This window comes from Mustelus asterias, chromosome 1, assembly GCF_964213995.1.
Source record: "Mustelus asterias chromosome 1, sMusAst1.hap1.1, whole genome shotgun sequence".
NCBI classification, from domain to species: Eukaryota; Metazoa; Chordata; class Chondrichthyes; order Carcharhiniformes; family Triakidae; genus Mustelus; species Mustelus asterias.
The window spans coordinates 5,036,212-5,159,764 of NC_135801.1; the positions used below are offsets into that span (position 1 = coordinate 5,036,212).

Consider the following 123,553-nt stretch of genomic DNA (forward strand, 5'->3'; position numbering starts at 1 on the left):
TCCAAGGAGAACAACCCCAGTTTCCCCAATCTTTCCTCGTAACCAAGTCCCTCCATACCAGGCAACATCCTGGTAAACCTCCTCTGTACTCTCTCCAAAGCCTCCACGTCCTTCTGGTAGTGTGGCGACCAGAACTGGACGCAGTATTCCAAATGCGGCCGAACCAACGTTCTATACATCTGCAACATCAGACCCCAACTCTTATACTCTATGCCCCGTCCTATAAAGGCAAGCATGCCATATGCCTTCTTCACCACCTTCTCCACCTGTGACGTCACCTTCAAAGATCTGTGGACTTGCACACCCAGGTCCCTCTGCGTCTCTACACCCTTTATGGTTCTTCCATTTATCGTGTAACTCCTCCCTACATTATTCCCACCAAAATGCATCACTTCGCATTTATCAGGATTGAACTCCATCTGCCATTTCCTTGCCCAAATTTCCAGCCTATCTATATCCTTCTGTAGCCTCTGACAATGTTCCTCACTACCTGCAAGTCCTGCCAGTTTTGTGTCGTCCGCAAACTTACTGATCACCCCAGTTACTCCTTCTTCCAGATCATTTATATAAATCACAAACAGCAGAGGTCCCAATACAGAGCCCTGCGGTACACCACTAGTCACAGGCCTCCAGCCGGAAAAAGACCCTTCCACTACCACCCTCTGTCTTCTATGACCAAGCCAGTTCTCCACCCATCTAGCCACCTCCCCCTTTATACCATGAGATCCAACCTTTTTCACTAGCCTACCATGAGGGACTTTGTCAAACGCTTTACTAAAGTCCATATAGACAACATCCACGGCCCTTCCTTCATCAACCATTTTGGTCACTTCTTCAAAAACACCACCAGGTTAGTGAGGCATGACCTCCCTCTCACAAAACCATGCTGACTATCGTTAATGAGTTTATTCCTTTCTAAATGCGCATACATCCTATCTCTAAGAATCTTCTCCAACAACTTCCCCACCACGGACGTCAAGCTCACCGGCCTATATTTACCCGGGTTATCCTTCCTACCCTTCTTAAATAACGGGACCACATTGGCTATCCTCCAATCCTCTGGGACCTCACCTGCGTCCAGTGACGAGACAAAGATTTGCGTCAGAGGCCCAACGATTTCACCTCTCGTCTCCCTGAGCAGCCTTGGATAGATTCCATCAGGCCCTGGGGATTTGTCAGTCTTCATATTCTCTAACAAACCTAACACTTCCTCCTTTGTAATGGAGATTTTCTCCAACGGTTCAACACTCCCCTCAGAGACACTCCCAGTCAACACATCCCTCTCCTTTGTGAATACCGACGCAAAGTATTCATTTAGGATCTCCCCTACTTCTTTGGGCTCCAAGCATAAGTCCCCACTTTTGTCCCTGAGAGGTCCGATTTTTTCCCTAACAACCCTTTTGTTCCTAACGTATGAATAAAATGCCTTGGGATTCTCCTTAATCCTGTCTGCCAAGAACATTTCGTGACCCCTTTTTGCTCTTCTAATTCCCCGTTTGAGTACTTTCCTACTTTCATTGTACTCCTCCAGAGCTCCCTCCGTTTTTAGCTGCTTGGACCTAACATACGCCTCTCTTTTCTTTTTGACCAGTCCCTCAATTTCCCTGGTTATCCACGGTTCTCTAATCCTACCCTTCCTATCCTTCTTTTTTACAGGTACATGCTTGTCCTGTAGCCCTAACAACCGTTCCTTAAAAGACTGCCACATACCAGATGTGGATTTACCCTCAAACAGCCTCTCCCAATCAGGAGCTGCCAATTTCTGCCTGATCCCAATAAAGTTAGCCTTCCCCCAATCCAACACCTTACCCTTGGGACACCACTCATCCTTTTCCATCACTATCCTAAAGCTAACAGAATTGTGGTCACTATTTGCCACATGTTCCCCAACCAAAACTTTGAAGACCTGACCGGGCTCATTCCCCAGTACCAGGTCCAGTATAGCCCCCTCTCTAGTCGGGCTGTCTACATATTGTTCCAACGAACCCTCCTGTACACATTTTACAAATTCCTCCCCATCCAGAGTCCCTGCCCTCAGCGATTTCCAGTCTATACCAGGGAAATTGAAGTCTCCCACTACAACAACCCTATATTTCCTGCACCTATCCAGTATCTCCTGACATATCCATTCTTCCACTTCCCTTGGGCTGTTGGGGGGCCTGTAGTACACCCCCAACACCCCTGTAGAGTACCAGATCAGAAACCCCAAGGTATATTGTGAAGTCAGGCTAACAATTTATTATTTTGGCATTAATGTGAGGATAGGATGTTTCACTCCAGGTGCAATTATACTGACAAACTGGGAAGCTTTTATCAAAACAAGCTTTATTTAACAATACAGTTTAACTATAACAAATAAATTAGCTTACCTTTTACCAGTTGAAAAACTTGAACATGACAAGATACAATTGTTAACTGCTAACCTATCTCTATGAGTTCCAATTCAAGCAATATTCCTCTTATAGACTTAAAACCCCTCTTTAAAATCAGTTAGCAACACAGAGGCTTACATGCTTGTAATTGTTAACAGTCCTCGTGCTTTTTGAACACCTCTGGAGAGAGAGAGAGAGAGAGAGAGACAGAAAGAAAGAAACCTCTTGCTTCTGTTAGAACCAGGCAGAAACTGCTCTTGATTTTAAAAACACTGTCTCTCCTGCAAGCTTAACTCTGCCCGTTAACACATGACTGCTTCTGTCAAACAACCTAATCAAAACCCAACTCTGAAACCTGGCGGGGAAAACCAAATCAACAAAAATGGATTAACTCAGATTAAAACAAACACGTCCCGAGCGAAAATCAATCATTAACCTGCATCCTCAGCATGTGAGCTGTCTGGTGCTTGGACAAATCGGCACCATGCAAAGCAGAGCTGAATTTAAAACATACCCCTCACAAGAAACGTGATAAAAATAAATTTCTTAAAGGCACAGTGTCATCACAATGGGCAGTTCTGTACTCAGTCCCACATTAACCATTTATGTGCCAGACTCTTATACTACAATAAGTGCCATGATAATACCAGTTGTTAGTGCTGCTAGGGGCACTTGCAGTAAGTTACAATAATTGCAGTCCAGGTTATCTGGGCTTTCCCAACCCACTTGAGCCCTAATGCAATGCCTCCCTCGAGCATTTGTACAACATTTTCACCAATTTGACAACTTACATTTATTTCTGAGAACAGTCTGCATCTGGCTTATGGTGAGGTATTTATGCTTAAAGCCAACCAAGATTGATAAAAGGTTCATCATTAGCTCAGGGATGCTACAGTTCCACCAAACGTCAATCAATGTCGCATGAAATGAAAAGGCGGTTTATTATGCTGTTGGGGAATAATATTTAGAAACTGCATCCTGGGAACCAGGGAACCATTCCCACTCAATTTACTCTTGAATAAGAACTTTCTTTGCAGTGAATTTTATTCCGAGGTGAGAGAGTGTTGGTGAAGATTTTGGTCACCAGCTGAAGGCAGAGCCGCCATTGGGGAAGTGATTAAAAACGGGAATGTGCAAGAGGTCAGAATTGGAAGAGCGCAGATACCGCAGAGGCGTGTAGGGCTGGAGGAGATTATGGAGATAATGAGGCCATGCAGGACTTGAACACAAGGATGAGAATTTTAAAACTGATGCATTGGATAACGAGGAGGCACTGCCAGTCAGCGAGTGCAGTGGGTGTATGGTGAACAAATCATGCTTAGGACATGGGGCAGCAGAGTCTTGGGATGATTTTGCATTTACTGAAGGAGGGTGGAAGGTAGAAGACTGACCAGGAGTGCATTAGAATATTCATATCTGGAGGAAACAAAGTCATGGATAAATTATGGTCAGTCAAGCATGGTTAGTAACACTGGCCTACACAATCTCTTCCTTTAAGGAAGGAAATCTGCCTTTCTTACCTGGTCTGGCCTATATGTGACTCCAGAGCCACAGCAATGTGATTGACTCTCAACTGCCTCGGGCAACTAGGGATGGGCAATAAATGCTGGCCCAGCCAGCGACGCCCATGTCTCACGAATGACTAACTCCTTGGATACCTTGGTTGACATTGTGCAAGGATATCATTGGGCAGGGATGGATAGCCTATCAACAACAACTTGCATTCCTAGAGTGCCTTAATGCAGCACAGAATGTTCCCCAGGATTGCTATCAAACAAAATTTGACACTGAGCCACATAAAGAGGCATTAGGACAGGCGACCAAAAGCTTGGTCAAAGAAGTATACTTTAGGGACTGAATATAAATAAGGAGAGATAGGTAGACTTTTGGTGGCTTAGAGAGGGAATCTTAGAAGTTAGGGCACTTGGCAGCTGAGGGCACAGCTCCCAGTGAAAGAGCAAAGGAAATCAGGGTGGCACAGCAGCCGAGAATCGGAGGCGCACAGAGATCTCTCAGGGTTGTAGGGTTGGAGTTTGTTACTGAGTTGGAAGGGACAAGGGCATGGACAGCTCTGAACACTAACTCTATCCCACAGGACTGTGGATGCTTCATCATTGAATACATTCCATATTACAGTCTAAGCTTTGTGGGCGGCACGGTGGCACAGTGCTTAGCACTGCTGCCTCACAGCGCCAGGGACCTGGGTTCGATTCCCAGCTTGGGTCACTGTCTGTGCGGAGTCTGCACGTTCTCCCTGTTTCTTTGTGGGTTTCCACCGGGTGCTCCGGTTTCCTCCCACAGTCCAAAAAATGTGCTGGTTTGGTGCATTAGCCCTGCTAAAGTCTCCCTCAGTGTACCCGAACAGGCACCAAAATGTGGCGACTTGGGGATTTTCACAGTAACTTCATTGCAGTGTTAATGTAAGCTTACTTGTGGCAGGAATAAATAAACTCCTGTCTATGTGTACAGTTAAATTTTTTTTTTCTCTCCGGGAATTGAGGGATATGGGGAGTGAATGGAAAATGTGAGGGTTTTTTGTATTCATTCGTGGGACATGGGCATTGCTGGCTGGCCAGCATTTGTTGTCCATCCCTAGTTGCCCGAGGGCAGTTGAGAGTCAACCACATTGCTGTGGCTCTGGAGTTACATGTAGGCCAGACCAGGTATGGACGGCAGATTTCCTTTCCTGAAGAACATTAGTGAACCAGATGCGTTTTTTCCTGACAATCGACAATGGTTTTACGGTCATCCTTAGATTCTTAATTCCCAGATATTTTTTGTTGAATTCAAATTTAACCATCTGCCATGTTGGGGTTCGGACCTGGGTCCCCCAGAAGAGTTTCTAGATTAATAGCCTAGCGATAATACCACTAGGCCATCACCTCCCCATAAGAAGCCCAAGGCCAAGTCATGATTGTAGTGAATGGAGTAGAGGGCTCAATTGGCTATGCGGTCTACTCTGCTCCTGTTTCTTGTGTTATAATGTACCAGATCAAAGGTGCTATATAAATGCAAGCTTCTCTTGTTGTCACAATCTCAGAATAAGAGATGGCACTCACCTGATGAAGGGGTAGCACTCCAAAAACTCAAGCTACCAAATAAACCTGTTGGACTTTAACCTGGTGTTGTGAGACTACTCACTCAGAATAAGAGGTTGACCATTTAGGACTGAGATAAGGAGGAATTTCTTCAGTCAATCGATTGTGAACCTTTGGAATTCCCTATCCTCGAGGGCTAAGGATACTCAGTTATGAGTATATTTAAGACAGAGGTCGATAGATTTTTAGGTATCAAGGGTATTAAGAGATATGGGGCTGGTGTGAGTTGAGGTAGAAGATTAACCATGATCTTGCTATATGGTGGAGAAAGCTCAAAGGGCAAACGGCCTATTCCTGTTCCTATCGTTTACATAGCTCCTAGAAAGCATTTCAGAAAGTCACAGATAACAGCTACTGCATCAGCTCAAAGCAGTCAAACTCATAGATACTAAGATGACAGCCTTGCCTGATGATGCAACCAATGAGAAAGATAACATCTGTAAGTTTGCAGAACTGTGGGAGATCAAATTCCATGCAGATAGTAAATAATACTGAAAAGATGAATGGTGACGAACTGCAGAATGTGGTGCTGATATCGCGATGTTGTAGCATAAACAGTAACGAGCATAGTATAAACAGGACAATCACTTATAATAAAATACCATTGGCACAGTGGTTAGCACTGTTGCCTCACAGCGTCAGGGACCCAGATTCGATTCCCGGGTTGGGTCAGTCTGTGTGGAGCTTGATTTGATTTGATTTATTATTGTCACATGTATAAGTATAAAGTGAAAAGTATTGTTTCTTGCGCGCTATACAGACAAAGCATACCTTTCATAGAGAAGGAAAGTCTGCACATTCTGCTCGTTTCTGTGTAGGTTTCCTCTGGGTGCTCTGGTTTCCTCCTACAGTCTGAAAGAAGTGCTGGTTAGGTGCATTAGCCATGCTAAAATTCTCCCTCAGTGTACCTTTGATTTGTTTTATTATTGTCACATGTATTAGTATACAGTGAAAAATATTGTTTCTTCACACTATACAGACAATGCATACCGTTCATAGAGAAGGAAAGGAGAGAGTGCAGAATGTAATGTTACAGTCATAGCTAGGGTGTAGGGAAATACAAGGTAGGTCCATTCAAAAGTCTAATGGCAGCAGGGAGGAAGCTGTACTTGAGTCAGTTGGTACGCGTCCTCAGAAGAAGGTGGAGTATGTCTGGGGTGCATGGGATTCTTGGTTATGCTGGCTGCTTTTCCGAGGCAGTGGGAAGTGTAGACAGAGTCAATGGATGGGAGGCTGGTTTGTGTGATGGATTGGGCTTCGTTCACAACACTTTGTAGTTTTTTGCAGTCTTGGGCAGAGCAGGAGCCATACCAAGCTGTGATGCAACCAGAACAAATGTTTTCTATGGTGCATCTGTAAAAGTTGGTGAGAGTCATAACAGACATGCCAAATTTCCTGAGCCTGCCGAGAGAGTTGAGGCATTGGTGGGCTTTCTTGATGATAGCATCGGCATGGAGGGAGTAGGACAGGTTGTTGGTGATCTAGACACCTAGAAACCTGAAGTTCTCAACCATTTCTACATTGTCCCCATTGATGTAGATAGGGGCATGTTCTCCACTACGCTTCCTGAGTTCACCAGATTCTCTATCTCTTTCCTGTACTTTGTCTCATCATCATTTGAGATCTGACCCACTGTGATGGTGTCATCAGCAAACTTGAAAATTGAGTTGGAGGGGAATTTGTTCACACAGTCGTAAGTGTATAGGGAGTATAGTGAGGGGCTGAGGACACAGCCTTGTGGGACACCTGTGTTGACGATGATCATGGAGGAGGTGTTGTTGCCTATCCTTACTGATTGTGGTCTGTGGGTTAAGAAGTTCAGGATCCAGTTGCAGAGGGATGAGTCGAGCCGCAGGCCATGGAATTTGGTGATGAGTTTTGTAGGAATAATGGTGTTGAAGGCTGAGCTGTAGACATTAAGTAGGAATCTGACATAGGTGTCTTTGTTAGCTAGGTGTTCCAGGGTTGAATGTAAGGCCAGGGAAATGGTGTCTGCTGTGGACCTGTTGCGGCGATAGGTGAACAGCAGTGGATCCACGCAATCTGTGAGGCTGGAATTGCTTAGTGCCATGACTAACCTTTCGAAGCACTTCATAATGATGGATGTCAGAGCCATTGGACGATAGTCATTAAGGCACGCTGCCTGGCTTTTCTTTGGTACTGGGATGATAGTCTTCTTCTTGAAGCTGATAGGAACCTCAGATTGGTGTAAAGAAAGGTTAAAGGTGTTTGCAAATACCCCTGCCAGCTGGTCCACGCAGGATCTGAGTGTTCGTCATCCGGGCCAGTTGCTTTCCGTGAGTTGACCTTCAAGAATGCTGCTCTGATGCCTGCAATGGTGACCTCAGATACAGGTTTGTCCGCGGTTTCCAGGGTTCAGGGCATGCCCTTGCTGACCTCTTGCTCAAAACGGGCATAGAATGCGTCGAGATCACTGGGGAGAGGTGCATTGGTGTCGACAATTTTACCTGCCTTTATCTTACATGAAAGAGGCACTGGAGTGTGGCGACTAGGGGATTTTCACAGTAACTTCATTGCAGCGTTAATGTAAGCCTGTTTGTGACACTAATAAAAAAATCTAAAATTCAAACTTAAAACCATTTAACACTAAGGAATTTCTTCTCTCAGAGGGTTGTGAGTCTTTGGAATTCTCCTCCACAGAGAGCAGTGTAGGCTTTGTTATTGAATATTTTATTTATTAGTCACAAGTAGGCTTACATTAACACTGCAATGAAGTTACGGTGAAAATCCCCTAGTCGCCACACTCCGGCGCCTGTTTGGATACACTGAGGGAGAATTTAGCACGGCCAATGCACCTAACCAGCACGTCTTTCAGACTGCGAGGAAACCGGAGCACCCACAGGAAACCCACGCAGACACGGGGAGAACGTGTAGACCCCACACAGACAGTGACCCGAGGCTGGAATTGAACCCAGGTCCCTGGTGCTGTGAGGCAGCTGTGCTAACCACTGTGCCACCGTGCCACCCTATTCAAGGCTGAGTTCGATAGAGGATCAGCATAGATGTCAGAGGTTATGGGTGTAGTATAAAGGGTTAACAAATGAGATATGCTAATATAATTGATTATATATTACTGACATCAGTCAGCAATGTGCTAGACTCTCTTGAGTGAGGGAAGTTGGAGCACCATACTCAGAAATAACATTCTTAATCTGTAACCTCATAGAATCATAGAATCATAGAAACCCTACAATGTAGAAGGAGGCCATTCGGCCCATCGAGTCTACACTGACCACAATCCCATCCAGGCCCTACCCCCATATCCCTACATATTTATCCGTTAATCCCTCTAACCTACCCATCTCAAGACACTAAGGGGCAATTTTAGCACGGCCAATCAACCTAACCCACACATCTTTGGACTGTTTGGATGTAAATAAACAAGTGTTAACCAAGTGTCAGAGTATGACTACAGTCTGTCCAGTACCATGCCTAAAGTTCATAGACCAGGTGGCAGCAATGGAGATGTCAAAGTTAAAAAATATATTGGTGTTATGGAAGGAACCACAGAATGAATGAAACTCGCTAGCAGCTCGCACTTATTCCTTGACCAAAGGTTGAGACAAACTGGAGAGGTAATAATGACCGTACCTGGTGAGCAGTCCCTGCCTCTACCCTGCCCACCTGACTGTCTCAAGGGCTCGCAGACCAGTGGGAGTTATGGAAATTCTATTTGCTTCGATATCCAACAGCAATGGGCCTTCATGCTAAAGAGCAGAAACATCATGTTAGTTCCTTTCTTTAAGCTGTAAGTCCAACGAAGGTGGCACAGTGGTTAGCACTGCTGCCTCACAGCACCAGGATCCGGGTTCGATTCCTGGCTTGGGTGACTGTCTGTGTGGAGTCTGTACAGTCTCCCCGTGTCTGCATGGGTTTTCCCTGGGTGCTCCAGTTTCCTCCCACAGTCCAAAGATGTGCGGGTTAGGCATATTGGCCATGCTAAATTACCCTTAGTGTCAGGGGGACTAAATAGAGTAAATGCATGGGGTTATGGCGATAGTGCCAGGATGGGATTGTGGTTGGTGTAGACACCATGGGCTATATGGCCTCCTCCTGCACTGTAGGGATTCTATGATTCTCCTGTGGCACGGAGTGGAGAAATCCACTCAGGACTTTGAAACTGTTTTCAAAGTCTTTGCCACTTATTTTAGCACAAACTTACTTATGTTATATATTTAAGTAGTTTCATGATTGCTTTGAGAGCCCAACACATGGTTGATGGTGATGCCGTTGGGGTGTTTCACAGGCTCCTGCCATAGTTTCATTTTCCACTCTGTACCGGCAACAGCACCTGCAATAAACCTGCTGTTGTTATTTTGAATCTACGTGTGAATGCCACATCTTTATCTTTATGTTTAAGACCCACAACCCCTACATAGTTAGGACATTATAACTTATATAATGAGCACATTTTAGCCAAAGGTCCCAGTGACCTGGGAAATTGATTGAATTATTTCTAACTGATTGTATTGCCTAGTTAATTCTTGTGGCTATGGAGAACTGAAGGATGAGCTAATTTGTGAACACATAATTCGGAATTCTACTGCCCTGCCTGCCAAGGGAATCGAAGCGGGCGAAAGGCGGACAATGGGAAGCTCCATTGACTTCAGGTGGGATTTTCCGGTCTTGGGTTGAGTGAGGCCGTAAAATCCCACCCATAGTCCCAGTGTCCAAGATGAGAACTCCCTGACTTTATGCAGACCAAAGATGACCTTACTTTAGATCAAACACTCCATCACTATATGGATGCAGTAATTATGACTTGAAACCGCTGAAACCAATCTTTTCATTTGATTTGATTTATTGTCACATGTATCGGGATACAGTGAAAAGTATTGTTTCTTGCGCGCTAATACAGACAAAGCATACCATTCATAGAGTACAGGGGTGGCACGGTGGTTAGCACTGCTGCCTCACTTTGCCAGGGAGCTGGGTTCGATTCCTGGCTTGGGTCACTGCCTGTGCAGAGTCTGCACGTTCTCCTTTGTGGATTTCCTCCGGGTGCTCTGGTTTCCTCCCACAGTCTGAAAGACGTGCTGGTTAGGTGCATCGACCATGCTAAATTCTCCCTCAGTATATCCGAACAGGTGCCGGAGTGTGGCGACGAGGGGATTTTTACAGTAATTTCATTGCAGTGTTAGCGTAAGTCTACTTGTGACTAATAAATAAACTTTACTTTACTTTTCATAGGGGAGAAGGAAAGGAGAGGGTGCAGAATGTTGTGTTGTAGTTACAGATAGAGTGAAGAGAAAGACAGGACCTTTCAAAAGTCTGATGGCAGCAGGAAAGAAGCTGTGCTTGAGTCAGTTGGTACGAGTTTTCAGACACGTTGAGTCTGGAAGGCAGTAAAGTGCCTAAATAAAAGATGAGACAATGTTTCCTGAGCTTTCATTGGAACAGTGTAGCTCGCCAAGGGCAGAGAGGTGAGAGTGGGAGTGGGATTGAGAATTAAAGTGACATCCAATCATTTCACTCAGACAAGGAAGAATCATCCCCCTCGCCTACATGTACCACCACAAAAAAAATCATACATGAAGAAATCTATTGACTTAGTAGCAAAGGGAGTAGGTTTTACAGTGCAGGTTTCCCAGTTCATTGCTTTGCAATACTAGAGCACCTATTGTGGATGTGGTGGGTGATTTACAACCCCTGTAATTTTCTACTAATTAGAAATAAATTTCCTGTGAGGGCGTGATCAGGAAACTACACCTTAAATTATTCCTAAATTGTGTGCCTGTTTTGCCAATGTTTATTTACATCCAAATATCCTGCCAATCTTACTGGCGTGAGGTATGGCGAATGTTTACTGGACTGGTCCATGGAATGAGGGGGCTGTCCTGTGATGACAGACTGAGTAAATTGGGCTAATATTCTCTGGAATTTAGAAGAATGAGAGTCGATCTCATTGAAATGAACAATATCCTGAAGGGGTTTGATAGTGTGGACGCTGAGAGATTGTTTCTGCTGCTCAGGGAATTGGAAACAGTTTCATGATCAGGTGGGTGATCATTTAGGACTGAGAGGAAGAGGAATCATAGAAGTCCTACAGTGCAGAAAGAGGCCATTTGGCCCATCGAGTCTGCACCGACCACAATCCCACCCAGGCCCTACCCCTATATCCCCACAAATTTACCCACTAATCCCTCTAACCTACACATCCCGGGACACTAAGGGGCAATTTTTAGCATGGCCAATCAACCTAACCCGCACATCTTTGGATTGTGGGAGGAAACCGGAGCACCCGGAGGAAACCCACGCAGACACAAGGAGAATGTGCAAACTCCACACAGACAGTGACCCAAGTCGGGAATCGAACCCAGGTCCCTGGAGCTGTGAAGCAGCAGTGCTAACCACTGTGCTACCGTGCCGCCGAGTGAATGTTGTCACTCAAAGGGTTGTGAATCTTTGGAATTCTCTACCCTGGAGAGTTGTGGATGCTCTCGGTGAATGAATTGAAGGCTGGAATAGACAGATTGTTAGGGAATCAAGGATTGCGGTAAGCAGGCCCAAGATCCCCATGAACATGTTGAATGGTGCAAGAGACTCGACAAGTCTACTCCTGCTCCTATTTCTTGTGTGTTGGCAGATTAAACAGAACCCCGCTATTCCACTGCCCCAAAGACTCTTAGATTGGTGTGCAATTGAATTTCTTTCTCAATGAACCGAGAACATCCTCAACCACGACATTTAGAGGGATAGTCATATCTGACCCAACTCAGCCCAATCTCAATGTTTCCTTCATTATTTCCATATCCCTCTCATCCCTCGTTCAATCCTTATAGATTCACACAGAGGGAAGCCATTTGGCCAATCACAGCCAGGATTAGCAGAGCTGACATGACGTGTCCCCACCTCACCCCGCTTTCCCCCATTCCCCTTTCTGCTTTTCAATTGTTTATCCAGTTCCCTTTTGAAAGTTCTGATCGAATCTGTTTCCACCGCCCTTTCAGGCAGCGCCTTCCGGATCACAACAACTCGCACCACAAAATAATTCTTCCCCCTCCCCCCCGCCGGTTCTTTTACCAACTATCTTAAATCTGTGTCCTCAGGTTACTGAACTCTGCTGCTCGTGGGAAGAGTTTCTCTTTAGTCACTCTTTAAAAAACAATGAAGAGTGTTTTGTTAGTTAGCCTGACACCCAGACCGCAATCAATCACTCATTTACTCCCTCTTTCATTCCATTGCCTGTTTTCTCCCCCTCACTATTTCTACCACTGTTTCTGTCCTCAATCCTATCACAATCTTTCCCTCTTTATTCCTATCACTTTGTTTCCATCTCTCATTCCTTTCTTTCAGACTTTGTTGCCTTAATTCTTTTTCCTTACAGCAGCTAGCTGCTTCTCTCTATCTCTTTTTCTCTCTCCTCGGAGCAGTTAAGTGTTTTTCCTTTCTCTCCTTGCAATGGTTAATTGTTTTTCCTCTATTTCTTTTCTCTCGCCTTCCAGCATACTTTCCCCCTCTCTCTATTCTCTCTCTCCTTCCAGCAGCTAATACTTTCCCCCTCTCTCTATCTCCTTCCAGCAGCTAATTCCTTTCTCCTCTCTATTCTCTCTTCCAGTATTTAATTATTTCCCTATCTCTCTATTCTTTCTCTCCTTCCAGCATCTAATTATTCCTCCCTCTCTCTATCTCTCTTTTCTCTCTCTCCTTTCAGCAGCTAATTCTTTCCCCCTCTATCTTTTCTCTCTCCTCCAGTGGCTAATTCTTTCCCCCTCTCTCTCTCATTATCTTTCAGGCTGTGTTTGCTGCTGCCTTCTCTCTCTCTCCCCCTGCCTGCCGGAAGTCCCGCCTTTGCCTCTCCCCAGGCGCCTCCTTGTCCCAGGATTTGGTCCGGATCCTTGTCCCGGGATGTGATGTGTTAAAGCCGGAGTTGCGGCTGTGCAGCGTCCGCGGGGCGCTCCCTGTCCAGAGGCGGGAGGAGGCTGCCCGCCCGCCCTCAGCCGCCCGACACATTGTAGCCGAGCCGGACACATTGTAACCCGGGCAGCCGGAGACACTTTGTATCCTCGGCCTTTCCCCAGCGCCGCTATCCGTCTCCCCTCAACCCCAGCCCGGCTGCCTCCAACCTTCCGCCGCCTTCCCAGCCAATTCTTCCTTCATGAGCAGCCCAAGATGTCAGGGAAACATTACAAAGGACCTGAAGTCAGCTGCTGCATCAAGTATTTCATATTCGGCTTTAACATTATATTCTGGGTGAGTAACACACACACCAGCTGGGGAGACTTAGTCTGACAGCTGTGCTCTGGGATATCTGTAGAGAGCGAGCAGGGGGAGGGAGGGAGCTTTACAGGGAAAGGTGCAGCATCAACCAGCCTGGGAAAAACTGTGGGAGGCAAAGGATAGGAAAGATCCAGCAATTGTTCACTGTTAGAGATTGTACAAGAGACGCTTTGTGTGTGTGTGTGTGTGTGTGTGTGTGTGAGAGAGAGGGGGAGGGGGGGGGGGGGGGGGGGGAGAGAGGCCAGAGAGTTGTGAGAATCGTGTACACTGGGTGTTGCTAGCATTGTTCCTAACAAAAAGGAAAAGTTTTTTAAAAAAAAAACCCTACACCATAACAAAATACATTGCAAGCTGCTGTTAAAGTGTGTTCATCTGCTGTTTGTTTGCACAGAGCAGAATGTGGGACATCTTGTCATTTGTACAGGCTGCCTCTAGTATTCAAAGGACCCCCTCTCAGCACTTTTTTTACAATCAAAAACCAGGTTTTTAAAAAAAAATCACTGGGGTCAAAGTCTTAATTCAGCTTGCATGAATTCAGTGTTAGCCTATAAGGTAAAGGTCAACCACTGAGTTGCAAATTCATTTACAAGGTAATGCTTTGCTGCTGTCATTCTGAATGTTAACCGTATCCATTTAGTTCATTGGTAATTATTGGTTCAAATCTGTTTGTGTGTGTGTGTGGATGTGAGCATTTCTATTAAATATAATTGCAATGCCAAGACAGGAATGTGCTGTTTTTATAAGTGCTGGAGCTGTATAAAGATGTCAATGAATAGAATGTAGGTGTGTGCCGTATTAAGGCCAGAAAGTGTAACCGATCTTTGAAACGAATGGTGGAATCACAGAGGTTAGGTTACATCAAGGATCCCGTCTTTTTGTTACATCAGTTAAGAGTTTGTAAATGTGAACCTTCTTGCTAAGGTGGATCAGAGACAAAGCATTTTAAGACTGCTTTAAATCTGTGGGAAAGAGAAGAATTGTGATGGTAGGAGGTGGAAAATGTTATTAACTATCCTAATTGTAGGATTTGTGGTTTACAATAGTGTGTGCTCCTAAAGTTCTATCTACTGGTTTTGTTTTTAGATTATTTTAAATTACTCACCTGTGGCTTATTGTAACTTTTGAGAAAATGGAAGTGGGAGTTGGTGGTGGTGGGGCGGGGGGAGGTTGTCAGAAATTGAAATCATAGAATAGAATCCCTACAGTGCAGAAGGAGGCCATTTGGCCCATCGAGTCTGCACCGACGACCATCCCACCCAGGCCCTATCCCCATATCTCCACATATTTGCCCTATGAATCCCCCTGACCCTAAGGGGCAATTTAGCATGACCAATCCACCTAACCTGCACATCTTTGGATTATGGGAGGAAACCGGAGCACCCGGAGGAAACCCACGCAGACACGGGGGTAAAGTGCAGACACCACACAGACAGTGACCCAAGCCGGGAATCGAACCCAGGTCCCTGGCGCTATGGGGCAGCAGTGCTAACCACTGTGCTGCTCCTGTGCTACTGTCAATTACATGGGAAGAATGATCCAATAAGTTGGAGAGAACAAGAATGCTGATGACTAAGAGAGAGACCTGTTTCATGCAAAACTTGATGGGAAATGGTGTTTGCTATGTGGAAGACCTAAGTCTAATAATGAATGGATATGGCTTTTAAAAAGTCAGTAGGCTATATTTTCAGGTTAGAAGTGTGGGGCAATCACTATCAGAAAATACTGAATAGGCTGGGTTTAATTCCTGTAGGAAGTTACAATCCTGTAGATTTATGGTAGCACTTTATATCACAATAAGTTAATAGTTGTCCTTTAGGGTGCGGTGGCCTGATAAAGGCCTTTATAACCATGAAAGAATTAAATGGGTTAGACTTGGAGAAGATATTTCCAAAATCAGGGACCCTGAATACAAGATAGCCGCCAATAAAATCCAATAGGGAATTCAGTAGAATATGGAACTCGCTAGCCCAGGGAGTGGTTGGGATGAAAAGCACAGATGCCAGATAAACACGTGAGGGAGGAAGGAACGGAAGGCTATGCAGGTAGAGAGGGAGGAGGTTTGTGTGGAACATAGACCAGTTGGGATGGATGGCCCGGTGTTCATTCGAGGTAATTCAAATATCCCAGGAACATCCTGAAAAGCCCATTAAAAATTGTCCTGCAAGGTAGCAATCCTTGACAATCTAGGCCCGTTTAGTGGCTTGCACTTGGAGTAATGGTCCACCTGAATTTGGGCCACCCCATCCCCCTCAAATAAATGAGCTGCACGTTCTAACTAATGAAATCGGCCAATATTTATAACTTGGGGCATTGCAAAGAATTGTCACGTTTTCACGCTATTTTGTTTAGGTACCCTTAAAGCAGCAGTACTTTGGTAAAGAACAGAATGGGAGCTCTCTTCTATATGTTACCCAGTCGGCTAGACCAGGCATCCTGTAACTCTGCTAAAACAGCAATTACCAATGAGAAAGCTATTTAAATTAAAATTACAGGCCATATAACATGCATCATGTTTTACAAAATAATTAATACAGAATGCTTGGAAGCGAGTTTAAGATAATGTATTATTTAGGTAGTTATAATTTCTGTGATGCCTAAAGGACAACTATTAACTTATTGTGATATAAAGTGCTACCATAAATCTACAGGATCGTAACCCCCCCGCGATGCAGTGTGATAATCCAGCAATACTGTACAATCTCAATCCAGTAAGAAGTCTCACAACACCAGGTTAAAGTCCAACAGGTTTATTTGGTAGCAAATACCATAAGCTTTCGGAGCGCGGCTCCTTCGTCAGATGGAGTGGAAATCTATTTTTAAATTTAAAAAATTTTAAATTTATTAATTTTATAATAAATTTATACTCTTTTTAAATTTTTGCCCCAGAATAATTAATTCCATGTACCAGGGCAGAGGAACTTCATTTATGTGTGGGGGAAAAAATTGGATTTATAAAGCGCTTTCCACAACCACTGGATGCCTTTAAATGATTACAGTCGATGAAGTAATTTTAGCCACTGTTGTAGAGTAGGAAACGCAGCAACAGGTTTGCACACAGCAAGATCCCACAAACAATGCTATGATAATGATCAGATAATCTGATTATGATGTTGTTGTTGGAGGGATAATTAATTGAGGGACTTGAGAAGTTGGAATAGTTCTATCTTCAGAAGAGAAGGTTAAAGGGAGATTTAATAGAGGTTTTGATGGAGTAAATAAAGGGAAACTGTTTCTCTCAGAGCTGTGACTCTATTGGGAGGAAAATAGGATTAATTAAAGTTTATTTATTAGTCACAAGTCAGCTTACATTAACACTGCAATGGAGTTACTGTGAAAGTCGCCACACTCCAGTGCCTGTTCGGGTACACTGAGGGACAATTTAGCATGGCCGATGCACCTAACCACCTCTTTGAACTGTGAGAGAAAACCGGAGCACCCAGAGGAAACCCACGCAGACACGGGGAGAGTGTGCAAACTCCACGCAGACAGTGACCGAAGCCGGGAATCGAACCCACGGTGCCTGGCACTGAGGCAGCAGTGCTAACCACTGTGCCACCATGCCGCCCCTTTGGTAGATATTGTTGATCTGGACTCGATGGGTCGAAGGATCTTTTCTGCACTGTCTGACACTGACTCTGATGGGAGCGGCAGAGGGCAGATTTAAGCTAATTGACAAATTAGGCCTCTGCAAAGTCTTGGGATGCGTTACTATATTAAACATAGTGCTGTATCAAAGAAAGCTATTCGGGTTTGGGTTAGAATAAATTCCGACTATTTAGTGGTCAGGATTAGGCAATATTGAATAAAATAGCGCTGGAGGTTGTTATTGGAATTGGCAGAAAGTTCATCTGAAGCGCCTTTAGAATTGCGAAAGAGATATGGCACTGTTTAAATCAGACCAAAGTATAGCTTCGGGGGGAGGGGGAGGTGACAGCCACTGGGTCTTTGGTTCCCCCTGTAAAAGGCTGAGAAGGTCCCCCCCCCCCCCCCCCCCAGGTTAGAGTTCGCCTCTTTGGATTGTTTGGCTGTTCTTTGTAAAGCTGTTGAATAACAATGTTCCACTTGAGCTGCTTAAATAACGGAGGATCGTTTCTACTGGGCCACACCCAGCCGTGCAGGGGATTTTAAAATCAGTCCAGTGTATAGCTGCAGTATTTTGTTAGAAGAGGCGAACACGATTGCATGATATTAACAGAGACAAAAGACAGATCGGAAGATAGTGTTGTTCTTCTAAGTGTCTGGTCAGGTCCTGTGTGTGCACAACATGCAGTTTCTGATTACCCTGGCGAAAGTAGAATGGGCGGAAACAGCATGGAGGGAACACAGACTGTTCTGGGAGCTAAGGGAAGGGAGGCTGGGGAAGTGCAGCTTTTTCCGTTTGGAAAACAAGTCTTCAGTCTGCCACATCAAAGTTTTTTAAACTTTCGAAAGAGGTTACGTCCGGGCCAATTGTTTGCACTTGGCGTTTACTCGGCCAAGTGTCGCTTTGCACGGGAACACTGGGGGAGTAGGAAGGGGGATGCATTCTGCATGTGTATTGTGCCTTGCATTAATGAGGGCATTAGCAGGGCGAGAGCATACACTCATTAAAATCTGTGACACTCTCTGGTGCCATGGTGACCGGCCTGTCTCTCCAAAAGCATGGGTATATCAGCTGCTGTGATGGAACCGTAACTGCAGACAAGCAGGTTGCCAGCTGCAAAAGACTGTTGCAAAAGGGCTTAATCCCGCCCCTCCCCAACCCACCCCCCACAGGGTGACCAACTCTAATGAAAACTTCGGGGAGGTTGCCAGTGACCAATTGAACAAGGATGTTTTTGAATTGATTTATTATTGTCACATGTATTGGTATACAGTGAAAAGTATTGTTTCTTGCGCACTATTTAGACAAGATGTGGAGATGCCGGCGTTGGACTGGGGTGGGCACAGTAAGAAGTGTCTCAACGTCGGGTTGAAGTCCAACAGGTTTATTTGGCATCACGAGCTTTCCGAGCGCTGCTCCTGCACCAGATGAGTCCTGATGAAAGAGCAGTGCTCCGAAAGCTCATGATACCAAATAAACCTGTTGGACTTTAACCTGGTGTTGTGAGATTTCTTACTGTGCTATACAGACAAAGCATACCATTCATAGAGAAAGCAAAGGAGAGAGTGCGGAATGTAGTGTTACCGTCATAGCTAGGGTGTAGGGAAAGATCAACTTAATGTGAGTAGTTCCATTCAAAAGTCTGATAGCAGCAGGGAAGAAGCTGTTCTTGAGTCAGTTGGTATGTGACCTCAGACTTTTGTATCTTTTTCCTGACGGAAGAAGGTGGAAGAGAGAATGTCTAGGTGTGTGGGACCCTTAATCATGCTGGCTGCTTTGCTGAGGCAGCGGGAAGTGTAGACAGGGTCAATGGATGGGAGACCGGTTTGAGTGATGGACTGCACAGACTTGTGTTGGCTGCATTCTTGTGTTGTGCTGTGGTGGGATTTGAACCCACCATTACTAGGCCGGTGACATGACCACCAAATCAATATCTCCTCATCAATGCACTGCCTAAAAGGGCAGGGAAGGCAGATCCGACAGTAACTTTCAAAAAGGGAGTTGGATAAATGCTTGAAACGGAATTATCTGCAGGGCTATGGGCTACAATTTGAATAGCTTTTTCAAAAGCACTGGTATAGACACAATGGGCCAAATAGCCTCCCTGTAGCGTTCTATGATTGTATATTCTTCATGATTTGATGAAATGCAATGGGATAGCAATGATACACTGCACTAGCAATTGGACTCAATTTGCTCATGCTGTCAATTTGTTGGGTTTGCATTCAATGCCCTTGGGATGTGGGGCGGATGTTTAAGGAAAGTTGGTCAAAAGAGTGCAAATTTTAAAAAAATCACAAAGCCAACTAACTATTCCTGGGCCGCACTCACATGTTTTCCAAGCAATTGATTCAGAGCATCATAGGCAAAGGCCATTAGCTGTAGGGTAGAAATAAGCAAGGAAAATAGGACAAAAGAAAGGATAAATCCCCTTATAAAAAAAGTAGCATTTACTTGGTCTCTTAACTCATTGCCATAGCAACGCAGAACACTGGGGCAGAAAACGGCTCCATTTTTCTTTTGAGAAATATTCACCACCATGTATTCAGTGAAGTGAAAATATCTCCATTAGTAACTGAATTCTCACTCTGCCCAGTGCTCAATCTACCTAGTTTCCCTGGCAATCATTTACTTTCTACTGGGCTCCTTCCATGATCCCCTCCCCCATTACAGAAAGAAGCAACTTAAGTAATACGTTACAGAAACATCCAATTCATCCTCTGGCTCACGTGAAGTCTAGGTCGCTTGATTCTCACCTCCACTCAACTTTTAGGCCATTCAGCCCTTCGAGCTGATACACTCTCCTTGAAGATGGAAAAGGCTTCACTGATAGTGAGCCAAGTCCAGCTGGGTCAGTGTGCCACTCGACCTCCAAAGTCATTACTTTGTCACATAAATGTATATTTTACACCAAGGTCCAACAGCCACGCAACCACCCAGAGCCACATTTTAAAATCAATAAATGTGCAAGCACTCCCAAGAAAAATGTTTTTTTTCTTTCAGCACTAACTTTGTGGTGATCTGATGAAGTTTTGCAAAATAATTAAAGCACTAGACAGGTTGCCTATTTAAAAGATTACTCCAATTGGGGAGGACTAGAGGAATTTAAATGCAATTAATTAGAAAAAAACTGGAATGGAATGCTACTCATTAATAATGATCCTGAATCTTTGGATTGTGGTAAAACCCCAGCTGGTTTAATAACGTCCTTTAGGGAAGGAAATTGGCCGTCCTTACCCATTCTGGCCTACATGTTACCCCAGACCCACAACAATGTGGTTGACTCACACATGCCCTCCGAAATGGCCTTGGCAAGCCACTCGGTTCTATCAAACAGCTACAGAGAAAAAAGCACTTGGGTAGGCTAACACCAAAGGGGGAACTGTGCTTGTTGGAAAGGTCTGATTTGGAGGAGCACAAAGGTCCTGGAGGAGATGAGTTAAAGAGAAAGAGGGGGGACGAGGCTACTGATGGATTTGAAAAGAAGGATGGGAATTTTAAAATTGGCTCCCCATTAAGTGATGTCTCAATGTACATCAGTGAGCTCAGGGGTGATGGGTGAAAGGGAATTGGTGCGAGTTAAGCTACAGAATTATAGAATCCTTACAGTGCAGAAGGAGGCCATTCGTCCCATCGAGTCTGCACCAACCACAATCCCACCCAGGCTCTATTCCCATAACCCCGTGCATTTACCCTAGCTAGTTCCTTTAACACTAAGGGGCAATTTAAAATAGCCAATCCACCTAACCCACACATCTTTGGGCTGTGGGAGGAAACCCATGCAGACACAGGGAGAACATGCAACTCCACACAGACAGTGACCCAAGCTGGGAATCGAACCCGGGTCCCTGGTGCAGTGAGGCAACAGTGCTACTGTGCCGCCCAGGTAAGAGTTTTGTACATGTTTATGCTGAGTGGAGACCAGCCAGGAGAATATTGGAGTAGTTGTTGAGAGGTTAACAAAGGCATAGATGAGGATTTGATAGGTTGAGGCAAGGCTGGAGTCCAGTGCACATAGCTAGAAATAGGCTGTCCTGGTCATGAGGCTGGAAACTCAAGTAAGGGTGAAATTAGTCTGAGGTTATTTCTTTGGAACATTTTTTTTGTCTCTTCAGGAGGTTACATAGCTTGTAGCTGGCAAGAAAAGATAAGGGATGGAGGGGAGGGGAGGGCTGGCGGAGGGGAAGGTCGGTGTCTGATTGTGATGGGTTCTGATCTACAGGATTGATAGAACAGCTGATTATTTTCTTATCCATTTATTCCGTATGTTTGCGAATGATGTCTAAGAGAACACAAAGGAAATCAAGAACCACAGAGCATTTGAGGAACTAAAATGACTTAGCAAGCCACTCAGATCAGGAGCAATTGCGGATGGGCAACAGATGATGGTCTTGCCAGTGACACCCACATCCCATGAAAGAATGAAAAGAAAATCAGATTGTAACAATGTGTGATCCACCATTTTAGCTAATGACCTTAAGACTATATAGAAACATAGAAAATAGAAGCAGGAGGAGGCCATTCTGCTCTTCAAGCCTGTTCTGCCACTCATTAGGATTGTGACTGATCAACAAATTCAATATCCTGCCTCCCCCCCCCCCCCCCCCCACCCCGCATATCCCTTTAGCCCCAAGAGCTATATCTAATTTCTTCTTGAAATCAAGAACATTTATGGATGAGAAAGGACTTCTGGGTTCATCTGGGCTCATCACTCCAGATTGAGAGACTATTCAGATTGTGCACTAAGAATTCCAAGTGTTTAATTGTAAGCGCCAGTCACTGTGAAGAACAACTTTCTCTCACGAGTCTGAAATTTTGCTCGTTTAGACCCAAGCCCCTCTTAGCTGTTGTTGTGCATTAATTTGAAATTGTGTTCCATATCAACCTTTCCCATTCCACTCAATGTCTTATAAGCCGCAGTAGCCTCACCAAATGGTTCCCTCCTTCCAATGCTGCAAAGCCTGAGTTTATTCAGTCTTTCCTAGTGTTGGTTCTGTGATTCTCACCATCACACAATCGACACTCTGATTTGAACACTTCCTTGTGTCAATGATCTGCCACTTTGCAGATTTTTTTTTCCTGCCTATCTTTGTTAAATTTCATCTGTCTAATGTTTCACCCATTTGCATATTTTGATTTGATTTATTATTGTCAAATGTAATGATATACAGTTAAAAGTATTGCTTCTTGCACATTATACAGACAAAAAAATACTGTACATAGGGGAGAAAGAAAGGAGAGGGTCTAATGTTAGTCATAGCTCAGGTGAGGAGAAAGATTAGCTTAATATAACATCTGATGGCAGCAGAGTCGGTTGGGACGTGATCTCAGACTTTTGCATCTTTTCCTGACAGAAGAAGGTGGAAGAGTGGGCGGCACAGTGGTTAATACAGCTTCAGGGACCTGGGTTCGATTCCAGCCTCGGGTCACTGTCTGTGTGGAGTTTGCATATTCTCCCCGTGTCTGCGTGGGTTTCCTCCGGGTGCTCCAGTTTCCTCCCACAGTCCAAAGATGTGCGGGTTAGGTGTACAGGCCACACTAAATTGCCCCTTAGTATCCTGGGATGCGTAGATTAGAGGAATTAGTGAGGTAAATAAGTGGGTTACGGGGATAGGACTTGGGTGGGATTGTTGTCGGTGCAGACTCGATGGGCCAAATGGCAGCCTCCTGCACTGTGCGGTTTCTATGAGAGTATGTCCGGGGTGCGTGGGGGTCTTTGATTTATGCTGGCTGATTTTCCGAGGCAGTAGGAAGTGTAGACAGAGTTAATGGATGGGAGGTTGGTTTGTGTGATGGTCTGGGCTACATTCGCAACCCTTTGTAGTTTTATGCCAAAAAGTTCACAATTTGTAGTTCTTGGGTTGAGAATTAGTTGTTCCTCTTAGTTTGATTTGGTTGCTCTTGTTGAGTTTGACCAGTTGGGTCATACAGGGAGGTCCCAATGCCAATCCTGAGGAATTTTCCCATCTAACCCTGATTCCCTAAGACGTATCCATTTACTTCCCACCCTTCAACCACTTCTGCTTTGTCTTATTTAAGGTTTTACTTTGCCTTGTGAGCCCTTGTCTTTGGGCAGCTAAATGAACTCTGTTCCTGGGTTTCACTGAGAGACAATTCCTTAAGATAGTGGCGGGGTTGTGTCAGGCAGGATGTTCCTCACTTGAACTAGTGTTGGTCCCTGTTGATACTAAATTCATCAAAATAAAACAATTGAGGCCCTATTTGATCCTCCTGTAATGGTTTTGAGTGCAGTCACCATTGCAATGTAAGAAATGAGACAGCAATGAAAATGATAAAGTACTAGATGATCTGATTGTGATGTTGGTTGAGAAATAAAAAAAATTGGCTCCTGGACCCCAGGATTCCTTCATAATTGTGTTACAACCTTCCTTTTGTTTGCATTCCATGTGGACACACTCCTGTTCCCTGTGCGCACTCTCCTATCAACTCCCAGTGTCACACTCCTACGTAGGTAGTCCATTTCTATCCTACAATGGCTTCTTCCCCCTGACCCGCATCCCTGCATGTTTACTCTCGGAGAGCACCAAAGTTGCGATGGAGAGGATTTTTAAAAAATCATTCAGTCGTGGGACATGGGCGTCGCTGGCTGGCCAGCATTTATTGCCCATCCCTAGTTGCCCTTATTCAGAGGACAGTTGAGAGTCAACCACATTGCTGTGGCTGTGGAGTCACATGTAGGCCAGACCAGGTAAGGACGGCAGATTTTCTTCCCTATAGGACATTAGTGAACCAGATGGGTTTTTCCGACAATCGGCAATAGTTTCATGGTCATCAGTAGATTCTTAATTCCAGGTATTTTTTTATTGAATTCAAATTCCACTGTCTGCCGTGGCGGGATTTGAACCGGGTCCCCAGAACATTAGCTCCAGAAATGGGGACTGAGGAGAGCCAGTCATGTCTTCACCAACCCACCTTCAGTCAGCTACTTCATGTCTGTCTCTGCACCTCTCATTTTGGGATAGTTTACTCAAACTTCATAAATTAATTTTTTTTTTGTATGCCACAAGGATTACTCTGTGGCCAGCATGAACAAGACGTTGCCATGGGAATTGTGAGCAACCCGAACCAAAATCTGCTTCTGTCAGGCTCTGGTGTGGGAGGAGGTGAAGAGGAGAGAAGAGTTTAGCAAAATGATCTTTGTGGAAAATCTGACCAGTGATGCCAAATGTTACGATATGATATTGTCAGGGCTGCAGGATGGCATATGGTTCAAACAGATGATCTGACCCAAGTTTATTGTCTGCAAGAAGAACCTTTTGGGTGTAATGTAGTTTTGTCTCGATGGAGTTTGCAGAACAAAGCAATACGCTAATAAGGTAGTGGATGCAATGATTAGAATAGAAAGATGGGATATTAACTGCAGTTTTGGCTTAAGTCACAATTTCGTACTTGTGAAGACTTGCAGTAACAAGCAGTGATATGAGTCATTAATGAGGGATTGGTTTTTTTTGCTGCTTATGTAGAATTTGTCATTTTTTGCTTCCTTCCTCATATGCTTTCATTTTAAAAAATGCTATTTTTGCATGATAGGAACAGGAGGAGGCCATTCAGCCCTGTGTGTCTGTTCCACCGTTCAGCTAGATCATGTTGGATCTGTATTCTAACTCCATCTAACCGTCTTGCCCTCTGGACAGAATGTGACCATCCATTCAGACTGCCATCAGTGGGGAATTCCAAAACATAGCCTAGACTTCCCAGAAGTGTAAAGGATAAATCATGGTGAATCATCCTGGATCTGCAATTTGCAGAGCTCTCAGCAATTGTACAGCGAACAGTGGGCGAATCATAGAATCCCTACAGTGCAGAAGGAGGCCATTCGGCCCATCGAGTCTGCACTGACCACAGGCCCTATCACCATAACTCTACTTAATCACCCTACTAACTGACAAGGGACAATTTAGCATGGCCAATCAACCTAACCCGCACTTCTTTTGGAGTGTAGGAGGAAACCAGAGCACCCGGCGGAAACCAATGCAGACACGGGGAGAGCGTGCAGATTCCACACAGACAGTGACCCAAGCCGGGAATTGAACAGTTGCAGTCAGACCAGCATGACCTTGATGAATGGCGGAGCAGGTTCAAGGGGCCTACTCCTGCTCTGAATTGGTATGTCCTGGTCCAATATTTATCCCTCCAACAGCATCACTATAAGCAGGCCTTTTGGCTAAGATCAAGTGTAGTATGGTCGGCAGCCCATGGTCGGCCGCACTTGGTTGAGCTCATTGGGTTACGCTGAGGCTTCATATGTTTCATATGAAGCAATTTTTAAAAGCGGCATCTCGGCCTTTTGGCTAAGATGCAAATGAGCTCAAGTCTTGGAGGAGGAACCTCCTCCTTCTCCAATCAGCTTGGCTCATGTAGATCAGGCCCAGGACAGGGTGGTTCGGTCGCTCGCCCTGTCTTGTCAGCCTGGATCTGAAATGTCTCAACTTGTTGAGACTCTGAATTGGATTTGATTTGATTGAATTGGAAAAGTATTTTTAAAAAATCACTATAAGCAGGTTATCTGGCCATTATTACGTTGCAGTTTGGGGGCGATGGTTGTGCTCAGAGCAGCTGTTGTGTTTCCAACACAACAACGGTGACTACACTTCGGAAGTACTTCATTGGCTGTAAAGTACTTTGGGAACAATCTGAGGTTGTGAAAGATGACATAGAAACATAGAAGATAGGAGGAGGCCATTTGGCCCTTCGATCCTGCTCCACCATTCATCACGATCATGGCTGATCGTCCAACTCAATAGCCTAATCCTGCTTTCTCCCCATAACCTTTGATCCCATTTGCCCCCAAGTGCTATGTCCAGCCGCCTCTTGAATGCATTCAATGTTTTGCATCAACTGCTTCCTGTGGTAATGAATTCCACAGGCTCACCACTCTTTGGGTGAAGAAATGTCTCCTCATCTCCGTCCTAAATGATCTACCCTGAATTCTCAGACTGTGACCCCTGGTTCTGGACTCCCCCACCATCGGGAACATCCTCCCTGCATCTACCCTGTCTAATCCATGACGTTTGAATTCAAATCTCAATTTATTTCTTGCGTGGAGAATAGGGACAGCTGGTACTTGCAAAGTTAAATCAAATGATGTGGATTGGCCAAGTGTTTATTTCCCAAGTGTAAGTTTAAAATAATAATTAGTGTCCAGAATTGGAATGGTTTTCTGTTTGTCTGAAGAACAATATCTCAAAACAGTTGCATGGGCAGCATGGTAGCACAGTGGTTAGCACTGCTGCTTCACAGCTCCAGGGACCTGGGTTCGATTCTTGGCTTGGGTCACTGTCTGTGTGGAGTTTGCACATTTTCCCCGTGTCTGCGTGGGTTTCCTCCGGGTGCTCCGGTTTCCTCCCACAGTCCAAAGAGGTGCGGGTTAGGTTGATTGGCCATGCTAAAATTGCCCCTTAGTGTCCTGAGATGCGTAGGTTAGAGGGATTTGCGGGTGGATATGGGGGTAGGGCCTGGGTGGGATTGTGGTCGGTGCAGACTCGATGGGCCAAATGGCCTCTTTCTGCACTGTAGGGTTTCTATGATTCATGACAGGGTGACCCTGCTTTCTGATAAAACAAGGCTGAGGAATTAAATGTTTCTTGTTGAAAGAGAGAAATCATTTTAATTTTGTTTATTATTGTCACATGTATTAACATACAGTGAAAAGTATTGTTTCTTTGCGCGCTATACCGACAAAGCATACCGTTCACAGAATACATAGAGGAGAAGGAAGCAAGAGGGTGCAGAATATAGTGTTGCAGTTATAGAGTGTCGATAAGGATCAGCTTAATATATGGTTGGTCCATTCAGAAGTCTGATGACAGCAGCGAAGAAGCTGGGGAAAGCAGCCAGCGTAATCAAGGACCCAGACATTCTCTCTTCCACCTCCTTCTGTTGGGGAAAAAGATACAAAAATCTGAGAACACATACCAACCAACTAGCGCTGGAGCAAGGTGAGTTCTTGCAAGCTGTGCCCAGCATACATTCTAATTCTATCTTTTACTCTCGTTCTATGCTTCTAAAATTCTTTCTCTGCACCCTAGCTGTGACTACATTCTGCATTCTCTTGTTTCCTTCTCTGTTTTGTCTGTATAGCGTGCAAGGAACTATACTTGTCACTGTATGTTAATACATATAACAAATCAAATCAAGAACAGCTTCTTCTCTGCTGCCGTCAGACATTTGAATGGACCTACCATATATTAAGCTGATCTTTCTCTACACCCTATCAGTGACTGTAACACTATATTCTGCACCCTCTCCCTTTTCTTCTCCTATATGTACTGTATGGACAGTATGTTTTGTCTGTATAGTGCGCAAGAACTTTTCACTGTACATCAATACATGTGGCAATAATAAATCAAATCCAAAGAAACTGAACTGGACTAGTCATATAAATATTGTGGCTACAAGAGCAGGCACCCCATCCACAAACATTCACTCCCTTCACCATTGATGAACGGTGGCAACCATGTGTACGATCCACAAGATACACTGTAGGAATTCACCAAGGCTCCTTCGACTGCACCTTCTAAATCAGTGACCACTGTCACATAGAAGGACAAGGGCAGCAAATACCTGGGAACATCCCCACCTGCAAGTTCCCCGACAAGTCACTCACCATCCTGAATTGGAAATATATCACTGTTCATTCACTGTCGCTGGGTCAAAAATCCTGGAAATCTGTTCCTCACTTCACTGTGGATGTGACTGCCTCGGCAAAGCAGCCAGCATAATTAAGGACTCCACACACTCCGGACATTCTTTCTTCCACCTCCTTCCGTCGGGAAAAAGATACACAAGTCTAAGGTCACGTACCAACCGACTCAAAAACAGCTTCTTCCCTGCTGTCATTAGATGTTTGAATGGACTTACCTTATATTAAGTTGATCTTTCTCTGCACCCTAGCTATGACTGTAACACTACATTCTGCACCCTCTTCTTTCCTTCTCTATGAACGGTATGCTTTGTATAGTGCGCAAAATACAATACTTTTCACAGTACACTAATACATGTGATAATAATAAATCAAATCAAATCTACCTCCGATGACCTGCAGCAGTCCAAGAAGGCGGCTCACCACCACCTTCTCACGGGCAATTAGGGATGAGCAATAAATGCTGACCTAGCCAGTGATGCCCACATCTCTTTAAATAAAAAAAGGTTAGATGGCATTTCAACAACGCAGGCAGTGGGCGCATCAGGAGAGCTGGCTGTTGTCGGCTGTTATTAGCCTACACGTGGAACTTGATCTTGTATAATCTTCCTTTATGTCAATATGTTTGGGTGAAAGCAGGATTAATATGTGCTAGGCTTTGAACCAGGGGCCTGGCTGCCATTCACCATTGTGTTGTGAAATGTAATGTACTTGATCAATTGCAGCAACCATTCTGTGTGGTAGAGTATAGAGTTCTTGATAACTGGGTCAAATATAATCTCTCCTTTAGCGTGTTTCAACTGCTGCACCCGCTAATGTCAATTTATTCCCTTGTTTCATGTGAAATTAATACTGCAAGTTTAATCTTTCACACAGTGTCATCTTGATCTTTATGCTGTTTCTTTATTAAGTAATATGATACCAGAGAATTGTGAGCTTGCAATAATTGGTGCCCCCTTTAATATCTCGAGCAACACTGATAAATTCATGTTATGAAAGAATGTGGAATTTATTGTCCATTTCCAGTTATTGATCTAATTGTATTACACATCAGATATCAACATCGATGTCAGTAATTATCGGTGTAACCTGCGTGCGACTGGCCGAACCTGTGGAAAGATTAAGAGATTTAAAAGTTGAGTTAGTAATGCCCAAAACAGTTTACATCAGAGTTTTATACTGCTTCAAGATTCATTTGGTCTGAATCTGATCCTGCCCACAAAATTGGCCATGTTTCCAGTTTAAATTTGTGCCCTTCCATTGATTTATGCTGGTTCAGGAAGACACGTCAAATTTTCTTTGGTATGTTGGCATTCGTTAGCACATTTTAAAGCTTTTTTTCCGTTGTGAGTATAAAAATTGGCAGGTCATGCTGCAGCTGTACAGAACCTTAGTTAGGCCTCATTTAGAATATAGCGTACAATTCTGGTCACCACACTACCAGAAGGATGTGGATGCTCTGGAGAGGGTACAGAAGAGGTTTACCAGGATATTGCCTGCTCTGGATGGTATTAGCTATGAGGAGATGTTGGATAAACTCGGTTTGTTCTCACTGGAACGCGGAGGTTGAGGGGTGACCTGATAGAGGTCTACAAGATTGAGTGGCATGGACAGTCAGATGCTCTTTCCTTGGGTAGAAAAGTCAAGTACTAGGGGACATAGGTTTAAGGTGCGTGGGGAAAAGTTTAGAGGAGATGTGAGAGGCAAGTTTTTTACACAGAGGGTGGTGAATGTGTGGCCTGTGGAGGTGGTGGGAGCAGGTAGGATCGCGGCATTTAAGGGGCATCTGGATGAATACATGAATAGGATGGGAATGGAAGGATGCAGAGTCAGTAAGTGCGTATGGTTTTAGTTTAGGCATCTTGATCGGCGCAGGTTTGGAGGGCCGCAGGGCCTGTTCCTGTGCTGTATTATTCTTTAAAAATAAAACCTTTACTAAGAAACTGATCAATTCGAATCGATGGAATCATTAAACTTATTCTCTTTTTCCCCAAATCATTTTCATCAATTTTTAAATTGGGTTGTTCACAGTTGGCCAACTGGACGTGATCAGAGAAAACAGATTCAAAATGATTGGCGAAAGTGGGAAATAGTTTTTGGGCAGCATGAAGTTACACATCTTGAGAGCACTGCCTGGGAGGGTGATGGAGTCAGTTTCAACCAGAGCTTCAAAAGAAAGTTTGTTTAAGTGCCTGAAGGGAAAAATATTTGCAGTGATTTGGGGAAAAGGCATGGGATTCTGCTCATGCTGAAAGTTAGCATAGAATCAATGGGCTAAATGGCCACTCCTCTGCTGTAGCCATTCCACAGCCGTTCTCTGGACTCGGTGAGAATGAGCTAAAGGGAATCAGCAGACGGTGAAATCTCCTGGAGGCCTACAACTCTGGTGTCAGGAAATTTAGGAAGCAGGCTGATCCCAAAGGTGCAGACCGCCCGCCAGTAGTGTTCTGGTCAGATCTGAATGCCCACCATGAATAACAAACAAGCTGCCCCCCTCCTTCCTCCTCCCTCAGGTACCTAGTCCTAAGACTTCCATTGGAATGGTCCATGATCATGCTTGGCAAAGGACTGCAGTGGTTTGCCATTGCCTTCTGCAGTGTGGCTGACTAGGAAACTCTCCCACTCTTGGCGCCTACCATCAGGCATAATGGAAGGATTAGGGGAAGCAGTGGCATAGTGGACGAGTAATACAGAGACCCAGGATAATGCTCTGGGGACCCAGGTTCAAATTCCGCCACGGCAGATGGTGAACTTGAAATTCAATAAAAAAAAGTCTGGAATTAAAAATCTAATGATGACCGTGAAAGCATTGTTGATTGCTGTAAAAACCCATCTGGTTCACTAATGTCCATGAGGATAGGAAATCTGCTGTCCTTACCTGGTCTGGCCTACATGTGACTCCAGACATACAGCAAGCCCAAATCCACACAGCTGCCTAATTGCCCTTGAACTGAGTGGTTTCCAGGCCAATACAGAGGGCAGTACAGAGTCAACCACATTGCTGTGGGTCTGGAGTTGTCGTCAAGACTGGGTAAGGATGGCAGATTTCCTTCCCTGAAAGACATTGGTGAACCAGATGCGTTTTTACAACAATCGATAATAGCTTCATGATCACCATTACTGAGACCAGCTTTAGATTCCAGATTTATTAATTCAATTTTAATTCCACCAGCCGCTAAGGTGGGGTTTGAACCCGTGTCCCCTGAGCATTAGCCTGGGCCTCGCGATTACGACTTTACCACTACGCCATCATCTCCCATAATCCAGACTGGCAGTCTCTGCAGCGCTGAGGGAGATGTCCCGTAATGGTAAAACTCCCATGAAGCAAGTTTGAAATTTAAAACAAAATTAATCCATACAAAAAATTCTTCAAACTTAAATTTGTCATGGTCTCAATACTGCTCATGTTCTGATATTTAATAAAAGATAATTTGTTAATACAGGCAGCTGGTAACTGGTCCAGACCGTTGGGCAGCACGGTAGCACAGTGGTTAGCACTGCTGCTTCACAGCTCCAGGGTCCTGGGTTCGATTCCCGGCTCGGGTCACTGTCTGTGTGGAGTTTGCACATTCTCCTCGTGTCTGCGTGGGTTTCCTCCGGGTGCTCCGGTTTCCTCCCACAGTCCAAAGATGTGCGGGTTAGGTTGATTGGCCAGGTTAAAAATTGCCCCTGAGATTCGTAGGTTAGTGGGATTAGCGGGTAAGTATGTGGGGGTAGGGCCTGGGGTGGGATTGTGGTCGGTGCAGACTCGATGGGCCGAATGGCCTCCTTCTGCACTGTAGGGTTTCTATGATTTCTTGACAAAAGATAGATCATTGATTTATTGAAAAATCATCATGGCGACGGGTGCCAAATCTTGTTGAAGGCGGAGAGGCTCCGGACTGTGGCGACTGGGGGAATTTCACAGTAACTTCATTGCAGTGTTAATGTAAGCCTTACTTGTGACTAATAAATAAACTTTAAAATACAAATAAAACATCATTATAGTTCATGACATAGCTATAGGCAATCTTTAAAATAAAAATAAAATTTAAAATAATATAAGGATTGCACAGGCATACAGATAATTACAATACATTGTAACGTGTAGGTCTTAATTGACAATGAAGAGTCTACTGCAGTCTGCGTTTTGTATTCAAATCCATGGATTTACATGTTGCCAGGCTGTAATTTATTCAATTCTCAATCATTTACATACTATTGAGCTTTATAAGCAGGGACTGGGCTGTTTCACACTCTGTTTGGATAGGCACATGGAGCACACCAGGATGATAGGGAGTGGGATAGCTTGATCTTGGTTTCAGATAAAGCTCGGCACAACATCGTGGGCCGAAGGGCCTGTTCTGTGCTGTACTGTTCTATGTTTGTTCTATATCTTATTTGCGGAATGGTATTTTCTCTTTCGTTCCATTGCGTATTTCCTTTCCTGTGATTGTGATAAGATGGGAGGGGTTTCTAATGTTATCTAGGGCCATTATCTTTAACCTCCCCATCTGCAAATGATTATGTTAAGATTACAAGTTTGCCATCATTACTCAGTCCCTCGACATCAGAAATCGCTCTGGTGAATCACAACTGGAGTTTCTCCAAAGTAGTGGACTTCTAAAACTGAACACCGTCCTCTAACTGGAATTTGACCTGTGGACTGTGAGATTGCAGTTGTTCCGAATCTGGAGTACAAAGCTAGTATCAGTGATGGTGACCACGAAACTACTGGATTGTTACAAAAACCCATCTGGTTCACGAGTGCCCTTCAGGGAAGGAAATCTGCTGTCCTTACCCGGTCTGGCCTACATGTGACTCCAGATTCACAGCAATGTGGTTGACTCTTAGCTGCCCTCTGAAATGTCCCAGCAAGCCACTCAGTTCAAGGGCAATTAGGGATGGGCAATAAATGCTGGCCCAGCCAGCGATGCCCACATCCCATGAAAGAATAAACACAATCTCCTGTTGCTAAAATGAAAATGAACGGGCAAATAATTGCAATGCACGGGTTGGTGCCTTCTGAGTGTTTAATAGGCACAGGAGTTATTCCTTGATGGTTCGCTACCCTGCGGAGTATATGTAAAATAAATGAGCTGATTTTAAAAAAATAGCTTCGCTCCGTACTAAGGAAGGCTTTCAATTTTTAAAGAAGTAGACCTAAACCTCGTAGTTTCAAAGAAAATACCCTTCACCATCATAAAGCTCCCAAAACAGGGAAATGCAACGGAGTCATGGAGATTACTGGAAATGCTTCCGAATCATCGCCCAGTGTGACTGCAGTAGGCAGAGTTTGGTGCTGAATGGCTGACACTAAACACACAGCCTTCTCCACACTAGCATTCAAAATGCACAGAGCGTGCTGGTGAACGCAGCAGTTCTGTTGTGCAGGCAGGACTAAGGCAGTTTTTGTTTTGCAAAACAAAGTTTCCTTTGGTAGAATACAGTTCCACACCTCGCACCAATGTCCATTTTACGCACCCCTTGTTTCTGGTGCCTATGATGGAGTGGAGTTGGCAGAATGGAAAGCTCCTTCCACCCAAGCCCCTCACACCCTCCCCTCCCCCATTTCCTCTGTCTACCACACAAAGAGCAAATATGCTCAAGTTAAGTTTATTTATTAGTCACAAGTAAGGCTGACAATACTGCAATGAAGTTACTGCGAAATTCCCCTAGTCGCCACATTCTGGCAGCTGTTTGGGTCAATGCACCTAACCAGCACGTCTTTCGGACTGTGGGAGGAAACCAGAGCACCCAGAGGAAACCCACGCAGACACGGGGAGAACGTGCAGACTCCATACAGGCAGTGACCCAAGTCGGGAATCTAATCTGATCCCTGGCGCTATGAGGCAGCAGTGCTAATCACTGTGCCACCGTGTCACTTTAATGACTGCATAACATTGGAGCAAATCAGTCAGGAAAGGCAACTTTGAACTGCAACTTAAATAAAAAGCCTAATTAAAAGGGCATGCTCGAGATAAAGCCATAACCTCCCATTGCCATTTTATTTACTTTGAAATTTTGTTTTATTGCCGGTTAACATGGGCACCTCTCTTTAACTGTCACTGGACATCTATTCATTGAACTACACCACACCCTACTGCGTCAAATTGATTGCAATGGCCCTGATATTTATCAGGCTTATCACTGCATGACTTAAACACTAAACAGAGCAAATTCACATACCACCCTCACAATCACCAGTGATGTTCACTTTAAAGGAAGTATCTAAGCTCAAAACTAAACATGCATAATCTCCATGAAAATCTCCCATCCAACTCCATTGGGCCATTAAGTACACTTCAGATGATCACACCAGTCTACGAGATAGTAAAAAATTTGCATTCATATAGCACCCTTCATGACCTCAGGATGTTTCAAAGTGCTTCAAACTCTGCATAACAACAGTGACTTGAAGAGTAGTGCCACGGAAATGTATACAGCAACATCATGCTGAGCAGAGCATATAAAAACTGCATTCATCGTGGACCCAAATGTATGGATTTCATTATTGATGAGACTTTGTAGAAACGGAATGCAGCAACCAATTTGTGCACAGCAAGCTCCAACAAACAGCATTGTGGTAATAATCAGATTTTTTAAGGATCAATATTGGCCAGAATAGAAAAGAGAACTTGTCCCTCTTCTTCATATAATGTCACAGGATAATTTTACACCCAGCAAGAGGACAGACAGGTCCTTGATTCAAAGTCTCATCTGAAAGATGTCACCTCTGACAGTGCAGCACTCCCTCAGTACTGCACCCAGAATGTCAGCCTAGATTTTGTGCTGAAGTCCCACTAGTGAGTCTCGGACCCACAACCTTCAGGCACAAAGGCCAGACTTTTCTCTGCTGAGCCATGGCTGATGACATTACTGGCATTATTTGCATCAGCAAATGTTTAAAATTACTTGTATTGCCACTGTATTTTTTAACTTGATCCGTGTTGTTTCATGAAGTTAAAACTAACTCTCAGCTGCTTTCTTTGCTGGAGAGAGTTCATTGTCTTGGTTTACAGTCAACACAACTCACACGCCAGTGTCCCAGCTATCCCCATTTATAGACATTATAGACAATAGACATAGAGGGTTGAGGACTCCGGATCTGTACTCGTTGGAGTTTAGAAGGATGAGGGAGGATCTTATTGAAACTTACAGGGTACTGCGAGGCCTGGATAGAGTGGACATGGAGAGGATGTTTCCACTAGTAGGAAAAACTAGAACCAGAGGGCACAACCTCATGCTAAAGGGACGATCCTTTAAAACAGAGATGAGGAGGAATTTCTTCAGCCGGTGGTGAATCTGTGGAACTCTTTGCCACAGAAGGCTGTGGTGGCAAGGTCATTGAGTGTCTTTAAGACAGAGATAGATAGGTTCTTGATTAATAAGGGGATCAGGGGTTATGGGGAAAAGGCAGGAGAATGGGGATGAGAAAAATATCAGCCATGATTGAATGGCGGAGCAGACTCGATGGGCCGAGTGGCCTAATTCTGCTCCTATGTCTTATGGTCTTGCATACGAATACTCATCACCTGTTTAACAATGAAAGTAGAGTCATACAGACTCAAAATGTTAACTCTGTTTCTGTCTCCATAGATGCTGCCAGACCTGCTGAGTATTTGCATCATTTTCTATTTTTATTTAATGGTTTCCATGCTGTCAGCTATGTTGGGACCTTGACTAACCGGTCGAGCTACCCAGTATTGATGATGTGATTTGCTTGAGTACATATACTTGGAATCAAAACTGAACGTGTTATTCAAAATTTCACCCACTGAAGTTGGTTGGGGGAAGGAGCAGAGTCCTGATAATCTGATCTTACAATTTTCTCCTTTTCAACAACTCCAGTAGTCCATAAGTCTTTGTAATTCTTTACAAAGACTTTACAAAGGGCGGCACGGTAGCACAGTGGTTAGCACTGCTGCTTCACAGCTCCAGGGTCCCGGGTTCGATTCCCGGCTTGGGTCACTGTCTGTGTGGAGTTTGCACATTCTCCTCGTGTCTGCGTGGGTTTCCTCCGGGTGCTCCGGTTTCCTCCCACAGTCCAAAGATGTGCGGGTTAGGTTGATTGGCCAGGTTAAAAATTGTCCCTTAGAGTCCTGAGATGCGTAGGTTAGAGGGATGAGCGGGTAAATGTGTGGGGGTAGGGCCTGGGTGGGATTGTGGTCGGTGCAGACTCGATGGGCCGAATGGCCTCCTTCTGCACTGTAGGGTTTCTATGATTTCTATGATTTCTACTCCAGAGGCTGTGGGTACCCAGTGGTTGAAGACATTCCGGCACCGAGCTCGGTGGGTATTTTTGTATGTTGTGAGAATGAAATGATTTGGGAATAGAGTGGGGGGGAAGAGGTGGAGTTGATCAGCTGTGATATTGAATGATGGAGAAGGCTGGAGCACAGTGTTCTCTCTGAGCTTTGCAGCAACCCAGGAGTTACCACTCAGGTGTACGTCATCCCCTTTGAAGAGACCACGTGTGCCTGGCCATGCAAAAAAGATTTAAAAGTACAGTGTACGTAAATGAATAGACCCCATGCAATAAAAAAAATTGGAGGGGACATTGCTTGAGGGGCTACGTAGAATCATTGGTTGGGGAAACTGAACAGAATAAGGCCATTTGGCCCATTGTGACTGCACTAGCTCTCTTTAAGAGCAGTTTGCCTAGCGTCACTCCTCTGCATATTCCCTATAGCCCTGCAGTATTTTCCTCTTTAGCTAACTATCCAATTTCTTCAGTAGAATCTGCTTCTGCCACACTCAGGCAGTGCATTCCAGATCCTTGCCACTCGCATTTTTAAAAAAAATCCCCTTGTTGCTATTGCAATTTAGGTTGATTGGCCAGGCTAAATTGACTAGCTTTGCATTAGCAAATGTTTAAAATTATTAGTATTATCACTGTATTTGTTAACTTGATCCGTGTTGTTTCATGAAGTTAAAACTAACTCTCAGCTGCTTTCTTTGCTGGAGAGAGTTCATTGTCTTGGTTTATAGTCAACATGACTCACGCCGGTGTCCCAGCTATCCCCATTTATCGACATTATAGACAATTTGTATTGTGCAGGAGGAGGCCATTCGGCCCATCAAGTCTACACCGACCACAATCCCACTCAGGCCCTATTCCCATTACCCCACACATTTACCCTGCTGATCCCCTGACACTAGGGTCAATTTAGTCTGGCCAATCAACCTAAATCGCACATCTTTGGACTTTCGTCTTAAATCAGTGCCCTCTGGTTTTCGATCCTTCTGTCAGTGGGGACAGTTTCTCCCTATCTACCCTCTGCAGACCCCTCATGGTTTTTGAACATCTCCATCAAATCTCCTCTCAGCTTCCTCTAAGGAGAACAGTTCCAATTTTACCAACCTATCCACTTAACTGAAGTTACTCATTGTGGGAACCATTCTCATGAATCTATTCTGCACTTTCTCCAATGCCTTCACATCCTTCCTGAAGTACGGTGCCCAATAATCAAGTTGAGGCAGAAGTAGAGTCCTACAAAACTTCCTTTCTCTTGTAATCTATGCCCCTACTATAAACTACAAAAGCAAGGAACGTGCACAAAACACTGATTCAGCCTTAACTGGAGTATTGTATCCAGTTCTGAGCAGCATATTTTAGGGAGAATGTGAAGACATTGGAGAGAAAAAAATAATGAGAATGTTTCCAGGGTTGAGGAACTTCTGTTACGAACTGTATTGGAGCAGTTGGGACTGTTTTCTTTGGGGAAAAGGAGGCTAATAGGAGATTTGACCAGCATGTTCAAAATTGAGGAGTCTGGGACAGAGTAGATAGGGTGAAACTGTTGGCACTCATAAAAGGATCGAGGACGAGAGGGCACAGATTTTAAGTGATCGGTAAAAGGAACATGAGGAAAAACATGAAGCGAGTGGTTAAGATCTGGAAAGCACTGCCTGAATGTGTGGTGGAGGCAGGTTCAATTGAAGCATTCAAAAGGGAATTACTCTGTTATTTGAAAAAGAAGAATTGTGCAGGTTTTGGGGCGGGGGGGTGTAAACTGAGGGAACATAATTCCAGGGTTTAGGGTTGAGGCAGCTGAAGGCACGGCCATCAATGATGGAGCGACTTAAAATTGGGGATATTCAGAAGGCCAGAGTTGGAGAAGGCGCAGAGGTCTTATCAGTTTTCAGGGCTGGAGGAAGTTACAAAGATAAGGAAGGGGTGAGGCCACAGGCAGATGAGAAAACAAGAATGAGCACTTTAAAATCATGGCATTGCCAGACTGGGAGCCAGTTTGGGTCGGTGAGCATAGGGTGAATCCAGTCACAACAAGCTGTAGGTTAACGAGGCATTGCAAATATAATTGATCAAAGGAGCACTTCCTAAAGTGTTTTATTTTGCAAGTAAACAATGTGAACTTCACCAAAATAAATATTACTACTTTTTTAAAAATCCAATTCAATCCATTCAAGTCCAATTCAGAGTCTCAACAAGTTGAGACATTCCCGATCCAAGCTGACAAGACAGGGCTCTCACCTCCTGTCTTGGGCTTGACCTACATGATCCAAGCTGATTGGAGTAGGCATTGCACCTCCTCCAAGGCTTGATCTCATTTCCATCTTAGCCAAAAGGGCGAGATGCTGCTTTTAAAAATTGTTTCAAATGAAGCTAAAATGTAACCTAATGACTTCAACCAAGTACAGCATGTTGATACTACACTTGATCTTAGCAAAAAACCCCAAGAGATACTGGTTTGCCCAATAATCTTCCATGAAGGTGGTGAAATATGTTCCAGTTCAATACTGGTTTTTGTTTTTGATCTGTTATTTCCAGCATTTTATACATTTTCCTGAATGATCTAGGTAAAAACATAAATATTTTCAAAATCTTTCCTGGGCTGTGGGTGTTGCTGGAAAGGCCCAGCATCTGTCATTGCCCTTGAACTGAATGGCTTGCTAGGCAATTTCAGAGGGCAGTTAAGAGTTAATGACATTGCTGTGGCTCTGGAGTCGCATGTAGGCCAGACCGGGTAAGGATGGCAGATTTCCTCCCCTAAAGGACATTAGTGAACCAGATGGGTTTTTACGACAATCAATGATAGTCACCATGACTGAGACTATGAAACTAACGTTTCAATTTCAAAAGTTGAATTAAAATTTCACTCATTGCCACAGTGGGATTTGAACCCGCGTCCCCATAGCATTACCCTGGGTTTCTGGATTACCAGTCCAGTGACAATACCAGTACTCCATCTGGCATGAGAGCGAGGTGGAGAATTAAAATGGCAGGCTAAGCATTGAAATGTATTAATTTCAATTTTCAAACTTTCAGTTAATCCCCAGCCTCAGCAGCCTTTTTGGGGAGGGTGTTCCAGATTTCCAGCACCCTTTGTGTGGAGAAGCCCTTTGCAACATCATCCCTGAATGACCTAGCTCTCTGTCTGGACTTTCTAGCCAGAGGAAATAGCTTCTCTCTATCTATCCTATCAAACTGGTGGCACAGTGGTTAGCACTGCTGCCTCACAGCGTCAGGGACCCGGGTTCAACTCCTGGCTCGGGTCACTGTCTGTGTGGAGTTTGCACATTCTGCCCGTGTCTGCGTGGGTTTCCTCCGGTGCTCTGGTTTCCTCCCACACTCCAAAGATGTGTGGGTTAGGTTGATTGGCCATGCTAAATTGACCCTTAGTGTCAGGGGGGTTAGCAGGATAAATATGTGGGGTTATGGGAATAGGGCTTGGGTGGGGTTGTGGTCGGTGCAGACTCGATGGACCGAATGGCGGCCTCCTGCACTGTAAGGATTCTATGATAAATACTTTACTACACGTCCTCATAATTTAACCGATTAAGACTTGGTCTATGTGTTAAGTCGCCATAATCCTAGATGACCATGGGCTGCTCTCCCCTTTGAGAGGGGTGAGCTGACTGGTGGTGATTTTAACCGAAGATCACCTGTGGCGAGGGGCAAGGTTGCGAAGGTGGGATCTTCATGGACAACCTCAACTGGTACAAGAGTTGGTGTCTTTACGATGAATTTAGAAGCTGATACATTCTTCCTGAGGTTCAATGATTGGAACTGAATGCAGTTACTTCTGATTGGGTGTAGCCAGAGCTCTCTGCAGCTGTAATGGAACTTCCAACATGTTGCCATTTTCTCCAACTTGCTTTCACACTGACCTCCATCCTTGGTCTGCAATGTTCCAATCGGGCTCAACGCCAGACCAAGGAACAACAACGTATCTTTCAATTTAGGCGCTTGCAACCTTCTGGACCCAACATTGAGTTTTACAGTTTCAGACAGTGATCTCCCCACATTTTGTTCTTTTTTTTTGCATGTTTCAGTCTTAATCTGGTGAAAAAAGCCAACACTCCAGTAGCTTTTTAAAATTATTTTTAGCACCTGCCCGTGAGCTCTGTGTTTTCCGTACCAGGAACCTTTCAGATCAGTTCCCTTGATGTTAAAAATCATTCTGTTATAGACCTCAAATTCTCATTTCAATCACACCTGTTGTAAAGCTGGGGGGGTTGGGGGGGTAAATATCTTGATTTTATTATTGTCACATGTATTTGTGGTGAACTACTGTAGTATTGTCTGTTTGTGTGATATGCCTGGACACGCCCCTGCTGCCTCAATCCGGGGCTCCGCCCTTCTCTGGGTATAAAGGTGACTGCTCTCCGCCCCTTTTGCCTCAGTTCGGATTAGCTATCGGTTCGGGTATGCTCCAATTCTTTCGTAAATAAAAGCCTGTTATTTCGCAACAACGAGTCTTTGCATAATCAATGGTGCATCAGTATTGATATACAGTGAAAAGTATTGTTTCTTGCACGCTATACAGAATAACATACCGTTCATAGAGTACATAGGTGAGAAGGAAAGGAGAGGGTGCAGAATGTAGTGTTGCAGTCAATAGGGTGAAGAGAAAGATCAACTTCATGGAGGATATAAAAGTCTGATGGCAGCAGGGAAGAAGCTGTTCTTGAACCGGTTGGTATCTTGGTAGCTTCCCATTCCAAAAAATCTGCTCTCTGCGTTCATCATTATGGTCGCCACAAAATGTGACTATTATGGAAACTCCTTTATTGAACCATCTGTAGTGAGTGTGACTCAGCAAAGAATGAGTTGACAGAGCTGGTTCTGCTGAATACTAGTGACTTCACTGTGAACTATGAACATTCAAAGCTCGATGGCTTTCTCCAGCTTTAGTTGCCTGGTCATGATTTTTTTTTTAGGAAAATGCAAATGGACAATCTGAAATTCATTTCCACCTGACCTGTCGACACTCAGTTCGTTAGGAGTTGGAATAAGTCTGTTTGATGCATGCCAACTTTCAGAAACACTACTGCTCCAGGAATGTTAATGTGTTAATGATTCATCTTGCTCTTTGATTTAATGATTCCTTGATGTTTACAGCTCTGTGTTATGAAAGATACCAGGAGGAAATGTTACCTTTATGTTGATATATACTGATACTGCACTCCCATCATAAAATCATTTTAACACCGACCGAAATGTCAATTTTACTCTTCAACAATCTGTATTTCTGCTGCGCCTCACCCTCCGATTGGCATTTGCTGCATTTGCACTGCAGTGTAACCTGGTCATGAGCAAACGATCCTGCTCTTGTGGGCGGCAGGCACGGTGGCACAGTGGTTAGCACTGCTGCCAAACAGCGCCAGGGACCTGGGTTCACTTCCAGCCTTGGGTCACTGTCTGTGTGGAGTTTGCATTTTCTCCCCGTTGCGTGGGTTTCCTGCAGGTGCTCCGGTTTCCTCCCACAGTCCAAAGATGTGCAGGTTAGGGAGATCAGCAATGGTAAATTGCCCCTTAGTGTCCCAAGATGTGTAGGTTAGGGGGATTAGCGGGGTAAATAGATGGGGTCACTGGGATAGGGCCTGGGTAAGATGCTCTGTGGGAGAGTTGGTGCAGACTCGATGGGCCAAATGACCTCCTTCTGCACTGTAGGGATTCTATGATTGTCATGAGGAATGCTCCAAAATGCAACGTTCCCATACCTGAGACTCTAGAGATTGGGATAGAAACAAGGAAGTACTTTGGATGGAAAGATCAATAGAAATGGAATGACTCAGTGAAATTGGGAGGAATTCTCCTATCTCAGACCAATGGGGGGGTGTTTCCCCCAGTGGAGGCCAACGGGAAACCACACTGTCTCCTGGTCCTGACTGAAATGCATCCAGAGGTTTAAGCACTGTATTCCATGGTGGGGCCGGCTTGATTGCATTTGTTCCACCATGACATGGGAGTACCGTATTCGAAAGGTGCCCAACATCACTGGCCCCCCCCATTGAAAAGAGAAGATGGACCTTCAGGAACACACTGAGGCTGGAAGATGGAACTCCTCAATGACAAGGAAGCCGGAAGATTCTGCTGATAGATGCCCGCCCACCACGCCGTGGTGGTCCAGGGCCGTGACCTCCATCCCAAACTCTGGAAACGATCCCAGGCATTGTCCAGGTGAGTCCTGGATTCTGCACGCTCCATTGTTCTGGACTGACATTTTTTTTCCTCTGCTGGTGTAGCGGAGAATGGAGTGTGGGAGGAAGATTTTGGTCGACCTTTCATCTGCTTCCATTAGCAAGATGCAAATCAATTTCATGCCAGCTGCCAGTAGGTTTCCTAGTCCACCATGGCAGGAACCAGTGGAAGATCCCAATGATTTTTGAGCCTCCTGCTAAATTCCCCCCTGCCCGCCTGTCAGCAGGGGCTTGGGAGAATTCTGCTAACTGTCTGCCACAGTTTACTACTGGAGTGGACTATCTGTGCCTCGAATTCCATGATGTGGAGATGCCGGTGTTGGACTGGGGTAAACACAGTAAGAAGTCTCACAACACCAGGTAAAAGTCCAACAGGTTTATTTGGTAGCAAAAGCCACACAAGCTTTCAGAGTGCTGTCCCTTCATCAGGTGAGTGGGAGTTCTGTTCACAAACAGGGCATATAAAGACACAAACTCAATTTACAAAATAATGGTTGGAATGCGAGTCTTTACAGGTAATCAAGTCTTAAAGGTGCAGAGAATGTGAGTGGAGAGAGGGTTAAGCACAGGTTAAAGAGATGTGTATTGTCTCCAACCAGGACAGTTAGTGAGATTTCGCAAGCCCAGGCAAGTCGTGGGGGTTACAGATAGTGTGACATGAACCCAAGGTCCCGGTTGAGGCCGTCTTAGTGTGCGGAACTTGGCTATCAGTCTCTGCTATCAATCTCTATCAAGCACACGAGGACGGCCTCAACCGGGATCGTGGGTTCGTGTCTAACTATCTGAGTTTGTGTCTTTATATGCCCAGTTTGTGAACAGAACTCCCACTTACCTGATGAAGGAGAAGCGCTCCGAAAGCTAGTGGCTTTTGCTACCAAATAAACCTGTTGGACTTTAACCTGGTGTTGTGAGACTTCCTAGAATTCCATCCATTACAATGGGCATATTTGTAGAAGCTGTTCCCATTAGCTGATGGTACAAAGATTGGGAGACACTGATTCAGTGGTCAAGGGTAACATGGAAGAGCTGTTTTGCACAACAAGTGGTATCGACCTGAACTTGTTACTTACGAGGGTGGTGGAAGTGGAGATTTCAAAAGTCATTGACCCAATGGGTCAAATGGTCTATTTCTGTGCCATTGTGAATCTGTGACTCTTAAGTTACGTGATTAAACACATTTTTGTAGAATAGCTTCTTCCCTGCTGCCATTAGACTTTTGAATGGACCTACCTTGTATTAGGTTGACCGAACAGGCGCCGGAGTGTGGCGACTAGAGGAATTTCACAGTAACTTCATTGCAGTTAATGTAAGCCTTACTTGTGACCAATACATAAACTTTACTTTAAGTTGATCTTTCTCTACATCCTAACTGTGACTGTAACACTACATTCTGCACTCTCTCCTTTCCTTCTCTATGAATGGTATGCTTTGCCAGTATAGCGCGCAAGAAACAATACTTTTCCTGTATACAAATCCATGTGACAATAATAAATTTAGTCACCCACACCGGTCTCTTATTGAGATGTAATGGGCAGATGCTGTGTAAGTGGAAGTTCACTCTAAGACTATCCTTGTGCATCTCTCCTAACTGTTGGCTACATCGAGAAATTGGCAAAGGCTGAAAAAGGTTAGTCTGGGGGTGAGGGGGAAGGTTGGTCATCTCAACTACCAACAAAAAAAATGAGATTTCTGTCTTTAAAAATAAAACTGATTTAAGCCATTCATCATCACCACGTCAGTGTATGACATCAACTTTAATCTCTACCCTCAGTCTCATTTAAGTTAACTGTCCCCCATTCCAATATAAAACTTTCGAACTGTCCCAGCCTTCCATCCATTGACTCTGTCTACTTTTCCCACTGCCTTGGCAAAGCAGCCAGCATAACTAAAGACCCCACGCACTCCGGACATTCTCTCTTCCACCACCTTCCGTCGGGAAAAAGATACAAAAGTCTGAGGTCACGTACCAACCGACTCAAGAACAGCTTCTTCCCTGCTGCCGTCAGACTTTTGAATGGACCTACCTCGCACTAAGTTGACCTTTCTCTACACCCTAGCTATGACTGTAACACTACATTCTGCACTCTCTCCTTTCCTTCTCTATGAATGGTATGTTTTGTCTGTTTGGCACACGAGAAACAATGTTTTTCACTGTATGTTAATACATGTGACAATAATAAATCAAATCATCTTGTACAATGTCTGTGCCCAACATAACGGAAAAAGGCTGATACTTTGGAGTGAGATCTGTGTGCACACTTACTATACCAAAGTCAGTCTATTTCAGATGTTTTAAATTCTGCAATTAATGTTCTCTTACTCGTACCTACTTCCTCCTGTAATTATTCTATCAATACATACTGTAACGTACCTTAGACCACTCAACAGGGAACATAATCTACAAAATATTCATGACTTATTTAAAATGTTGCCAAGCAAGAATACTTGATACATTTTGCAACAACAAAGTATCTGGCAGGAAGCAAACACACACAGATCCTCGATGAATTTTATGATATTATGCAGATTTTGACTCATGGAAAGATTTCTGTCCAACCAATGATGGATATAGTTGCTCCAGATGCTCACACAAATAGGGTCGATGCAGAATTTTTTTTTCATTCATGGGATGTGAGCTTCACTGGGCAGGGCAGCATTTATTGCCCATCCCTAGTTGCCCTCAAAGATGGTGGTGAGCCGCCTCCTTGAACCACTGCAGTCCATGTGGTGTACGTAAACCCACAGTGCTGTTAGGGAGGGAGTTCCAGGATTTTGATCCAGCGACAGTGAAGGAAAGGCCGATATATTTTCAAGTCAGGGTGGTCAGTGAGTTGGAGGGGAACACTCGCTACAGATAGTTCAATAAGAAGTCTCACAACACCAGGTTAAAGTCCAACAGGTTTATTAGGTAGCACGAGCTTTCGGAGCGCTGCTCCTTCATCAGGTGAGTGGGAGTTGGGTTCACAAACAGGGCATATATAGACACAAACTCAAATACAAGATAATGGTTGGAATGTGAGTCTTAACAGGCAATCAAGTCTTAACCGGTACAGAAATGCGAGTGGAGAGAGGGTTAAGTACAGTTTAGAGGTGTGAATTGTCTCAAGCCAGGACAGTTAGTGAAATTTTTGCAAGCCCAGACAAGTCGTGGGGGTTACAGATAGTGCGACATGAACCCAAGATCCTGCTTGAGGCTGTCCTCATGTGCCACATCATCCAGATGGTTCAATAAAGGCGTTATCATAATAGTCGCATTTTGTGACGACCATAAAGATGAATGCAGAGAGCAGACTTTTGGAATGGGAAGCTACCGAGATACCAACCGATTCAAGAACAGCTTCTTCCCTGCTGCCATCAGACTTTTATATTGTATATTAAGTTGATCTTTCTGTTCACCCTATTGGTGGTGATCCCAGGTATCTGCTGCTCTTGTCCTTCTGGTAGTGATTGTGAATTTGGAAGATGCTGCCTAAAGGAGCCTTGGTGAGTTCCTGCAGTGCATCTTGTAGTTGTTACACACGACTGCTACTGTGCATTGGTGGTGGAGGCAGTGAATTTGTGGTTGGGGTGCCAAACAAGTGGGCTGCTTTGTCCTGGAGGGTGTTGAACATTTTGAGTGTTGTGGAGCTACATTTATCCAGGTGAAGGGAGAGTATCCATCACACTCCTCACTTGTTCTCTGTAGATGGTGGATAGGCTTTGGGGAGTCAGATGGTGAGTTACTTGCCGCAGGATTCCTAGCCTCTGACCTGCTCCCGTAGCCACAGTATTTATATGGCCAGTCCCCCCCAAAATTGCTACAAAAATACAAAAGCTTAAATGAAGCTTTTGTGAATGGGTAGCACAGTGGTTAGCACTGTTGCCTCACAGCTCCAGGGACCTGGGTTCAATTCTGGCCTCGGGTCACTGTCTGTGTGAAGTTTGTACATTCTCCCCATGTCTGCGTGGATTTTCTCCCACACTCCAATGATGTGCGGGTTAGGTTGATCGGCCATGCTAAATTGTCCCTTGGTGTTTGAGGACTTGCAGGATAAATACATGGGATTAAGGGGAAACGGCCTGGGTGGGATTGTAGTCGGCGCAGACTCGATGGGCCGAATAGCCACCTTCTGCACTGTAGGGATTCTATGATTCGAAGGGATTCTGTGTTAGAAATGAGCATGCCTTATCCATAAATCTCATTCGCAACAGGGGATAAAACACAGTATGGTTTGTGATGGAGTACTTGTCTGCAATAATTAGACTAGAAGCTTTCATGGCAAGCTTCTGTGTAATCTCTACTCTTTGCAAAAGGATATAATTTTAGCATTGTGATCTATATTATTCATCCTGACTGGAAACATTCCACTTGCGACCAATTCTGCAAGGTTTTAACAAACTCTGAGAACCTCTCCTCATATTCCTGGATCATCATAGTCTGTACTTAAAACCACCAATCCTATATTAAACTGTTAACATAGATTTTGATTAGACACCAGTTTACGTTGCACACCCACTACTCATAGAAAGGAAAAAAAATGAAAGACTTGCATTGATATAGCACCTTCCATGACCTCAGAGGATCTCAAAGCACTTCACTGCTGATGAAGTGCCTTTGAAAGTTTAAGTCACTGTTGTAATGTCGGAACAACAAGGCAGCCAATTTGTGCACAACAAGATCCCACAATGCAATGTGATAATGACCAGCTAATCTTTTGTGAAGCTGATTGGGGGTAAATATTGGCTAGGACACCGGGGATAACTCCCCTGCTCACTCTTCGAAATTGTGCCACAGCTTCTTTTATGCATCAAAAGATGTTTGATTATCTCATTGGAAAGACAGCGCCTCCAATGGTGCAGCACACCCACAGTGCTGCAATTATTGTGCTCAAGTCCTGGAGTGGGACTTGAACCCATGATCTTTTGACTGGGAGGCGAGGGTGCTACCACCTGAGCCACAGCTAACACTGTGCCGAGAAAGGTATCGGCCTCGACTCAGTTGGAAGCATTCTTGCCTCTGAGATGTCGTGGTGCAACTTTTAAACCCCACTTCAGAGACCAGGATGGCAAAAGGGATACTCATTCACCCCCTTGACTGCTGTCATTGCAGCCCTCAAACCTGGACCTTAAACACTAGACCTCGCTCCCAATTTGCTTTACTTGTACTGTGCACTTCATTTCTCTATTTAAGGAGTGGCACGGTGGTACAGAGGCTAGCACTGCTGCCTCACAGCGCCAGGGACCTGGGTTCGATCCCCGGCTTGGGTCACTGTCTGTGTGGAGTCTGCACGTTCTCCCCGTGTCTGTGTGGGTTTCCTCTGGGTCCTCCGGTTTCCTCCCACAGTCTGAAAGACGTGCTGGTTAGGTGCATTGACCATGCTAAATTCTCCCTCAGTGTACCCGAACAGGCGCCGGAGTGTGGTGACTAGGGGATTTTCACAGTAACTTCATTACTACTGTCAGCCTACTTGGGACACTAATAAAATAAACTTTAAAACCTCCCTGCTTCTCTCTTCCCCTTTTTTAAGCTGCTCATTGAGACTCTGACCAACGTTCCGTATCAAACTTTAGTCAGATAATCACTCCTGTTTTTAAAAGAAAAACACTCTGTGTCCTTTTTACTGCATTAAAGGTGCTATATAAATGCAAGTTCTTGACTTCTAACCTTGATACTGGGCCCAGTGACATCCATCCCATTGAGTTCCCGTCTCAATCAGTAGCCTGAACGGCAGGGTCCAGTAGCTTGGGAACAAAAACACAAAACACAAATGGTGCTGTGGTTGAGGTGGAATGTCAGATTGCTCTGCTTTTGCAGTTGACAACAAAAACTGAGGGGGGGAGGGCAAAGCATAGTAAATCTCTGTTCAGTGGAGGCCACTCCTGGCTCCGAGTCAGAAGGTTCAATTCTCACTCCAGGGGGTTAAGTATGTCATCTAGGTTGACACTCCCGGTACACCTTTACCCCATTTCCATTCCATTTCATTTCATCTCATTCATCCATTTCATCATGCTTCTTTTCCACTTCTCATTAGCTTTTATTAACAGGGGGTTGGAGTTTAAGAGCCGTGGGGTTATGCTGCAACTGTACAGGACCTTGGTGAGACCACATTTGGAATATTGTGTGCAGTTCTGGTCACCTCACTATAGGAAGGATGTGGAAGCGCTGGAAGGAGTGCAGAGGAGATTTACCAGGATGCTGCCTGGTTTGGAGGGTAGGTCATATGAGGAAAGGTTAAGGGAGCTAGGGCTGTTCTCTCTGGAGCGGAGGAGGCTGAGGGGAGACTTAATAGAGGTGTATAAAATGATGAAGGGGATAGATAGAGTGAACGTTCAAAGACTATTTCCTCGGGTGGATGGAGCTATTACAAGGGGGCATAACTATAGGGTTCGTGGTGGGAGATACAGGACGGATATCAGAGGTAGGTTCTTTACGCAGAGAGTGGTTGGGGTGTGGAATGGACTGCCTGCAGTGATAGTGGAGTCAGACACTTTAGAAACATTTAAGCGGTTATTGGATAGGCACATGGAGCACACCAGGATGATAGGGAGTGGGATAGCTTGATCTTGGTTTCAGATAAAGCTCGGCACAACATCGTGGGCCGAAGGGCCTGTTCTGTGCTGTACTGTTCTATGTTCTATGTTCTTCATTCCAGATCTCCTCCTTTCCATGCTCTTTCCCCCTCCCCTTCAATGCAACTGCCACATTCCTCAGGCAGTGCTTCAACAATCTGTATCTCTGTTCTGCCATTCTCGCATTCTGATCACTTAATGGACACTTTTAGCGCCTTCTGAATCCTCATTTACATTTCCTTTGTCCAATTCCACCCCTGCCCCCCCCCCCCCAATAGTATAAATCTCTGCTGATTCTCTTCTGATTCTCAAATAAACCTGTTGGACTTTAACCTGGTGTTGTGAGACTTCTTACTGTGCCCACTCCAGTCCAACACCGGCATCTCCACATCATGTTTCTCTTGGCTCTCTGCTCTGACGAAGGGTCATCCAGACTCGAAACGTTGCCTCCATTCTCTCCCCACAGATGCTGTCAGACCTGCTGAGATTTTCCAGCATTTTCTGTTTTTGTTACTCCCAGTACAATACTGAGGAAATGGATGCACTGCGGACAGTCCTGTTAAAAGTTTCTCTTAAACTCCCCTGCCGTAAGGAGAATAATCCAACGTTTCGATCCATTCCTTGAATCAGGCTGTGGTATTTAATCTCATTGGATTAACAGTGGGTGAATCATTGATAGCCTTGTGCCAACCAGTGAGTTGGCAGTCTTTTTACCAAGAGTCACCGCAGCCTACTAGAAGATAGAACTCATGACCGAAACCATAGCAACGTCTTCCAATAACGGGAGGAGGATTGCTCCTGAAAGAAGTAGTGAGGGAAAGACAGTTACGCAATATAAATGGTGCACGTAAAATCAATCCTAGGCAGCAGTGTGCGACTAACAGGAGAATTACTCAATCATTCGGCAGGGAGTAGTGTGTCACTAGTGGGACTCATTGTGCTGGCTCTCTACAAGAGCAACTCAGACACAATGGGCCAAATGGCTTCCTCCTTTGCTGTAACCATTCAGTGAAACTATTTGATATCAGCCATGGTTCACTGGGTAGCACACCCACCTCCTTGAGTTGGAAGTATAGTAGTAGGGTCTGGTACATACAGAGTTAATGTGTGACTGAGTATGGCACCGCCCCCACAGTGATGTAAGATGGCACATGACCCAGAGCTAGGGTCAGTCCAGAGATGGACAGTGATGTGTCAAGACTGAGAATAGAGTCTGCTCCATACCTGCATGCTCTTGTGTGTATGATGAGTTGTTAATAAAGACTAGGGCGGCGCGGTAGCACAGTGGTTAGCACTGCTGCTTCACAGCTCCAGAGACCTGGGTTCGATTCCCGGCTTGGGTCACTGTCTGTGTGGAGTTTGCACATTCTCCTCGTGTCAGCGTGGGTTTCCTCCGGGTGCTCCGGTTTCCTCCCACAGTCCAAAGATGTGCGAGTTAGGTTGATTGGCCCTGCTAAAAAAAAAAATGCCCTTAGTGTCCTGAGATGTGTAGATTAGAGGGATTAGTGGGTAAATCCGTAGGGATATGGTGGTAGGGCCTGGGTGGGAATGTGGTCGGTGCAGACTCAATGGGCCGAATGGCCTCTTTCTGTACTGTCGGGTTTCTATGATGATGATTTCTATGTTAATATGCACATGATTATGAAACCCCTTCATGATGTCCAAAGAAGGTTCCTTCAACTAGGTTTTGGATTCAAGTCCAAGGCTAATGTGCCCGTGCAGTGCTGAGAGGGGGGCTGAGAGAGTGCCATCTTGTGGGGGGGGGGGTGGCAGCTGAGAGGGCACTGCCCTGTGGGGGGGGATGGGGTCTGGTGGCTAAGGGGGCGCTGCCCTGTCGTGGGGGGGCCGGTGGCTGAGGGGGTGCCGCCCTGTCGTGGGAGGGCTGGTGGCTGAGGGGGCGCCACCCTGTCGTGGGAGGGCTGGTGGCTGAGGGGGCGCCACCCTGTCGTGGGAAGGCTGGTGGCTGAGGGGGCGCCACCCTGTCATGGAGGGAGGGGGGGGCTGGTGGCTGAGGGGGCGCCGCCCTGTCATGGAGGGGGCTGGTGGCTGAGGGGGCGCCGCCCTGTCGTGGGAGAGCCGGTGGCTGAGGGGGCGCCGCCCTGTCATGGTGGGGGCTGGTGGCTGAGGGGGCGCCGCCCTGTCATGGGGGGGGTGGTGGCTGAGGGGGCGCCGCCCTGTCGTGAGGGGTGGCCGGTGGCTGAGGGAGTCGGAGGTGCTGCCTTTCAGCTGAGACATTCAATCAAAGCCCCATCTCCCTCCTGGATGTAAAAACTCCCCAGACAGTGTTTTGAAGATGAGCAGAGGAGTTATTGATGGTATCCCAGCCAATATTTATCCCTCAATCTGGATCATCAAAACAAGATTATCAGGTTATTATCAGGTTGCTGTTTGTGGGAGGTTGCTGTGTTCCTGTGTTGTGATGGGTAACTGTGCTGCCAAAAGTATTTCATTGCCTGTGAAGCGCTTTGTGGTGTCTGTTTGGTGGCCATGAAAGATATGATATAAATGCAAGTCCCTTTTTCTCTTATGATTCTGTGGTTCTTCCTTTGCTGTATAATGTTTGCAGCAGTCGAAGCGTATTGGCTGTTTGCCTTGAGCAGAAAAAGAATGTGGGATTCGCTTAGCCAAGTGTCCAGAGCATTAAAAACAGTGAAGTGGGTGAGAGTTCAAGTTGATTGCTCTCTGCTGTCATTGCTAAATCTTGCTAATGTGGGGGCATCGCAACATGTCCTGTTTGTTACACATTAGGGAGCGCCCTCAGCTTAAAACTACTTGAAGTCTGATTTGATAATGGGGTCAACGGTGTCTCCAATGAGATTTAAAGATTGAGCAAGGAACAGAAATGATGGAGGAGGAAATCAAGTGAGTTAGTCAAGTTGAAGAGAAATTGAGAGGCAAAGAGAGACCAGGAAAAGGACAAGCCGAATTACTTAAGTATTTTAAATTGAATTTTATTAGGGACAGCACGGTGGCACAGTGGTTAGCTGTGCTGCATCACAGCACCAAGGACCCGGGTTCAATTCCGGCCCTGGGTCACTATCTGTGTGGAGCCCGCACGTTCTCCCCGTGTCTGCGTGGGTTTCCTCCAGGTGCGCCGGTTTCCTCCCACAGTCCAAAGATGTGTGGGTTAAATTGATTGGCCATGAAGAATTGCTCCTTAGTCTCAGGGGGATTAGCCGGGGTAAATGTGTGGTATTACAGGAGTGGGGCCTGGGTGGGATTGTTGTCGGTGCAGACTTGATGGGCCGAATGACCTCCTGTGCTGTAGGATTCTATGATTAATATCACTATCAATTTGCAGCATTGTGCTGGAGAGATTGAGCTTTGCAGGATTGTAAGTCTCATCATTAAATAGGGCCCTTGAGTCATTAAGCAGATACCTTAACTTTAATTTTAAGTGATTAATGTGCAACTGTAGCCATTTCTTTACAGTCGCAAGGAGCTTGAGGATAAACTGCTGTGTTTGTGAGGCTGACAGGAGAGGCACAAAGTGTATTTAGCAACTTGTGGCCATTCGCAACTCGCCAAGTACCTTGGCCTTTTGGCTAAGACCAACTGTTGAATCAAGTCCAAGGTGGGGTGCAATGTCAGCACCCTACCTTGGGCTAGCTTGTCTCTCTTGTGGGGACCACGAATTGGATTCAATTTGAATTTGGTTTTTAGAGCGAGCATGGAGATGGATTCAGGCTTGCCCGGTCCACTCTGAGCATTGGCTTTGTAACTTTTAAGAAAAGTAAACATTTTTGAAGAATGTTAGTAAGGCACCTCTTCCTTATTCTCAGTGGTGGTGCTGTTTGCGTTGTTAATGATAATGAGCTCATTGAACTTGCCAGCAAACTCGGTCTCATTCGGAAACTAGTTGTGCTGCCGTACTGAGCAAGGTGAAGGTCACAGCAGAGAAAATACCATTTGAATTTGTTTTTAGCAGTTTAAAGAGAGAAATCTGCTCAAGGTGTGTTCCACTAATAGCACTGACCTTTCCTTTTTGCCGACTCTTTGCAACGTTTTCTGAAGACTGCTTTCACGTTGCATTTTGGGCACGGGTTACTCGAGTATTAATGTTATGTAGGCCAGGTTTACATTTATGTAAACACCTGTAAACATAACACACACATCCCGTGGCACCTTGCCGAGCTCTGGGTGAAACACTGATGCTGAACTAAATAAAAGGCAGAGATCCAAAGATGTGCGCGTTAGGTTGATTGGCCATGCTCAATTGTCCTTTAGTGACACAGAGATTAGCAGGGTACATATGTGCGGTTAAGAGGATAGGGCCTGGGTGAGATTGTTGTCGGTGCAGGCCCATTGGGTTGAATGGCCTCTTTGGGCACTGCAGGGACTCTGTGTTGTAAAGTAAGGCTTAAAGTTCGAAGGGTTTAGAAAGGGAATTTCCAGATTTCCTTGGAGGCTGACGGCATGGCTCCAAGTTGGATGCAGGAAGGGGGGAGTTGGGATGTTGCACAAGAGATTGAAGTTGGAATATTAAAGAAGTTAGGAAGAGTTTGTAACCTCCTCCAGCACAACAACCTTCTGATCTTTGTACTCCTCCAATTTCTGCCTCTTACACCCACCCCATCATTGGCAGCTATGCCTTTCGGTGTCTGGGTCCAAAGCTCTGGAATCTCTTCCCTCAACTTGTTTTTTTTTCCTCCTTTAAAATGCTCCCTGAACTTGCCTAGTTGGTCATGTGTCCTGTTATCTCTATGTCCCAGTAACCATCTGTTAATGTGCTGAACATTCATCTGGCACAGAAGAAGTTGGAACCAGTTAGTCTTCAAATTAAAAGAGAAAATGCTGGAAAATCTGAGCAGGTCTGGCAGCATCTGTAAGGAGAGAAAAGAGCTGACGTTTCGAGTCCAGATAACCCTTTGTCAAAGCTTTTATTTAGTCTTCAAATTAGTTTGTTCACATATCCGATAAGTACAGAGCACTTTTCCCTTCCACACAAGTCCCCCAACACAGCTGGAAACTAGTTCTTGTATATGTGCAGTAAAATTTCCCCAACTTGGGGAAAAAATGCTTTCCTCAATTAGTTTCAGCTGCTCTTAATCACAAGAACATGCATTTGATTGCCACTGCATGTGCAATATTAACAACCATCATTCGCAACCAACGGTTACCTTCAATCAAGATGCACTTCTCTTTCAACAACACCGCTTAAATCTGTGACCATTGACCACCTAGAAGGGCAAGGCAGGAGAGGTAAGGGAACACCGCCACTGCAAGTTTCCCTCTGAGCCCCGCACCATCCTGACTTGGAAATATATCATCGCTCCTTCACTGTGCCAAACTCCAGCAACTCCCTCCCTAATAGCACTGTGGGTGAACGTACATCAGATGGACTGCAGCAGCTCAAGAAGGCAGCTCATTGACACCTCCCAAGGGCAATCAGAGATGGGCAATAAATGCTGGCTTTGTCAATAATGCCTAGATCCCATCAAGAACACTGCTTCAGGACCTCCCTTCCTGCTATAGTCTACTTGTTTACCAATATGATACAACTCATTCCATACCAATCTTGTAAATGTCCAACTCAACACAACAGTGCGTATCATCTCGGATACTCGCCGATCAACTAACCCTAACCTCGCTGCTCCCAGTCCCTGTGCAACATCCCACCCCCTCACATAAGGAGGGAGATTGCAACAAGAAAGCACCTGGAGAAGGTTTACATCCACCCAAGCCTGTCTCTATACAAAAACCTTACCAGTCCACCTGCTGCTCACTTCCCTTTGCCCCTGTATGGCTAAGATCACCATGCCAACAGTTAACAGCAGAGACTCTGTGGCAGCAGGAATGGAACCCAGAGACCACCATTTAAAAAAAAACAACTTCCCACCACAGATCCCACAGCCCCCTCATCCCCCTGGCTTCAACCCGCCAACATTGGACACTCCTCAACTTTTCCGCACTGGCCAAGGTCTCTGTGCGGCAAATCGGCACAAATGGGGTCTTGCCGAGGACCCGGACTGCAGCTGTGGTCACTCCAATCAATGACCCACGTCATTGAAGACTGCCCCCTTCAGTGGAGGACTCCGAGCTCCATTTAGCCATTGCGGAAGCTATTACCTGGCTTGGTGATTACTGCACGCACTAATAATAATAAACCCAAAGAGAAAATGCCGGAAGATCTCAGCAGGTCTGGCAGCACCTGTAAGGAGAAAAGAGCTGACATTTCGAGCTTTGACAAAGCATCATCTGGACTCAACGTCAGCTCTTTTCTCTTTATAGATGCTGCCAGACCTGCTGAGATTTTCCAGCATTTTCTCTTTTGGTTTCGGATTCCAGCATCCGCAGTAATTTGCTTTTAATAATAACAACACTGCTTCAGGTGCTAATGGGATCTTCAATGAGTGGCAGTTGTTATAAATAGAAGCTTTTGGAAGTTTTCTGTCTTTGTCTGTTAACCAGCCAGTGCAACCAATCGGAATATTCTGAATTAAAACACACAATGCTGGATAAGCTCAGCTGGTCTTGCAGCGTCTGTGGAGAGAGAAACAGTTAATGTTTGAGCCTGTGACTCATCTACAGAACTGAAAAGAGATATGAATGTGATGAATTATGTACTTGGAGAGGAGGATAGAGGGGGCAAAATGAAAACACAGTAAGAAGTCTAACAACACCAGGTTAAAGTCCAACAGGTTTATTTGGTAGCAAAAGACCAAATAAACCTGTTGGACTTTAACCTGGTGTTGTTAGACTTCTTACTGTGTTTACCCCAGTCCAACGCTGGCATCTCCACAGCAAAATGGAAAGCCAGTAATAGGTCGGAGTTATGGAATTGGGGTAACATTCTGAATGATTGGTTACCAATAACTGAGAAGATAAAAGGAACAAGGATCCTCTCCAGATTTTCTCCCCTTTCTGGAAAATAATTTATCTTTTTCAAGTTTTGAAAGTTAAAGCTGTCCCCTTAGGAAGCGCATGTCAGTGGTTCTCTGTGTTCATGGCAAACATTCGCTGGCAAAGAGCTGATAATCTAGGGACATGAACATCGCAGCTGTACTTGGAGAGCCAAAAGGCAGCTTGGGGCGGTTTAACATGTATACTGCCATATTGTGAGAGAGAAATTAATCAAATGGCCTTTAATGTGCAGGCCAAGATGCAATAGAACCCACTAGATTGATGAATCCTCTTGTGTTTCCAGCCTTCAATAGTGAAATTAGCTGAGAGTTTCGGATGGTATCTCGTACAATAGAGGATTGTCCTTTCTAACAGAGCTTCTGTTGAAAAGCCATAAACAATGCTGCAAGCTTGGAATGCAACTGAAGTTTCCCAAAGCAACTTTCTACCACAACCGCTTTGGGCTTCTCACTGGCAGCCTTGTATGTCCAGCGAATAGATCTGTCCTTTTCTCATCCTCATGGGTGTCCGTTACAAAGGCACAGCTCGTATCATAGTGAGCATGTGAACTATTTTGTGCAATTCACTAAATACTTCTTTAAAACTCATTCATGGGAAATAGGTGTCGCTGGCTGGCCAGCATTTATTACCCATCCCTAGTTGCCCTTGAGAAGGTGGCAGTGAGCTGCCTTCTTGAATCGCTGCCGTCCATGTTCTGTGGGTTGACTCACAATGCCGTTAGGGAGGGAATTCCAGGATTTTGACCCAGCGACTGCGAAGGAATGGCGATATATCTCCAAGTCAGGATGGTGAGTGGCTTGGGGGGAACTCGCAGGTGGTGGCGTTCCCGTGTATCTGCTGCCCTTGTCCTTCTAGATGGAAGTGGTTGTGGGTTTGGAAGATGCTGTCTCAGGATATTTGGTGAAATGCTGCAGAGCATCTTGCAGAATGGTATACAGTGGTCTGTACCAGACTCAATGGGCTGCATTTACCCCGTAGATGTGGCCCATTGAGTCTGCGTTGACATTTTGAAAGAGAAATCCAGTTAGTCCCACTCTCTTTTGCTTTCCTCTGTATCCATGATGTTTTTCACCTTCACGTTTTTATCCAATACCCTTTCCGGGGCAAATATTGAACCTGTATCCACCAGCCTATCGACAGTGCACTTCCAGATCCTAACCACCAAAAAATACTTTTCCTCCTGTTGCTTCTGGTTCTCTTGCCAATCACCTTAAATCCATTAAGATCCACTAATTATCAACCCTTGAGCCATCAGAAGCAATTTCGCTGTTGGAATCCTTCAATCTGGGGGAGATGATCTGGGCGGCACAGTGGTTAGCACTGCTGCCTCACAGCACCAGGGACCTGGGTTCAATTCCAGCCTTGGATGACTGTGGAGTTTGCATGTTCTCCCCGTGTCTGCGTGGGTTTCCTCTGGGTGCTCTGGTTTCCTCCCACATTCTAAAGATGCGCAAGTTGGATTGGCCATGTTAAATTGCTCCCTACTGTCCCAAGATGTGTAGGTTAGGGGGATTAGTGGGGTAAATCTGTGGGTTTATGGGGATGGGGTGGGCCTAGGCAAGATGCTCTGTCGAGTCGATGCAGACTCGATGGGCCGAATGGTACTTCTCTGCACTGTAGGGATTCTATGATGATGGGAAAGCAGCCTCCAGATGAGATCATCTGTACTACTTTCGATGGCTGGACAAGTCGATTCAGGAAAGGCAAAGTGCCACACATGAAGTTGTCTCTTGCTGGTGGTATGGGATGATCTCTGATGCCTTGTTTGCAGGGCTGGTGCCTGCTTTGGATCACATGTCATCATGGTGGTGTACCCCTGCCCACAGCTGGTGTCACCATTTCCATCTATCGTCATCTAGAGGTTCACAATTGTGAGATTGATGTTGATGGTTTTTCATGTCTCTTCTGATGGCATCCTTAAACCGGAGCTTTTGGCATCCTGCTGGTCTCTTGGCACTGGCTGCCTCCCTTGTGGATACAGCCATCTTCTATCCCGTACACGTTCCCAAGCCAGTGAAGCTGCCTTTGCTTGGTGAGTGCTAGCGTGCTCAGTATATTTGCCCTCGAGAGGCCTGGTTCCTCGGTAACTGTCTGTGTGACACTGAAGATGTGTTGATGTCTGAGATGGAAGTTACTGAGCCTTTGTTCTGGGTGGGTTCGGGTTATCCAGTTTCCACACCATATAGCAAGGTGGTGAGGACACAGGCCTTGTAGATAAGCAGCTTGGTTCAGGGGTATTAGTTAGTTGTTTATCCATGGCGGTTTTGTTAGTCAGCCAAAATTGGTGGCTGCCTTCCCAGTGCATTTGCTGAGCTCTTTCTCGAGGCAGGTTGTCTGTCACCCAAGGTGGTAGAATTTACACGCAATTCTTTTAGAATAATAACAGAACCGGGAGGTTGACGGGATAGACGTAGAGAAGGCTCTTCCACAAGAGAAAACCAGAACTAGGGGCCATAAATATCAGAGTCAGTAACAAAATAATTAATTGTATTCCATGAATGTGTTAAAATCTCACACTTGCTTGATCTTGATATTTCTTTTTTAAAAAAAATTGTCTTATGTCTTGCTGATGACTGACTTGCTAATTTGGCGCATCTGGTCATCTGATATTCTAATTGCCAGAATTTCCTTGGCCTCAATGCAACCCATATGAATGGCTGAACAATGTTTTTCTAACCGCACCAAGCTGAATTTCTTGATGGTAAAAGCGAAATACTACAAATGCTGGAGATTGGAAATAAAAACAAAAAATGCTGGATAGAGTCAGCAGGTCTGTGGAGAGAGAGAAAGTTAGTCTCTCACGCCTAATTAGAATTTTTTTTCTGTGCTCAGTTCCAGTGCGGATTTTCATGCCTGATTGGAAGAGGAATGTGTCATTGTATGAAATACATCTGTCAGAATGTTACACAGAGAAGCTGTGCAAAATCTCTCATGCCCAATTTCCTCGGTGGGAAACTCAAACGTGCTGATCCCCAGTGTTGATGTAAAGCAAACATTGCTGTCTATAGATGTTTCATTGCTTGTTGTAGTCGGGCCATATGGGGGTGGCACAGTGGTGAGCACTGCTGCTTCACAGCCCTGGGTTTGATTCCCGCCTTGGGTCACCGTCTGTGCGGAGTCTGCACGTTCTCCCAAAGTCTGCGTGGGTTTTATCCGGGTACTCTGGTTTCCTCCCACAGTCTGAAAAACGTGGCTGGTTAGGTACATTGACCAGAACAGGCGCAGGACTGTGGCGACTAGGGGAATTTCACAGTAATTTCATTGCTGTGTTAATGTAAACCTTGTGACTAATAAATAAACTTTATATCAGTGTTGTCACAAGAAATGTGTTTGGCCAATGGAGAGGTTTGCTGATGCATAGTTGTGCGATGAATAAGCTGCTCCTTCATGTGGCTGATCAATCTACATTATAAACTGCGAGGAAGCATTGCAGATCACCATGTTGACAGGAGTGTGACATATGCGCACTCTTCTGTTAAGCTCCATCAGCTTGTTTCAATAGCTCTCACCACTTTGTGCAAAGCTTTTCAGAAGCCAAGGTTAACTACTTCAGTTCTTCATGAGTTGTAAGGCTTATATTAGAACTAGGAAGCAGCTTTATAGAAAGAATGGCTTTGAGGATAAACAGTGAGTGGGAGGTAAAAATGTACCCATTTAATGGACAAGCAGAAGATGAAGGTGGGTGGTGTGCAAACATCCAAATAGAAATAAAACAACTGTTACAAACACAGACTCAGCTCAAAAGGTACGCATGCACGCACGCACGGGTCATATGCAGACATAAACATAAGGAATAGGAGTACAACCTCCAAGCTGTGAATTTAAAGTTGATTTATTAGTGTCACAAGTAGGCTTACATTAACACTGCAATGAAGTTACTTTGAAAATCCCCTAGTCGCCACACTCCGGCGCCTGTTCGGATACACTGAGGGAGAATTTAGCATGGCCTCAATGCACCACAGCACGTCTTTCAGACTGTGGAAGAGAACCGGAGCACCTGGAGGAAAACCACGCAGACACTGGGGAAATGTGCAAAGTCCACACAGACAGTGACCCCAAACCAGGAATCGAACCTGGGTCCCTGGCGCTGAGAGGCAGCAGTGCGAATCATTGTCCCACTGTGTCACCGTGACTACCAATCAATAAAATCATGGTGGTCCTATGTCAACTGCACTTTCCATTCTTAGCCCCATATCCCTCAACCCTCCTTAGTGCCCCCAAAATCTATCGATTTCCCATCTTGTCTATCCTCCACAACTGAGAATACACAGTTCCTCAGGATGGAGAATTTCAAAGGTTCACAGCCCTTCTGAGTGATGAAATTGCTTCTCGTCTCGGTATCAAATGGCCCATCCCTTATCCTGAGGCTCCCCCCACCCTGTGTTCTAGACTGTCCAGCCAGGAGAAATGTTCTCTCCACATCTACCGGGTGGCACAGTAGCACATTGGTTAGCATTGCAGTCTCACAGCGCCAGGGACCCGGGTTCGATTCCCGGCTTGGGTCACTGTCTGTGTGTCTGCACATTCTCCCCGTGTCTGCGTGGGTTTCCTCCCACATTCTGAAAGACCTGCTGGTTAGGGTGCATTGACCCGAACAGGCGCCGGAGTGTGGCGACTAGGGGAATTTCACAGTAACTTCACTGCAGTGTTAATATGAGCCTTACTTGTGACTAATAAATAAACTACTTTACTTTACCCTGACAAACCCTCTTAAGAGTTTCTTGTTTCAACAGCATCACCTCTTATTCTTTCAAATTTTAGATAAAATAGGCCTATTTCACTCAGGTGAGACTATAATGATTAATCAAGAACATTAAATTGTATCTGTTTTCACAGCAGAGAATAAGGATTAAATGCCACCATAACCAGCAAATCTAAAATACATCAAGCGGAAGGACTTGATGGATTTAATGCAAGTTGGAAGCGAAGGAATAAAGAAATTAATAGGGCATAAGATAGACAGATCTTCCAGGCTTAATAGTTTCCATCCCAGGGTATTAACAAAATAGGCCAGGAAGCTGCAAGTGTAATAGTATTAATTTGATGAAGATGCAGAAATTGTAATGTTGAATAGCAAATGTCACACTGTTATGTAAGGAGGGAGGGGATACAAAGCAGCTTCACGTCAGTCCTGGGGAATTTATTGGAACCCATCTTCAGAGTGACTCAGTACTTGGACAAGCACCAGCCTTTGATTAATGATGGGTGGGTCATATCTGACTCACCTAATTGAAATTTTCTGACATCATTAGTGTGGTGCCTTTGAGTGTTGTCGATGTGAACTGCGATTTCCGGAAGATAGCGGGTAACGTTCCACACCAGAGTTAAAAACAAAAATGCGATTGTGTCTCGAGATTGGAGGTAACCTTATGACTTGGGCTGGTAATTGTTTGGGAGGCAGGAGACAGAAATTGGTTTGATGTGAGCCATGATGTTCCCCAGAAATGCGCAATGGGGCCTGGACCTCTCACCATGGTTTGGATGAAGGAAAAAGAGGTTGGCCATCCAAGTTTGCAGATGGCATGAAGGCATAGTAAGTTGTAAATGGGGGTTGGGTGGGCGAGGGGGTGCTGGGGGGAATGGTAGAATGAAATGGGGGGTGTAGTGGAATTGATAAAGGGGCGTTGGCTGACATTTGCCTTGAGCGGGGAATCCAAACTCTGTTTGCATGTGCTATGTAGATGCATACCTGGCCGGGGGGGGGGGGGGGGAGACTAGGGGATTGTCACAGTAACTTCATTGCAGTGTTAATTGTAAGCCTAAAGAGAAAACGCTGGAAAATCTCAGCAGGTCTGGCAGCATCTGTAAGGCGAGAAAAGAGCTGACATTTTGAGTCCAGATGACCAGCTTTGATAAAGGGTCATCTGGACTCGAAATGTCAGCTCTTTTCTCTCCTTACAGATGCTGCCAGACCTGCTGAGATTTTCCAGCATTTTCTCTTTTGGTTTCAGATTCCAGCATCCGCAGTAATTTGCTTTTATTTAAATAATGAAAACTTCTACATCAGTATTCACCTCATTGAGCTGCGGTGCTGCCTCTGGGTTCTTTTGATTTGTTAGAAATTAAATTTTATTTGTTCATTGTATTACAATTTGACTGCAGTGGAGCAATACATCAAAAGGCAATGTTAATCTTTTGATTTGTGTCTTAAGGTAATATCTTCAGCTGTAGGTCTGGTTTTTGGAGGGGATGGCACTGGAAATTGGCCTTTTCCAAACTCGGATCCACCAAAGTTAAAATGCAGCAAGTTTGAAATTACTTAACTGGATGTTGAGGATCAGACTGTTAAGATGAACACACGGCTTCTGGTGTCCAGACCTTGGCGCAATATGCCTTGCGTTTGGACTGTTGAGAGCTTATGCCTTGTCCATTGCTACAGGAGCAAGATTTCTCCAAATCTTCTGAGCTTCCGGCAAGAGGTTTGCTGCCTTTGTTTTCTCATCTTCTTAAATGCCGTCTCCATCCTGTAACCTCCAGTTCGATGCCATTGGGGAGATCACCAAAATGAGACGGTGGCACAGTGGTTTAGCACTGCTGCCTCACAGTGCTGAGGACCTGGGTTCAATTCCAGCCTCGGGTCACTGTGTGGAGTTTGCACTTTCTCCCTGTCTGCGTGGGTTTCCTCCGGATGCTCCGGTTTCTTCCCACAGTCCAAAGATATGCGGGTTAGGTGGTTTGGCCATGCTAAATTGACCCTTAGTGACAGGGGGATTAGCAGGTAAATGTGTGGGGTTACGGGAATAAGACCTGGGTGGGATTGTGGTTGGTACAGACTCAATGGGCCGAATGGCCTCCTTCTGCACTGTGTAGGGATTCTATGCTTAAATCATTGAGAGATATAACAGTTTTGTGTTGCAGTTGGGCATTTGGCCATTGTATGATTTCACAAAGCTTGCTGCATCCACCATTACTGCAATCAGCTGAAACACGTTAACAGTACCAAGATCATTCATTAAGAGCAAAACGTTTTGAGTTTTAGTCGTGCAACACAACAGAAACTCTTTCTGGCAAGAGAATGAATTAACAGCCACGTGTATGAAAAGTTGGCTGGTTCAGCTTCCTGGATGGTGGAGAAGCGAGGCAACATCAAGGCTTTTGCATTCATGTCAGCATCTTTCATTTGGTGAATCATCCCAGGACACTTGACAGGAAGCGATTGTCAGGCAATATTTGGCCGAGCCACGTGGGACATGTGCAAAAAAGCTTTGATCAAAGAGGCAGGTTTTGTGGAACATCTGAAAGGAGCGAGAGAGAGAAGCAGAGAGATTGAGGAAGGCAATCCAAGAGCTTTGGGGAATTCCTCAAATGATTGCGCCACTTTACTGTGAAGATGGTGTGATCCTGGAGATCAAATTAACTTTGAAAATCAAGATCTGAGCTCGTGGACAGGGAACAATTTCAAAGTGAAGCCGCACTAGGCTGAGGAAGAGCTATTTCCTGAATGTAACATGTGGTATTCCTGTGGAGTGATTGTTTCGATTTCCTTGAGGTAGTTCAAGAATAAAGCTGACCAAAATGTATTTTTTTTAATCCTGGGATCTAATGATTTGTTCTTTATCTGCTCTATAAAGTTTTACCGTACGTCTTTATATACTCTGCCATTGAATGATATGGCACAGGAGACACAGAAGGAGATGAACACTGAAATATCATAGCATACAAAGCTCCAGACTGAGTGCTGGAAAATGGTGTTAGAATAGATCGATAGGTGTCTGATGGCCGGCGCAGACACAATGGGCCACTTTTTGTGCTATAAAGTTCTAAGATTCTTAAGCCATTTTCCCATTATTACTGTGCCAGCTTAATGAACTATCCAGTCTATCTCACTCCCCTGTACTTTACCCATAGTTCTACCCATGCCCTTTTGAAAGTTCCTATTGAATCTGCTTCCACCGCCCTTACAGGCAGTGACTTCCTGACCACACCAACTCACTGCATTAAAAAAAAATTTTCTCCATATCCTTCCTTTTGCCAATTATCTTAAATCTATATCCTCTGTTTACTGACACTGCCCCACCCTCAGTAGAAAGAGTTTCCCTTTATCTGCTCTAGCCAAACCATTTATAACTTTGAGCACCGCTACTAAATCTCAATTTAACCTTCTGTGCAGTAGGAGGTTCATAGAATCCCTACAGTGCAGAAGGAGGCCATTCGGCCCATCAAGTTGGCACCAATTCTCCGACAGGGCATTTCACCCAGGCCTTTTCCCCACCCAACCTACATGTCTTTGGGCACTAAGGGGCAATTTAGTGTCATAGCATCACAGAGGTTTACAGCATGGAAACAGGCTCTTCAGCCCAACTTGTCCATGCCGTCCTTTTTTTTAAAACCCAAGCTAGTCCCAATTACCTGCATTTGGCCCATATCCCTCTATATCCATCTTGCCTATGTAACTGTCTAAACGCTTAAAATACAAAATTGTACCCGCCTCTACTGCTACCTCTGGCAGCTTGTTCCAGACACTCACCACCCTCTGTGTGAAATAAATAGTCATGATGTGGAGATGCCGGCGTTGGACTGGGGTGAACACAGTAAGAAGTTTAACAACACCAGGTTAAAGTCCAACAGGTTTATTTGGTAGCAAAAGCCACACAAGCTTTCGGAGCTCTAAACCCCTTCTTCAGGTGAGTGGGAATTCTGTTCACAAACAGAGATTATAAAGACACAGACTCAATTTACATGAATAATGGTTGGAATGCGAATACTTACAACTAATCAAGTCTTTAAGAGACAAAACAATGTGAGTGGAGAGAGCATCAAGACAGGCTAAAAAGATGTGTATTGTCTCCAGACAAGACAGCCAGTGAAACTCTGCAGGTCCACGCAACTATTTGTAACTCCCACAGTTGCGTGGACCTGCAGAGTTTCACTGGCTGTCTTGTCTGGAGACAATACACATCTTTTTAGCCTGTCTTGATGCTCTCTCCACTCACATTGTTTTGTCTCTTAAAGACTTGATTAGTTGTAAGTATTCGCATTCCAACCATTATTCATGTAAATTGAGTCTGTGTCTTTATAATCTCTGTTTGTGAACAGAATTCCCACTCACCTGAAGAAGGAACTTAGAGCTCCGAAAGCTTGTGTGGCTTTTGCTACCAAATAAACCTGTTGGACTTTAACCTGGTGTTGTTAAACTTTTTACTGAAATAAATAGTCCCTCTGGACCATTTTGTATCTCTCCCCTCTCACCTTAAACCTATGCCCTCTAGTTTTAGGCTCATCTACGTTTGGGAAAAGATGTTGACTATCTAGCTGATCTATGCCCCTCATTATTTTATAGACCTCTATAAGATCAGCCCTCAGCCTTCTACGCTCCAGGGAAAAAAGTCCCAGTCTATCCAGCTTCTCCTTATAACTCAAACCATCAAGTCCCGGTAGCATCCTAGTAAATCTCTTCTGCACTCTTTCTAGTTTAATATCCTTAGCATGGCCAATTCATCTAACTTGCACATCTTTGGACTGTGCAAGCAAACCAGAGCACCCGGAGGAATCCCATGCAGACACGGGGAGAATGTCTGTGTGGAGTTTGCACAATGACACAAGCCGGGAATTGAACCCGGGTCCCTCGCGCTGTGAGGCAGCAGTGCTAACCACTGTGCCACCACAATGTGCCGCCCATGTAACTTAACCCCCTTATTCCTGGTACCATTCTTCTCAACATCATCCCCGAGGTCTTGACTTAATAGAGGATGCCAACCGTAATCGATAATGAAATTTATGAGGTTCCCCCATAAAGTTTGGAAGAATAAATTGGAATGGGACTATAGGAACAGCCCTTCAGCCCCTCAAACCTATTCAATTACAACAGGATCTCATTAGATCCCAATTATGCACTCTCTTTGCTTTGAGCTGTCTATGCAAACAACCTAATCCAGTTTCCAGTACATCCTTCAATTTTAAAAATGAGATATTATTGTGAAAAAAGTGCTGTCAGCCTGGCTCCGGCTGGTCTAGAATTGAAGATGAACATTAGATCTGTAATGATCAGTCAATTGCACTGGGGACTGGATCAGGAATCCAGAGCCTGGAGGGAAGTAAGCAATTTAAAATGTTTTAATTACATCTTGTGTGCAAAACCCAAGTCCTGACTCCCATGAAAAGTTCTTTTGATAGTCAAGGGTCCAGTTTAATTACAACTGTTCGGATTGTATTCTAAGTAAGAAAGACAAGAATGGAAAAGCCATCCTCCCTGAAGTTCTGTATTGAGAACTGCAATGAATTGGTTCCAGTCTCCACTTGCCAGCTGCTTCCTCCCCAAGTCCTTGGAGTATTGAATCTCCTTGGCAGGATCATGGTGCAATGTGTTTTCTGTGACAAAATCTGTCAAAGTGATCTGTGGGTTGTTGAAAACCACCAAAGGAAATTCATGGAAATTATAGAAACCCTACAGTACAGAAAGAGGCCGTTCGGCCTATCGAGTCTGCACCGACCACAATCCCACCCAGACCCTACTCCCATATCCCTACATATTTTAGCCACTAATCCCTCTAACCTACGCATCTCGGGACACTAAGGGGCAATTTTTTAGCATGGCCAATCAACCTAACGCGCACACCTTTTGGACTGTGGGAGGAAACCGGAGCACCCGGAGAAAACCCATGCAGACACGGGGAGAATGTGCAAACTCCACACAGACAGTGACCCAAGCCGGGAATTGAACCCAGGTCCCTGGAGCTGTGAAGCAGCAGTGCTAACCACTGTGCTACCGTGCCGCCCCCTATTGGCCTATGGTGGCACGAGGAAAGCACTGCAGATGCTGGAAATCTGAAATAAACCCGGAAATACACCGCTGACCAGCCAGCGTCTACAAGAGAAAGAGGGAGAAACATTTAAAAAAAATACTATGTAGGCAAATTAAATCTAACAGATAACTGTGTCAGATATCTGGGGAAAGATCACAAAACGTAAATCTATGAACCCCTCTACATGGGCAGCACAGTGGTTAGCACTGCTGCCTCACAGCGCCAGGGACCCGGGTTCGATTCCGGCCTCGGGTCAGTGTGTGTGAGTTTGCACTTTCACCCTGTGTCTGTGTGGGTTTCCTCCGGGTGCTCCAGTTTCCTCCCACAGTCCAAAGATGTGCAGGTTAGGTTGATTGACCATGCTAAATTAACCCTCGTGTCCGGGGATTAGCAGGATAAATATGAGGGATTGCGGGAATAGGGTCTAGGTGGGATTGTGTTTGGTGCAGACTCGATGGGCTGAGTGGCCGCCTCGTGCACTGTAGGGATTCTATGAGCCAGTGTTAAATATTGTCTGATGCTCAAATGAAACTCTTGGGAAACTACATAAATGCAAGTTGTTATTGTTAGAACATGTGTCTTAGAGTCCTGAGTTAATGTTTTGGGTCAATGACCTTTCATTGAAACTGAAAAAAGTTGTGGAGTTGACAGGTTTTCAGCAAGCGTCATGGCAGGGAAATGGGAAGGGGCGGAATGAGCGAAAAGGGGGGTCTGTCATAGGGTGGGTAGCAGGAAAGGTTACATGAGAAAGGGCTGATTGGTGCTATGCAAAGGAAGGTGGGAATGGGACAAGTAAGACTGGAAGGAAAGATGCACGATAACTTTGCTGCAAATGGGGTGGCACAGCAGCACAGTGGTTAGCACTGCTGCCTCACAGCTCCAGGGACCCGGGTTCGACTCCCGGCTTGGGTCACTGTCTGTGTGGAGTTTGCACGTTCTCTCTGTGTCTGCGTGGGTTTCCTCCGGGTGCTCCGGTTTCCTCCCACAGTCCAAAGATGTGTGGTTTGGGTGCATTGGCCATGATAAATTGCCCCTTAGTGTCCCAGAATGCGTAGGTTAAAGGGATCAGCGGAGTGAATATGTGGGATGAATGGGATAGGACCTAGGTGGGATTGTTGTTGGTGCAGACTCGATGGACCGAATGGCCGCCCTCCTACACTGTAGGGTTTCTATGATTTCTATGAAATGAAAGAGTTAGATGTGGTGACTTGTTCTATACTGTGATCCATTCTGGAGCTGGTTTCTATTGGGGGTATGTGTGCGTGGGGGGAGGGGGTACAGTTGCAGAGACACCATCTGCAATTGCTGGTGGTTCAGATGTAATTTTACCATGTTGGAAAGCTGGTTGAAATTGAAGGCTTCATATCTCGGCCGGACCCTTCCCACATCGGAAGAGCGATGGATTTATTTCTTTGCTGAGGTTCAGTTGGAGCCTCTCAACTTGTGATGAGTGAATTCAGGCTGGAGAAGGAAAGGGAAGCTGTAAACTTCCAGCTTTTCTGTTTTAGTGTCTCAACCATCTGGTGATCCAGACCTTAAGACATATCTCCTAACAACAAAAACAACTTGCATTTTTGTAGCATCCCAAGTGCTCCATAGGAGCATCATCGGACAAACACTGCCCATGTAGAAGGTTCATGGATTTGCATTTGTGATCTTTTCCCAGATATCTGACAATTATCTGTTAGATTTAATTTGCCTACAGAGTATTTTTTAAAAAAAATATATATTTGTTACTTTTAACAAGGTAAGTTCAAGCCAGTCAAATAATTTCCCTTGTGGCTCTCCGCTCCTTTGCTCTGCTCTGCCCAAACCTCAGAAGAATGTCTCTTCTAAATGAGCTCATCTGCTGCTGAAACCGTCTCTTGTGTTACCTCCAGACATGGCTGTTTCACCGCTCTCCCAGCTGGCATTTAGAGAGGCAAGGACTGATTAGGGACAGTCAGCAGGGCTTTGTGAGTGGAAAATCATGTCTCACAAATTTGATTGCGTTTTTTGAAGAGGTAACCAAGAAGGTAGATGAGGGCAGTGCAGTTGATGTTGTCTACATGGACTTTAGCAAGGCCTTTGACAAGGTACCGCATGGTAGGTTGTTGCATAAAGTTAAATCTCATGGGATCCAGGGTGAGGTATCTAAATGGATACAAAATTGGCTTCTTGACAGAAGCCAGAGGGTGGTTGTCGAGAGTTGTTTTTCAAACTGGAGGCCTGTGACCAACGGTGTGCCTCAGGGATCAGTGCTGGGCCCACTGTTATTTGTCATGTATATTAATGATTTGGATGAGAATATAGGAGGCATGGTCAGTAAGTTTGTAGATGACACCAAGATTGGTGGCATGGTGGACAGTGAGGAAGGTTATCTCCAATTGCAGCGGGATCTTGATCAATTGGGCCAGTGGGCTGACGAATGGCAGATGGAGTTTAATTTAGACAAATACGAGGTGATGCATTTTGGTAGATTGAACCAGGACAGGACTTACTCAGTTAATGGTAGGGCGTTGGGGAGAGTTACAGATCAAAGAGATCTAGGGGTACATGTTCATAGCTCCTTGAAAGTGGAGTCACAGGTGGACAGAGTGGTGAAGAAGGCATTCGGCATGCTTGGTTTCATCGGTCAGAACATTGAATACAGGAATTGGGACGTCTTGTTAAAGTTGTACAAGACATTGGTAAGGCCACACTTGGAATACTGTGTGCAATTCTGGTCACCCTATTATAGAAAGGATATTATCAAACTGGAAAGAGTGCAGAAAAGATTTACTAGGATGCTACCGGGACTTGAAGGATTGAGTTATAAGGAGAGGCTGAATAGACTGGGACTTTTTTATTTGGAGCGTAGGAGGCTGAGGGGTGACCTTATAGAGGTCTATAAAATAATGAGGGGCATAGACAAGGTATTTAGTCAATATCTTTTCCCAAAGGTAGGGGAGTCTAAAACTAGAAGGCATAGGTTTAAGGTGAGAGGGGAGAGATACAAAAGTGTCCAGAGGGGCAATTTTTGCTCAGTGTGGTGAGTGTCTGGAACAAGCTGCCAGATGTGGTAGTAGAGGCGGGTACCATTTTATCTTTTCAAAAGCATTTAGATAGTTACATGGGTATAGAGGGATAGGGGCCAAATGCGGGCAATTGGGATTAGTTTAGGGTTTTTAAAAAAAAAAAGGCATCATGGACAAGTTGGGCCGAAGGGCCTGTTTCCATGCTGTAAACGTCTATGACTCTATGACTATGGTCTCCCACGTTCTATCCTTCACAAACTCAAGACCCAGGTTCGATTCCTGGTTTGGGTCACTGTCTGTGTGGAGTTTGCACGTTCTCCCCGTGTCTGCGTGAGTTTCCTCCGGGTGCTCCGGTTTCCTCCCACAGTCTGAAACACGTGCTGGTTAGGTGCATTGACCATGCTAAATTCTCCCTCAGTGTACCCGAACAGGCGCCGGAGTGTGGCGACTAGGGGATTTTCACCGTAACTGCATTGCACTGTTAATGTAAGCCTACTTGTGACTAATAAACTTTCTTTAAAAAAAGCTAATCCAAAACTCTGCTCCTTGGATCCTAACTCGCACAAAGTCCTGTTCACCTATGACCCCATTGGCTCCCGCTCCAGACCCGGCAGTGTCTCGATTTTAAAATTCTCACCATGTTTTTTAAATCACTGTGTGCCTCCATTCCTCCCTACCTTTTGTAACTCTGTCCATGCTCGCAACCCTCCTCCAGTTCTGGACTCCTGCATATCCCTGATGCCAATCACTCCTCCATTGATAATCCTGTCTTCAGCTGCCCAGGCCCTAAGCTCTGGAACACCTTCTCTGCCTCAACATCTCCATCCACCAGCCCCAAAACACTGCCTCTCTCCAAGATGCTCATCTCTCTGACCAAGTTCTTCGACACCTGTCCCAATACCTCTGCATGTGACTGGGTATCATATTTCGTTTGATAATTGCTTGGGATGTCTTGCTATGTAAAGGCAAATTGGTATAAATGTGACTTTGTGGGGACAGTATGGTGACAGTGGTTAGCGCTGCTACCTCACAGCGCCAGGGACCCGGGTTCAATTCTGGCCTTAAGTGACTGTGTGGAGTTTGTCTGTTCTTCCTGTGTCTACGGGGGTTTCCTCCCGGTACTCCGGTTTCCTCCCATAGCCCAAAGACGTGCAACTTAGGTGGATTGGCCATGATAAATTGCCCCTTAGATGTTTCTTCAGAAGGAACTCTTCAAAATGCAACTAATGAAAATACAATAAAACTTACTCCAACTTATAAATCAAAGAAAGGGATTAATAAAGAAACATCATTACTCCAAACTTGGGGCCTTGCCCTGGGCCACTCCAAGCTCCCCACAATTCTACATAGTTCCTTATTTATAGTGAATCAGCTGGCCAGCTGACTATTACATCACTGTGATTGGTTCCATGTTTTACTGGGTCAGCTGACCCTTGCAGCATCTTCCCGTTGGTCACATTACATCCAATCAAAGTTGTCACTGGTTACATTCTAACATTAGAATCCCAAAGCATATAGGTTAGGGGGAATAGTAGGGTAAATAAGTGTGGTTATGGGGATAGGGCCTGGGTGGAATGCTGAGTTGGTGCAAACCTGATGGGCCAAATAGTCTCCTTCTGCAGTGTTGGGATTCTGTGATTCTTCCATTCCCACACCAAGTATCTTTGGGCGTGTCCTGAGTAAGGATGCCAAATCAGCACTACAATTGGGGCAGTTTTGAACCAGTGGATGATTTGGTATGGCCGAGTCTCAATTCACACTGCGGGTGGTAGAGATGTGATTTTGCCCCACTAACCTGATTTGGGTGTGCACTCTGGTCCTCGACGGTGAAAGATCAAATCTGATCTTGCTTTGCCTTCTCTGTAATCCAACAACAGCTGCCTTGCATAAATCAAACTCAAATATGGAACTGGTGGAGATTGGGCAATGCGTGAGTGAGGCAGGATTAAAAATAAATAAAGCTGGCCGAATAAGGTTCTCATTTGTGTTCAGTTACTCGCCGCCTCCCACACCCATGGGTGTTTGTATTATTCTGAAGCCAAAGAGCCACACTGCAGATTTTAAAGAATTTGTGAAATTTTATGATGAGCATTGCACTAAACGACCCCCGTGTGTTTGGTTCCAGATTGCTTTACGTTTCAGCACTGAAATTTCAGTTTCATTGGTCACAAACTGGCCAGCGATGCGCATTGTTCTGGTTGCTGCTGCCAACACTTTTTTTTAAGGAAAAGACCTCTGACTTTCTGTATTAAAAACTCGTGTAATCTCTGCCTTCACCGACTGCAAAGCCTTGTATGGAAATTGTGTGAATGCAACCTGGTCACATCATACTGGTGGCACAGTAAAAAGGCCATTCAGCCCATCTGCAATCTAAATTTAGCTCATTTCCCCCTATAGTGTCTATGCTGTCCACGTCATCCACTCCCTCTGGCACCAAGTTCCATATTCTCACCACCCTCTGGGTAAAGAAGTTTCTCCTGAATTCCCTGTTGGATTTATTAGTGACTATGTTATATTTCTACCACAATTTTTACATACATGCAGTGGACTGGAGCTACGGAGAGTGATGGTGGAAACTCCAAAGTCCTTTCCATCACAACGTTGACCAGGGGAAACTCCTGCTCTAACTGCTGTGTGTTGGGAGGAGTTACAGGTCGACACACTCAAATCTGTTTGGCCACATTATCAACACACCTTCCTTGGCCATCATGTCCTGGAGTGGGACCTGAATCCTGGCTCGGAGGCAGGGGAAATATCCCCCTGTGTCTTGGCCAATATCAAGGGTTTGATGAAGAAAAAAAGGAAGCATATGGTAGGTACAGAGCTGTAAAAATGGTGGTGGGGGGAGGTGGTGGGGGGAGGGGGGGGGGCCTTCAGGAGTATAGAGAGTGTAACGGGGTGCTTAAAATAAATTAGGGCAAAGAAGGATCACAAAGTTATCATTGGCAGATAAGCATAACGAAAGCCCCAAGGCATTTTATAAATATATTAAGGACAAGAGGATGATGAGGAAAAGAGTGGTGTCCATTAGAAACCGAAAGGGTAATCTGTGCATGGAACTGGAGGTCTTGGGCGAGTTCTTAAATTAATAGTAGAAAGACTTAGTAGCTGGAGATTTCAGTTGGGATGGTAAAGTTCTAGAGCATGTTAAGATTAATAAGGAGGAGGTATTAGATGTTTTCGTGGACATAAAGGTGCATAAAGGACACAGGTTCAAGGTGAGAAGGGGAAAGTTTAAGGGAGATGTGCGGGTGAAGTTTCTCACGCAGAGAATGGTGGGTGCCTGGAACGCGCTGCCAGAGGAGGTGGTGGAAGCAGGCACATTAGCAACATTTAAGAGGCACCTGGATGGGTGCATGAATAGGGAGGGACCAGAGGGATATGGACCAAGTTAAGGCAGAAGATTTGTTCTTTAGTTTAGTTAGGGCATCATGATCGGCACAGGCCTGGAGGGCCAAAGGGCCTGTTCCTGTATTGTACTGTTCTTTGACGCTATGCACTTTGCCACAAGACCTCCTATTTAGTGTAGGTAAGACCAATTTTAAAAATGTTTCTTGATCAATACTTCAATCAAAGTCAATGTAGGAAATGTTGCCTTTTGACAGACTACTTTTCAGAGGCATAGAGCTTCAGTTCTGAAGAAGAGTCATCCAGACTCGAACCTTCATTCTGTTTCTCTCTCCACAGAGGCTGCCAGACCTGAGCATTTCCGGCATTTTCTACTTTTATTTCAGATTTTCAGCAGCTGCAGTGTTTTAGCTTTTATCCTCCTCTCCTGCAGTGACCCCTGGACATTTTCTGTCAAAAACATGTTGGTGCTTTCAGAATCAACCCTCAGAGTTGTGGATGACGCGGTGGTTAGCACTGCTGCCCCACAGCGCCGGGGACCCAAGTTCAATTCCGGCCTCGGGTGACTGTCAGTGTGGAGTTTGCACGTTCTCCCCGTGTCTGCGTGGGTTTCCTCCGGGTGCTCCGGTTTCCCCTCACACTCCAAAGATGTGCAGGTTAGGTTGATTGGCCATGCTAAATTGTCCCTTAGTGTCAGGGGAATTAGCAAGGTAACGCTGTGGGGTTAGGGGAATAGGGCCTTGGAAGGGTTTGTTGTTGGCGCAGGCTCGATGGACCGAATGGCCTCCTTTTGCACTTGTGGGATTGTATGATTCTGAACCTGATATTATATCGATACAATATGTCGTTGGCTATAAATGGCTTTGGGCTGTCCTGAGGTTTTGAAATGCACAATAAAATGGAAGTTTATTGTTTTTGTCCACGAGCAGAAGCTGCCTTGTCCATGCAGGGATTGGACATTTTGCAGAATATTCAGCTGCTGCCATTTTTGGAAATGTTAGGAAGTGAAGTAATTGAGTTTTAAGTGCTGTATGTTTCATCATTTTAATAATGCTTTGGTTCATTCTATTCCCCCTTGCAGCTGGTCCGAGATCAGCTGAAGTGACAGATGGGGCATTGGTCTCTCTCATAGGCAGCCTTTGAGAAGCATCAGGATGCCAGTGAGTAGGAGGATACACCTGTAGCCTGCCAATCCAATCTGCACAGAATGCACCCACACCCACAGGGCAGCCTGCCTTTTAACACTTCTGTTTTTAATTAAACTGATTTCAATTGGCAGGCACTGGTAGATTCACTGCAAACTATCATTTATTCCCCGACCGGTTAATTGAATGTGGCCCCTTGAAGGACCTCGGATCAGGCTATGCCGATGTTTTGTAAAGCCATCTTTGATATTGTGAAAATAGCGCTTTCAGTTTAAATGCCTCCAAAGTGTAACTCAAGTTTTAGTTTATTTGTCATTACAATTAATGAAAGCAAATGACTGCGGATGCTGGAATCTGAAACCAAAAGAGAAAACGCTGGAAAATCTCAGCAGGCCTGGCAGCATCTGTAAGGAGAGAAAAGAGCTGACGTTTGGAGTCCAGATGACCCTTTGTCAAAACTGGTCATCTGGACTCGAAACGTCAGCTCTTTTCTCTCCTTACAGATGCTGCCAGACCTGCTGAGATTTTCCAGCGTTTTCTCTTTAGGCTTACAATTAACACTGCAATGAAGTTGCTGTGAAAATCCCCTAGTCGACACACTCCGGCACCTGTTTGGGTAACACTGAGGGAGAATTTAGCATGGCCAATGCACCCTAACCAGCACGTCTTTGGGCTGTAGGATGAAACCGGAGCACCCGAAGGAAACCCACGCAGACACGGGGAGAACGTGCACAGACAGTCACCCAAGCCGGGAATTGAACCCGGGTCCGTGGTGCTGAGGCAGCAGCGCTAACCCACTGTGCCAGTAATGGAGGTTTATAGATAACTTTTTTAAATGTGGATGTACTACTGACTTGACTTTTGTTGTAAATAATGTACAAACCCTTGTTGGAATTCAGATGGCTGAGATGATGCAAGATGGTACATCTTTATGCAAAATTGAACTGTGTGTGTGTTGTTTACACAACAAAGATATTGCACGCACATGGACATAGTAACATGACTTTGAAAGCACGTGACAGCAACACTGTGCGTGTGTACATGTGTACAAAATGGTTAAGATATGCATATACACGTGGTATGAAACCACCTCTGTTCTCTGAATAGTGCCATGGGGGATTGTCAACCTGTATGACGTTCCAGTCTCTGGAGAGTCTGTCTGTCTGTGTGTGTGCACTTGTCCCTTGTTCATTCATATTGTCGATTTTATATCGGGTTGTTCACGATATGAATCATTCAGTCTGAGGCCATTAGGTCCATCGTGCCAGTGCCGGCCCTCTGAAAGCACTATCCAGTGAATCCCACTCCTCTGCCAAAGAGTCGCCAATGTCACTTTGGGGCTGAATGGCAGCCATCTGTGCTGGAAGATTCTCCAATTCAATGAGCTGATTTTCCAAATAATTCTTCAAGATTAATAGCACTGCTGCCTCACAGCGCCAGGGACCTGGTTTCGATTCCCGGCTTGGGTCACTGTCTGTGCGGAATCTGCATGTTCTCCCTGCGTCTGTGTGGGTTTCCTGTGGGTGCTCCGGTTTTCTCCCACAGTGTGAAAAACGTGCTGGTTAGGGTGCATTGGCTGTGCTAAATTCTCCCTCAGTGTACCTGAACAGGTGCTAGAGTGTGGCGACTAAGGGATTTTCACAATAACTTGCAGTATGAATGTAGCCTACTTGTGACTAATAAATAAACTTTCTTTAACTTTTGCTTGCTTCACCTTAGTAAATCTAGCCCCTGTAAAAAGCCAGAAGTAGAAATGTGGGTAAGTAAGATGAGTTATCTTAGAAGAAAAGAACTCTCTTATTGTGTAAAGAAACCCATTACCTAACTCTCCTGAACTGTACCAAGTCAGCATAGTTCAGATCGCATTAGAAAACTTCATTTAAATAAATTAGGGTAAAACAAAGAACAGTGGCAGTGTATAAACCCCTCGTGACAGATAACAGTAACGCAGCTGTCAGAATGATGGCCAGTGTTTTGGGTTTTTCTTAGTTTGATTTGTTGATTTATTTTTAAAAATAGATTTGAAAGATTTGGATTTATATCAGGCTTTTCACGACCACCTGATGTCTTGAAATGCTTTGCAGCCAATGAAGTACTTTTTTTGAATTGTGGTCGCCGTTGTAATGTCGGAAATGTGGCAATCCATTTGTGCACTGCAAGCTCCTGCAAACAGCAATATCATCACGACCAGATAAACCTGATTTTTAATAATTTTATTTCTGGACAAATATATTGGACGCTGGAGAAAACTCCCCTTTTGTTCTCCAAAGTAGCACTTTGGGGATCTTTTGCACCCCCTCGAGCAGGTAGATAGGGCTTCAGTTTAATGTTTCGTTTAACCGCTGGCAGCTCACCACCACCTTCTCGAGGGCTATTTGGGATGGGCCCACCCTGGGCCCACCCACGCCCCATGAACAAATATACAAGTTCCCCAAGTGCTGAAATTCCTTCCCAAGACTTCTCTGTCTCTCCTGTCCATCTTTAAAATGCTCCCTAAAACCCACCTCTTTGACCAAGCTTTTGGCAACCTGTCTTAATGGTGTCAGATTTTGTCCAAAACTGCCTACGAAGCACCTCACGATGTTTTACTATATTAGAGATGCTGCATAAAACAACATGTCATTCAACAAGATTAGTCAGCGTTGACTTTGTATTAATCAGATTGGATTTGCCTGTGTGCTCTGTCAAAACTACGGCTTTGACTAATATATAAATAAATTTTGTCAGAAGTCACATAATTATACAACCTAGATCTAATTACCACTTTGTTCTGGAGTCCTGTCCCCCCTCTCTTTCTCTCTCCCTCTCTCTTTTCCCCCTCACCCTCAGAGAAAACCATAACTCTCTATTCTAGCCTACTTTAATTATCTTAAAGACCTGGATTAGATCACCCCTTAATCTTCTGTACTCGAGATACTATAAACCCAATCCATACAAACTGGCTCTTTGGTCTAATCCTTTTAACCTTGTAGTTGTTGTCTCTGATAGTTAATTGGTTTTGTTTACAGAATTGCCTGTCCTCGTGCTTTACTCCATTAGAAGTAGCCATGCAGAGTAAAGGGATTTTCACTATTGAATTAACATTGTGCCTGTCTGGGGGCTCTTGGAGAGAAGGTTGGAGGGTGATCTGATAGAAGTCTTTAAAATGGTTTGATGGGTAGCCATAGAAAAGATAAAGTTTAAAGTTTATTTATTAGTCACATGTAAGGCTTACATTAACATTGCAATGAAGTTACTGTGAAATTCCTCTAGTCGCCTCATTCCGGCGCCTGTTTGGGTCAATGCACCCTAACCAGCACATCTTTCAGACTGTGGGAGGAAACCCACGGGGAGAACGTGCCGACTCCACACAGACAGCGACCCACTTTTGTTTGGGGTGGGGGGGAGGAGGAAGCATAAATATGATGGCTCTAATAAATCTATTAGAGACTTTGGGAAAAACTTCTTTACCCAATAGTAAGAATGTGGAATTCGCTATCTCGGGGAGTGGTTGAGACAAATCACATTGATCCTTAATGCATTTAAGAGGGACCTCGAAAAACAAATAAGGGGAAAGCAGTTGAAGGATATATTGATAGGATGAGAGAGAACTTGAGTAAAACATAGACACCAACATAGTACAGAAACAAGCCATTCGACCCCCCTGGTCCATGGAAGGGGGGCACAGTGGTTAGCACTGCTGCCTCAGCACCCGGGTTTGATTCCAGCCTCAGATAGCTGTCTGTGTGGAGTTTGCATGTCCTCCCTGTTTCCTCCGGGTGCTCCAGTTTCCTCCCACAGTGTAAAGATGTGCAGGTTAGGTGGATTGGCAATGCTAAATCTGCAGGGTTCTGGGATGGGCAGAGGCATGGGTAAGATTCTCTTTTGGAGAGTTGGTACAAACCCAATGGGCTGAAGGGATTCTATGGTTCAATGGAATTTGATGTAACAAAACCATTTTACAGTATGAAAATCCTGTAACGTCTTTGCTTTTTAGAACTGCAAAATGCTCATTTGATCGTAAATACTAACAAAGAACAAAAAAAATTACAGCACAGGACCAGGCCCTTCCGCCCTCCCTGCACCGACCATGCTGCCCGACTGAAACTAAAACCCACTATGCTTCCGGGGACCATATCCCTCTATGATTTCTATCTAAGTCCTTCTCTTTGGTGAATACTGATACAAAGTACTCATTTAATATCGCGCCCATTTCCTCTGGCTCCACACATAGATTCCCTTCCTTGTCCTTGAGTGGGCCAACGCTCTCCCTGGCTACCCTCTTGCTCTTTATATATGTGTAAAAAGCCTTGGGATTTTCCTTAATCCTGCTGGCCAGTGCTTTTTCATGACCCCTTTTAGCTCTTCTTACTCCTTGCTTAGGTTTCCTTCTACTTTCCTTGTATTCCACACTTGCTTCGTGAGTTCCCAGCCTCCTAGCTTTGACAAATGCTTCCTTTTTCTCTTTGACTAGGCTCACAATATCCCTCGTTATCCAAGGTTCCCAAAACGTGCCATACTTATCCTTTATCCTTACAGGAATGTGCCGGTCCTGAATCCCTATCAACTTACACTTGAAAGCCTCCCACATGCCAGATGTTGTTTTGCCCTCAAACATCTGCCCCCAATCTACATTCTTCAGTTCCTGCCTAATATTGTTGTAATTAGCCTTCCCCTCCAGTTTAGCACCTTAACTTGAGGACTATGCTTATATTTATCCATCAGTACCTTAAAGCTTACTGAACTGTGGTCACAGTTCCCGAACTGCTCCCCTACTGAAACATCGACCACCTGGCCGAGCTCATTCTCCAATACCAGGTCTAGTATGGCCCCTTCCCTAGTTGGACTATCTACATACCGTTTCAGGAAGCCCTCCTGGATGCTCCTTACAAACTCTGCCCCATCCACGCCCCTAGCACTAAGTGAGTCCCAGTCAAGATAGGGGAAATTAAAATCTCCCACCACAACAACCCTGTTACTTTTACACCTTGCCAAAATCTGCCTACACATCTGTTCCTCAATCTCCCGCTGGCAGTTGGGTGGCCTATAGTAAACCCCCAACATTGTGACTACACCTTTCCTATTCCTGAGCTCTACCCATATTGCCTCGCTGTATGAGCCCTCCGAGGTGTCCTCCTGGAGTACAGCGATGATACTCTCCTTAACCAGTAGTGCAACTCCCCCACCCTTTTTACATCCCCCTCTATCACACCTGAAACATCTTTATCCTGGAATGTTAAGCTGCCAATCCTGTCCTTCCCTTAACCAAGTCTCTGTAATGGCAACTACATCATAGTGTCTAGTACTAATCCAAGCTCTATGTTCATCTGCCTTACCTGTTACACTTCTCGCATTGAAACAAATGCATTTCAGTCCACCAGACCCTCTCTGATTTGCAACCCCACTCTGCCTGCTGTTTCTCTGATTCTTACTGGCCCTACTCTCTCGTTCCCCTTCAGCTAATTCACCTTTGCTTTGGGTCCCACCCCCCTGCCAAACTAGTTTAAATCCTCCCGTGTGACACTAGCAAACCTCCCGGCCAGAATATTTATGCTCCTCCAGTTTAGATGCAACCCGTCCTTCTTGTACAGGTCCCATCTGCCCCGGAAGAGACCCCAATGGTCCAGATATCCGAAACCCTCCTCCTACACCAACCACGTGTTGAGCTGCACTATCTTCCTATTCCTAGCCTCACTGGCACGTGGCACAGGGAGTAATCCTGAGATTACAACCCTAGAAGTCCTGCTTTTTAATTTTCTACCTAACTCCCTAAACTGCTGCTGCAGGACCTCATCACTCTTCCTGTCTATGTCGTTTGTATCAATATGCACCATGACCTCACCCTCTCCCTTCAGAATGCTTTCTGTCCGTTCAGAGATATCCTGGACCCTGGCACCGGGAAGGCAACATCCCATCCTGGAGACTCTTTCACGTCCACAGAAACGCCTATCTGCACCCCTAACTATAGAGTCCCCTATAACTATTGCTCTAGTCCTCTTTGTCCCTCCCTGCTTAACAACAGAGCCAGTCATGGTACCACTGCTTTGGCTGCTGCTGCTGGTGTCCCCTGATAGCCCATCTCCCCCAACAGTATCCAAAACGGTATACTTGTTAGAGAGGGGGATGACCACAGGGGATTCCTGCATTGACTGCCTGCCCCTTCTGGCGGTCACCCATCTATCTGCCTGCACCTTGGGTGTGACCACGTCTCTAAAGCTTCTATCTATGACACTTTCCGCCTCCTTCATGCTCCTAAGTGCATCCAACTGCTGCTCCAACCTATCCATGCGTTCTGTAAAGAGCTGCAATTGGGTGCACTTCCTGCAGACATAGTCGTCCGAGATGCTGGGAACGTCACGGATCTCCCACATCTCCCAAGTGCAGCACTTAACCCCACTGACCGACATTTCGAGCACCAATGAAATTATTTGAAAAAAAATTATAAAACTCTTACCTTCACTTTTACCTTCTCACAGTGGCCTTTTTTTTTTGGTTAGAGGAGGAGGGAGGGAGGGAAACACTAATGTCGTGTTTCGGGTTTACCGCTCCTTGACACCCAGATCTTCTGCTTCCCACTTCTTGGTAAATGTTGCTGGTCCGACTTCTCCCAGAATGCACCAGTGAAGTCCCTCAGCTGCCTCTACCAGATGCTCTAACTCCTGTTTATCAGTTACTCGGAGAAATAAAAGTCGTTTCCAGGGTAACTTATCCCAATGCATACAGTATTGGCCTCCTTATTTAAGGAAGAATGTAAATGTGTTGGAAGTAGTTCAGAGAAGGTTTACTAGACGAATACTTGGAATGGGTGGGTTGTCTTATGAGGAAAGGTTGGACAGGCTAGGCTTGTATCCACTGGAGTTTAGAAGAGTAAGAGGCGACTTGATTGAAACCTTTAAGCTCCTGAGGGGTCTTGACAAAGCCATAAGACATAGGAGCAGAATTAGGCCATTCGGCCCATTGACCGCCATTCAATCATGGCTGATATTTTTCTCACCCTCGTTCTCCTGCCTTTTCCCCATAATGCCTGATCCCCTTATTAATCAAGAACCTATCTATCTCTGTCTTAAAGACACTCAATGACCCGGCCTCTACAGCCTTCTGCGGCAAAGGGTTCCACAGATTCACCACTCTCTCTGACTGAAGAAATTCCTCCTAATCTGTTTTAAAAGATTGTCCCTTTAGCCTGAGGTTGTACCCTCTGGTTCTAGTTTTTCTGACTAGTGGAAACATCCTCTCCACGTCCACTCTATCCAGGCCTTGCAGTATCTTGTAAGTTTCAATAAGATTCCCCCCCCCCCCCCCCCCCCCCCCCCATCCCCCATCCTTCTAAACTCCATCGACCCAGAGTCCTCAACCGTTCCTCATACGACAAGCTCTTCATTCCAGGGATCATTCTTGTGAACAAGGCGGATGTGGTGAGGATGTTTCTTCTTGTGGGAGAATCTAGAATTAGGGATCACTGTTTAAAAATAAGGGGTCGCCCATTTAAGACGGAGATGGAGAATTTTTTTTCTTTGAGGGCTGTCAGCCTTTGGAACTCTGCTTTCACCGCCTTTTGAGGAGGCGATGTTTTGAATATTTGTAAGGCAGAGTTAGCTAGATTCTTGATAAGCAAGGCTATGGAAGAGAGCAAAGGGACTCTGGTGGGAGTGAGATTTGGCTAACCTCAAGTTTTATTTGAACCCCTACGGCAAACGACAGCTTTTTATTTTTGCTGAGTTGCAAATCTCTGCACTTCAAAGTATGAGTAGAGTGCAAAGGCTGTACTTCCACACATCCAGTGATGTACATGTCTAATGTATTGACTGCAAATTCTTCACAGTAGAGCTAGGGTTTTGCAGGTGGGGGAGTGCTCAACTCTGCAACTGAAAACATTTCTTTGCTGGCTTGTTAAATAATTTACTACACGGAATGTTCAAGTCTGAGGTCACGTACCAACTGACTCAAGAGCAGCTTCTTCCCTGCTGCCATCAGACTTTTGAATGGACCTACCTTGCATTAAGTTGATCTTTCTCTACACCCTAGCTATGACTGTAACACTACATTCTGCACTCTCTCCTTTCCTTCTCTATGAACGGTATGCTTTGTCTGCATAGCACGCAAGAAACAATACTTTTCACTGTTAAAGTTTGAAGTTTTAAAGTTTATTTATTAGTGTCACAAGTAGGCTTACATTAACACTGCAATGAAGTTACTGTGAGAATCCCCTAGTTGCCACATTCCGGCGCCTGTTCGGGTACACTGAGGGAGAGTTTAGCATGGCCAATGCTCCTAATCAGCACGTCTTTCGGACTGTGGGAGGAAACCAGAGCACCCGGAGGAAACCCATGCAGACACGGGGAGAACGTGCAGACTCCCCACACACACACACGCACACACTTACCCAAGCTGGGAATCGGACGCAGGTCCCTGGCGCTGAGAGGCAGCGGTGCTAATCATCATGCTACCCATGCTAATACATGTGACAATAATAAATCAAATCAACACTACAAAAGGGTGATTCTTTGGCAAGCTATAAGCTCAAGACATCAATAAACATGTGCAATGGGATGAGTGTTGTGAAGAATGAACAATACATTGCTGCATTGGTATGTTTTACAGGAGATTTGGAATCTTATTTCCAGTGTGCTGTTGGATTGTGCATTGTTACTTCCATTTGAAGATGTGTTAATAGACTTTCCGGAAAATTGTAAATCCAAGACCTCACTTGCCGACTATGGATCAGCTTTGAGAAGCTGCAGCTGTATTTTTTTGCTCTGGATAAAATTCCAGGTGGATGTGTGTCAGCAGCAAATAAAGGAATTTCTGAATCCGATTAAGTGAAGTCTTTATAGAATCATATGGCACAGAAGGAGGCCATTTGGCCTATCATGCTGTGCTGACTCTTTTGAAAGACCTAAGCAGTTGGTCCCTCAAAGGTGACCTAGGAGCAAGAAAAGAGCCATTCAGGCGTGCTCTGCAATTTGATAAGGTTATGGGTGATCTGATTGTCTACTTCTTGCGTCCTTTGACATTCTTGTCAGTCAAGAATCTATCCAAATCAGATTTAAAAATATTCATTGATGCTGCCTCCACTGCTCCCTTGGGAAGAGAATTGCACAGACTCAATAACTAACCTTTACCATTTCAAGTATTGATCCAATTCCCTTTTGGAAGGTACTATTAAATCTACTTCTGCCTCTCTTTCAGGCAGTGTGTTTCAAACCATAACTCTAATTTAAAATAACATTTTCCTCATCTCCGTCTCTGGCCAATTGCATTAAATCAGTACCCTCTGGTTACTGAGCCTGGTGCCAGTGCAAATAATTCCAATTTACTTACTCATAGAATCATTGAACCCCTACAGTGCAGAAGGAGGCCATTCGGCCCATCAAGTCTGTACCGGCCACAATCCCACCCAGGCCCTATTCCCCACAAAACTCCATCAAAACCTCGCTGGATTTTGAACACCTCCATTAAATACCCCCATAAGCTTTTCTGCTCTAAGGACAACAATCCCAGCTTCTCCTGTCTCCCCACATAACTTAAAGCCCCTCATCCCCGGTACCGTTCCAGTGAGTCTCTTTTTATTATCTCCAAGGCCTTGATGTCCATCCTGAAATATTCGTGTTGAGGGCTAATCAGTGATTTCACAGAATTTCATCGAATCCTACAGTGCAGAAGGAGGCCATTCAGCCCATTGAGTCTGTACCGGCCACAATCCCACCCAGGCCCTAGTCCCATAACCCCACACATTTACCCGGCTAATCCCCTGACACTAAGGGGCAATTTAGCGTAGCCAATCCACCTAACTTGCACATCATTGATTTGTGAAGGCTTAGTGTAGTTGCGAGCCTCTTTTAAGGGGTGAGGATTTGGCGGGTCAGTCGGGCCAAAGAGTGTGAATCTTGGGGCTGAGCACACGCTCTCTGGAATCTGGAGACTAGAGTCGAAATCATCAGTAGCATCTTTCTCCCCCCTCTGTATATAGTTACTCCTGTTGTTTAATAGTTCCTTAGCTACTCCATTGGTGGTCACCATTCTTTCCAAGATATTACAGATGGCATAACTTGTTTTCTATGTTCTTGATAGATGACGTAGTAAGAGAGAGAGCAATTAAAAAGAAGTATTGATTGTCACATGATTATGTCGTTGCAGACAGCAACAGGCCAATCAGAGACTTCATAATCTAGACTTCTATGACCTCGCCTTAAATCATTGCATCTGAGATCCAGGACTATATATTGCTTAAAAGCAAATTATTGCGGATGTTGGGATCTGAAACCAAAAGAGAAAATGCTGGAAAATCTCAGCAGGTCTGGCAGCATCTGTTAAGGAGAGAAAAGAGCTGACATTTTGAATCCAGATGACCCTTTGACAAAGGAGATTTGACAAAGGGTCATCTGGACTTGAAATGGCAGCTCTTTTCTCTCCTTCCAGATGCTGCCAGACCTGCTGAGATTTTCCATTGTATATTGCTCCTGGCTTCACAGGGACAGTTGAAGACCATTCAGCCCCTTGAGTCCTGTTCTGCTATTCAATTAGAAGGTGACTGATCTGAAGATCAACTTGGTCTATCTTCGTTCTGTAACCTTTCATACTCTTGTCTACAGAAACCTATCTCAGTTTTGAAATTGTTTTTAAGTTTGTGACCCCTTGTTCTGGACTTGCCCAATGCCACCAGAGGAGAATATTTCTCTCGATCTCCCCTAACCAAATCCTTTGTCTCAAAAAATCAGATCATTCCTTAATTTTCTATGCTATACGCTTCCGTGTCTCCACAAGCCTAAAGGTTATTAGTAAATTTTGATCATCCACGGGGCAAGCTAATCTCCTCATTGTTTGTTTCTCTTTTCCAGTTTTTGGGAATTGCCTTTCTAGGAATTGGTCTGTGGGCCTGGAGTGAAAAGGTAAGACAACCAAGCTACATGTAGAGCAATTACATAAAATAGCCCCAGGCTTGCTTTGGTTTAATTTGAATGAAATGTCTTTGGTGGAGAATATTCCTGTTTGGTTCGCGAGACTGGAATTTCAAAAGTAAAAGTTGAAAAGTTTTGGGAAGGCCAGGCTCCATGACGATGTGCATGTTGGGTGACCAATGGCTACAGTCTTGGGGGCAGGAGGCCATGTGATGCCATCTCCCAGAGTGTATCCAGTCAGACTTTGGGCAGCACAGTGGTTAGCACTGCTGTCTCACAATGCCAGTGACCCGGGTTCGATTCCCGGCTTGGGTCACTGCCTGCATGGAGTTTGCACATTCTCCTCGTGTCTGCATGGGTTTCCTCCGGGTGCTCCGGTTTCCTCCCACAGCCCAAAAATGTGCGGGTTAGGTGGATTGGCCCTTAGTGTCAGGGGGACTAGCTAGGGTAAATGCATGGGGTTATGGGTATAGGGCCTAGGTGATGCAGCCTCGATGGGCCAAATGGCCACCTTCTGGAGTGTAGGATTCTATGACTTGGCAACCATATTGGTTGACGATGGCCTAGTGGTATTATCACAAGACTATTAACTGAGAAACTCGGCCAATGTTCTGGGGACTTGGGTTCAAATCCCGCCATGGTAGATGGTGGAATTTGAATTCAATTTTTAAAAATCTGGAATTAAGAATCTACTGATGATCATGAAACCATTGTTGATTGTCGGAAAAACACATCTGGTTCACTAATGTCTTTTAGGGAAGGAAATCTGCCGTCCTTACCTGGTCTGGCCTACATGTGACTCCAGAGCCACAGCAATGTGGTTGACTCTCAACTGCCCTCCAAGGGTAACTAGAGATGGGCAATAAATGCTGGGCCCAGCCAGCGACGCCCATGTCCCACGAATGATTTTTTAAAAAACCCTATTAAGATGTTGGCTGAATGCACCCCATGATTCTTGGATCTCATGGTTGCCTAACAACCTGTCAAAGAACAAAGAACAATACAGCACAGGAACAGGCCCTTCGGCCCCCCAAGCCCGCGCCGCTCCCCGGTCCAGGATTGAATCCTGAATCCAGGATCCCCGCCCAATTTTCCAGCCTATCTACATACCAATATCCTATCCACCGAGCTGTCCCTCACAGCTACGATGCTTTGTTCATTACAACCTATTAACTCACCCCCACCCCCCCATTCCAGACCATGTGATCTCCAGGGAGAGGCGAAAACCCAGAGTGAAAAACCCCAGGGCCAATATGGGGGAAAAAAATCTGGGAAATTCCTCTCCGACCCCCTGAGGCGATCGAAACGAGTCCAGGAGATCACAATGGCCCCGATCGGAAAATGCTTCCCAACCCTAGTCATTTCCACTTCCACGAACACCATATGAATTCCCTGCCCCCGAGACAGGTTCCCAACTATCCGCTGTCATCACGTTGTGTTCCATTTGGGCCTTCGTGATTAGCCCTTACTGTTGTTGATCCCTCTCGCGTCCACCCACCACCTCAGAAACACAGTGGCCTTTAACTAAATTCACTGAAAAGAAGCTAGACCTATAATCACTGTCTATTGAATTGGGTATCAGTGGAGGTGCTAGGAGGACTTGAGTTGCCAAATGGTGGCCTCCTGCATCGTAGTGATTCTATGTTCATACTCTTATCACTTCCCATAAGGAAAAAAAAACAATTTTCAAATTACACTCTCCCCTCAAAAAACTAAAGCCCACAAGGTGAATGTCTGGTTCTGATTGGTCAATAAGAAGTCTCACAACATCAGGTTAAAGTCCACCAGGTTTATTTGGCAGCACAAGCTTCCGGAATAAACCTGTTGGACTTTAACCTGGTGTTGTGAGACTTCTTACTGTGCCCACCCCAGTCCAATGCCGGCATCTCCACATCATGGCTACAGTCCACTGGTGTGTATTGTTTGGTTCTGTGACCTGTCAATCACTCGCTACAGGTGAGCAATGGGGTATGAATCATTGAATCATAGAATTGCTGCAATGCAGAAGGAGGCCATTCAGCCCATCGAGTCTGCACCAACCCATCTTTTTTTTTTATCTTACTCGGGCTGTATCCCCACAACCCCACATATTTGCCCCACTAATCCCCTTAACCTAAACATCTTGGGACACTTAAGGGACAATTTAGCGTGGCCAATCCACCTAAGCTGCACATCTTTCAGTGGGAGGAAAGCAGAGTACCCGGAGGAAACCCACACAGACACGGGGAGAACGTGCAAACTCCACACAGACAATGACCCAAGCTGGGATTTGAACCCGGGTCCCTGGCGCTGAGAGGCAGCAGTGCTAGCCACTGTGCCACCATGCTGCACAAACTGAATACAACTGAAGACAGTGCCAGAAAGCAGATGGAAGAGCACAAAAGTTTTGCGATTAGAGCTGTCCCATCGAGAACCATTTTGGAAGGAAATAAATTTGCCGCCGGCTCAAGGTGGGAGTTGAGGTGGCAGGAGCAGGGGGAGAGAGGGAGATGGTGTTTGAATTAAAACATACTGCAGTTCTTGACAATCCTCAAGAAGTATAGAGTAATGGCTTTAAATCAGAATGGCAAAATAGGAAAGGTTCAGTGCAACCAATTTTATAGCTAAGTTTGCTGATTGAACTTCGCTGCAAGTTGGACAACTCTCTGGTTCCCAGTGCCTGAACAGTCCAATTTGCAAAAGGAAGGAATTAAATGGAAAGACATTGAGGCCTTGGAGAAAGTACAAAACAGATTTACCAAGATGACACCATAGCTGAGAAGGTATAACCATCGTGGAAGTCTGAACATGCTGTGGATCTTTATTCTAGAAAATGGAGGCTGATGGGGCAGTGGGGAAGTGAATCGTGATGGGGGTCTTTTTAAAATTATTAAAAGTTTGAACATCCTTTAGTATGAGATAGTCACTCCTACATCTAATAGGGAATTTAGAGGAAAGTTTTTTCTATTTGGAGAGTGGTGAGAATGTGGAACTTGTGACCACAAAGAGTGTTTGAGGTTAATAATGTAGATGCATTTGTGGGGAAGCCACACGCACTGGAAGAGGGAGAAAGGGATAAAAGGACCTGCTGAGACAGTAAAAGGATGGAGGGTGGGAGGAGTTTAATGTCGATGATAAAGGCCATTTGGGCCAAACGGTCTATTTCTGTGCTGTACATTCAATAGCAATTTTACAAAGGGAATTTAGCATATAATTGGAGGGGTATAGGGAGAGAACAGGACTGATTGGATAGCTCTTTCAAAGAGCCAGTATGTGCACAATGGGCCAAGTGGCCACCTCCTATGCTATGTGATTTTGTGATTCTGCATCCGTGGCTTTTACTTGGGGCTGCCGTCCTGCAATGCAGTGAGGTTATTTAACGAATAATGAATGTAGTCAGAAATTTTTTTTTTAAAAAACGCATACAGTTAGACCCTGAAATGAAAAGGATAAAGAAAATTTTTGTTGCAGTGATGTGCAGGTCACTGGGCGTGGGCACCAGATGGCTGTCTGGTGAAATAAATGCTGAATTACTAATAATGCACTGGACTGTTTCAGCCTTGTCCAATTGCCTAACTGGGTCACTAACCCTCTTGGGCCATGCGCTAATGTAACAAACCATTGCTAGGCTCATTAATTGGGCCCAGAATTAGTATTGTTTGAAATTTGATGATCGTAAATGTTTATTCCAATGTAAACCAAAATGGCTTGCAGCAAACTCATTCTCAAATCTTTGGTTGCAAAAAGGAAAGACTTTCATTTTTTATTTAATAAAAAATGTAGACCCCCATGGTTGTCTAGAAAAATACAGGGGAAGCTTAAACAGAGAAAGAAAGCTCATGATGGGCACAAAAAACTCAACACTGCAGATAGCCTAGAGGAGTATAGAAAGTACAGAGATCGAGTTTTAAAAAAGAAATAAGGTAGTCAAAGAGAGGGCATGAAAAAATATAAGCAAGATTAAGGAAAACGCAAAGATGTTTTACCAATATAAAGAGCAAAAGGATAGTTAAGGAAAAAGTGAGGACCTATCAGAGATGAAGAAGGGAACTTGTGTGAAGATGCAGAGGGTATGGGGAAGAGTTTTCAATGAATTTCTTGTTTCCATATTCATAAAGGAAAGGGATAATTCAGATACTGTAATCCAAGAGAAACAGTGTGAAATGTTGGATTAAATAATCATAATGTAAGAGGAAGTGTTGGGGGAGTTGGAATCCTTGAAAGTGGATAAGTTCCTAGAGCCGGATGGATTGTTCCTTAGGATGTTGAAGGAGGTCAGGGAGGAAATAGCAAGTACTCTGAGGATTATTTTCCAATCTTCACCAGACACAGATGAGGTGCCGGGGGATTGGAGAAATACAAATATGGTTCTGTTGTTTAAAAAGGAATAAAGGAAATGCCAAACAACCTCAGGCTAAAGGGATGATCCTTTAAAACAGATGAGGAGGAATTTTTTTAGCCAGGGGGTGGTGAATCTGTGGAACTCTTTGCCGCAGAAGGCTGTAGAGGCCAGGTCATTGGGTGTCTTTAAGACAGAAGTAGATAGGTTCTTGATTAATAAGGGGATCAGGGGTAATGGGGATGAGAAAAATATCAGCCATGATTGAATGGCGGAGCAGATTCGATGGGCCGAGTGGCCTAATTCTGCTCCTATGTCTTATGGTCTTAAGTGGTGTTCCGCAGGGCTCAATGTTGGGACCCCTGCTGTTTGTTTTGTATGTTAATGATTTGGACTGGAATGTGGGGGGCACAATTGGAAATTTGCAGATGACACAAAAATTAGCTGTGTAGAGGATAGTGCAGAGGACAGCTGTAAGCTCCAAAATGTTATAGATGGGATGGTGGAGTGTGCAGCAAGGTGGCAGATGGAGTTAACTCTGATGGGTGGCACAGTGGTTAGCACTACTGCTTCATAGCACGAGGGACCCAGGTTCGATTGCATCCTTGGATCACTGCCTGTGTGGAATTTGCACATTCTCCCTGTCGCTGCGTGGGTTTCCTCCGGGTGCTCAGGTTTCCTCCCACAATCCAAAGATGTGTGGGTAAGGTTGATTGGCTGTGCTAAAAAATTGCCCTTAGTGTCCCAAGATGTGTAGATTAGGATGGATTAGCAGGGTAAATGCATGTGGTTACGGGGATAGGGTCTGGGTGGGATGCTCTGTCGGAGAGTAGGTGCAGACTCAGTGGGCTGAATGGCCTCCTCCTGCACTGCAGGGTTTCCATGAGTGTATGAGGTAATGCATTTAGGGAGGTCAAACAGTAAAAGGGGATACAGAAATATGCTGAGAGGGATAGATGAAGTGGGAGATCTTGGCGTGCAAGTGCACAGGTCCCTAAAGGTAGCAGCACAGGTAGATAAAGTAAAGAAGGCATATGGAATGCTCTCCTTCACTGGCAGAGGTGCAGAATACAAAAGTAAAGATATAATGATGAAACTGTACCAGACACTGGTGAGGCCACAACTGGAGTATTGCGTACAGTTCTGGTCACCACATTACAGGGAGGATGTAATTGCTCTGGAGAGAGCGCAGAGAAGATTTACTGGAATGTTGCCAGGCTGGTGAATTGTAGTTACGAAGAAGGATTGGAGAAGTTGGGGCTGTTTTCCTTGGAACAGAGAAGGCTGAGGAGTGACATGATTGAGGTATACAACATTGAGAGAGGTAGGGAGATAGTAGACAGGAGGAACCTATCTCTCTAGGCAGAGAGTTCAAAACCATGGGTCATAGATTGAAGCTAAGTGGCAGAAGGATTGGGGGTACATGAGGAAAGGCCTTTTTAACCCAGCGGTTGGTGGGTGTCTGGAATTCACTGCCTGAGTTGGTGGCGGGCGCAGAGACCGTAAACTCATATTAAAAAGTACCTGGATCTGCACCTTAAATATAGGATTATGGGCCAGTTCAGGAAGATGGGATTAGAAAGGGCACCTGGGTGTCTTTGGGTCGGTGTGGACACGATGGGCTGAATGGCCCCCCCTGTGCTATATCACTTCTGTGCTTCTATTTAAAGCAAAAAGTTCTATCTGTAAAGCACTGTTTTTTAAGAGTTGAAGTGGTGTTGGCACACGCCTGGGATTTTATGTATCTTGTTTTTAAGACTGCAGTCAGATGGGATCCTTGAGTTTATTTGTGGCTGTACGCAATATGCACATTTGGAAAGGTACCAGGTTTTGGTGAATGCCTGTTTGTGAAGTTTGGTTGTGAGTTGAAGTGTTTTATTAGTAACATGGGTTTCACCAACTTCCTCCCAGATGGAATCGGAGATCCGAGGCGGTTGGTGGCTCTCGCGCCTTTATTGTACGAACACCGTTTGAACAGGTTGCCTGTTGTTATTTGTGGGAGCTTGCTGCCATGTTTCCTAAATTACATCAATGATACCACTTCAAAAGAAAAGGTAGTTGGTGGACTGTAACGTGCGTTGGGATGTCCTGAAGTTGATGTAAAAAGGCAAATGTTTAAGTGGCCCAGAATCCCTGCAGCACAGGAGGAGGCCATTTGGCCCATTGAACCTGCACTGACAACAATCCCACCCAAGTCCTATCCCCATAACCCCACCTGCTAATCCCCCTGAGGGGCAATTTTAGCATGGCCAATGGGTAAGATGCTCTTTTGGAGAGTCGGTGCAGACCAGATGGGCTGAATGGTCTCTTTCTGCACTGTAGGGATTCTGTGGTTATAATGAGAGAGATTGAACTAATGGGTTTTGAATTGTATCTATAATGTTATGTCAGCTGTGTACCTATTTTTTCTTTCTTTCTTCCAGGGAGTGCTGTCCAATATTTCATCCATCACAGACCTGGGCGGCTTTGATCCGGTCTGGCTGTTCCTTGTGGTGGGAGGTGTGATGTTCATTCTGGGATTTGCCGGGTGTATTGGAGCGTTACGAGAGAACACCTTTTTGTTGAAGTTTGTAAGTACTCCACAAACATTCTTCACAGGGGAGGTCCCCGGAACTGTGACAGTCCAGATTTTGCCAGCTCCGATTGGGTGTGGTGTGGGTGGTTTAGCACAGGTGGGTTTAGAAAGGAAGCAATTGGGGGTGTCGCCCCCTCAGAGTCACACATGTGACCTGGATTGTCAGTCTCCGAAAGGGAATGAAATTTGACAGGTTCAGAAGAGTTGTTGCAAAGAGGCCTTCAAGGAGCTTGTAACTAGATTGAATTATAGAAAAATTGCAAGAGTGTTACCAACTGACAGGAATGGTGGCTCAGTGGTTAGCATTGCTGCCCCACAGCGCCAGGGACCCAGGTTCGATTCCGGCCTCGGGTCACTGTCTGCGTGGAGTCTGCACGTTCTCCCCGTGTCTGCGTGGGTTTCCTCCCGGGTGGGGTCCGGTTTCCTCCCACACTCCAAAGTTGTGCGGGGTAGGTTGATTGGCCATGCTAAGTTGACCCCAATGTCAGGGGGAGTAGTAGGGTAAATGTGTGGGGTTATGGGAATAGGGCCTGAGTGGGATTGTGGTTGGGACAGCCTCGATGGGCCAAATGGGGATCTATGGATCTGTGGAAGTAAAATCAAGAGATGTGAGCACTCTGTATGTGGAGCAGAACATCCCAAGTGGTGACACAGAAACTGCTGGAAATATTCAGGTGACTTGGCAGCATCTGTGGAGAAAGAATCCAGCACAACCTGCTTCTAGCATTCGTGATATTTTGCTGCTGCTTACGATGTGTGGGGTGGTACGGGGATTTGATGATTGTTGTAGTGTCACAAAGCTGGCCCACACTTCTACTAACTCATATATGTTTGAATGTAAAACAGAATGTTGCGTTGGTATATCGGCTAATTGGGCTGCAGTGAGAAAGTGTTGCTGTCACTTAACTTTGTATCATTCTCCTAATTTTCTTTTAAAAACAAAAGGTCAAATTTAAAATGAACCAAGAAGTGCTCTGTATGTAGAATAACAAAGGTGAATTCTATAATTGTACATACATCCTGAGACAAACCAACTGAGGGTGACACAGTGGTTAGTGCTGCTGCCTCACAGCGCCAGGGACCCGAGTTCGATTCCTGGCTTGGGCCACTGTCTGCGCAGAGTCTGCACGTTCTCCCCGTGTCTGCGTGGGTTTCCTCCGGGTGCTCCAGTTTCCCCCCAAAGGCTTCCTTCTGTCCTGTTAAGGATTCTATGGTTTCTCTTTCATTTTGGATGTTTCTATCTCCAGCCATTGGGCACAGTGCTTGCATTGTTCCAGGCTCTTGAACACCAGGAATTCCAACACCCTCGGTACTTTGCAAACTTGGCAACACAGCATATCCTGCTGTGCCCAGTGGACTGCGTGAACATTATATTAGTAATGGTTGAGATGAGCACCAGGAAAATTCCTTGTATGTCGCGATGTGATGGGACATCTTTAGCGTGAGAAATATGTTCAGGACTCACCGTTTTGTTGCCTTGAGGTTTCTTGGGTGTTTTTACAAACAAGTGTTTTCAGTAACTTTGAGCAAAATGCCAAAAGCAAAATCTTTCATTTATATAGCACCTTTAACACAGGAAGCCCACGGGTGCTTTACCAAAGCCTAATCAAGCAGAATATGACACCAAGTCATGCAATGGGATATTAAGGCAAATGCTCAAATACTTGGCTGATGAGGTCAGCTTTAAGGAATTGCTCAAATGAGGAAAGAGAGGTTTAGGAATTCCAGAGCTTGGGGCCCAGGCAGCTGAATATCTGGCCGTCAATAGTGGAGCGATTAAAATCAGTGATGCCCAAAAAGGCAGAGTGCTCTAGGACTGAGATTCCAGAGACCAGGGAGAGGTGAGGATGAAAATTTGGAAATTAAACCCAATGATATAATTTGCAATAATGATTGCACACACACTGGTCACACTCATGCCCCCTGGTTATGGAATACCTCCCATGTAACTGGATGTTGGGTCCTTTCTCCCCAAGGCCCCTTGTTCAGACAAGACCATGGAAGAAAGGCGAACAGATCCAGACCAGACTGACTCCAATGGACCATGTTCATCCTGGACTTGTACTTGGCCTGGCTCAGCAGCAGATGAAAGTAGCCATGATTTATTTCCTGTTTCTCCAGCCACTAGGGCCTCACGATGGCACAGTCGGTTAGCACTGCTGGCTCACAGCACCAGGGACCCGGGTTCAATTCGCAGCTTGGGTCACTGTCTGTGTGGAGTTTGCACGTTCTCCCCGTGTCTGCGTTGGTTTCCTCCGGGTGCTCCGGTTTCCTCCCACAGTCCGAAAGATGTGCTGGTTAGGGTGCATTGGCCGTGCTAAATTCTCCCTCGGTGTACCCGAACAGGTGCCGGAGTGTGGCAACTAGGGGATTTTCCCAGTAACTTCATTACTACTGTCAGCCTACTTGGGACACTAATAAATAAACTTCAATTTTTCCTATTTGAAGAGTAATTCTGAATTTCAATGTGTTATTCATCCCTGAATTTCGTTGGAAGAATCTGTGGTTGACAAGTCTTTAAAAGGCCAACCCCCTTTTTCATTTAACCGGCAGTGACTAAGGACAGAATTTATCAAATAAAGACATGCGCGTTCCGACAAACGGTTGTAACCACCTGGGCTGATTGTTTGCATTGGTCTTGTCCAACCTTTTCACATGGGTGGAGCCCTCATAGAATCCTACAGTGCAGAAGGAGGCCATTTGGCCCATCAAGTCTGCACTGACCACAGTCCCACCCAGGCCCTATCCCCATAACCCCATGCATATACCCTGCTAATCCCCCTGACTAAGGGGAAATTTACCATGGCCAATCCACCTAAAACGCACATCTTTCGGACCGTGGAGGAAACCAGAGCACCCGGAGGAAACCCACGCAGACATGGGGAGAAGGTGCAGATTCTTCACAGACAGTGACCCAAGCTGGGAATCGAACCCGGGGTCCCTGGAGCTGTGAGGCAGCAGTGCTAACCACCGTGCCGCCCCTTTTAAAACTTTTCTCAATTTAAGGGGCTGATGAGTGAATTTTTGAAAGATAAAGTCTGGCACATCATCAATTAAGTGTTAAAAGAAGAAACTTGCTGAGCAAAGTAACATGAGTCATAACTAAAGATGAGTATTAATGTTAAAGGGTGTGTGTGTGATTTTCCAGCTCCCTCCCAGGCTCTGTGCTCTCAAGTCACACTCACCCTCTGTGTGTGTGTGAATGAGTGTGCTTGATAGTCCATGAGGGTAAGAATCCTGATACTTTGAGTTAGCCCATTCTGCCCCCACATTTTCTCCCCATCCCCCACACTCTCAGCACCCCCTCCGGAAGCCAGTGGGTTCTCCTCTGATATCCCTTATCTCCTGTAAGGGGGCAATCTAGAACAAGAGGTCACAGGTATGGGCTGAGAGGCGGTAGATTTAAAACTGAGATGAGGAGGAGCTACTACTTGCAGAGGGTGGTGAATTTATGGAACTCGCTGCCCCCATAGCGCGGTGGAGTCTGAATCGTTGAATAGTTTCAAGAAGGAGATAGATGTATTTCTGACGTTTTAAAACATTGGATAAAAGGATATGGGGAACAGGTGGGGAGGTGAACTTGAGATCAGGAAGCGATCAGCCATGATCTGATTGAATGGCGGAGCAGGCTCAAAGGGCTGCATTTGCCTTCTCCTGCTCCTGATTCCGATGTTCTTATCCTTTTATTGCGGAGCTTATTCAGTAGGAAACATGGGAAAGAAATAACCCTCAAGCCACATGTTGGATAAAGCTGGTTTACAGAGAGTGAACAGCACAGAAATAGACCTGTGAACCCAACAGGTCAATGCTGATGATTATGCTTCATTGGAGCTTCCTCCCACTCTACATCATCTTATCTCACCCATATCCTTCCATTCCTTTCTCCCTGTTTCCCTGTAAATGTATCTATATTATTCATCTCCACTTCTTATGTGATAGTGAGTTCCACGTTCTCACTACTCTGGGTAAAACATTTCTCCTAAATTTCTTCGAGTTAATTTTTTATAATTTGGAATTTTTTGAATCCAGAAGTTAATTGTTTTAAATCTTAGTTTATTTCTCATTTTAACCTATTCACATTGCGGTTTTATTTATTTCCTGATGCATTCTCCATGCCAGTGCTTAGACCAATTAAAATCAACTCGCTAACCAATCAGTATCCTTTTCTCAAGCAGTATAGATTGTTGCTCCCTGTGAAATTTTGCATTCTTGCATCCATCCTGATGAGTACAAGACGGAAAGATTTGACAGCATGTCTCTTTTCAACTGTACTCAAAAGTTCTGTACTACCAAGGGTCCAGTAGTCCAATCAGCACCCTTTAGTCATGCAGTATAAATTGTGACTCCCCTTCAGGTTTGTTATTCTTGTGTTCTGTCCTGATGAGTTCAAGATGAAAAACTTCAACAAAATAACACTCTTTTTAGAAATCCTCAAGTTTTGCACTACAAGCAGCTAATTGGTTTTATTTAGTTTTGATTATTCAACTCATTTTGTCTTTTCAAAAAGAAATGAGAGGAAAGAAACTGTATGTTTCAAATACATATCCTTACAGTGCACAAGCGGCCATTCGGCCCATCGAGTCTACACCGACTCTGACAAGAGTATCTTACCTAGGCCCTCTTTCCCCGTCCTATCCCCGTTACCCATGGCCAATGCATCTAACCCGCACATCTTTGGACTGAGAGAGGAAACCAGAGCACCCGGAGAAAACCCACGCAGACATGGGGAGAATGACCCAAGGCCGGAATCGAACCTGGGTCCCTGGCACTGTGAGGCTGCAGTGCTAACCCACTGTGCCTGCCTAATATACGTAAGGAAAATATCTGGCTTTAGAGGACATGTTTTTGAAAATCTCTTTGTTGCAGTCTTTGGGAGGCTAAATGTGTAAGTATTTGCACAGGATTTCTTCAACCATATTCCTACTTTTTATTTGTTTTTCGAACAGTTCTCCGTGTTCCTCGGAGTGATTTTCTTCCTGGAACTCACCGCTGGGGTCCTGGCTTTTGTCTTCAAAGACTGGATCAGGGATCAGCTTAACTTCTTCATTAACAAGAATATCAGAGCGTATAGAGATGACATTGATCTCCAGAATCTTATCGATTTCACACAGGAATACGTAAGTACTTTGTTCTGGGATTTAAGGAATCAAAGTCAAACTGAGCCATTTTGGGAAAGAGTGAAGTTGCCTCAAGAGGCTGCAGTAGCTTTGGGTCAACCTGGCAATTGCCCTGGGGGGGGGGTGGTGTGTGGTGAAGATTCGTCAGAATGTTAGCAGGCCCGCAATGGTTAAATTATAAGAAAAGATTCCATAAACTAAGCCTCTACCCCCTGGAATATATAAAGATAAAAGGTGATTAGATTGAGCATTTTTTTTTTGTGTTTTGGAAGGAATTAGTAGGAGAGATGGAGAGGTTGGCGCAAACAGAGAGAAACTTTCCTCTAATGGACAAGGAGGCACAAACTTACAATTGGACCCAGGCAACATTAATGTTGCAATCCTGTCACAATGAGGTGCCTGTTCTAGCTGCAAGTGAGAGCAGCTGTTACGTAGAAACATAGGAGCAGGAGGAGGCCATTTGGCCCTTCGAGCCTGCTCCGCCATTCATCACCATCATGGCTGATCATCCAACTCAATAGCCTAATCCTGCTTTCTCCCCATAACCTTTGGTCCCATTCACCCCAAGTGCTATATCCAGCCGCCTCTTGAATACATGCAATGTTTTGGCATCAATTACTTCCTGTGGTAATGAATTCCACAGGCTCACCACTCTTTGGGTGAAGAAATGTCTTCTTATCTCCGTCCTAAATGGTCTACCCCGAATCCTCAGATTGTGACCCCTGGTTCTGGACACCCCCACCATTGGGAATATCCTCCATACATCTACCCTGCTAGTCCTGTTAGAATTTTATAAGTCTTTGAGATCCCCCCCTCAGTTTCTGAACTCCAGCGAAAACAATCTTAACCTCTCTCCTCCATACATCAGTCCCGCCATCCCCGGAATCAGCCTGGTAAAACTTTGGTGCACTCCTTCAAGAACATCCTTGCTCAGAAAAGGAGACCAAAACTGCACACGATATTCTAGATATGGCCTCACCAAGGCCCTGTATAATTGCAACAACACATCCCTACTCCTGTACTCGAAACCAACCTGTTGATAATTGGGAAAAGGTTCAGGTATTATTCTAAAGTATATGAGAGAAGCGGTTTCCACCCGCGTTGAGGGGGAGGAGAAGGCAGTCTGTGCCCATGTTCTCTGGACTTGGTGAATAAACTTATGTTGAGGAAAATTGGTTCCAGATTCCTCCTGTAACTCAGTAAATAAGCCACAAATTATAACGTGCTCAGGAGACACGTTAGGAGACCTGGAAGCATGGAACTCTTTCGTAAAAATCAGCAGAGGTTAGCTCAGTCAATTTTAAATCTCAGATCAATTGATTTTGCTGGAGTATGGAATCTCTACAGTGCAGAAGGAGGCCATTCGGCCCATCGAGTCTGCACTGAGTCTCTGACAGGATATCTTGCCCTATCCCCGTAATCCCATACACTAATCCAACTAACCTGCTCATCTTGGGACATTAAGGGGCCATTTTTCTATGGCCAATCCACCTAACCTGCACATCTTTGGATCCAAGAATACAGATGGAGTCTAAAACTAGAGGGCATAGGTTTTAGGTAAGAGAGGAAAGATTTTTTCACTCAGCTGGTGGTGTGTGTCTGGAACGAGCTGCCAGAGGTAGTAGTAGAGGTGGGGTTCAATTTTGTCTTTTAAAATGCATTCAGACAGTTACGTGGGTATGATGGGTATAGAGGGATATGGGCCAAATGCGGGCAATTGGGACTAGCTTAAGGGTTTTAAAAAAAAGGGCGGCATGGACAAGTTGAGCCGAAGGGCCTGTTTCCATGTTGTAAACCTCTATGACCTCTTGTTCCAATGCCCCTGTATCTAGGACGTGGCTAAAGTTGAAATGTGTATGGTGTGAAGACAGTATAAAATGAGTTTTGAGATTGTTCAAATAATGGCCGGAAGGAGGTCAACTGCACTGGTAGAATGTTCCTAACTGAACCTTGCCCATAAAATACGGACAAGCAATGATTATTGTCTTGGTACCTTTTGGTCTTGCATCATCACAGCTATTGGACAAGTTCAGTTGTAGCATTTCAAGTTTGGATTGAAGATTATTGTAAAGTAATTGAATGTGCATATTTAGTTTGAAGCTTGCAGAAGCTGAGAGATTTGAATCCATGTTAACCACCTCCTTTTTCTCAATCCAGTGGCAATGCTGTGGTGCCCATAATGCAGATGATTGGAACTTGAATATTTACTTCAATTGTACAGATAACAATACGAGTCGGGAACGCTGCGGAGTGCCCTTTTCCTGCTGTACAAAAGACCCCACGGTAAGGCGGCTGTGTAAAGTGGTTAAAGAAAAATTACCCCAACTGGCAGTAGGTTCTCTTAAAGCAGAAACGTAGCAGCAATAATTTGCAGGAGTGATTCAGAGAACAGGTGACCAAAAGCTTGGACAAAGAACCAAGTCTGAAGATTGTCTTAGGTGAGCGTCTGGTGAGAGGTTTGGGGAGGGAATTCCGAGCATAAGGGCCTATACTGCTGACTGCACAACAAGTGGTGGAGTGATTAAAATCAGAGATGTGAAAGAGGCCAGAGTCAAAGCAGCCTGGAAATTTCCGTGGGCTGGAGAGTTAGAAGTTTACAGAGATTGGGGCACGGCCATAAGAGGTTTGAAAATGTAGAGGCAATGTAAAGACAGAAGTGAACAGGCAAAAATCTAAGGTGACAAATGTGGTTGGCCAAGGCAAAAACGTGAGAAGCATTCGAGGAAAGAAACCTTGGAGATGCAAAACGTTCGAAATGAAAACGGAAAATAATGGAATCGCACAGTTGGTTCTATCTAGTAAGAAGTCTCACAACACCAGATTAAAGTCCAACAGGTTTATTTGGAATCACAAGCTTTCAGAGCACTGCTCCTTCATCAGGTGAGTGGAGAGTTGGGTTCACAAACACGGCATATATATAGACAAAGACGCAATTGCAAGATAATTATAGATTGGGATGTGAAGAATGATTAGAATGCGAATCTTTCCAGGTAATCAAGTCTTTACAGGTACACCCATTCTTCACATTCCAATCTGTAATTATCTTGCAACCGTGTCTTTGCCTATATATGTTTGTGAACTAACCTCCACTCGCCTGATGAAGGAGCAGCATTCCAAAAGCTCGTGATTCCACATAAACCTGTTGGACTTTAACCTGGTGTTGTGAGACTTCCTACTGTGCCCACCCCAGTCCAACGCCGGCATCTCCACCTCAGGTTCTATCCTATTAAGTTAACAGCACTGTCAATACCCTGAACACACACGATGCTCTCCTCTGAGCTAGAATTGTCCCCCCTGGCAGGGGGCGGCACAGTGGTTGGCACAGTGGTTAGCACTGCTGCCTCGCAGCACCAGAGACCCGGGTTCAATTCCAGCCTCGGGTCATTGTCTGTGTGGAGTTTGCGCGTTCTCCCTGTGTCTGCGTGGGTTTCCTCCGGGTGCTCTGGTTTCCTCTCTCAGTCCAAAGATGTGCAGATTAGGTTGATTAGCCATGCTAAATTGCCCCTTAGTGTCAGGGGGTTAGCAGGGTAAATATGAGGGGTTACAGGAAGAGGGCCTGGGTGGGATTGTGGTCGGTGCAGACTTGATGGGCCGAATGGCCTCCCTCTGTAGGATTCTATGATCGTTCCTACCTTACAACAAAAACTGAACTTAAAGTACTTCCTTCACTGGAACGTACTTTTAATTGCCTTGAGGTCATGAAAGACATAGAGAAGTAAGATCTTTGTTACAAATTCATCCCTATCTGATGGTCAAATACTGAAAATATAATGCACCCCCACTTGGGTATTTTATTTTAATATAATATATTATAAATATATTACAAATATATGGCTATAATGTTGGTCAAAACATATTTAATTCATGTGGTAAAGCTTATGTTTGCTAACGGTTAATTTTGTTTCAATATTTTTTTTCAGGAGGATGTCATTAACACTCAGTGTGGTTATGATGTGAGATTGAAGGAGGTGAGTGGAAAGGGTGGCAGAATCGAGGACTAAAGGGATCTTGATGCTAAACATTAAATGAGCTTCTCTCATTTCATTTTCTGTGTATGTGATGCATTTAGAATGTAGATGTTTGGCTGGTTGTCTACAGTGTCACCAGTATTCCCAGCCACCATGGCTGAGTAATCCACCTCTTTATCTAATCTGGAAACCACATGAGTGTGGATGACTGGATTGATTTTCCACACATCATTTATATTTTCTAACTATTCCCCATTTCTCTGGACAAGTAAATCTGCTTTTACAGAGATGCTCACTGTAGTTTTGGCAATAATCCTCAACACCGGTGCCCCACAAGGCTGTGTCCTCAGCCCCTTACTAAACTCCTTCTACACCTACCACTGTGTGGCCAAATTCCCCTCCAATTCGATTTTCAAGTTTGCTGATGACACCACCGTAGTGGGTCGGATCTCAAACAAAGACGAGACAGAGTACAGGAATGAGATAGAGAATCTGGTGAACTGGTGCAGCAACAATAATCTCTCCCTCAATGTCAACAAAATGAAAGAGATTGCCATCGACTTCAGGAAGCGTAGTGGAAAACATGCCCCTGTCCACATCAATGGGGATGATGTTGAAATGGTGGAGAACTTCAAGTTTTTGGGTGTCCAGATCACCAGCAACCTGTCCTGGTCCCCCCATGCTGACACTATAATTAAGAAAGACCAACAATGCCTCTACTTTCTCAGAAGACTAAGGAAATTTGGCAGGTCAGCTACGACTCTCTCCGAAAGCGTTCTAGCAAAGCTAGGAGTCTTTATGATGATCTAAAGAAGCAACAGGGGGTGGGGGTCGAATGCTGAACCTGTTGATGCATTAGGGGGTGGTCTATGCGTATTAAAGCCAGGACTAATTTGGATAAAGCAGAGACTCAAGTGAAGCTGCCAGCGCTGTTGAGGCAGCTCCGGTTTTTCTGAGACATTGGTTGAAGTTGTTGAAGAGGGTGGACATTGTACTTGACAAGTTTTTTAATGTTGCTGAAACTGGACTCGCTTTGGAAAAATTGCCGTCAAGAACCTACATTGCCAAAGCGGAGAAATCTATGCCAGGTTACAAAACTGTTGAAGATTGGCATCGAACTGAAGAGTGAGCCTATGTTATGGGTGACTTTAAACTTAAAACTGTTGCTTATGTACCATTTGCAAAAACCCGGGGCTTTCAAAGGATGGTATTTCTCCCAATGACACGGAAATCCAACCATAAGGCCTGGGTCAATAGGAACATCTTTGAGGATTGGTTTAACCATCATTTTCTGGCAAGTATCTGAGATTAGTGCAGTGGAAACAATCTTGCATTTAAAGCAGTGTTACTCCTCAACAATGCTCCTGGTCATCTAACCATCCTTGATGACATCAAAGTAATGTTTTCCCAACACTACCTCACTACTGCAACCCATGGACCAGAAGGTAATTGCATTCTTTAAAGCCTACTATCTGAGGTGCCGATCTGCCCAGGCCCGAAGGACAACTGACAAAGAGGGTGGATCAACTCCAAGAACTCTGGAAGGCCTTCAACATCTACCATGCAGTTAAAAACATAGCCGAGGCATGGAATGAAGTCACACAATCAATCGGTGAGTTGCTCACCACAGGATTCCTAGCCTTTGACTTGCTCTTCATAGAATCTCTACAGTGCAGAAGGAGGCCATTCAGCCCATTGAGTCTGCACCCACCACAATTCCACCCAGGCCCTATTCCTGTAACCGCACATATTTACCCTGTTAATCGCCTGACACTAGGGTCAATTTAGCATAGCCAATCAACCCAACTCGCACATCTTTGGAGTGTGGGAGGAAACCGGAGCACCCGGAGGAAACCCATGCAGACACGGGCAGGAAATGCAGACTCCACACAGATAGTGAACTGAGGCTGGAATTGAACCCGGGTCTCTGGAGCGGTGAGGCAGCAGTGTTAACCCACTATGCCACCATGCCAGTCTCTGGAGTGAGACTTGAACCCTCAAGCTTTGGCCTTCGAGGTGAGAGTGTTACCCGCTGACCTTGGGCTGACTCTAAAAATGATTTGTAATCACCGCTTTTTACTCCTGTGACCAGCTCTGAACATGGGAACAGGAGGCCATTTAGCACCTTGAGGCTGTTTGCCATTCAACAAAGTCATAGCTAACCTAACTCCATCAAATTTGGCCACTCGCCTGGATTAATTTTGAAAAGACATATTTCAAAGTAAATGTAACAAGTCCATCACACTTCCATCCATCCATTGACTCTCTACACTTCCCGCTGCCTCGGAAAAGCAGCCAGCATAATCAAGGATCCCACGCACCCCGGACATTCTCTCTTCCATCTTCTTCCATCGGGAAAAAGATACAAAAGCCGGAGATCACATACAAACTGACTCAAGAACAGCTTCTTCCCTGCTGCCATCAGACTTTTGAATGGACTTACCTTGTAACAAGTTGATCTTTCTCTACACCCCAGCTATGACTGTAACGCTAAAAAATGTTTGTTTATTGGTCACAAGTAAGGCTTGCATTAACACCAATGAAGTTACTGTGAAATTCCCCTAGTTGCCACACTCTGACGCCTGTTCATTCAATGCACCTTACCAGCACGTCTTTCAGACTGTGGTAGGAAACCGGAGCACCCAGTGGAAATCCATGCAGACACGGGGAGAACGTGCAAACTCCACACAGACAGTGATCCGAGCTGGGAATCGAACCCGGGTCCCTGGCGCTGTGAGGCAGCAGTGCTAACCACTGTGCCGCCACACAGAATCTTCGCTAGTTTTTTTTAATGCCGCTGAATCTAATGTGACACTCACTTCAGTGACATTTGCTTTACTTGTAGGTCCTTGAGCAACAGAATTATATTCACACTAAAGGTTGTGTGGGACAGTTTGAGAAATGGCTCCAGGATAATCTGACCGTGGTTGCAGGAATATTTATTGGTATTGCATTGTTGCAGGTAAGGGTTAATGTCGTGTTATCTTGTGCCTGCTTCACGTATTTTCAAACCCCTCCATGGCCTCATCCCGTCCCAATCTCCGTAGCCTCTTCTAGCTCCACAGTCCCCTGGGATCCCTGCGCTCCTTTAATTCTGATCTCTTCAACATCACTGCACCATTGGCGCCCAAGCTTTTAGCTGTAAGGCCCCAAATTCAAATCTTTGGTCACCTGTCCTAATTTCTCTTTGTGTGGCTTGATCACAGAATCCCTGCAGTACAGAAGGGGCCATTTGGTCCATCGAGTCTGCACCGGCTCTCTGACAGAGTATCCCACCCCGGGCCTCTCTCCCGGCCTATCCCTGTAGTCCCACATGTTTCCCATAGCTAATCCATCTTGCCTGCATATCTTGGACAAGATGAGCGGTCACATGACACCAGGTTATAATCCACCAGGTTTATTTGAAATCGCAAGCTTTTGGAGTGCTGCTCCTTCCTCAACTTGTCCACCCCAGTCCAACACCGGCACCTCCACATCTTGGGAAGCTGAGGGGCAATTTAGCATGGCCAATCCCACCCAACCTGCACATCTTAGGACTGTGGGAGGAAACCGGAGCACCCGGAGGAAACCCACGCAGACACGGGGAGAACGTGCAAACCCCACACAGACACGGGGAGAACGTGCAAACCCCACACAGACAATGCCCCAAGGCTGGATTCGAACCTGGGTCCCTGGCGCCGTGAGGCAGCCGTGCTAACCACTGTGCTGCCCATTAATTCTTGTTTTTACTGCAGAATGAAAGATTATGTCAAGTTTTATTTGATAATCTCTCTCACGAAGCACCTTGCGATGTTTTAATTATGTTGGGGTGCTATATAAATGCAAGTTGCAGTTGTTCAGTTTTGTAATGTGTGGTCTCTCTAGAGAGTGATTTTTAAAAAAATTCTTTCATGGGACATGGGGGGTCACTGGCTGGGCCAGCATTTAGTGCCCATCCTAGTTGCCCTTGAACTGAGTGACTTGCTCGGTCATTTCAGAGTCAACCACATTGCTGTGGCTCTGGAGTCACATGTAGGCCAGACCAGGGAAGGACAGCAGATTTCCTTCCCTAAAGGACATTAATGAACCAGATGGGTTTTTCCGACAATGGTTTCATGGTCATCAGTAGATTCTTAATTCCAGATGTTTTTTATTGAATTCAAATTTCACCACCTGCTGTGGCGAGATTCAAACCCGGGTCCCCAGAACATTAGCTGAATTTCTGGATTAATAGTCTAGCGATAATACCACTAGGCCATTGCCTCCCCAACATGATGTGCTTCTATTACACGGTTCATGCTGGCATCTTCATTCAGGCTGACTTCATTGCAACATTATTTTTTAAAATGTGCATTCCTCAGAGGCTGGCAGATACAGTGGTGAAAAAAATATTGGTGGAAAAAAATATTTTTTGTTCTCCGTTCTGAACCTGAGCCTGATCCAATTTGGAGAGATAGCATCAGTGTTTCCTCACTAATTCTAAATAAAATTCCTTTGATATCCGCTGTTTTCCTGGGGGACAGGACTACACAGTATTTACCCAATGTGTTTTCTCACTGAAGGATCGTGAGAGTGGGCGGTGAGCAGAGTGAAAATGAAACTCGAGAATGTCAGTGCCGCACTGTAAATGTCTCAGAGTTGTTACAGCACAGAAGGAAGCCATTCAGCCCATCGTCTCTGTGCCGCCTCTCTGAATGAGCAGTTCCCCAACTGGCATCAGCCTGCCTTCTTCCCCACCCCAGTAATGGGGGAGGCAGTGGTATTGTCACCGGACTAGTAACCCGGAGACCCAGCGTAATGCTCGGGGAACCCAGGTTCGAATCCCAGATGGTGGAATTTGAATTTAGAGATTTACAGCATGGAAACAGGCCCTTCGGCCCAACTTGTCCATGCCGCCCTTTTTTTTAAACCCCTAGGCTAATCCCAATTGCCTGCATTTGGCCCATATCTCTCTATACCCATCTTATCCATTTAACTGTCTAAATGCTTTTTAAAAGACAAAATTGTACCCGCCTCTACTACTACCTCTGGCAGCTTGTTCCAGACACTCACCACCCTCTGTGTGAAAAAATTGCCCCTCCGGACACTTTTTTGTGAAGGAAATTAGAATCTGGAATTAAAAAGTCCACTGATGACCATAAATTGTCAATTGTTGTTTAAAAAAAAAAACCCCCCATCTGATTTACTTAATGTCCTTACCCAGTCTGGCTCCTGACCTCGAGGGCAGTTAGGGATGGGCAATAAATGCTGGCCCAGCCAGCGACACCCACATACCAGATGATGATCCAATTCCTTCGAGAGCGATTGGTTATGAAGCGCTTTGAGATATCACGGCAGTGAAAGGTATTGTGTGAATGTATCCAAAGCTTTAACTTGATGATTCACTTCATTTTGTAGAATCTGCTCTTTGCCTCCCATTCTATGAGAGTGCTTGAGAAACATTGTCTTTATTTGTTAATTCCACGGAATGAGGATGTATAAAGTGCCACATTTTCTGTTCAGCGTTCTGCTAAATGCTTAGCAATCTTCAGCCCTTTACTCAGCATTTCCTGTTTAAATTTACAATAACTGCAATTAACTGAAGCTCAGACATTCTACAGCGATTACCATCCTTTTAGCGGCTGAATGTGGGGTCGCTGGTACTGGGCCAGGCTTCACATCATTATCCAAGCATCTCTTGATCCCACGCTTCTGTCTCCAACCATGGAATACACAGCATAGAAACAGGGCATTCGGCCCAACTGGTCCTTGCTGGCGTTTTTGCTTCACATGAGCTTGCACCCACCCTCTTCATCTCACTCTATCAGTGTATCCGCCTTCTATTCCTTCCGAGCTCATGTGTTTATCCAGCTCTCCTCCTCTTGCCCCTCACCCACCCACATCCATCCATAGTATTCACCTCAACTACCCTGCATGTAGTGTGTTCCATGTTCTTGCCTCTCTCTGGGCAAACGCGTTTCTTCCTGAACAAGTTGATCACTTTACAAATAATAATCTTTAAAACTATGGGCCATAAATATATTCTTCCCAACAAGTGGGAACACCTCTTTCACTACCTAACCAGTCCCCGCCATCGTTTTAACGACCTCAGCCGGGTCACCCCCTCGGTCTTCACTTCTCCAGAGAGAACCCCCACCTGATGCATATAATCTGGTATTTATTTTGTACTTGTTCTGTTGGCACTGCGGGGTGAGAACTGTGCGTGTAATATCGTGGAAATTAAAGTTTGCGCAAATTGGTAAAAGTGTGGATAATGTGTTAAATTAATGCTTTCCTTTCCTTGCTGGAATCTGGGATAGCACGCCGGGAATGTTGCACACCACCTGTCTCCAACTTTCTGATACTTTTTTTGTTCAGAGTGGACCAGGCAACCCGAATCCATCTCCTTGTTGCTCCAAAATCCAATTCATGGCCCCACACAAGAGAGACAAATAAGATGCAAGCTGAGAAGATAATGCTATAAGCGCCATCTTGGGCTCAATCTGACACTTGATCCTGTATTTTATTTTGGGAATTGCTGACGCCGCCAGCATTTGTTGCCCATTCCTTTTTTAAGAAATACAGTGTTTATACGCGAGGAAGTTCAACTAAATTGACTGTTCTTTGGCAAATGTGGGTTCCCATTAAATCATCTTGGACTCGATCTGCCTTTCCAAAACTGGTCCATTCGCTTAGAATTACTGACTTCTACTCTTGCTAATTATATTTTTGAATTACTGCTGTTAGGATAAACATCTGTTTTTTTTCTTAAACACGCAGAAGCCAAGCTGGCTGGCCAGTTGTTCTGACCTATTTTGGAAAAGTGGCGTAGCATAATTGTTTACCAAAGCCTTCGATCGTTAAACTTCAAACAACATCTCTGTCAGCTCCTGCTGCTTTCCCTCCCGAGAACAGGCTAAACCACAGCTGTTGCCTTGGCATATATTCCTGTTACCGCGCAGGTCTCCAGCAAACCTTGTGAAATTTCACAATGCTCCATGCCTGCGCAGGTATGCTCGCCAACTCAGGATGTTTTCCTGGAGGTTTTGTGACATGAGTAACTGGCCCGCCCAATCGGGAGTTTAATCTCCTCCCCGTCTCCAAAATAATTTATCACAAATGAGCAAAGATGTACGAGAAAAGTGGAAAATGTGCAAAACACTAGGAATTTACATAAGGCCAGGCAGTATCTAACGAGAGAGACTGAACCATTCATCAGAATTCTTTGTCATAGATATGTTAACACTGTTCCTCGCTCCATAGATGCTGCCAGACCAGCTAAGTATTTCCAGCATTTTCTATTTTTAAAATCTCAGAATCTCTCTGTGTCTCCCATTTATTGTCTATTCCTTTGCCCTGTTTAACCTTCCCCCCCAATGCATCACCTCGCACTTCTTGGGGTTGAATTCCACTTGACACTTTTCTGCCCACCTGATCAGTCCATTGGTATCTTTCTGCAGTTCACAGCGTCTCTCCTCACTATCATTTTTGTGTTGTCCGCAAACTTCATGGTTATCATAGAATCTCTGCAGTGCAGGAGGAGGTCATTTGGCCCATCATGTCTGCACCAACCCTCCGACAGAGCATCTTAGAGTGACACGGTGGCACAGTGGTTAGCACTGCTGCCTCACAATGCCAGGGAACCGGGTTTGATTCCCAGCTTGGGTCACTGTCTGTGTGGAGTTTGCACGTTCTCCCCGTGTCTGTGTGGGTTTCCTCCAGGTGCTCTGGTTTCCTCCCATGGTCCAAAAGACGTGTTGGTTAGGTGTATTGGCCATGCTAATTTCTCCCTCAATGTACCCGAACAGGCGCTGGAGTGTGGCGACTCCGGGATTTTCATTGTAGTGTTAATGTAAGCCTACTTGTGATGCTAATAAATAAACTTTACCCAGGCCCACTCCTTGCTCTATCCCCGTAACACAACACATGTACCCCACTAATCCACCTAACCTACACACCTTTTGGAATGTGGGAGGAAACTGGAGCGCCCGGAGGAAACTCACACAGACACAGGGAGACTGTGCAAATTCCACACACACACTGACCCAAGCCAGGAATCGAACCTGGGTCTCTGGCGGTGTAAGGCAGCAGTGCTAACCACTGTGCCACCATGCCACCCTTACATTATTCCCCCTACATTTTTGTCATATCATTAATGTATACCTCCAAAAAGCAGGGGACTGAGTACTGAGCCCTGTGGAACCCCCCTGGAAACAGCCTCCCAGTTGCAAAAACACCTGTCAGCCATTACCTTCAGTTTGCTGTCACTGAGCCATCTTTGTCTCCAGTTTGTTACGTTCCCCTGGATCCCAATGGGCTCGTATTTTGCCATGTTGGACTTTGTCAAAAACCTAATGGAAGGAAGAAAGATGGGAAGGTGGATAAACACAGGAAGGGATGGAGGGATATGCCGATAGAGTGAGGTGTGAAGTAGGTTGGGAGGAGACCCTTGTGAAGCATAAACCCGAGCACAGAGCAGTTGGGCCGAATGGCCTGTTTTTGTCCTGCCAATTCTACCTTTGTGCGGACGTGAGCTCTGGAAACTGGTGGCTGCATTTAAAACAAAAACTTCAAATTTCACTCACAATTTCATTGGATCCTGGTCACCTTTGGAAACTAATTTTGAAATGATTGTAATATTTGTACCTTGGTATTTAAAAATGCAATGTGTCTTTAATCTCTCTCTCTCTCTCTCTCCATTTCAGATTTTTGGTATCTGCCTGTCTCAAAATCTGGTCAGTGATATTGAAGCAGTCAGAGCGAGCTGGTGACTTACTGCCTTCCCCACACAGAGTGAACGCAGCATGGGATCGAGACAGGACCACACAGCAGCTCTTTAAATGTCATTTACGCGCAGAACCCTGTGATGTTCCAGGATAAGGGTGGGGAAAGATGCACCTGATGTTTTGAGAAATGGACGCTTCCCCCTCTCCTCCCGCCCCCCCCCCCCCCAACCCCCACCCCACCCGCGCTCCGAACAGTGTGACTACGGTTGGTTTATGCAGGATCAAGGCTGTTGTCATAAACCGTCCAGAAGAGATTCGATACTTGAGCGTCTTCAGCGATAGTCCAGCTGATCGCGTCCTTCCTACTTTCCTACACATTGGGTTGGACACAATAGGTGTAACTAAAGATGCCAACATGTAGGCGATATATGTCCTGCATTTGAAAGCACAGAGTAAAAATGTCTCTCCCCTGACCCTGCACAGTGACAAACTCAGACTTTGCCCCCTTGTAAAATCTTTTTTTAAAAAAAAATGACATCGTAGAACTTGCAGCACAGGGGGAGTCCATTGGAGTCCACCATGGTCGGACCAGTGCAAGCTCGTTACTGGGAACTGTCAGCAGCGATTTCCCCCCCCCCCCCCCCCCCCCCCACTGCCCTGTTCCCCTCTGGTATCTGGCTTCGTTCTCTCCCCCCCCCCCCCCCCCGCCTCCTCCCAGGCGGAACCTTCGCAGCACCCTGAAACGCAAGACTGAGGGGGTAACAACACAGACGAGGGACCTCCACAGACTGATTCAGGCGGTTGAATTTCATTGCCTATGACCGGAGGCAGTAATTTCTTTGTTTTTGTGAAGTTCTTTGCCAAATATCTGTCACACTTTTTTTTAATCAAGTGGAAAAAGAGACAAATGTACCTTTTCTAATTCTGTTCCGTGGTATTTTCCTCCTTTTGAAACTTCCTTTCTGCCCTTCATGTCAATCAGTGAAAAGTTATAGTGTTATATGTAGATAAATGTCTTCAGTTAAAAGATTTCTGTAGAAGCACAAGATAACCTAACACAATGTTATTCATGGACATGTTTAAGGTTACTTTATAAAGTAAAGAACTATTGTAATATATTAAAAACAAAATTGATGTACCAAAAGCATTCGTACAAAGCATTTCAAAGAAATGCAATGGATTGATCACTTAACTCACCCACTCGAATAACAATTGAAATAGTACAGTGGCCCCTTTTTACTTGCAGTATAACCCAAGGTTATAGAGCAAAATCCGGGCGAGTTATCAAGAGAGAATGCATTTTCTGAGAGATAAGTATTCAGTATTGCTTAGTCCGAAGACTGTCATTTTCCTCCTGTACTTTTGTTAATCCTGCTTGCATCCAGCTTTTGTGCCAGCTTTGGGTTTGATGTTAATGAGCATGTTTAACCAGCTGCCTTCTGTTTGCACAGTGTTGCATGATTATTTGCCGGGATCTCTTGTTGAGGTATGCGGAGTGTAAGAATTTACTCCACGTGTTCACTCGCCCAAGTTACACTGTGGACTGATCAACCTGGATCGCTGAATGATGCTGGTTGTGAGACCCACAGCAGATGAAGATGCTGTTTCAGTGAGATGTCACTGTACTGGTTTGTGGGTAGCAGTAACCCACTTTTAAATAAAAGAAACACTTTTTGTATACTGATGTGTGTGTACTTTCAAAATGCAGACTTTTCACATCAGCTGCGTAAAATATCACAATTAGTTTACCATAATAAGTCCTTGCAATATAACTGCAGCGTAAACAGGAGCTGTATGATCATCTAAAGCTGTGAAAAGGGAGCAAAAATACCTGTGTTGAACTTTGGACAAGAATAAATCTGCCAGAATAAAGAAAAAATATATATATTTTGCTGCCCTTTTAAAGACTCGAAGATTAACACTTGAAAACTACTTTCAAAGTTTGTCAGAAGCTGAACCAGATGCTGGAAATCTGAAATAAAAATGGAAAATGCTGGAAATATGCTGAAAGTTTAACGTTTTAAAAAAAGTTTATTTATTAGTCACAAGTAAGGCTTACATTAACACTGCAATCAAGTTACTGTGCAATTCCCCTAGTCGCCACACATTGGTGCCTGTTCAGGTCAATGTTCCTAACCAGCACGTCTTTCAGACTGTGGGTGGAAACCAGAGCACCTGGAGGAAACCCACGCAGACACGGGGAGAATGTGCAGATTCCACACAGACCGTGACCCAAGGCCAGAATCAAACCCAGCTCCCTGGCACTGTGAGGCAGTGGTGCTAACCACTGTGTCACCGTGCTGCCCGTGACTTGACTCAGCAGGTCAGACAGCATCTGTGAAGAGAGAAGCAGAGTTAATGTTTCAAGTCAATGATCTTTTGTGGATCTGATGGACGGTCATAGACTTGAAAAATTAACTGTCCCTCTCTCCCCACAGCTACTTCTAGACCTGTTGAATTTGGGTGTCACAAGCTCAACCAGTATTTATTATCCATCCCTGATTGTCCTTGAGAAGGTGGTGGTGAGCCGTCACCTTGAACCCGCCGCAGTCCATGTGGTGTAGGTACATCCACTGTGCTGTTAGGGAGGGGGTTCCAACATTCTAACACAGCGATGGTGATGATGGTTGCAGCATTTCCATGTATTATTTCCAGCACTTCCTGTTTTTATACCTGAAGGTTAATGGTCAATTCTGAACATCTTCCTGTCTGAGTGAAGGCTCGGGTTACCAACCCTTTAGGATTGTCCTGCAGCCTCCAGATTATTTTCAAAAACGGTGGCACGGTGGTTAGCACTGCTGCCTCCCAGTGCCAGGGATGCGGGTTCAATTCCAGCCTCGGGTCACTGGCTGTGTGGAGTTTGCACATTCTCCCCGTGTCTGCGTCCGGGTTCCTCCCACAGTCCAGAGATGTGTGGGTGAGGTTGATTGGCCATGCTAAATTGCCCGTTAGTGTGGGGGGACTAGCTAGGATAAATGCATGGGGTTATGGGGATAGGGCCTGGGTGGGATTGTGGTTGGTGTAGACCTGATGGGCTGAATGTCAGAGAGTGACCCGAGGTGGGAATTGAAACTGGGTCCCTGGCTCTGTGAGGCAGCAGTGCTTGCCACCGTGCTGCCCTCTTAATCCCGCCTTAATCCCCCTATTTTACATCAGTCACAATTCACAAAAAATAGCTTCAACAATTTAATGGCACTTCCTCTGAATGGGTTAATGACTCTGTGACACAGGTAAAGGTTGTCAGTTTATCTCCAGGTGTGGTGGGCTTTGCCAGCTGTGAACCGGCTGATTCGGAACATTCCAAAGACTTGAACACGGAAGTCCTGGCCGCTGCCTTGCTGTGACACAATGCTACACAGTTAAAGGCGTCATCTTTCAGACTAAACTGCAGTCCTGTCTGCCCCCTGAAGTGGTCTAATGGATCCTGGTGATATTGGGAAGAAGAGCAGGACAACTTTTATTGGACAAATATTTATTCCTCAACCAAGACCTAAAAACAGTTTATTTGGTAATTATCGCATTGTGGTTCGTAGGAGTTTGCTGTAACTGCCTTTTTTCCTACACAGCGATTTTACAGTTCAAAGTGCGGCGCATTCCGAGACGTCCAGAGAACAAAGAAAAGTACAGCACAGGAACAGACCCTTCAGCCCTCCAAGCCTGTGCCAATCATGATGCCCTAACTAAACTAAAAAAAAACCTTCTGCCCTTACTCGGTCCCTATCCCTCTCTATTCATGGACCCATCCAGATGCCTCTTAAATGTTGCTAAATGTCCCTGCTTTCACCACCTTTTCTGGCAGCGTGTTCCAGGCACCCACCACTCTCTGCGTGAAAAACCTCCCCCGTACATCTCCCTTAAACCTCCTGCCCCCACCTTGAACCTGTGTCCTCTTGGTAGTTAACACTTGCACCGTAGGAAAAAAGCCTCTGACTATCCACCCTGTCTGTGTCTCTTATAATTTTGTAGACCTCTATCAGGTCTCCCCTCAGCCTCCGTCTTTCCAGTGAAAACTCCTGACAGCTGACACCTTCCAGACCAGGCAACATCCTGGTGAACCTTCTTTGCACTCTTTCCAAAACTTCCATTTCCTTCTGGTAGTGCGGTGACGAGAACTGCACGCAGTACTCCAATACCTAGCCAAGCTTTTATAAAGCTGCAACATGGTTTCCCAACTCTTATCACAACCAATTGAGTCCAAGAATGGGGATCCACTTTTCTTCTTGAAGCAGTATTGTTAGACCTGAGCATTCCTGAGTTAGGGTGAGGAAAATCAATGTGGGTTCAATCCCCCCTCATCACAACATTTGCAACTCCTACCACAATGGGAACGTTGAGATTTGGGCCTAGGTATGATGGCCTCCAAAGTCAAATAGCCCGTTTTTAAAAATTTATTCTTTCATGGGATGTAGGCATTGCTGGGCCATGATTTGTTGCCCATCCCTAATCGGCCATGAGCTGAGGGCAGTAGAGAGTCAGCCACATTGCTGGGGCTCTGGAGTCGCACACAGGCCAGGCCAGGTACGGACGGCAGATTTCATTCCCTAAAGGGCATTATTGAACCAAATGGGTTTTTCCAACAATCGATGATAGTTTCACAGTCACCATCACTGAGACGAGCTTTTCAATTGCATTAATTGAATTTAAATTTCACCAGCTGCCGTGGTGGGATTTGAACCTGTGTCCCCAGAGACTTAACCTGGGTCCCTGGATTACTAACACAGTGACATTACCACCATGTCACCATCTTCCCCTTCCGCTGGCAGGAGGATCTCCTGGGTCTGTGCCTTTACGGATGGAATTCACTCCAATGAAGTAATCAGTATCACTGACACTGACCCAGGAAACTCTCTCTGTCACGATCTGCACCACAGCAACTTGAGTTTATATTGCTTTTTTAAAACATAGTCAAACACCCCAAACAGCTTCACAGAAGCATTATTAAACACAATTTTTAAAATTCATTTGGAGGACATGCCATCGCTGGCTGGGCCAGCATTTATCGCCCGTCCCTAGTTGCCCCTGGACAGTAGTTGAGAGTCAATCACATTGCTGTGGCTCTGGAGTCACATGTAGGCCAGATCAGGTAAGGACGGCAGATTTCCTTCCCTGAAGGACCTTAGTGAACCAGATGGGTTTTTACAACAATCGACAATGGTTTCATGGTCATCAGTAGATTCTGAATTCCAGATATTTTTTTATTGAATTCAAATTCCACTGTCTGCCGTGGCAGGATTCGAAACCGGGTCCCCAGAATATTAGCTGAGTTTCTTGATAAATAGTCTAGTGATAATACCAATAGGTCATCGCCTTCCCCTTTTACCACAGACCCATGCATATTAGGACAGGTGACCAAAAGCTTAGTCAAAAAGTTCAGAGTAAAGAGCATTTTTCGGGAGGAGAGAGAGAAAGAGGCAGAAAGGCTTGGAGAGGAAATTCCAGAGCTTGGGGACAAGTGAAGGCATCCCACCAATTAAAATTGCAGCTGCCATTCTCTGATAGACCCAGGCACTCTCTCCCATCCCATCCCCGTAACCCCACACATTTTTCATGGTTAATCCATCTAACCGACACATCTTGGGGCAGTAAGGGGCAATTTAGCATGGCCTATCCACCCAACCAGCACATCTTTGGAGTGTGGGAGGAAACCGGAGCACCCGGAGGAAACCCACACAGACACGGGGAGAACATGCAAACTCCACACAGACAGTGACCCAAGGCTGGAATTGAACCCAAGTCCCTGGCGCTGTGAGGCTGCAGTGCTAACCACTATGCTACTGTGCTGCCCATTTACCCCAATGTTTCACGTGGAACAATTTGCATTCTCGCCACTCTGAGTAAAGAGCTCTTGGCCAGAATTGGAGAGTTTTAATCCAGGCTGATAGGTTCAATCCTTCGGCGAGGCATCAGAGGAAGGCTAATTCTCATGAAACATGATTAGACTTAGAGCAGAGAATTAGGCAGGAAAAAAAAATCAAGAAAAACATTGAACTCCTTCTAAAAACAAGAATTAAAAAGACACAACTCGCTGTGTTATAAAACCTCATTTTTCCCAATCATCTTGAATCTGTGTCCACTAGTTACCGAACCAGCGGGAAACTTTCTCCTCATATACTCTGAGCTGGTTACGTATCTTGAATGAATTTTATTTTTAAGAATGTTTTTGTAAAGTTGAATGATATTGAAATGACGAAGCAATGCCAGGAATGGAAACTTACTGAATCTGCCTTGGAGTTCAGGCTTGTTTCGCTGCCCCACCTAGTGGCTATTTTAACACATTGTCTTGAAGTGTACAATCATCGAATCTTGCATCGACTCTCCGACAGAGCATCTTACCCAGACCCTACCCCCGTAACCCCCAAGTATCTACCCGTTTTTTTCTTAGAAATATATCTATCTCCGTCTTGAAACCATTCAACGATTCGGACTCCACCGCGCTATGGGGCAGCGAGTTCCACAAATTCACCACCCTCTGCGAGAAGTAGTTCCTCCTCATCTCAGTTTTAAATCTACCGCCTCTCAAACTATACCTGTGACCTCTTGTTCGAGATTGCCCCATAAGAGGAAGCATTTGGTCTACGTTTACTTTATCAATGCCTTTTAATATTTTATATACCTCGATCAGATCCCCTCTCATCTTTCTAAACTCAACCTTTCATCCCCAGAATCAATCTGCTGAACCTTCTCTGAACTGCCTCCAATACCACCACATCCTTCCTCAAATAGGGAGACCAAAACTGGACACAATGCTCCAGGTGTGGGCTCAGCAACACCCTCTACAATCGCAACAACACTTCTCTATTTTTATACTCCAGTCCCTTTGCAATAAATGCCAACATTCCCATTTACCCTTTTCATTACACGCTGTACCTGCAACTCATGAACAACGACACCCAGATCCCTCTGCCCAGACACATTCTGAATCTGCTTTCCATTGAGATAATAATTTGCCTTTTTTTTAGTCAAAATGGATAACCCACGCAGACACGGGGAGAACGTGTAAACTCCACACGGAGAGTGACCAAAGGCCGGTATTGAGCCCTTTGAGGCAGCAGTGCTAACCACTGTGTTGCCCATATCCAATCTCAACACTAAGAACTGGACTCCTGTGGAACAAAAACTCTTGTGAAGAAGATATTTCGGGGGGAATTTTACCATTTTGAGTCTAAGTGCCGGATCTGGGCGTCAAATCGATCCGCGCCTGGAATCCTCTTTCCAGCGCTCCCATACGCATTTTGCCGGCTCCGGCCCGATCCGCACTGTGGGCGGGGCTTAGCCCTGCCGGACCGATCGGAGCCCTGAACTGCGCATGCGCAGTTCGAAAAGAATCTGACAGAGCGCGCCCGGGCGGGAAAAAGAAAGAAGAAAGCGGAGAGAGCGGCTCTCTGACGTTCATCTTCTGGTTGGAAGGGGGGGGGGAGGATGGGAAGGGAGGGGGTGTGACCGATCATCCCCTGGGGTGGGGGGGGGAGGGGGGAGAGGAGGGGGGGTGGGGAGGAGAGGGGGGTGTGACATCTCATCCTCTGGGGGGGATGGGAGGGGAGGGGATGTGACCGATCATCCCCGGGGATGTGTACGAGTGATGGTGTATCCCTTTGTAGGCCCAGCTTGATCCTTCTCCAGTGTCTCTTCTTGGACTTGTACTGATCTTGTAGCCGGTTTTCATGTGGATCCACTGTGGAATCGGCCAGTTCTGCTTCATCTTCTTAGCGAGGGATCGCTTCATCCTGAAGGTTTTGTGGGATGGCACGGCCGCACGTCCACTCCGGGAGGAGGGATCGGCCGCAGACTGGCAGCAGACCCCCCCCACCCCCCCACCCCGACCAGAGGATGAGACGTCACACCCCCTCTCCTCCCTCCCCCCCAGGGGATGAGACGTCACACCCCCTCTCCTCCTCCCACCCGCCTCCCGCCCCGACCAGAGGATGACCTGGGTCAGAGAGCCGTTGCAGTCTCTGACCCCGCACGGTAGCACAGTGCGTTAGCACTGATGCTTCACAGCTCCAGGGATCTGGGTTCGATTCCCGGCTCGGGTCACTGTCTGTGTGGAGTTTGCACATTCTCCTCGTGTCTGCGTGGGTTTCCTCCGGGTGCTCTGGTTTCCTCCCACAGTCCAAAGATGTGCGGGTTAGGTTGATTGGCCATGCTAAAATTGCCCCTTAGTGTCCTGAGATGCGTTGGTTAGAGGGATTAGTGGGTAAATATGTAGGGATATGGGGATAGAGCCTGGGTGGGATTGTGGTCGGTGCAGACTCGATGGGCCGAATGGCCTCTTTCTGCACTGTAGGGATTCTATGATTCTTCGGAAGCTGCAGCGGTGACTTCAGACTTTTATTTTGCAGGTCGGTAACAGCGTGGACGCAGATCGGGCCAGAAGACGGTAAAGTGGGATTTGGCGGTAGAGTTGGGTGTGCGGTTCATTGTCAATTTAAATGCATGCAAATCGGAATCGGGTGCAGATTGCGGTATAGGCCCGGCGCCCAACTTTACCACGATGCGGGCGCAAAGTTTTGGTAAAATCAGGCCCTTCATTGTTCAATTTATACATAAATGATGTAATGAAAATTATTTTACGTGGTTTTTATTCTGGGAGACCAAAGGAGTGTCTGAAATAGTTGCAGTAAGAAGTCTCACAACACCCGATTAAAGTCCAACAGGTTTATTTGGAATCACGAGCTTTCGGAACACTTCTCACCTGATGAAGGAGCAGTGCTCCGAAAGCTCGTGATTCCAAATAACCCTTTTAGACTTTAACCTGGTGTTGTGAGACTTCTTACTGTGTCCACCCCAATCCAACGCCGGCATCTCCACATCTGAAATAGTTGGCATCTGTGTGTCTTGGGAAACAATGGACTGTTTGTCCCTTCCAGATTGAACATTGCTGCTTGTGGCTGTGGGGGTGATGTGAATGGAGCTCCTTCCCGGAGCAAGCACAGATAAATAGTGCTGGCCCCAAGCCAGCTGATGTTTTTTTTCCTTCCGCAGTCCTCTCTTCAGGCAAGCCCTAAAGGCTACATTTCGATAGGGTAGCAGGCTTCAAAGAGGATTTTTCTACTGGGCAAGACCCCAGAACTCAAGGGCATCAGTCCGATTGCTACTAATAAATCCAATGGGGGAATTTGGGAAAATATTCTTTGCGCAGAGAATGTGGAAATGGTTCCACGTGAAGCAGTGAGGTGAATGGGCAACACAGTGGCACAGTGGTTAGCACTGCTGCCTCACAGCGCCAGGGACCCGGGTTCAAATCCAGCCTCGGGTCACTGTCTGTGTGGAGTTTGTACATTCTCCCCGTGTCTGCGTGAGTTTCCTCTGGGTGCTCAGATTTCCACCCACAGTCCGAAAGACGTGCAGGTCAGGTGGATTGGCTATGCTAAATTGCCCTTGGTGTCTCAAGATGTGTAGGTTAGATGGATTAGCCCTGGGAAATGTGTGGTGTTACAGGGCTAGGGTGGGGGAAAGAGGGCCTGGATAAGATACTTTGTCAGAGAGTTGTTGTAGACTCAACGGGCCGAATGGCCTCTTCTGCACTGCAGATACATTTAAGGGGAACGTAGATAAACAAATGATAGGGCAGGAAATAGAAAGGCAATGCTGAGGTGAAGAGGTGTGGGAGGAAGCTTGCGTGGACCATCAATGCCAGCATAGAGCGATTGGGCCGAATGGCCTGTTTCTGAGCTGTAAATCCTTTGTAATTCTAACCTTGTGTTCCAATTGAGAGAATAAACCTGCATTGTTTTGTATCCCACAGCTGACACTTCATGTGCGAGTGCGTGAGGCTTTGTCAGAGTCCCCCACACCACACTGGCATGAATCTGCCCTCCTTACACTTCTTAGTCACTCATCTCCAAAATCCTGTTTCCACCCACATGTTCATTTTCAAATTATTTCTCAGGGACACAGATTTGAACTAATTGGCAAAAAAGAAAGCCAGAGGGGAGATGAGAGAAATTTATTTTCACATAATGAGTTGTCGTGATCTGGAAGGCGCTGCCTGAAAGGACAGTGAAAGCAGATTCAATAGAAACTTTCAAATGGAAATTGGATTTAAAAAAATTGCAGGGCTCAGGGGAAAGAGTGGAACTAATTGGATAGCTCTTTCAAAATGACAGGAAAGGCACGATGGGTTGAATGGCCTCCTACGCTGTATGATTCAATAAGTCAGAGGTTAAATCTGAGATAGGTGTCAGAGGAGTGTTTCTGGTGCCCTGCTTTATGATGTCTTATTCCCTCAACAGAATCTTTCGAGGACCTTAATTGGTTTTCATAGAATCTACAGTGCAGGAGGTGATCATTTGACCCATCGAACCTGCACTGACCACAATCCCACCCAGTTCCTATCCCCACAACCCCACATATTTACCTTCCTAATCCCCCTGACATTTAGGGTCAATTTATCATGGCCAATCCACCTAACCTGCACATCTTTGGACTGTGGGAGGAAACCGGAGCACCCGGAGGAAACCCACGCAGAGAATGTGAAAACTCCACACAGACAGTGAGCCGAGGCCGGAATTGAACCTGGGTCCCTGGCGCTGTGAGGCAGCAGTGCTAACCACTGTGCCACCCATACCAGAACTGATAGGAAAGATTGAAAAGGCGGGGGTCTCTACTCCTTTGCAAAAGAAGAGGAACAACATAGAATTCCTACAGTGCAGGAGGCCATTCGGCCCATCGAGTCTGCACCGACAACCCTCACAGAACATTGACAGGGCGTCGGAGTGACACCACACTGGCACCACCTACAACGGCTCCATAAAAGTATGAACTCGGTGCCGCCACCTCCAAGGGGGACTTTGGAGGCAAGCGTCCAAGAGGACACCATCCTACAGGGTACTCGAGGCTCATAGAGATCTTTAAGATTATTAAAGGGCTTGCTAGAATAGATGTAAAGGCAGTGTTTCCACTTGCAGCTAAGATCAGAACAAAATGTCAAAAATATAAGATAGTTACTAATAAATCCAAGCGGGAATTCAGGAGAAACCTTTTTTCCATGAAAGTGGTAGGAATGCAGCACTCGCTGCCACAAGTGGTTGAGGTGAATAGTAGAGTTGGATTTAAGAGGAAGCTGGATAAAACACGAGGGAGAAGGGAATAGAAGGATACGTTTCTGAGCTTAGATGAAGTTGGGTGGAAGGTAGAGGATCGCAATCGGCAGCACAGGCCAGCTGGGCTGAATGGTCTGTTTCTGTGCTGAAAGGGAGACGTGCTGTCAAAGAAGTAATATTCAGCATGCTTCACTGGCAAATCCTACTGGGAGCTAAAGCTGTTCTGGGATGAGCTGTTTGTTGAAGGTTTCCCTGAAGTGAATGATGGATTTCAGGTTCACTGTAACAAACGCACAGCCCTTGATAAATCTCTCTGGATCCACAAGTTTTTGACTTTCTGCTGAAATGTGCTCCCAGGGAATTAAAATTTAAATTTACTGATCCCTGGCTGTTGCTCAATGTCCTTTGTGTCTCAGTTTGCAAACTTCTGAAGAATGGGTTATAATGAAGGAACTGTAGGATTTTATTCTGATCTTTTCCAGTGCACACAATCTAGAAAGTACCACTCGACTGTTTATCCAGTTGTTACATTGCACTGAAGTAAACGTCTAATCATCTCCGACAAAAAAGTCCCGTTGAATTATTCATGACCATATAAATGTCGCCTTGCGTCTAAATTTTTGAAACAGGAATTCATTTTTCTGTAGCAATCCTCGGGTTAATGAGGGTGGGAATTGGAAATGTATTTATGTTTTTTTTAAAAAGTTGGTTCCAGTCCTGTGTACGAGGGGCACGAGAAAGACAGATAAATAAATCTCTCCGATTAACCCATCAGTCATTATGGACAATAGATGTACAAGGGACTTGTTTTCTACACCCGACACCTTTTCCTAATTTCGCGACCTCAGTTTCGATTCAGGGGCAATATTTGACAGAAGCAAAAATATTGCGGATGTTGGAAATCTGAAATAAGAACAGAAAATGCTGAAAATACGCAGTTCTGATGGAAACCCATCAACGCAAAATGCTGGGGGCGATTTTCCAACCTCGGCACGCCTGGCGTAGATTGCGCCAATCCCGGTTGAAATTCCAAAGCCCCTCAGACTGGATCAGTGCAGCGTACCCCCGCCAGAGCAGCACAGAGTAACGAGGGTGCAGTTAGGCCAGGGCAGATTGGATATTTCTCTTAATTCCAAACAGCCAAGTACGATACTTTTTAACACATTTTAACTAAAGTCTTATTTGAACTGTTCTCACAACCACTAAGCAGCATTTTAAGATAGGTATTTTTATTTTAATAGTAACTATACACTTGCTTGTTGCTATTACATTTAAGAGCTGTTTAAATTTACTTGATAGCTCCTTCGAACAAAGGTGCAGCAGAATATTTTTGAAGGTAAAAGTGGAAATGACCAAAGCGCACTAGAAATCATAGAAACCCTACAGTGCAGAAGGAGGCCATTCGGCCCATCGAGTCTGCACCGACCACAATCCCACCCAGCCCTTGTCCCCACATATTTACCAGCTAATCCCACTAACCCACGCATCACAGTACTCTAAGGGGCAATTTTTAACCTGGCCAATCAACCTAACCCGCACATCTTTGGACTGTGGGAGGAAACCGGAGCACCCGGAGGAAACCCACGCAGACACGAGGAGAATGTGCAAACTCCACACAGACAGTGACCCGAGCCGGGAATCGAACCCGGGACCCTGGAGCTGTGAAGCAGCAGTGCTAACCACTGTGCTACCGTGCCGCCCTACTACTTACCCTTATCAAAATTGCTAGCTTTACAATATATGCCTGGAATAATTTTAAGATACTGGATTTACATATAAACTGTAACGTTTGTATGCTGCTGTGTTTACCATATTGGTTCCACATCTATGCTCACGAGGGTTGAATTTTACTCTCTCCCAGTGCCGATGGAGTGGGAGAAGGGGGGCGGGGACAGGAAGAGAGGGCTGGTCATGTCACCATCCTCCATCTGTCCACAACTTTAACAGTGGGACAGGCGGGCCCAGGCCTACCTGTCCATCCTTGTCCTGGCTGTGGCCCTTAAATGAACATTTAGCCATTTCCCTTGACCTCAAACTCCAGGTTAGCATTCTGGAGCAGGGAAGCCTGCTCAGGCATTGGGTGGGAATGGGAAGGCTTACCTCCTTTTCAAATCGAACATCCCTCCTTAGACGGTCTGCCCTCTGAGGCTGCCCCCTGCTTGCCCCCACCCCCCCCCCCCCCCCCCCATCTCCCAAGCCCATAAGGCCACACCACCCCATCTTAAGGCCATCTCCACTTAGTCCTGGGACTTAGAATCTAGAAAATAGTCCCAATATTGACCCCTGTTACAGGGACCACCCTACAGCTTGGCTGCTCTCTGAGGGATGGAATAAGGGGCAGGAATTCCATTAACAGCCAAGTAATGTTCCTTGGAGCGTTAAATGATTGCAGGACAGCTATTATTGGTGGTGATGTGTTCCTCACCTATTCTCTGGGTGGTAGGTTGGGAAACCTAATCCTCAGAAAAATCCTGCCCCATGTCATAAATAACAAAAACAAAGGACATACATAGCAAGTCAAACAGCATCTGTGCAGCAAGAAAAACATTGAAGGTCGATGATCTTTCATACATGTGTAATTGTTTGCAGTTATGGCAGGGTATGCTTAATCCTTATGTCTTGAAATGCATAAAAATGTTAACAATTCTTTAAAACCTACCTCTTTAACCAAGCTTTTGGCCATCCAGACTGGTTTCCTTTTATTCATTCATGCAATGTGGGCTTCTTTGGCTAGGCCAGCATTTATTGCCCATTCTTAGTTGCCTTGAGAAGGTGGTGTTGAATTGCCTTCTTGAACCGCTGCAGGTCATGTGGTGTAGATACACCCACATGTGCTGTTAGGGAGAAAGCACCAGGATTTTGACCCAGCAACAGTGAAGGAACAGCAAGATATTTCCAAGCCATGATTGTGAGGGGCTTGGAGGGGAACTTGAAGGTGGTGGTC

The 123,553-nt window shown here is 45.3% G+C and overlaps 1 protein-coding gene across 1 annotated transcript; it reads left to right on the forward strand.

Annotated features, from left to right (window-relative positions):
• The first annotated feature begins 13,282 nt into the window (after positions 1-13,282).
• LOC144490390 (tetraspanin-5) lies at positions 13,283-111,245 on the forward strand. The gene is made up of 8 exons (XM_078208166.1): positions 13,283-13,684; positions 84,846-84,896; positions 91,647-91,793; positions 96,745-96,915; positions 99,073-99,198; positions 100,836-100,883; positions 103,729-103,845; positions 109,547-111,245. Exons 1-8 carry the CDS (start codon positions 13,604-13,606, stop codon positions 109,610-109,612), a joined length of 807 nt encoding a protein of 268 aa, XP_078064292.1. The 5' UTR covers positions 13,283-13,603; the 3' UTR covers positions 109,613-111,245.
• The last annotated feature ends 12,308 nt before the right edge of the window (positions 111,246-123,553 follow it).

Excerpts from the sequence above, each read along its gene's own strand:
- LOC144490390 (XM_078208166.1), top strand. The coding sequence starts at position 13,604 with ATGTCAGGGAAACATTACAAAGGACCTGAAGTCAGCTGCTGCATCAAG. Across the intron at positions 84,897-91,646 it reads TGTGGGCCTGGAGTGAAAAG|GGAGTGCTGTCCAATATTTC; the intron begins GTAAGACAACCA and ends TCTTTCTTCCAG. Across the intron at positions 99,199-100,835 it reads GCTGTACAAAAGACCCCACG|GAGGATGTCATTAACACTCA; the intron begins GTAAGGCGGCTG and ends ATTTTTTTTCAG.